The 110,553-nt window shown below is 36.4% G+C and overlaps 8 protein-coding genes across 21 annotated transcripts in view; 5 read left to right on the top strand and 3 right to left on the bottom strand.

The window, feature by feature from the left end:
• LOC143735589 (uncharacterized) overlaps window positions 1-3,393 on the top strand; it is a 4,121-nt gene extending 728 nt beyond the window's left edge. Inside the window, exons 2-3 of the mRNA XM_077225749.1 lie at window positions 458-563; window positions 2,252-3,393. Coding sequence (XP_077081864.1) covers window positions 544-563; window positions 2,252-3,293 — 1,062 coding nt within the window. The 5' untranslated portion in view covers window positions 458-543 and the 3' untranslated portion in view covers window positions 3,294-3,393. The remainder of the gene's footprint in view (window positions 1-457; window positions 564-2,251) is intronic.
• The window catches only part of mfsd6a (major facilitator superfamily domain containing 6a), a 29,286-nt gene extending 10,558 nt beyond the window's left edge, over window positions 1-18,728 (top strand). Inside the window, exons 1-8 of one of the 3 annotated variants that reach the window (XM_077226182.1) lie at window positions 4,612-4,899; window positions 6,962-7,963; window positions 9,688-10,280; window positions 11,788-11,885; window positions 13,551-13,712; window positions 13,804-13,902; window positions 17,051-17,334; window positions 18,335-18,728. In XM_077226182.1, the coding sequence (XP_077082297.1) occupies window positions 6,986-7,963; window positions 9,688-10,280; window positions 11,788-11,885; window positions 13,551-13,712; window positions 13,804-13,902; window positions 17,051-17,334; window positions 18,335-18,511 (2,391 nt within the window). In that variant the 5' untranslated portion in view covers window positions 4,612-4,899; window positions 6,962-6,985 and the 3' untranslated portion in view covers window positions 18,512-18,728. Of the gene's footprint in view, window positions 1-4,611; window positions 4,900-5,302; window positions 5,313-6,961; window positions 7,964-9,687; window positions 10,281-11,787; window positions 11,886-13,550; window positions 13,713-13,803; window positions 13,903-17,050; window positions 17,335-18,334 lie in introns of those variants that run through there. The other 2 variants (XM_077226184.1, XM_077226183.1) reach the window with 2 other exon arrangements.
• Window positions 18,729-25,745: 7,017 nt separating this feature from the next.
• Window positions 25,746-37,126, top strand: nab1a (NGFI-A binding protein 1a (EGR1 binding protein 1)). 2 transcript variants are annotated; one of them, XM_077226196.1, is made up of 9 exons: window positions 25,780-25,971; window positions 27,358-28,142; window positions 28,287-28,420; window positions 29,506-29,557; window positions 31,484-31,603; window positions 32,107-32,274; window positions 32,777-32,936; window positions 33,034-33,177; window positions 35,949-37,126. In XM_077226196.1, the coding sequence occupies exons 1-9, from the start codon at window positions 25,869-25,871 to the stop codon at window positions 36,020-36,022; spliced, it is 1,740 nt and encodes a 579-aa protein (XP_077082311.1). In that variant the 5' UTR covers window positions 25,780-25,868; the 3' UTR covers window positions 36,023-37,126. The 2 variants fall into 2 exon arrangements, with proteins under 2 accessions (XP_077082313.1, XP_077082311.1); XM_077226198.1 differs by lacking the exon at window positions 32,107-32,274 and having other exon boundaries at window positions 25,746-25,971.
• Window positions 37,127-39,900: 2,774 nt separating this feature from the next.
• glsa (glutaminase a) lies at window positions 39,901-59,797 on the top strand. 9 transcript variants are annotated; one of them, XM_077226186.1, is made up of 18 exons: window positions 39,908-40,239; window positions 47,942-48,038; window positions 48,212-48,330; window positions 49,070-49,199; window positions 49,293-49,372; window positions 49,532-49,695; window positions 50,105-50,163; window positions 51,975-52,007; window positions 52,100-52,158; window positions 52,580-52,646; window positions 52,736-52,786; window positions 52,973-53,149; window positions 53,262-53,393; window positions 53,488-53,580; window positions 56,129-56,190; window positions 56,321-56,397; window positions 56,523-56,586; window positions 57,823-59,797. In XM_077226186.1, exons 1-18 carry the CDS (start codon window positions 40,076-40,078, stop codon window positions 57,974-57,976), a joined length of 1,782 nt encoding a protein of 593 aa, XP_077082301.1. In that variant the 5' UTR covers window positions 39,908-40,075; the 3' UTR covers window positions 57,977-59,797. The 9 variants fall into 9 exon arrangements, with proteins under 9 accessions (XP_077082304.1, XP_077082301.1, XP_077082305.1 ...); XM_077226188.1 differs by having other exon boundaries at window positions 39,936-40,239; window positions 47,948-48,038; XM_077226193.1 differs by lacking the exon at window positions 39,908-40,239 and adding an exon at window positions 41,222-41,316 and having other exon boundaries at window positions 47,948-48,038.
• stat1a (signal transducer and activator of transcription 1a) lies at window positions 59,131-90,209 on the bottom strand. The gene is made up of 25 exons (XM_077226185.1): window positions 89,968-90,209; window positions 88,684-88,828; window positions 87,006-87,156; window positions 86,830-86,925; window positions 85,436-85,525; window positions 85,067-85,145; window positions 79,473-79,564; window positions 79,231-79,382; window positions 78,026-78,184; window positions 77,377-77,469; window positions 77,234-77,293; window positions 77,070-77,093; window positions 76,130-76,217; window positions 75,978-76,019; window positions 70,986-71,069; window positions 70,795-70,893; window positions 69,630-69,765; window positions 69,482-69,537; window positions 69,263-69,354; window positions 64,070-64,209; window positions 63,692-63,880; window positions 63,502-63,577; window positions 61,302-61,374; window positions 61,184-61,207; window positions 59,131-61,060 (listed from the first exon to the last, which is right to left on the bottom strand). Exons 2-25 carry the CDS (start codon window positions 88,809-88,811, stop codon window positions 61,037-61,039), a joined length of 2,247 nt encoding a protein of 748 aa, XP_077082300.1. The 5' UTR covers window positions 88,812-88,828; window positions 89,968-90,209; the 3' UTR covers window positions 59,131-61,036.
• Window positions 90,210-91,287: 1,078 nt separating this feature from the next.
• On the bottom strand, window positions 91,288-94,863 carry mstna (myostatin a). The gene is made up of 3 exons (XM_077226215.1): window positions 94,315-94,863; window positions 93,012-93,382; window positions 91,288-92,426 (listed from the first exon to the last, which is right to left on the bottom strand). The coding sequence occupies exons 1-3, from the start codon at window positions 94,667-94,669 to the stop codon at window positions 92,058-92,060; spliced, it is 1,095 nt and encodes a 364-aa protein (XP_077082330.1). The 5' UTR covers window positions 94,670-94,863; the 3' UTR covers window positions 91,288-92,057.
• A 2,124-nt stretch (window positions 94,864-96,987) lies between these two features.
• Window positions 96,988-102,988, bottom strand: ftcd (formimidoyltransferase cyclodeaminase). Of its 2 annotated transcripts, none has more exons than XM_077226213.1 (14): window positions 102,855-102,988; window positions 102,038-102,221; window positions 101,820-101,948; window positions 101,635-101,723; window positions 100,356-100,535; window positions 100,067-100,204; window positions 99,833-99,964; window positions 99,700-99,761; window positions 99,477-99,606; window positions 98,324-98,485; window positions 98,103-98,146; window positions 97,591-97,729; window positions 97,329-97,424; window positions 96,988-97,146 (listed from the first exon to the last, which is right to left on the bottom strand). In XM_077226213.1, the coding sequence occupies exons 1-14, from the start codon at window positions 102,906-102,908 to the stop codon at window positions 97,063-97,065; spliced, it is 1,623 nt and encodes a 540-aa protein (XP_077082328.1). In that variant the 5' UTR covers window positions 102,909-102,988; the 3' UTR covers window positions 96,988-97,062. The 2 variants fall into 2 exon arrangements, with proteins under 2 accessions (XP_077082328.1, XP_077082329.1); XM_077226214.1 differs by lacking the exon at window positions 102,855-102,988 and adding an exon at window positions 102,704-102,714.
• Window positions 99,836-108,797, top strand: cnot9 (CCR4-NOT transcription complex subunit 9). Of its 2 annotated transcripts, none has more exons than XM_077226217.1 (11): window positions 99,836-99,972; window positions 100,083-100,165; window positions 103,072-103,136; window positions 103,746-103,862; window positions 104,566-104,748; window positions 106,331-106,446; window positions 106,525-106,634; window positions 106,717-106,826; window positions 106,977-107,075; window positions 107,298-107,389; window positions 108,268-108,797. In XM_077226217.1, the coding sequence occupies exons 5-11, from the start codon at window positions 104,707-104,709 to the stop codon at window positions 108,434-108,436; spliced, it is 738 nt and encodes a 245-aa protein (XP_077082332.1). In that variant the 5' UTR covers window positions 99,836-99,972; window positions 100,083-100,165; window positions 103,072-103,136; window positions 103,746-103,862; window positions 104,566-104,706; the 3' UTR covers window positions 108,437-108,797. The 2 variants fall into 2 exon arrangements, with proteins under 2 accessions (XP_077082332.1, XP_077082331.1); XM_077226216.1 differs by having other exon boundaries at window positions 99,874-99,972; window positions 103,746-103,989.
• The last annotated feature ends 1,756 nt before the right edge of the window (window positions 108,798-110,553 follow it).

The following is a 110,553-nucleotide window of genomic DNA, read 5'->3' as shown; positions in this document are numbered from 1 at the left end:
CTATAAATAAATTCAAGGAGGATTGGAAAGGACTACTGGATTGAAACGGCCAAAAAAATTGACATTTTCACCCTTTATTCAAATATGATTAAAAAGTGATTTTGCAAGCAGATTGAGTTGTTGTGCTTGTAGTCATTTGTTTTTTTTTTTGTGATAATGGAATGAAACATGCAGACATAATTTTTGGCCATGCTGTCATACAAAGAAATTATGAACACATGCAAAAGCAAGGTATGCTTTTTTCTGAGCTTTTTTTTATGCATATTTATTTGCATATTAAAATAAAACCTGCCTTTTTTGGCTCATTTTATATGTGTCACCAGTTTTAAAAATGCAAAATTCATAATTGCCCTCGTGAAGTGATGCGGTTTGCACCCCCTCGCTGTGTCTGCACCCTCCGCTGCCGCCGTGAAATATTAATCACTTTGCTTTTCTCTTTTCTCTTCTCTGCCAACAGCTGCTCCTGTACAAAAGCGTTTCCCTCCCGGCTCCAAACACACACAGTCTCGTGTGCGCAGACACACACCTGCAGCTGCTCCTCTGATGACAGACACTAAACTCAGGTAAGAGGCAATTTATACTTACTTTTGACAATGTAAGTTGACCTTAAGTTTTCAGAGTTGAAGTAAACACTAGAACAGAGAGCAGGCAGGGCTTTCACAATAAGATCTGCGTCCTGACAGAGGATGTAAGATACGATAAGTATCACAACACAACTGTACCAGTGTGTAGAAATTCTGTATTGTTTATTATGCATTTATATTTAATAAATTGCAATGTTCTTTTGTAATTATAAATTAGATATTATTTTTGATTATTTAAAGTACAGGGTAGTACAGGTTAAATGGGGGGAAAGAAAATAGTGACTGTTTACGCAACCTGTGATTATTTTTCCCTATAAATTTTAACCTAAAAACTAATTTTGATCAAATAAAACATTGTGGACACATTGTTTAATGCTCAGTACTAAACCGTCCTTGACCAGTAATTGTGTAACAGGCTTTGAACGTTCATTTGCTCACCTGTATGGAAACACCAGCTCAACATGTAATTGTCCTGTTGATTTATACAGTTATACGGGAAAACATTTGTGTAAACGCTCCACAAACCCATGCTGGATCCACAATTCAATCCGATAATGATCTAATGGAACAAATAACGGAAACATTCATCATAGAGACACTATAGATTTTTAATTTTGCAATACACAATGACATGAACGCTATATCCCAGTGCATCAAAATAACAATTTCATATTCAAATTATATTATAATAAAGAAAAATTCTGGTGCATTGAATTTGATTAATGATTTCACAAGTCATTATTGTAACAATAACCTAAACAATGCTTAACTGAATTATTAATTGATAGTTGAGTTTGGGCATATGTATGTAATTTGGTAAATATATATGGAAATAAAAATAAGTTATACAGAAAAAAATATATAGATTAGATTAGATTCGATTTTTTTTCTCTATATACAGGACATATTTTTATATTTTTATAGATATGTATTATTGAAAATAAGGTTTATATACTGTATAATAAAAATATTCAATTTGTATTTATATATATATATATATATATATATATATATATATATATATATATATATAATCATTACTATACAGAAATGTTATATTTAATTTATAAGAAATTAATGAATGATTTTAATAAAATACTAAACCTAATACATGGCATATCAGAGTTTTTAAAAGTGTTTAAAATAATAAGTAAATAAAATAATAAATAATAATAATAAATATCCAATACTTATTTAATATTTAAATGATTACTGGTTATTATATAATAAATCTACAAATGTTAATATATAAATATATATATAAATTAACTTTTTAGATTTAATATTTAATAATATAGATGCTTATGTTTAAAGCATATATTATAATTTATTTAAATGATATATACTGTATATATATATATATATATATATATATATTATGCAAAAATATATACAATGTTAAATTCGATTATATAGAAATTATTAGAATGATAAATAATAAAATACAAACCCTATTCATATACTCAAACAGTGCTCAGAGTCAAAAGAAATTATTTTTTATTTTTTAAAGAAAAGAAACATATTTTCATCTTAATTAATATGAATAACCTATAAGAATGCATATGATATCCCAGATATTTAACCACTTGGTAAAGATCTGGAATATTACATCTGAAAGTTTGACAGATACAAACATGGCTTTGAACAAACTCTTCGTTTTTCCACAGAACCTCCAGGATGCATCTGTTATTCATTCTTCCCTTGGTGTTGGAGGTCCAGTCCATCTCCACGAACCACAACTTCACCTGTGACTGCAGCTGCCACATGGAGCTCAAAAGCGCAAACTGCACCAACAGCAATTTCACCCGCCTGCCCATCGCCCTTCCACCATTCACTGAGCAACTGGACCTGTCCCACAACAACCTGAGTGCCATCCAGCCCAGAGCCTTCCAAACCACACGAAGACTTCGCGTCCTGTTCCTCAACGACAACGCCATTTACATGCTAGCCGATGGAGCGTTTTATCTCTTGGAAGATCTGTTGAGGTTGGACCTGAGCCGAAACCGAATCTCATCTCTGAGTGAAGGATTTTCACAGGGTCTCAGTTCCCTTCGAGATCTGTCATTGGCTGAGAACCGGTTGACCAGCTTGAACAGCAGTTGTTTCGTCCACTTGGACGCATTGCAAAGACTCAACCTCAGCCATAACGATATCGAAACGTTCAAGATGAGGGCATTTGGGTCCATGAGTACCCTACGCCAGATACAACTCGATTGGAACAATATAACGGTTCTAAAAAATGGCATATTCTCCATGCTACGAAATCTCGAAGTACTAAATTTACGTCACAACCAGATATACCACTTGGACATCGGAGTGCTTTCGCCATTGACCAGTCTTGCTCTATTGGACCTCACCAACAACAACCTTTCCACTATTCAATTCATGACCTTCTTGAGTCTCAATACGTACAGCACGCACATAATGCTCACAGGAAACCCATGGGAGTGTAACTGCGATCTGCAGCGAGTCTTACGGAAGCTCAGTAACGTCAAACGGCTGTTCCTAGAGGACTACAGCGAAATCTGCACAACTGTGGATGATTTGGATCCCTGTATCGGCGAGATGGTTACTGTCCTGGTCATTACGATCACTGTGGTCATCACCGTTGTGGCTGCCATCGTCATGGCGGAGAAGAAAAGGGGTAAAAGGAACAAAGAAAAGCATTGGACGGAAGCCAGCGAGTTGTCCTGTGCATTGCACGATTGAACTAATGACGATAATGTAAAAAGGATATATCTCTTTGCTTCATAGGCCTACTCATACCCAAATGTCTTACTAATTTATAAAAAGATTTAATAAAATGTCATGTGAACTTGTGACCAGCCAGATATAGTATGCACTCATCTGAAATGAACATGAAGCTTCCGTGGAGAGAAATGGTTACAAAACAAGAATTGAAAGCTTAAATGTTCAGTGTTCACCATACATGTTGAACTGAACATAATTTTTTACACAAGATGGCGCTAAATAGCTATTTTTGGCCTGGTTTCACAGGACAGCTTTTACAAACGTGCCTTAGAAAAAACAAAAAAAATACTTTACTGGTAATTAAAAAAAAAAAATACTGGTGTGCACCTTGAGACAAAACAATGACACTGACATATTTTAAGATATCTGAGTGCAAGTTGTTTTCGATTAAAACATCTTAAACATGCATTTTAGTCTGGGACAAGACTTAAAGGAATAGTTCGCTTAAAAATGAATTCTGTCATAATTTATACTCACCCTAAAGTTGTTTCAAACATGTATGAATTTCTTTCTTCTGCTAAACAAAAAAAGAAGATATTTTGAAGAATGTTGGTAACCAAACAGTTGATGGACCCCATTGACTTCCATAGTATTTTTTATTCTACCATGGAAGTCAACGGGTTGAGCTGCATGCATTTTCACACCACGACAATGAGGAGAAACACTAAAACAATAACAGTGCGCAATGAAAAACATGCTTATCTATTACATATTACGTATTTTTATAATATTATCTAAGAGTGTCTCATGCAGTTACAATAATAATATTGTTAAACAAATAAAAGAGTAGCCAATCCTCTGTGTTTACATCGTAGGCTATTCATTTTTCATGAACACGAGATGGGTCGTCATCATCACGAGACAGCACGGCGAATCTGCCGCAAAACATGACCAACTTAGTTAAAATCTACTCCATTCTGACGACGGAGATTTTAATGTAAATTCACAAGAACTGAATTTAACGCGTACATCATGGGAATATATATATATATATATATATATATATATATATATATATATATATATATATATATATTACATGGGAGAGTGTGTGAAAGTGTGTTAATGTGCACCTTTGCAAATCTGAAATATTATGTGGACAATGGACGCTATAAACTATTAAAAAATACTATGTAGCTAGTTCAAAGTGTATCTGTCTCAGTGCTGATTTTTTTATTTTATTGCTTATATATTTATTTTGACCTTCTTAATATGGCTATCTAGCAACGACAGCACGTTTGACTTGCTATTCAGAAGCCAATTGCCTTCTCCAGAAGAATCTGAGATAGCAACGTCAGCGCCCAATTAATATTCATGAGGAAAGCCCCAAGTCAGTCGGTTTGTGCTCAGGTGAACGCTGGATTCTTGCCACCAAGCAGCAAAAATGCCTTGACAGGACATTAAATAAGGGAGAAATTGCCTGTTTGGACTGGCAGAGAAGCCAAAATACCCAAACACGGTCCATTAAACAAAACCGTCATTGGAGATGGAAGAAAATCAACTTCATCATCGAAACTCGTCGGTTTCAAAGTAGCCAACTCACCTGAAAGTACCGAGACTACAGGTAAATGCACAGTGACAGTTTTCTCATGACATGCGTTCGGTTATTTAACTTTAATTGTGTAATTATATAATAACATATACAACATTTGGACTTGATATACTTTTATTCGCCGTTTCCTGCAATTATTGGATATAAGACGGTTTTGTGACCATTTTAGTCGCTTAGGTTTTCATAAGGAACAGTACAAAGAGGTTTCTAGAAATAGCTGAAAGACTTTAACGAACGGTTTATCCTTTATTAAAAAACATTTCAGTAAAGGAAGTGCTGATACTTCCGTAAAAGTGGGTCAACTTGAGGCAGGCGCGCCAGAAACCTCCATTACGTCATTGAGCAATATCTACATCACGATCAATGTTCATATAGGTCTACGTTATATTTAAATTCTTTAATGAATTCTAAAAATTCAATTGCTTGTAAGACTCTTTTATAGTGTAATGCATATAATGTAGCATAATCTGCTTTGTGTTAATGTAATGTAACCGTCATTGTTCTGTTCTGTTGTGTGTATACTTGTAAATGTTATCTGTATCTTGCACAATAAAAAAAAAAACTTAATATACCTTTAAATATAATAATAATTTACCACTTATACAGCACAGTTCCCTCTGGGGTTCTTCGGACCAAATGGTCCCGAAGAATTTAAATAAAAAAATGTGTAAAATCATAGCTTCATCGGAATGGTCCGAAATTTGGTGACTTTGTTGGTACTTGGTATATGAACACCCCCAAAAATTGGGGACAGGATTTGAATAGTCTAAGTGGTTGTAAAAAAAATGGTCACACTCAGGGCCTTCGGGTCCAAATGGTCCCGCCATAGGAAATGAATGGGAAATTGGCAAAAATGTGACAATACAGAGTTTTTTTGTGCGTACAATCTACAAATCAGCCACGATCCAGAAAAAAAGCACACAACAGTGAAGGGGTGAATCTATAAAACATCAAGATGGCAAAACAGACACACACACACACACACAAACACACTTTTATACATAAACAAACGAATAAATTCAGATTTCATACACGTTTTGCATTTTTAAAATGCTCAGTTTGTCCACCAGATGGCATCCATCTAATTTCAAAAATTGCTTTTATGAGGTCTAGGCTTGACTCTAAAATGAAATACAGCTTTAAAAAAATATATATATATTTTTTTATATTTTTTTATTTTCTATTATATTCAATGGGGGGGAAATGGGTCATATTTATTGCATAAATATTAATTTTAAATCTTAAATTATCTCAAAACACCAAAAAAGAAAAGAAAAAATATTATAAAAAACAAGTAGAAAAAAAAATATGATTTTCTTTTAATAAATATGAATCAAACCCTTCCGGACCATTTGGTCCCGAAGACCCTGAGTGTGACCCTGAAATGAAGGACCCCAGAGGGCTATGCTGCTGCTTACTCTTTTGATATAATATGTGAACCCAGCCCAGTATGCACCAATGCTTTCATAATATACTAGCTAGTATGAGACATTGTCACATTATTATTTTGGATTATTTTGCATACTGTCGATAGTATACTTGTACTGCAGCACAATGTTAGTATTTACTGAACATAGCCTTTCAAAACAATTTTAATGTATAAGTCTTTAATGCCATAATTAGTGTTCTTATGGTAAGTTTTCAGATTGATTAGCTTTTTCTAAAACCGTCAATGCTCTGAGAATAATGATGAAAAAAGAAAAAAAGATACAGCTCTTTACAGTGTTTTAAAGTTGGGATGAAATGGAAGTTGCGTTAGACTCTTTTTCCTTATTCTGACGTATAACTGAGTGAAATGGCTTCTCAAACAACAAAAAACATGGAGTGTTTGCCGCAAAAGGGAAGGGGAGTTATTTGGATTAAAGATTATGAGGGCACATTGACTTAAAAAAAATTATAATGACTGTTAATTTTGATTTCATGGTGACTTTAAAGTCAACATTAAATCAAAACTGAACTTAACTTGCGTTACATTTTCATCAAATATTTTGTGAATATCCTATTTACAAACAGTCTCTCATGTTAATTTTAAATGTAATTTTTAATGTTAATATGGTCTTTATCCCAACCTTAGGAACATCAAAGCACCCCAGCAAAGATGGCAGACGACCGCATAGCCATCTTAACTGATGATGAAGAAGAGCTCAAAAAAAGACACCTTGAGCGCTTTGACCGTCTGTCGCTTGAGATTCAATCAGATCAACCATCCCAACCATCTGAGAACAATGCACCTAACGATATGGAACCAACTCCATCACCTCAACACAACATGGGCTGCTGCGAAAGATTGTTCCTACGGGTCAACCGCCGCCTCCTTGTGTCAAAAGTGTTTTATTTATTCTTCTATGCTGCATATGGTTCCCTCCATCCACTTCTTGCTCTGTTCTACAAGCAGCTGGGGATGAATCCCACCCAAAGTGGTCTCTTAGTGGGAGTCCGATATTTCATTGAGTTCTGTAGTGCCCCTTTTTGGGGCATTGTTGCAGATCGCTACAGGAAAGGTAAAGCGGTCTTATTGTTCTCAATGTTATGTTGGCTCCTCTTCAATTCTGGGATTGCCTTTGTGCAGCCACCAGACATGAAGTGTAAAGAAAACCTCTCGACGACCACAGCAATGGTAACGACCGTCAATCCTACCACATCTAACGAGACATTGTACCCCAACACCAGTTCTATCCTAACAACAAATCAGACAAGACAGCGCAGGGATCTGTACGGACACTATCCTTGGCGAACGATCCCCTTGTCTGTTCAGTCTTCAGGCTACAGCTCTGAACACCGGTTCAAACGGGATTCCAACAGGAGTTTCACTGTGGCTTCAGATGAACAAGCCAACAAGACAGAATCTGACCAAACCACGACCACGCGGCCTGAGCCAAGTACATCCTTCTCAACGTCAACCCCCAACAACACAAACACAACGTCCAGTAGCACTACTCAAAGTACCACATTGAAACCAAGTCTGCCGCCTCCTGAATATAACATGGACCAAGTTAATTTCATTTTCCTGTTGATTCTGCTCATCATCATCGTTGGCGAGTTTTTCAGCGCTCCAGCTATTACAATCGTAGATACGGTACGTAACTATTAGTCCTCAAAATATACTCAATATTAAGGAATATCAGTTAGTAGAGTCCATTTTATAGGGCATAAAAAAAAAAGTTTGGTTCCGGTTGAGGTCATGGGTCGGTAGGGACTTTTTTTTTTCTCCAGTGGCAGCAAGGGGTAGGGAGGAAATTATTATTATTTTTGTATTATTTTAATTTACAGTAGCGATGGATAAGCTACTCTATTTTTTTCATAACATAGCCTACCTGTACATGTACTCTACCACCTTGTGTGTCCCAGCATGTTACACACACACACGCTGATTTTAAATGTGTGCGCGGGGGCAAACGGGGTTGCCTTATTGTAAAGTGTTACCGATTAGTTATGCACTGATTCAGATGTCTCGTGAGTTCAGTGTTGGAAAGATCAGTTGTTTTAACCATTCATTAAAACGAATCGGTTCAAATGAGTCATTAGTTCGCGAATTAGACGTGTCATTATCGGACGTGTGCGCGTTGTGTGATTATCCCGGCGGTTAGGACATCCCACAAGATTTGTGTCATCACAGAAAACATTTCATCACTGTATAGTTTTTTCGTTTATTTAAAGTGTGGTTTATATGTCAGCTGAATGTGTGGAACGCTTTTCAGAGAAGATAAGGCAACGTATTTTAGGACAATTCCCACCCAGCGTTAATTCAGGAAAAAAGTAATCTCCGAATGCTCCACATGAAACTTTAGTCTTCCGACCTTGCCATCGTGTCGATTTATTTTCATTAATATGTGCGAGGGAGAGAGAGCAAGACAGTGCTTAGTTTTGAGACGGTGAAGCCTATACTTTCGCCTGGCTCCGCAGAGAGAGTGCGCGCGCGACCGGGGATCTCTCTCTATCTCTGCTCGTTCAGTTCATGCGCCCTGTCACGAGCGCAGCAGTGCATCTACATGACAACAACGATGTGTGAACGCCCGTGGCTGACTCGTTTGTTAGCATTGCTGGAGGACAACAGGCTATACAAATACGGTGCTGTACAAAAACATAAATTATAGTTTGCCTCAAAGTTTTTTATTTGTGTATTTAATTTGTATTATTTCTTCCCCAAGCTCATAAAATAAATTTGGGTCGCACATAAATTGACAGGGTCGGTCGGTTTTTTTATGCCCAGGCCATGTAGGACCATGAACTTCCATTGTATTTAAACGTTAGACATGAGACCAAACTACAGTCCCTTTTCCACTGTAAGGGTGTTGGTGCTTGAGCCACTTTCCAATCTGGATCCGCTCCGTGTGTTTCCACTTCAGAAAAGGTGCTTCTGGGATTGAAAATTTGGCTCCATGCTGGTCCCTAAAACCAGAAGCAAATTTCAGTGGCCGTGGGGTGGGGTAATATCTAGTAAAGTTGGCAGAGTAACAATCTGGATGATGTGAAACAAAACAAGATTTCAAGAAGGCTTTCTATGTCAAAATTTGTTTATTTTTAGTAATCATAGAATCATAGCTAGTTTCACTAGGAGCATATCTCTGTTCCCAGGGAAGTTTGTTAAGGTTATAGGAACATAAGAGTTAACCCTGGTAACATTGAGACATTCATTATGTGTCATATAAATCTGGGGAATTTGGTACCCTGGGAATGTAGGAATTACATTGTTGTTCAGCTCTCAAGGAAGCTTATATCCTCCGGGACCAGCACCATTTTGGTGAAAAAGAGGTATGTGTTGTGTCTAAAACAGGTACATGTCTATTTGGATTGTTGTAGGTGACGCTCCAGTACCTGGGTCCACACCGTGACCGCTACGGTCTCCAGCGAATGTGGGGATCTCTAGGCTGGGGTATCGCCATGCTCTGCGTCGGCATCTGGATCGACCACACAAGCACCAACCTTGTCATTGGCAAAATGGAATGTGTCATGGAAAATTACAAGGACTACCGTATTGCCTTCATCTTGTTCGGAGTATTAATGGGAGTCGCTCTGATCATTGCCACTCAGTTTAAGTTTAATGTTTCGCACCAAGGCAACAGTGAAGAAAACGAGGTTGGCAACCAGCACGCCCAACCTAGAGGTTCCCCTGGAATGGCTAACTCCGAGATCCCAACAATTGTCCAAGCTGAGGAGTTCCACTTCTGGGACTTGATGAGGCTGCTGTGCGGCGTACAGTACGGCACTGTGTTATTCGTTGCCTGGTTCATGGGCTTCGGCTATGGGTTTGTTTTTACTTTCCTTTACTGGCATTTACAGGACCTGACAGGAACCACAACGCTGTTTGGTGTTTGCTCTGTCCTGAGTCATGTGTCGGAGCTTGCTGCCTATTTCACCAGCCATAAATTCATTGAACTGGTGGGGCACATCAGGTGAGGATACTGTGATTCTTTGTCATCTTAGAATTAGAATGACCAGTTAAGTTTTTAATCTTGATTCACTAAAGTGAAGCTTTAAGCTTTTATTTGGCACTCCAGGTGCAAATGTGTAAAATAAATGAAGAATTTATAATTGTCTTGTAAAAGATTTCTGGTTTTCAACAATATCTAAGGTAGCACTGCCAGTAACTTTCACGGATAAAGTATCCTTTTTACTGTTTTGTGTAGCTGCTAGCCGGCTGCTCACTGACCCGAATCAAAAGGTGTTTGTGTATCAGGTTGTTAGCTTAGCCACATGCTAACATCAAATTCATTTGAAATCAACTTTAAGGTTTCAAATTACTTAAGTTGTGTCCCAAATTATGCACTATACACAGCACTTATACTATGCACTTTGTAATCATCCATGTAATCCATTTTCAAATGTTCAGTGTGAACACACTACTCGCACTTTTTATACTTCAAAACGGCATTGAATGGTGCACAACTATTTGCACCTTTACTTATGAGATTCCCTTTCAGTTAGGAAAATACTTTGGTTGGTTTCTACTTATGTGGGCCACAAGGCAGCTCACTAGTGGTCAGAACAGGACGACTCATTTGACTTCACACATCTACCACTGCTTCTGAATCAAACCATCGTACAGTAGTAGTTTAGTCCAGTCACAGCAGAGACTTGTCCAGGTAACCAAAACCATCTCACTGCACCTTGTGACTCAAGCTCATTTGATCCTGATCTCTGTTGGTCTGCACTGAGATCAGTGAGGCATTGTTTGGTTAAAAGGCCTGGTTCAAGAACACAGCATTTTTCTTTCAGCAGTGGCCCAATTCCAGAATACATTGCAGAGCAGTTACAGTGTCCGCTGTGTGGTTCCTTTCAAAGAAGAACATTTATGCTCTTTTGGTGTTTTAACTATTTCTCTATAACTACTTAAGTTATAGAGAAAACCATATGACTGAATGATTGACAGATCAATATACATTTATAAGTTATCTCACCTTTGAAAAGTTCAGGTGATACAACTTCTTGTAAGAGGCTGTAAAAGATTTAAGGAATTTCCTGTTCGACATTTGTATATTTTATAGACTTTTCTTTAAAAGATGACCTGCACAGAGTGTAAAGATTTTTGGGATATGACTATGCAGTTAAATCTAAACTAGATTCTTGATTTACCACACAGAGGAAGTTAAGATAATGAGTTATTATTTGCATGGACCTTCAAAATGTTTTTGTATATATTGCAAATATAAACTACAATTACTTTATTATTATTATTTATTTATACTTGTATAATTTATTTATTAAATAATAATAGTTTACATATACGGTACATTTAACTGTCCTATTTTCATAGGGTGCACTTAATTTAAAATGGACTATTTTCTTTAATTGAAGAAAATTAAAAATCTTTCCTGTAGATTTTTGGGGTAAAACATGAGCCTGTCATGTTTTGTGAGGTTCATGCGTGTATTTTTAATAACTGTGTTTCTTCTTGGTCAGAGTTTTGTACATCGGCCTGGCCTGCAACACGGCACGGTACCTTTATATCTCATATCTGGAGAACGCCTGGACTGTGCTGCCCATGGAAGTGCTACAAGGTATGAATGGCAGTCATCAAGCTCTCAATCCTGGGGAAAAAAGCAAATACTACAATCATAAAAATGTGTAAATGTGTTCTGTTTTAAACCATAAAATTAAGTCATAATAAAAGTAGAGAGATGTGCAGAACAAAGAAAGGCCAGGTTTTATTTCAGGAGAAGATATCAAGTCAGTTTGGCGTTGTCAGGTTCACCACCCTTTCCTGTGGCAAAACGATCAATTAAAAAAAAGCAAGCTTGTAGACGAATTACAGAGAGAATACATTGTAATGAAGACCTGGATCAAGTCTGTTTACATTCAACACAGACGCTGTTTTGTCTGTTCAAAGAAATGTCAGCACAGGTACAGACGTATTATCCGCCTTCTCTTTCTTTGTACTTTGAAGTCCAAGTTATAACGAAAGTTTTTTCATGTCATGAGACAGATTTGTGTGTTTGCACATGTAGGGACAGGCTGAACTTTTATAACTTTGTCAACACTTTTTAAATACACTGGCCAGTTTTGATAACATTAGGCGTAGCGTCAGTTCTGGCAGGTCACGTTAGTCAAGCTCACATCAGCTATCAGGAATACGACACCTATCACTGTATACATACAGTACATAGACTCCTTCAGTATTATCAGCAGTTATGGTGTTTCTCAGGAGCTAATACCCTCCTCCATCCCCAGCTCCAACTGTCGTCAGTCAGTATGGCATTCTGATTCCCCTTGAATCAGAATACATTCTCGAATTATGTTGTACTTTAAAATCTTGAATTAATGATATCTGCAATACAATCATGTTGGAACAGAACCAAACCGCCAATCCTAACTGTATGCTAATTGTCAATCGTAGTTGATGATAGTGGTCCTGACAAATGTTATTTCAAACAGTGGAAAGTAAAGGTCCAAAATACACATTTAAGTGTTAATTGTATTGCAATGTATCTATTTGTGTCTGTAGATTTCAGTTATAATACAAATCTTAAAAGGCCGTTTTCTCAAAATTAGTTTTTTTATTTAAATTTTTTTACTTCAGCTGCACTTACATAGATATATTTTGAATGTTTTACTGATGGGTTCATATATCAGTTGCTTGGTTTTAACATTTTATTCCTAAAACATGGTGAAAATGTTTTTTTCTGGCTGTTGTTGACAGTAGTTACTGATTTGTGGCATGATAAAAAGAGATATCCAAAATCCCTTGTGTAAAAACGTTTGAATCTTTGGTCTCAAAAAGAAACAAGAATTTTGAACCTGGCTCTATCCAATGTTCAGATTTCTGTTCTGAAAATAAATGCAAATGTGTGCATATTTAATTACATAATGCCTAAATTACATATTTAAACATAACATTTAAGAAAACTTGTATATTAAAAATGTTAGCAATTTTTAATGTAATCAGTCAACTGGGGAAATATGGTGATATCTATTTGTTAATTTTTACCCTGTTCATCTGGAGTTTCTTGACTTAATTAAACAGCATTGTGTTTTTATATCAGTAAAAAAATTCACCAGAAACGTGAGAAATATAAACATCATAATTTTATTTATTTTTATGTATTTTTTAAATTAATTATTTTATTTATTTGTTTTGGACATTTAAGCTTTATATTATGTTGCATAATTTTATGTTAACGCATTTATAATTTTATATAATAATATAATTTTGTGTACCTGCACAGGAATAACGCACGCGTCTGTTTGGGCATCTTGTATCTCGTATTTGAGCGCGGCCGTACCTCCGGCGCTTCGGACGTCAGCTCAGGGTATCCTGCAAGGTCTCCACCTCGGCCTGGGCAGGGGCTGCGGGGCCATGGTCGGCGGGATATTCGTCAACTACTTTGGTACATGAACATTGACGATTGTTTTTATAATTTTATGACATTTAAGAATGCCAGTGTGTGTGTGTATAAACGGGGTTGTCATGTTTTTCAGGTGCTGCCGAAACGTTCAGAGGAATAGGAATGACCTCGCTTGTAATTTTGCTCTTATTTTCATTAATTATGTGCATTACTGGCCAGAATGAGAAAAAAGGTGAGGAGCACAATCTTATTCATTGTTTTTTATTGTAAAGTAACAGCTGCAGAACAACGAAAACATGTAAATCACACTTTTATTGGGGACTAGCTAGCTAGAAGTATTAACACTACTACATTTAGTCTAATTCAGTCAATTAAAATAAACATTTTCAGTAGTCTAAAATCTGTAGTACAAAAAGCATCTTTTCGAAATAGTGAAAATTGTATTGTGACATTGTATTGTGAGCTAAGTTAATCAAACTGAGGGTACGTTTACACAACAACGATGTTTAAAAAAAGGGAAAGGGTTTTCCTTTGCATTTTTCCGTACAAACGACAACATTGTCAAAACAATCCCATTCACAAGGATCTGTGAAAATGACTTAAAAAAGCTGTATTCTGCTGCCAGGCCAGTAGATGGCGATGTCACTTTGTAAAGAAACACTACGCCCCTGGCTGAACACGTAATACACATGCGCGTGATGTTGCCGTTTTCACAAATTCGCATTTTTGTAGTTTACATAGAGACGATAACAGTATATTTTTCAAAAACTTGTACTTTGAAACCCGTTTTCAGACCCCCAAAATGCTTTTAGTTGAGAACGGTGTCGTGTAAACCATATGTCTATGGTGTAAACCAGTGGTTCTCAAAGTGGGGTCCGCGACCCTTTGCCAGGGGGTCCGCGAAATAATTTTAGAACCCTATGAACGGAATCACGAAGTCCAGTCAGACCATCGGGGAAATTCTTGGCAGAGCGCTCCTGCTCTCTCTCTTTCTCTCCCCCACAAACGCGCCCGTATATCCAGAGAGAACAGCGAATCCGCGAATATACAGTAGCCTAGCCTAGTTGTAAAATCAAAGTCAAGAGGCTAGGTTTAAATTTTTCAGTTCTTTTTTTTTATCCGTCAGTTTATTTAAACCGTTTTAAATTAATATTGTTTAAGACGTTTAGTAGCTTGCCTATGTCATTTGTAATGGATGCCCGTTTCCGCCACTGAATACAAAAAAGAAAAGAAAAGGTAATTGTGACTTTAAAGTCAGAATTGTGAGATTAAAAAGTCTTTCATTCTCATTGATAGGCGGCATAGGCCTACATGAGTAAACATGTACGAGCCTTTTGCCTTTACACAAGAGCGTCATCTCCAGAGCTGCTATGAGTCACTTTGAGAACGTTTCAGCATTTAATTTGATACAAAAATAGGGGCGGTTCTAGGGTCAGTGGATATTCGGGGCTTTAGCCCAAACTAAAATTGGGTATCTTTATTTAAATTAATGAATTGATTATAAAAGTGATTTAAGGGAATAAAGAAAAAGAAAGGTTTATTGTATTAGTGAAATAATTACAGATGTAAAATATTAAATCTTTATCTACTTACATTTTACCAGGCGTTCGTTCATGTTAACATCCTTCTGTGAACGGTAAGCCCCGCATTCTTTAACATTTTGACATTGATGAGCTAGACCGCTGAACTTTTTGTCATCCAACAAACAGAGCGGTGCGTAAATGAGTAGCATTAGAGCAGAGCAGCATAAAGAATATCAAATACATTGCAGTGAATCTCTTATTTGCATCTTAAGGTTATTGCCAATAATAATGACAGGTTTGCGAAAAGTGTAGAACTCTGTGAGCTCCCGCAAAACACATCTTCAGCACGCGACTTGTTTAAACGCCTCTGATTGGCCGATGCGTTCAATAGACATGTCTGTAATTGGCTACAATGCTCAACGCTGCAAAAGCACGTTGTAAGTACCTTTAATGCAAAGGGAAAAATATAAACTGTAATATGCACTTTTCATGATTAGGTAATCACGGCTGCTGTAATCTTATTCACATTTGTTTTTCTGATTAATTGTTTTGCTCTATGAGAAAGACAAGGTAGCAAAATCTTTTATTCATTACAACCCACCAAAATAAAAGTTTGGTTTAACTTAATTACTAGGATGTGTTCTGCAACCGTTTTAATTCTGTTATGATTTGTTGATTGTTCTGCCATTGATATAAGGTGCAATTAGTTCATTAATTTAAAGCTGATGCACATAAAGTCACATTACATAATTTAAATGTTATTTTAAATGGATGGTTCACCCAAAACAATTAAAAGTGTGTCACCATTTGCTCAACCTCAAGTTGTTCCAAACCTGAATGAGTTTCTTTCTCCTGCTGAACACAAAAGAAGATATTTTGAAGAATGTGGGTAACCAAACAGTTTCTGGTACTTTTTTAAAAAAACATGTGGAAGTCAATGGGGTCCATCAACTGTTTGGTTACGGACATTCTTCAAAATATCTTCTTTTGTGTTCACCAGGAGAAAGAAACTCATTCAGGTTTGGAAAAACTTGAGGGCGAGTAAATGATGACAGAATTTTAATTTTGGGTGAACTATTATTTTAATGTAAAATATTAATGTTTTAATTTTAATCTAGGGAATTTTAATGTTTGGTTTTATTAGAACAAGCCTGTGCTTGCTGTCTTGCTGTTGATTTTAAGAAAACATTTAAGATAAATTACTTGGTGTAAATGCTATTAAGTCCAAATGCAATTTGAATAAAAGACCCACTGTTTACAAGTATATAAGTGGTATTAACATGATTTAAACTGACATGTGTTTCTGTTCTATAAAACAGGTCTTAAGTTTTTCGGGTGAAAGAGAGTTCAATGCAATTAATTCCAATGGCATTTAAGAGTACAAATAGTTTTAAGCATATTAATCACAGACAGTTATTGTTATGAGAGGGGGTCCTTGGAAATTTTTCTCCGCTCTAAGGGGTCCCTGGTCCCAAAAAGTTTGAGAACCCCTGGTGTAAACGGCCCCTAAAATGTCTTCTCCAGGAAGTCCAATTAAGTTTAGCTCAGCAATTCATTTGGATGGTTTGTTAAAATATTAAAATATTATTTGATTAATTTTTATTTCAACAATCTTTTTTTTTTGCCAAAGTTTATTTTTAATGTAAACTAAGTGGCACAATTTAAAACTTAAATATTTGTTACTAGCCTTTAAACAGTTTTCAGCCTACTATTAGATAGTTTCTATAAATTAAAAGAAGCTTTACAGCTTCAACGTGTAGTTTAAGTATTTTGATTCACATTTGAATGAAATGTAGAACATTTAACCTTATGTTTTATTTATTTTAAATCTTAAATTGTTTATATTTTACCCCACAGAGGACAAGATGCTAGCAGAGAACATTCCTATCCCGTTCAGTCCTGTTCCCATAGCGACCATCCACCTGGTACAGAACACCCCAGACGTGGTGGCACCAACTCGACCCGAGCCCAAACTTCCAGCTCGGAAAACGAAGCACCAGGAAGACCAGGAGGATCTGAACAAGCCTGCTTGGGTTCCTTCCGGGTCGCCGTGGGTTTCAGTCGTTCTACTGTTTTACCAAATCAAAGAGATGGTCATCATGGCAAAGACACACCATCCTATTGATGTCCAGCCCCTTCAGGTAGCACAGAGGATCATGGGAAAATAGTAGGATGATAATGAATAATATGAATCTAGATGTTTTCAAAATAGTATGTTGAGTGTTTTCTCTCTCTTTATGCATTCTTTGGCAGAAAGGTGAGAACGCATAGATTAAAGTTGAAAATTATAAACTGTGTATATATTTTCACCATCATTACTCCAGTCTTCATTGTCACGTTCCTTCAAAATTCATTCTAATATGATGATTTGCTGCTCAAGAAACATTTGTTTTATCAATGTTGAAAACAGATGTGCCGTTTAATATTTTTGAGGAAACCGATACATTTTTATCAGGATTCTGATTATTAAAAAGTTCAAAAGGACAACTTTTATTTTAAATAGAAATCTTAACATATTAAATGTCTTTACTGTCACTTTTGATCAGTTTAATGCATCTTTGCTGAATAAAAGTATTAAAAAAGAAATTTGAACGCAAGTGTGTCTGATGCGACTCAAATTAAAAAGTATAAAATACAAAGTAGGGTAAAGCATAATTATTGCTTATTATTTGTTAATTAGGGGGGGGGGGACAAGTTCAGTGTGACTAAACACCATAAAATATTTGTAAATATTTTTTTCTAAACCAGGACTATTTGCACCAAATATACTTTAGGGTGGTTTTTCATAGCGAAATTGTCAATATTTTTGTTATTTCATCATCATAATTTAGCATTCAAACAGTTAAAACAATCTCTGGGGGGGAAATGGATCAGCAGACGTGCAAGTAAACGATAGGATTTCTATTTACACACTGACAAACTTTCATTATCAGGGAAAAAAGTTTAGTTACCTGAATCAATTAGCATCTGAACAATGAAAAATCAACCTAGTCTTAAATAAAATAATCACATTATGCTATTTTTTTCAAAACTTTGCGAGATGCATTTTTGTTTTATTATTTTCAGCAGATATTCTATTTGGTGTCATCAGATTTGAATTAACTTCATTAAATGTGTTAAACTGATTGTTTCTCTAACTAGGACACAGATGAGGTCCTCTCAGACTCTCGAGAAGATGACCTATCATCACCTGCTGTCTTTAGCAATGCCTTGCAGCAGGAAAATTTTCCAAGCACTCTTCAGTCCCAGGAGGACCCCTGGCCCCCAGGGGCCACTGCACAGCTGGAATTCCCACCACAGTCTGTATTACAACCATAGAGCTGATGCCACAAACTGACTCAGTAACCCGCGGGTATTTTCTTTTCACACTGACTTCATTTTGTTTTCTTTGTGAAGGTTTATTTTATGAACTACTTGGGGAAATACATGGAAGATGAATGTACTTCGCTGTATAAGTGCCTTTGTATGATTTTTAACTTATTTCCAGTTGGTTTGCACAAGCTTTAAATAAAGCCTGGCAGGTTTTAAACTGTAACTTCTGCCTGTTTTCACTTTCTTCGACCTGTAGAGGGCAGCAGCGCCTGGGCATTCTGCCCATACACAATTGATTTTATGAGGTCTATAATAATTGTGTATATCTTCCTTGTGAATCACTATAAATGTAAGTGAACTTAAATAGGTGAATTACTTCCACTCACTAACGTCATTACTTCATCATTCTATTGGTGAGTATAACAGGGACATTTGCTTTCACACTTTCACCTGTGATTTGTAGTGTAGGTGTAAAAGGGGATTTTATTGTTGCGTGTGCCTGCGAGCACCTCTCTCTCCTTTAAAGACACCAGCTTTAGATCATTTTCTCACTGACCTGGTGGATGATTATGTCAGACATCTCCTGTTCCTATGTAAAACAGACCATAGTGCTTGGCTTCTTGGTAATGACCAGATAGACTTGAATTACCTGCTAGTTGAGCATGTTCGCTCAACGTGTACAAGGATTCGACCTTTTAAAAAAAAAAAAAAAATTATTCCCAGAATTCATTTCTTTCGGTGTAATCAAACACCTTATTTGCAGCACACACCCACTCACAGCACAGATTGCATCTGTCACTAACGCAATATATGCCCTGCAACAATGCTTTGCCATGTGTCGGAAATCGCTTCAATGCAATTTATGATATCAGAATGTTTGAATGAGATAAAGATGTAAAAAAAGAAAAAGAAAAAAGTGACAACAAAATGCTTGTTTGCTAATCCAGTGCCACGCTCAGACAGAGCTGGGAAAGTGGTGTGGATAGACTTCATATGACTAAAGCTGATCTCGGACATATTTATTAATGTAGACAGCTGCCACACTCACATACTGAAAGCACTTCCTGACACAGTTTCACATGAAGATAACTCGAGGGGAAAAAACATTATCCAAGAGCCTTTAGTAGTGATTCTCTGGTTGTTTTTGCCTATAGTAAATTGTTTTGTGGTTTGTTTGGGTTGTTTTTTGTGGTTTGGTTTTAGTATGTTCCTTTTTTGATGTTGCCTTTTTTTGTTTTTTTTAGTTCAGTTAGGTCTTGTTTCTTTGCTTTGTTTCATGTTGGCTTTTTTTGTTTGTTTGGGGGGGGGGGGGGGGTATTTTAGTTGTTGTTTTTTAGTTGCCTTTTTGTTTGATTCAGTTAAGTCATTTGAGGCATTATCAGTGATTTTAGTAATGATTTTTCTGGCTGTTCTTTGGATATTTCCCACTGTAATATTTGGGCTACACTTTATTTTAAGGTGAACTTACTCAAATAAGAACTGAGTAATATTAATTAACTACATGTACTAACTATAGAGTTATGGTTAGGGTTAAGGTTTGGTTTAGGGTTAGTTACTTGTAATTATGCATAATTTATTATCAGCTTAAAATTAAGTGTTAGCCATATTTTTAATTCAATAATGCCACAGTACTTTTTCAAAGTACCTCGGACCATCACATCAACCCTTTTGTGGTAAATTTGCACCAAAATGTTTGCAAACATTTCACTAAAATTAAATATTATTCATGATAGTTTTTCTTATGAAATTTTGTAGATTCAAAAACATTTAAACGAATTGAAGATAAAACTCTCAATTGAGCGAGACTTGAAAGTCATTTCTGTATCATAGTGCTGCCACCATACTTTTTACTACGATACAAGTAGAATCTAATAAAGTTTACCAGGTCATCATTTTCCTCAACCTTGTCTCAAGGTTCTTTGGGTTTTGTTGGATCACCTGTGTCGGTGGCTGTTGGTTGCCGCTTGTTTTCGCCCAATTTGTCTGTTGTTTATCTGGTCGTGGCATGTCTGAGAAGTGACTTTATAATCTGGTGATTGTCCGCATTGGTTGGCTTCTGTTGGTGCGGTGTAAGTTGGCCTTTACAGTCTTCTTTGTTCCACAATTAATTTTAATTACCATTTCTCTCTGAAAAATAACTGCAGGTTTCTAACCCCCAACTGAGATTGTGCAGATGCAGAGAATATTGTGGCATTCAGTGTGAACATTTCAGCGGCCCTTAAACGCTGTTCCCACACGCCAGCCAAGTGTGGGCAGTCACCGCCTATTCTGAAATTCCGAAAGCAAACATCCAGCCAAAGGAAAGGGATTATTGGGAAACTAGGGAAGTCATTTGAATGGTTTAAAAAGTAGGCAAACGTGTCCTTATGAGGGGTCACTGAATGGCCCTCCTGACCTCTGACCTCTGAAGAGAAGGAAAATTGCCAAGTAAAACAACTAATGGCTGTCTGAATATGATACAATTACAGTGAAATGCATTGAATAGATGGAGGCCACGAGATGTCATCTAAACAGACGGTGGTTTATAAGAAATTACGAGTTTACGCAGACTGAGCTGAAATACAAGAAATGTGAGTCATTGGTATGTGTAAGGCAAATTGGAACTACTGAGGACTGGACAGCAAATATTGTTTGAATCATTTAGTTGGAGACACTCTTTAGTGAAACTATGGTTGTCGAGTTTGAGATTTTAGCATTTTGCTGCCATTGTGGTTGATGTTTAAACAACACCAAATTCAGGAGGTTCCTTCAGCGATACTTGGCAGGGTTTCAGTTCGAGTCATGTTGAATTTATGGCTTATTTTCTCTATTTTGGCCTGATGAATTGAGTCAGGATTTCCTCCAGTGTGGTGGGTGGAGTTGTGGGCGGGGCTATTTCTCATGGGTCCCATTTTTCAAAGCTGAAGGGCCAAACATCAAAGACTCCAAATGATAATCATCACGCCTGATGTGTTTACTGCATTTCAAAGGCGTGATTGAGTTTATTATCTTCAATAATGTTGCTCTTGTCTAATGAGCCCTTTGTTTGTCAGATCTCAGAATTTCCATTGTTCCTTTCTCGTTTCTTTGTTCATGAAGAAATGTCACATTATTCACGTTGCATGCGGAATCTTTCATGTTGAGATAAAGCCTTTGAAATGTCACAACTGTGGCAGGTAGTCCTGATGTTTTCCAAGTGATAAATGTACTTCATTAGTCTTGAGGGGGCTTTAGAGATAATAAGTCAATGAGTCTAGACTTTTACATTTCCTGAAACAAAAAAAAAGTTGAGCCATCATTTTTGTTCTATGTACTTAAATCGGCAAAAATTAGTCATTTGAACAACCCCATAGCGCAAAGTGTGATTGATAGGCTGATATATAAAATAGGTGGGCATTGTTGTGGCGTTGACAGTTCAGAGAGGATAGCATGATCTCTTTTGCTCTGTCTGTCACTTTCACCCACACAATCTCCCCCAGTTGGTTGCCATCGGGCACTGAAGGTCAGTGGAGGTGTTCTTGCATTATTTAAGGGGGCTAATAACCAGGCAAGTGTGTGTGTGTGTGTGTGTCTGTATGAGTGTGCGTGTGTTGATGCCGTGTCTGCTGGTAAACTGCTGTCATCTAATCTGTGGTTAAAGCTCCAGCCAGTAATCCATTTCACACTTCGGGTTATTTTGTGGCATCCACAATCTTAAAACACGCCAACGGCACGCCATCTAATCCTGCCAAATAAAGCCACGGTATACAGGATCCACGCACTGCAGAAACCCTGACATCGCCATGGTAATCTGACACACGTCACTGGTTATGTTTACATATTTTGTTTTGTTAAGTACAAACAAATTCATCCCAGTTAAGGGACGTCATATCGCGGTTCATATGAAGGCCCATACCCTGTCTAAACTGAACACAGATTGTGACTTTGCAGCATAGTTCTGGTCCTAAACTTATTAGTTAAAAATGTTACCTATGTTATGTTAGCTAGTTGACTTTGACTGAAACGGCTGCTCCATCCGCTAAAGCAACACTTGAGGCAACACTAAAAATGCAACGTATACTTCAATTGTATTATGAAATGTGAACCGTAAAGGTAATTCAAGGGACAATATTTTTATAGAGTTGTATATAGTTTTGTTAAATAACATTTGAAGTAAACAAAGATCTCCAATTAACAACTTAAGTTACACAAAACATTTCCTAACCTTAAATGCATGAATGTTTCGACAATCATTATTATATATTTGGGTCTTTAGCGACCCGGATCTATATAACATGGATGGATCTCTAACTGTCACAATAGTATAAAACTCTCCTAATATTTTAATAACAATTACAAAGAATAAAATAAAGCATATTTCCTTACCTTTTGGATTTCAGCTCAACTGACATCACTGTTTTCAACATCTGCTTCATAGCTGAACTCAATTCATAATTGATTAACTTTACAGTTATTGAACTGAAATGAATCAACACTGAACTGATTTCAACTGAATATATGTTTACTGTTGTCTTTTTAGAGCTGCTTTATAGCAGAATCGAATCAGTATTTCCTGTTTATCACTGTAAAGCTGCTTTGAAACAATCAGTATTAACGCACTGTAGAAATAAAGGTGACTTGATTTGAAGTGTTCAGTTTGAGCAGATTATTTTACCATCGTCACAGTCCTCATTCTTGCTCTGCAGGAAATCATTGAGCGATTTCAAGTTTTGCTGATGATACTTCCTAATCTGTGGTTTTCTGCCTGCGGTAACTATGAGTGAAACGTCACTTCATCACTGTGTATCAAATTTATGAGTCATCAGAGATTCAATTATTGTTACACTATACTACACACCTCAGATCACGAGGGAGACCCTATTCATCTTTTACAAAAAATTATTAATAAAAATATTTTTTTTTTGTATTTTTTATTCATTATATTGTTTATAATGAATACATTGATGAATACTAACAACATTGACTAACTTGAATGAGGGGGAGGCTAGTGAATGATGTCCCAGGCATGCATTCAAGGGTTAAACTATTTTAAATATGTTTTAATTATTTTCAAAATATAAAAAACCTCAATTAACTTAATTATATCAAATTTAAATTACACTTAATATTTAAATTTAATTATTTTGTTTTATTTACTAAATGTAAACACACACATATAATTATTTACTTCTCTTTTTACTCTCTGATTCATAGCGAACAACCTTTAGTTGTTTATTCCAGTGATGAAATCCATCACTTCATTACTGTTTTACACTCTAAAAAAGGTTTAACAAAGCATTATAGACAGAACTGTCTTCTGCATGTTAAAATGAGAGTCAATTAATTAAATCTGAAATTGAGCGTGAAGTTGCATGCCAAAGGAGGAAGAAAGAGGATTTTCTGAGTAACTGTCAGCTTAACCATTAAAAACCGCAAACCCACGCGTACCCTGTCAACAGCCCTACCCTGCAATGACAACACCCACTCTGAGCAGGGGGCCCTTATACACACACACAAACCGAGATGTGTTTGCACGTCACAGAGTGCCTATGTATATGTGTGTGTGTGCATATATGTGTAGGCGGCCAAGTGTGTGTGGGCGTGTTTGAGTAGGAAGACACGCTTGACTCGGATAGGCTCAGCAAATTAAAGGAATCTTAGTTTTTTTTATCACCACCCCCCTTTCTCTTTCTCCCTCTCTTTCCTTATGTTTCTCATGCTTATGTTAGAGGTCACCTATTTCCTATATAAAAAGGAAGAAGATCATGCATGATGTATATGTATATATATATATATATATATATATATATATATATATATATATATTAACACACACATAATAACTGTAGAGATGTTTATATATATATATATATATATATATATATATATATAACAACAAAAGCAATTTGACATTTTTTTTCAAATAACATTTCCCCACATTGAAAAAACGTTAACCCGTGTGTGTGTGTGTGTGTGTGTGTGTGTGTGTGTGTGTGTGTGTGTGTGTGTGTGTGTGTGTGTGTCACATTGCATTCCCTTGAGAGCAGATACACTTTACAAAACTCTAGTAAAAGGATCCGTGACTGCAGTGAAGGTGCTGTCGCTTGTCATTTTTTGTCACACAGGATGGAAAATGACTTGGAAAAGCTTTTGTTTTGAGGAATAGACTAACACAAAACTGGGGGATCACAGCAACCACCACGCACTTCCTCCCAGGGGCTGTTCGCTGTGCCCAACCTCCTTCCTAAAATAGCTCAAGATTCTCTGGCAGATAGGAGGCTGCTGATGCACCCCTCTGATTTAGCCTTTTAGATATATGATTACATTTCATTTTAATATGCAGCTTGTGCGTTTTTTTGTTTTGTTGTTTTTTTCAGGCCAGTGTGGGGGAAGAAAGCATTATTTAACTTTATAGGTAGATTCTGCTGTGGTGTTGTTTTAGGTGTTTATTTAAAGCTGTAATTTTACTGAGATGCAAGAAAGAGAAAAACTTTCTGACCATTATTCATTTATATAGCAGTTTACTGAGGTGGGTTTCAGGGGGATTTTGCACACAATAGAGTGTGAGTGGATTTCCTGTGGGGTTTACTGTCTGGGGACAAGAAAAATTGTCACACAATGCATTAATGCAGAAATCCGACCGCATTGTAAGTTGCAAAAATGTTGCAAGGGTTTTGACATTACAGCATGCGTTTATGAAAACTAAAATAAAAGTAACATGACATAATTTCATAACACTAGTAGCAGTCATTACATTGAATAAGTACTTAAAATAAATATTTTGTGTTGGTGCTATTTTGTCAAAATTGAAATCGCTATTCGTTGAAAATCGTTGAATCCCTATTCGCTGGAAATCGCTATTTTACCGCGTATATTCAACCACATTTTATGAGGCACAAACTTTAAATCATGTATTTACAACAAATTGTTACAACACTTTTCTATTCTATTTTATCTATTTTCACAGATAGGCCTACTGACTTTCAAAAGTAAACATATCATGATAAACATTCACTGTGGTAAAATGTGCGACAATCTGCGCAGGTTTCCCTTATTTACATGAACGAACATGGACACCACAAAAAAAAAAACTTCATATGGTGTACTGAAGGATGTGTGGGATCGTGTCGGAAAAAAACTGTATTACCGCTTAATATTCTTCAATATGTCATCATGAATGTGAATATTTTACCGTGTGTGTGACCGCTCAGGTCTTCTCTCTCTCTCTCTCTCTCTCTCTCTCTCTCTCTCTCTCTCTCTCTCGGTATTCGGTCCCACGCGCACAGCGCCGCCCACGCGAGGATTTGCGTCAAGCCGGCGCGTGGGAGTTAGAGAGCAATGCAGCTTACATCGGAATATCCCCGCACAAGAGAGAGAAAGACAGCGCGAGAGGGAGACAGCAACGATGAGTCTTCAACGCACTTTCTCTCCTGCGCGAGAGGCGGAGCACTGCCTCGAGACAGCGGCGAGCACCGGGAGCAGTCGCGCGCACCAGCTCCGAAAGAGAGGTACGTAAACTCGAGGACTAATATAAACATTTCATACGTAAACATTCAGATGGGGAGGCTAGACTGTCAATGCATCTTGATTTGAACTAACTCAGTATCCTAGTTATTTGGATGCATTGGTCTCTTAGAGATTCCCAAGTGCATGTGAAGCAATAGTTTGAGATCTTCTCAGGAGAGTTTGCAGGAACCTGTCCATGCTTGTGTGAAGAATAATGTAATGCACTGTTGTGTTTGCATCAGTATGAACTTATGTGACACAGCCTTCTTGCAACATTTTTAATGTGATGTTATGATAAAAGATCTGGTCACTTTAGCAAGACACTCAAACAACCCAGGCTGTGCTTGTACCTGTATTGAAAGCACCTGTTAGTGGATTGTACCTGTAATTAGCATATAATAACTCATTTTGAATGAAAACATCTGCTAAATAACTACTTAAAGGTAAAGTGTACATGTTTTTCATTGTTAATATGTTAATTCAACGTTAAAAAGCAACAATAAGCCGTCTTTTCACCACTTACTACAAGCAAAAGAACATACATTGGTCATTAGTTTCCATTTGAAGTCATTCATTTCTGATTGAGAGTCGGACAGAGGTTGCATTGAGTTCTAGCTCTCTAAAGATGCCGGATTTTTAGATCAAATTTGAGCTTCAAATCCATGAAAGTTTGCAACTTGTGTGAATAAACATTATGTGACCATCTGACTGGACAGTAAAACTGGAGGTGTCATATAGAATTTTACGTGGATGAAAACGAGGCTGTGAGGGATAGACTTACAGCAGGGTGAGCAGAGGTATGAAAATACATATGTTGACAGGCAGGATGGACAGTCCAATCATTGCATTTGGTCTGAATGCAATGATTGGATGAATATTTTATGGTCCTACGCCTTCCACAGAGGATAAATAAAAACATTTAGACCACTTAACTTAAGCAATTGCTAATAGTTTTCATTCCTGTCAAAACTGTAATATTGTGCTACCCTAAGGTCTATTCCAGTCAAAACTGTGTGCGCTAAATCAGAATTATTAATGTTTCTTTCTTAATTATTAGTTACATTGTTTAACTCTGTATCTTTGGGCAGCAAATGTTCCCTTCAACTGTTTTGGCAGTCATTTGTCCATTGCGGGTTGCTTAATAATTGTTTTTCCCACCATGGTCAGTAAGCAATGAGTAAATGCTCTTGTTGTCATTCTCCTTTACAATTCACGTTATAAACAGAAACACGTCGGCTTCATGAATGACTACTGTAGACAAACTGTGACAGGCGTACTATGAGTTCACAGACCTTTCCTGTGAAATAAATAACATGTTGACTTCCAACATTATCGATAAGAAGCTTGGAATGACAGTGCTGTTTTACTCTGTGTGTTTGCATGTGTAGCCATGTCAGTGGTTCTGCCACGTTCCTTGGGTGAGCTACAACTGTACCGGATCCTGCAGAAGGCAAACTTGCTCTGCTACTACGAAGCCTTCATCCAGCAGGGTGGCGACGATGTGCAGCAGCTCTGCGAGGCTGGCGAGGAAGAGTTCCTCGAGATCATGGCCCTTGTTGGAATGGCGACCAAACCCCTCCATGTTCGGAGGCTCCAGAAGTCTCTACGGGATTGGGTCACCAACCCTTCCCTCTTCAACCAACCATTGACATCTCTTCCCGTTTGCAGTATACCGGTGTACAAGCTACCCGAAAGTTCCCCGGGCATCCACAGCAATGGGCAACAGAACCAGCTTGCGGTTCCCAGGGCATTATTACCCACAAGCCCCAGTCCTGGAAGGCTGGATCTCAGCAGGGACGGGACGCCAGGCTGCTCCCCACTGCAAGGGGCAGGCGAGAGTCGTTTCTGGGGAAGCGAGAGCGAGCACAGCCTATCTCCATCTGGAGCCTGTTCCCCGTGTTCTCCACATGACGCTCTCGAAACTCTCGATTCCACCGCCGTCCAGTGCGTGATGGAGTGTGTAGAGCGACTATCCCAAACGTTGCCCAAGAGCGACCTCACGGAAGTCAAAGAACACGTGCGTGCCAATAAGAAGCTCAGCAAGATGATTGGCCACATCTGCGAGATGAACGAAGACGATCCGCAGAAGGAGGTGGAGATTCGGAAATACAGCGCCATCTATGGGCGGTTCGATTCCAAGAGGCGGGACGGCCGGCAACTTACGATGCACGAGGTTGGTTTGATTCCTCTGGTTGGGGTGAATGCTAAGATATTGGGATTGCCGCATCAGACAATAATTGTGCCGATTAACAGAAATTGTTGTTCCGTAAGATTCTAAACATTTGACGTTTTCATTGTTGTTTCATTTATTGCGTAGCTAACGGTGAATGAAGCATCTGCTCAGCTGTGCATGAAAGATCTCTCGTTGCTCACCCGAAGAGACGAGCTTTTCTCATTGGCCAGGCAGATTTCACGTGAAGTTACCTACAAATACACCCGCAGGACAAGCAGGTAAGGCACAATTTCTTCAATTCTTCACTTGATTCTATAGAATTTTTTTTTTTTAATTGTGTATTAACCCTTCACTTGGTTGACATTATCGAAGGGCTTGCTTTTGTTTATATAGTAGTCCCGAAAATTGTGGGAGGGACATTGTCATTCTAAAGAGCATTTTATTGGACAAAAATTTGAATTCAACCTTTTGACCTTGTCTATTGTCCCGTATTAATTTTTAAAGGCGTTTTGGCCCTGTCTACACCCGATATTAAGATGCGTTAAGGTCGATCGGATCACAAGTAAATGAGGGAGACATACCCGTTTTCAACTGGTGTTTTAATCTGTTTCTGTTGTCCACTTTCAACCACTTCTGTCATGATTTCATCGAGGGGAGGGTCTATGGGCAAGTAAATGCATGGGCTTTTTCAGATCTTATGGGTTTGTATGGGTTTTTTCTTTTGATCTATAACGGATAAAATAAAGTATGCAATTTACATATGAACGTGCCCGGATACGACGAAAACACATACGGAGAACAGCAGCTTTAGTTTCTGCTGTCTGTTAGAAATCAGGAATGGTGAGAGAACATTGTGCTTGCTACGTATATTTATCTTCAAACCAAACTTGGGTCTTCAGCCGACAAAGTTTAAATCCCGTCTGGCTAGCGCGCTTCCCATATTGTTCACGAATTAGGTCAGTAGGTGGAAAGCAGGAGGTCTTTTGTGACTGTTTGTGACCCTAACCCTAACGAAAGCAATCCGGTCGAATCCGTTTTCGACTACCTCTGAAGTGGTCGAAAGTGGACAAGCTCACAACGTTTTAGATACCGTTTAAACCTGTATTTAGCGTCGCCCACTTGTGATCGATTGACCAAAACGCATCTTAATACCAGGTGTAAACAGGGCCTTTGAGTCAACTGTTTAGAGCACATCAGCATTTTATTAGTCACAAAACCTATTTGATTTTGACCATTTTTTGCTTTTAGTTTTATATATTTTCATGCTCTTCATTTATTCATACAGGCACCATCTTTTTGATAAACAATGATTTTTTATGGTGTAAAAAATAAGTGGGAAACTGAAAATAAATCATTATTTTAGGTCCCACTGCGGTGATGAAGATGAACCATCTCCCAAGAGAATCAAATCTGAGGTAAGTTTAAACAAGTTCTGTAGATTCAGTTCATATTCATAAACCCAACTACGACAACTTGCTTTATTTGCATGAGACGCCTGAGCTTTGTAATCATTTCGAGCTCCAGGTGGTTTCTCGGGACTTATTTATTAGTTTTGCATTCTTGTCATGATATTTATTGCCAGCCGCCTTCCCATTGTGTTTGAATTAATGCTGTGTTTGTGTGTGCACTCTCTCTGTTAATAATCTCAGGAGAGTAATTACTGTCATGATTCACTCCGAAATGTCGCGTTCACAGCTTTTTCCCTTGAGCAACGTTCTGCGCCTCTGGGTGAACATCTAAAAGTAAATGATATCGCTGTTTTCGTATCTCTATGAGGCCTCTAAGTCAACAAAATGGTAGCAAACAAAACTCTCAAGACGTCAAATTAAAACTCTATGTATTTAATTTTAGAAAAACTCGTTTTTGACGGAAGTTGTTTTGTTGGGTTCTCTGGATAAAGAAAAGCTTAGTACACAGACGCACGAATATTCATCCACACAGGAGAAGAAGTACACAGTGGACCGAAACACATAATTGACATCATCCTGTGGGTGCTTACTGAATTACCCACGCATCGCTGTGGCTGTCTCTGCCTGAGTCTTACGTCATACGTGGACACACACACGCACACACACACACACACACACACACACACACACACATGCGTGATGACCTCAGAGGAAAATGCGGAGGTTGTCAAGGGGCGACACGAAGTGAAAATTTGTTCAAAGGTGACAATCTGTTAGAATAACAAGATAAATACTGGTGAGAAACAAACCGGAACGTTGCCATGGCAGAAAAAAGTATTATTATTAATCGTTAGTATTTTTAAGTGTATTTGAAGTTTAAAACATTCAAAAAAGGACCAATGGATTGTTTTTCATAATTGTATGCATCTAATAACTCAAAAAGAAAAAAATTATAATAATGCTAATACTGAAACCAACTGTGAAAAAAAATATTCACTATGCCTCTTACAGAATATTTGATGACTGTTTTATTTTTTAAAAGGATTTATGAACAATTTACACAAATGTATCATTCTTCTTTTATGTATAGAATTATATATAAACTATACTTATATATAAACTATATGTTTTAAGCTCTACTGTACTGTACATCTTATATTTGGGGTCAATGGGATTGATGGTTTTAAAACGGTTTTATGAACAATTTACACTAAAATTGTTCTTTAAGATTTTGTGTTTCCAAATAAAAATATTATAATATTATTTTAATACTACTTTTAAATAAAACATAAATACTATATTTATTTAGCTTTAATATATATTTTATATTTGAGGTTAATGAGCTTTGAGGTTTTAAAACAATTGTAGGAAAAATGAACAAAAAATGTCTGCAGGATTTTATGTATTCAAGAACCAAAAAGTTAATATTATTTGAAAAAAAAATTATTTTAGCTTTATTATAACTCTTATATTTTATCTGTATGTATTTGTACAACAAATGTTATATAAATTATTGAATTATGCGAATAATATGTTTGCGTGATTGTGTAGAGTGTGTTTCTTGGCTCAGAGAGAGGGGGAAAATGGTCATAAACTAAATAATTAAATAAATAAATAAAAATTGTCCAAAAACCTTTGACATTATAAGTGGTGTGTGTGTGTGTGTGTGTGTGTGTGGAGGGGGGTAGATGCTACAAAAGTGTAAAATATGAATATTTGGATGGTTCATCTCGCCAGCAGCATGACTTACCTCCTCAGTCACCGTGGACTACAGATGTGATGACTCATTTGTGTAAATGTCATGTTTGCACCAGAGATGCAAATAAATCAAGCCATCATGGAGATATAAAACTCTCTCACTCCTGTCTGCTAGTTTTAATGAAAGTTTCCCAAGAGCTCATCCCTCTTTCACTTTTTGACACTTTCTCTTAGGACGGTGTCTACGATCTACAGGAGGCCCTTCACGTTCTTCATTCACGCCAGGACACGGTGAGAGAGCAGCTTGCAATCGCCAAATCTAAAGGAGACGAGACGATCAGACATAGTCTGCAGGTAGTTTGAGTCTGCGTTAAGTTGATGTATCGCAAAACATGATGTCTGTCATATGCATGATTTGTTTAAAACTTTTGTTTCAGTGTTTAAATGTTTGTTTGACTTGTTGTTTGACTTTGAACTTTGTTTCAACATTGTTTGAGCTTTTATTTTTCATTTTAACGTCTTTTGTTTCAAAGTTTGCTTTAACTCTGTTTGGAAACAATGTTTGAGTGTTTAAAGTTTTGTCTGAAAGTTAATTTTACATTTTTGAAAGGTAGTTTCAAAGTTATTTTAACTTTGTTTCGAAGGTGTATGTAATTTTTTATTACTAAAGTTATTTATTTATTTATTTTAATAAAGCACAAAATTAATATATTTGCAGATATTTTGGAAATATTCTAAGTTCACATACTTGTTGATCTACTTTGAAATGTGAGTTCCGTGTCGGAATGTCTGTTCTTGTTTTGGTCTGTGTGATCTCGGCCACTCCCAATTTACCCAATAGTATTTCGACATCCCAGGTTGCCAGTTGGCGGAAAACGCTGTGTATAGCGATGGAAGCTAGCAAACAAACTGCGTCAGAAATTACAGATTCTACCCGACCTAAAAAGCATCAGCCTCCATCTAAAAAGCTTTATATCCAGAGGCATATTAAAATGCGGATAATTCAACTCATCAACTTGCAGTGTGTAAGTCTCCTTAATTGCGCTCATTTTTGTTGCGTGTCCTCAATCTGGCAACCAGCGTGTCGAGTCTGAGAAGGAGGGGGCGGGAGAAAACTTTTTGACTTCAGAACCCATTTTAGCTACTAGCTGTCAATATTACATACTGCACCTTTAATGTTGTTTGAAATTTGTTTTTAGAAGTATTTTTTTGAAAGCTTTTTTTTCAACAGAATCATTATTTGAAAGAGCTTTGAATGTTTATTTTAGAATTGTTAGAACTTCAAACAATGTTTGTAGTAAATGTTTTGTTTTAAAGTTGCTTGAACCTCAGTTTGTTCGGAAACAATGTTTGTTTGAATGTTTTAGGTTTTGTTTTGTAGTTGTTTTTACTTTGTTTGAAACATTATTTTGAATATATATTTGTTTGAAATGTTAGCTTTCAAGTTGTTGGAAAACGTCACCTTTTTGAAACCTTTTTGTGAACATTTTCCTGTTCAGTTCACATTCAGTGTTTGTGTGTGTGTAGGGACAGCTGGACTCTCTGCTGACCAAGCAGGTGGAGCTCTTGCGTGACGCTGCCATCCAGGAGAGATTGAAATCGTTGGACTGGCGGATTCCAACAGTGGCACTGAAATACCTCGCTCCCACCGCTCAGAACTGCAACAGCAGTCTCTCACATCTGTCTGGTACATTTCTCCTTATTTGAGTACTATTAGTTTGTAACTGTTGCAATTGTTTGTATCATTGGTTTGAGTATATGTACCTTTTTTTGCTTAAATGCAGGCGAGAGACCCCTAAACTTGCGTCTGACCGATGTTCCGCTGGGCAGGCAATTGGCCAATGAGCTGAAGCGACATCACAAACAGAACGCAGAGGAACGACATCATAACCAGCAGAACTCTGAGGAGAGAATGACGACAGCCACAGGTTAGAGACAGATTCTTCACAACTTTGAGCTAGCGATTACTATTAAGTGAAGCTAGAAAAGAAAAATACCGCATAATAAATGTATCTGTTCTGTTGTGTAGTCTAACTTTACTTTGAGAAATTTACATTCCAATTGGAACTAAAAAGTGTTGTTCTGCCTGGTGTCAAAGGAGAACCTTTCGAAGTTCCTCAAAGAACTTTTTATTTTCTAGTTTTTTAGAAAACCATCTATTTACAGGTTCTTTGAAGAACCTAGAATCTGAAGAACCTTTAATGTAACTTCAAGAACTTTCCATCCAGAAGTTCTATTCCAAAACCTAGTGTGCTGCCAAACACTACAGTTCAAAAGTTGGGTCAGTTAGATTAAAAAAAAGAAAGAATTAAGTAAGGAATACTTTTATTCAGCAAATATGCATTCAATTGATCAAAATTGACAGTAAAGATTTTTTGACAAAAGAATTTTAATAAGTGAATGCTGTTCAAGAATCTTGAACAAAACGCATCATTGTTTCCACAAAAATATTAAGCTGCACAAGTGTTTTAAACATTAAAATGATGTTTCTTGAGCATAAAATCATCATATTAGAATGATTTCTGAACGGTCATGTGACTGAAGTCTGGAGTAATGATGCTGAAAATTCAGCTTTGCATCACAGTAATAAATTGCATTTTAAAACATATTCAAATAAAAAACAGTTACTTTAAATCATAATAATGTGTCAAATAAATGCAGCCTTGGTGAGCAAAAATTAGTTCTTTCATAAACATTTTAAAAATCTTACTGGCCCCAAACTTAGTGTACATAAGCAGCAACATCTTATTTAAAATGTAACCTCCTAAGTGACTAATCTGGAAAAAAATTATAGGCATATGCAGATATAATCAGTAATAACTATATTGCAGTAGTTTTTCTATTAATGCATTCAATATGTCCTGATTCAGCTCAATAATATCATCTAAATAAGCAGAAATTCCTGTGACACACTGTGTGCAGCTTCTCTCTAGTCGCAATGCATTCTGGGATTCCCAGACTATTCACAAATATACATGTGGTTCTGCCTTATAATTTGGCCAAAATGTGGGATTTCAGAAGGCAGCGTAACGTTTCCGCCTACCTTTTGGAACAGCCTTCAAATGCTGTCTAGGCAGAGCTGTAATCTTCAAAGAACCAACTCAAAAATGGTGTACATAATAAAATGGGTCTTGTTGGACCATGTATTTGCATTCATGTTGTAGCCTGGATTAGTACAGGTTTATCTCAGTATCATCCTGTCACACTGACACCTACATCGCTCCATTAAACCCCGATGTGTCAACGTACCGCACGTATCAGCGGGGCTTCAGAGAACTTTTTGTAATGTATGCAATCTCTTGCATGCAAATGTCCTCTGAATGTAGCACTTTCTCTCTGAAACTCCTACCTGCCTGCGCAAGCTGCGTTAGTGCGCCGCGAGTAGGTGAGGAAGGGGGTGAGGATTTACTCGTCTTTTTGACGTTTCGGGTTTTTTCTTCCGCCCCAATGTGGGCAGAACCTGATGTCAATCAGTGTCATTTACTGAGCACACTGGTCGTTTGAACTAATTTGAATATTTGAAAAATACATTTAATACCCTCAACTGTCTATTCGGTGATATAGATTTGAAACAGTAAAAAGTACCATCCTTTATTTTGTCGTAAACACTTACGATATGCTTTTGTTTACTGGAAATGGCTGAAATGTATTGAAAATTCCAACATATTGAAAGTGTTCTGATGCGAGAATTGAGGCAGTGAGGTTTAAGGTTTATGCAATTTTACTTGTTTTTAAAACTGCTGAAATTACAGAAACTACTAATTATTTTGAAAGATATTATGTAGACCTTTCCCAATACATCCAACAAATTAAATCGAAATAAATTCAGGGTTCAGGGATCATTTTATAGTGCAAAAGTTTCCACCCAGTACTGTTGTTGTCGCTGCAGTATTTTTATTATTTATTTTGATAACACTTTACAGAAAGTTGACATTAATTAAATGTATTTGTTATCATGAACTAACAATGAAAAATACTAAAGGATTTATTAAATCTCAGTTATTTCAACATTTACTAATACTTTATTAAAATCAAAAGTTATATATGCTAATAGTTAATGAACCTGAGCTAACATAAACTAACAATGAACATTTGTATTTTTATTAACTAACGTAAAAAAGAGATGAATAAATACTGTAGCAAATATATTGCTCATTGTTTGTTAATGCATTAACTATAGTTTAAAATGCATTAAATAGTTTTATCATTAATGTTGATAAATATTTGTTAGCTAAATATTTATTATTTTGCTTGATTTGACTAATGCCTCATTCTAGAACTTTGAAATTTGAAGTCTCTTGAATCTTGATTCCACACATTTCTTCATAGCCATTTAACTCTATGCAAGCAAGCTAACCAATTGATACATATTAAACAAATTAATTGCGACATTACGTCATTTCACTCACCGGCCATATTTGAAACGCCTTGAAACGATTTGAAATCACCAATTAAATCTGACAATTGCCTCAAAACAATCATGACAAAAAAAAATATTATTTTTCAGGTTAGACCATCTTGTAAAGGCAGCAGCAGTGACGTAATGACTTTACCAATTGGCGATTGGCTCTTTTATTTAGAAGGCGGGACTTATTCCGCCATATTGCACGTTGCACTTTCTCCTATTCATAGTAAAATGAGTGCACCATCTTTGTATATCTAAAGTCTTTGATTGTAATCCATTGCCTTTTTATTTCAGAAAATGGGTCTCAAAAAGAGCTCAGGCTTCTGGACAAGAAGATCATCAAATCAGAACCAGAGGACTCCAGATAACATCTTCAGCCTCTGAATGAAACCTACGTTTTGTTTGCTCAGTGGATATAGTACTGAAACTGTGTGGCCTTAAGAACTGTAAATGCCCAGAGATCAATTTATTTTGATTTTGATTTTATAAAAATTATTTTTATTTCTAATAATATAACAAAAAAAATGAACGTCTTGCAGTCGGTGTACACAGAGAAATTGTCTAAGAGTATATTTGTGACTGCGCATCTTTTTGTACATAATCTGTTTGTTTATTTGATTGCATGTCTTATTCGTAAACTATTTTTATTTAAACTATTCGTTATTCAACAGAAGCACTCCCCAACTGAGGTTTCGTAGAAAACGGTTGTGTAGTCCTTAGATTAGTTGATCATTTTAAAGTTAAATGATGACATTCATCTGTTCGTATCGGTTTGTCAGTGCGGATGAACTTAACGTGTACCGCGTAAAATACTGAATATGTAGAATTAGCTTCACGCGTTTTTGTGATTGCGTCACTTAAGTACTAGAAAAAAATTGTGTTCTGTATTTGTTACCAGAAACCAGCAAGGCCCATTCACACCAAAAACGGTAACTATAAATATAAATATATCGATAAATGTATTAGCATCCACACCAGCGGACGATATCGCTCTGTTTATTCTAAGCGCATGCTGCAGTTTTGTCGTCTGCCGCTTTAAATTCTAGAGTGCTTTAAATCTGGTGGATTCTGATTGGCTGTCATTGTTTTATTGTTCTTCAGCTGGAAAAGAAAATAGTTCTGAAAGTGATTCCAACGATATCGTTTCTCTGTGCCATTATCGTTATAGCTGTGGTGTGAACTCTGCTATTCTTTTATATTTAGAAGGATTTTTAGAACTAGATCTTAATTGTTATAGTTATCGGCCTTGGGGTGAACAGGCCTTAATTCTCAGCATACAATATTGTGTATCTGGCTGTCAGTAAACGTTAACTGTTACATTGTGACTGTGATTTTTTTCTTCACACATGGGTGTTTTGTTAGTTAGCTATGCTAGTCTGTTGTGTCTTTTTCTATGCACATGTGTCGTGTTTAACTCTTTTGTGTCTTGTCTTTGTGAAATCGTTCTACAAATAAAGACCAAACTGGAAAAATTTAGTTCACAAATTTTTCTCTTCACTTGGTCATAACATAAGCATGTTAATGGAGAAGAAAAACAAAGGAAAGATTATAATTCAATGCTTTCACATTTTCTTGCAAAAGATTTGTATTGTCTCACACTATTTTGGGAGGAAACTATATTACATTTGCGAGAGAAATGTTTTTGCAAACTAATGCCAATTTTCTTCAGGTAACACAAAATGTATGTAAGCAAAGCCTATGAAGCAAAGGCAAAAGCATTGAAATTATTTTTCCTTCCATCTCTATTTTTTCCTTCCCCATGTAAAATGTAAGTATAAAATATCAATACATTTACATTGAATTTTAGATATAATATTATTTAGATATATAACATTTTAAGGCGGCACTTAAAGACGTCCCTGGTGACTTTAGTAGGCTATTTACATATATTACTACCCATTTTAATTTATGATTGCCATTAAACTTTATATAAGCAAGCTAACAACTTAAAAACAGTTTATTTATAGAGGCAGTCTTAAAAACACAGCTCAATCTGAAAGCAGTTAATAAATTGAGCTGATCCAAGCAGCTTCCTGTTCTGTTTATGTCACGTTAATGCTAAAATGCGCCCACGCTCTATACACACACGCACACACACACAATGTGTGTGCTCACGCTTAGATCTACAGAAGCCCAACACGGGTGTTCCTCGGGAGACACGTCAGTGAGCTCCTACAGAATCTCTGCATGTGCGCCTGTGTGGTGACTGGTGACCCAGTTGTGTGGGCGGTGCCTGAATGTGGGCGGAAACATTTCGAACAGCAAAGGCTTTTGTCTTGATGTAGTGGGATAGGGTTAACTGCACTTATTTCGAACTTGGCTTGTTTATTTTTGTATTATTATCATTATTATTAAAGATCCACCTGTCGGGATTAGCAGTAAACAATGCAAAACATCAGCTCTTCAAAAAAAAAAAACTAGTAAAGGTTTCTGAAACATTTATTTTGGCTCGGCAGTGCAGGATTTCCCATGACGCATCTCCTACATGATTGGGCTTAACCATGAACGTGTGTTTCCTGATATCTCACTCTGTTAAAGGCCATGTAGATCTTCTTGTCTCAATGGGATAGTGGAAACATGCCTTATTCTAAGTATACTACTTTTAAAATCTACTTCAGTTGTCTTGTGCATTAAAATAAAAGGTAATATAATATAATATCTAAATAAAAACAGCAAATAATAATTGTAATATATATTGTAATATATTATGTAAAATATATTTGATTATTAATTATAATAATTATATATATATATATGATGGAATCCTTATGAAATAAAATGTCAAATATAACCAAATATAATTTTATAGATTTTGTTTCTAAATAATAATGAGTTTATATATTTAATATTTTATATATATATATATATATATATATATATATATATATTATATACACTAAAATATGAAATATTTAAATGATAAAATATATATACAATACTCACATGTAGGTATGTATGCAAATAGTAATAATAATCAAAATATGTACCTTAATAAAAATATTACTATATTTTTTCCATTTAGCTATTATTCAAATTTTAATGTGTAATATATAAAAAAAATTAAGTACAATTGTTTAAGTAACTTCAGCTTAAATTATATTAAACTGATTAAAAAAAAGTTGAATCTTGTATATCTAATAATTTTTTTAAACTGCTTAACTTATTTTGATGAGTTAAAGCAATGTAAAAACATATGCTGTCATAACTTATTGATAATATAATTTTATATATATATATATATATATATATATATATATATATATATACGTATATGTATATATATATATATATATATATATATATATATATATATAGAAACCTGCATAATTATTATGTATAGTGTTTATATCACTGATCTCCATTTGACTGTATAAACAAGACATTTTAGTTAAAAAAAACTAAGACTGGTAATTTTTAAATTGCCCACAAGGTGGCAAAAAAGCCTAATGTAAGGCACGCTTTTGTAAAATGAAGAGTGTGTAATGATATGTGCACAATGTGTAATTTAATCTAATTGCATATTTGTATAGCTAATGTTCCATTATACATCATTATACATATTATTTTCTTTACTGTGAAAAAAAGCGGATTAAACAGATGTAGCCTACATTAAAGCAGACGTTTTGGATCAAAGCAGGCTTTCATGAGGGTTTCAAATTCACATTCAACTATGCAGGTTGGATTTGAGGATACCCAGAACAATAGCTCGTCTTTGTTGCGCCAAATTCCTCAATCTCACGTCTAAACCTACAGTATGAGACCTCGCTGAGGCTTTCATTGTGTTTACATTGGCGCTTATAATAGCAGGCCAGTCATTCGTTGAGGAGGTCTGACAATGAACCATAGACTGTAAAAAACGCACAGGGCAGTTCCGTTGTAATTTTGCATAATATTGTCTCACAAATGTAAGAATGGCTCTCTGGCCAATTATTATAAACAAATAATGGGTAAAATTCCCAGCATTTGAAGGTCATACACACATATAAATATTTGTGTGTGTTTTCCCGAGGTCATAGCTGTAGTGATGACGTGAGGATACGTTACTTACTGTAACATACTGTTTGGCATACTATATTTTCACATACAGTATGTATGCAGTGTGTACTGCACACTACGCAGGACGCATGACGCACACAGTCGGCCTCTCTTTACCAGGCGCATGGAGGTGTTGGGCGTCATAATGATGATTGACGGAGGCCCGAACCAATCAGCGTTCGCCATGACGTGACAGCGACCAATTGAGTGCGAGCAGCATTTCGATTCTGTCGTCGTCACTCGCCTGAACACACCGAGCAGCAGGGGAGACGAGGGAATGAACCGGCACGACTATCTAAAATAACGAATATTCTCATTAACAATACTGTAATAATATTACTAGTATTATTGACGGAAATTACTCTGTTTGGCCCGTCGAGTTTGAAATGTTACCGTTTAGGTTCTCGTGGGCGTTAAAGGAGTTTTGCAAACCCAATCTAAGGCTCATTTTGAAAAATAATTCGGATCATAACGTTACAGCAACTGCCGGAGGATGCGCATCTTCATATAGACGATCCCTGTGCACGCAGACAGATGCGAGCAACGAGAAGTGAGTAGTGCTGAAAAACAAACCAGCTCGAAACCTCAATCGCCCATGCGGGGGTTTAATACAACAGGGTCATTATAGAATAGATATCAGCTTTGGTTTCACTTTTAAAATGTATGGATTTTTGACCCATCCGTCCATCCATTCATTCTTATGGGGTTCCAGCATCCCGACAAATTAATCCCAGACCTTGATCACGATGATGGATGTGAAAGATTTTTCTAATATATTTAGAGCTTTAGACCTTCTAGGTTTTATAGGTGGACAAGGTGTGTAGGTCAGCGTGCACATAGAGAAAGAGTTTGTATGATGGGGGGTAAATTCTCAGGGGTCTCTGTGAATAATCATAAAGGTTGGGCTTTAAGGGAGGGTTTTGATACATTTTAAGCATTTTTTCCCTAAAAACGATGAATATTTTGGTACAAATCAGGATGATTCGGTTGTGTAGAAGGTTCTAGATTCTTTCATTGTGATTTAAGATATTTGGGCCCTAAATGTTAAAAATAAGTGGGCCTAATTGACAAACCTGTACTCACTATTCTAGGTTAGAAATTCAATTATATGTAAAATATGATTGTCTTTATTATTTTAACTTAAGTCAAATTAATGGTAGACTGATTAATCACTGATATTTTGTTGTCATGAGAATCCTTGTCCAACTCTAAAACCCACTGACAGCTTTGAAAAATTCCAAAATTTTGAGTAAAATCTCTGTTCACTTCCAGGAATTTTTATCCTGGAAAATTGTTATTGTTAAATATTATTTTTTAAATAGTTAAATGTTAGTTTCTGTACGGCCAGATCAGCCACTTCCTCTTCCTGTAACGCTGACATTCAAAGCTCGGAAGTGTCGAATCCGGGGTTTCCTCAAAAAACATCTCCTCTAAATCTATTGCTCTTCAGCCGACATTTCAGTATGCACTAGATGTGTCTGAGTAGCTTATGCTTAAATCTTAGTATGCACTGCTTTCATGGTTTCGGTATGAGTGAGTGTTTGTCCTTGGAGAGATAGACTGACCCTTCTCTCCATCTGTCTGTCAAGGAGTTGGCAAGGTCAGGTCTCAGCTTACTGTAACATCTGTAAGTTTCTGTCTGAGGAAAAGTTGTCATTGTTGAAGTTTTTGCAAGTATGCAATGCATGTTCCAAAATGTTGTGAGCTGCCCTGTCTGTTACCTACAAAGGTTGCTGCCTTTTAAGACAGTTAGTGATTATTAACTTTGTAAGCTCTACATGGCCAGCAACAATTTGTCAAGTAGCACACAGGAAATTCAATTTGCTATTAAAAAATAGTTTTCAGAGTTGTTACTGTGCGTTCACACCGCTGCCGGCGAGAGCGTCAAAGTGGCCGGAAGTCATTCATTTTCAATGAGAGCCGGCGGCGAGCTCCGGCGAGAGCGGGGCGTCGCGTCTTGGACGGTGAGAGCGGCGAGAAGAGTTGAAGTCAGGTCAACTTTATGGTAATGAGCTATGACGCGGTTCGGCGGCAACCAATCGGAATATAGAAGTGCTCCGTTTGAGAGGAGTCAAGAGAACGCAGTCCTGTAAACTTTGGTTCCGACCACATTAGTTCCCAAGCAAAATAGAGGAGGTTGATCATTTGAATTTGATAAGAAGGCGCGCTACACTATTTATAGGCAATATTTTCACGCTAGAACGCTTTTTTTTTCAGCAGGAATGTAAATTATAATAGCACTTAACCATGAACACAGAAGCCACACCACACAGATGGCTTTTAATTTGTTTATTTCATTAGCAAACATGTCACTATAATTGTTAAGTTTTATCCATCGATCAATTTTCTGCAAAAATAACGATCGACATGATTGATGCTTTGTGGCCCCTTTAAATACAGTTGTAAAAATGACCACGCATTCGATCTACGTCAGAGCATCAGAGTGCCCACGAATCTTTCCACGGCGTCGCTGGCAGGGTGGCGAGAGCGAATTTTGCCGCTCTCGCCGGCGGCGGTGTGAACGTACAGTTAGCATTTTGCAGAGCTAACAGTATAATACTGAATAGAGTTTGTTGTTAGCATGTTGTTAAGCTAACAGCATACTCAAAATAAGTAAATAGCAGACAGGAGATATGACTCGCAATTGATTTGGGTAGAGTTTGTTGATAGTTGCTAAGATAACAGCATAATATTCAAATAAGTAAATCGCACACAAGATATACAATTCGCAATTGATTTGATTAGAGTTTGTTGTTAGCATGTTGCTAAGCTAACAGCTTAGCAATTTTTAATTAGGTTGAACTATTTGTTTTTTTTAATAGCTTCCTGTAATGAAATTAAATATTAGTATTATATTTTGTGTGCCGTGTTGGCAATGGTAATTATATGAAGACAGAACCTACACAATTCTTTTTTTAGCCCTGCTGATTGTTTCAATTGAACTCATCAATAGTTCATTGGTGAACCCAATAGCCTTTTAATGTATCTCAATATCACTCTTTTGCTTTTATTTTGTTCATAAGCATCATATAATGCTCTTCGGCATGTTATCAGGGCCTCGCTCTTCTCCTACACTGTAATTTGTGGTGTCAGGTTTCTGAGGCTCTGTCCTGAGGGAGTCCACAACAACAAGGCATGTGGCCTCTACATTTTTACATTAAACAAAGAAGGTGTTTATACTGATGTATTCGCATTACAGATAATTAGTGTTATGATTTTTCACGATAAACCGGGCAAAAATAAAATTTCATCTCTACATTTAGGCTAATCCCCAAAACCCTACCAACCAAATAGCAACAACCTGGAAAACAATCAGAATAGCTTAGTATTTTACTGGCGAGTTTCATGCAGGCAAGCACCAGTTTTTTAAATATTTTGAATCATACATTTTAAATAAAAGGTGCATCAAAATCCAGCAATTTCAAAAGGAGTATGTGAGATTAGGAGTTTAGCTTTTTTCCAGCAAAATTTCGAAGAAATGTGACTGCACATTTTGTAGTAGAAATGAAAGCTGTGTAGCTGTCTACTGTGTAGTACTTTTGCAGCCTAGCTTACATAAAAAGTAAAAAAAATATTGGCTTAGTTCTAAAGGTCCACATCAAAGAAGAAAACTAAAACACTATACATTTTTAATAGGCCTAATCATTCTAATTCTATGAGAATATGGAGGTCCACACCACAACTATACCGATAACAACACGGTGATATCAACGCAATCACTTTCAGAATGATTTTTCCAGCAGATGAACAATAAAAACCTTGACAGCCAATCAGAAGAGCTTGAGCATTTAAAGTGGCAGACAACAAAACTGCAGCGTGTTTATAATAAACAGAATGTTCCCAGTCTGTCGGTGTGGACGCTAATATATAGTTAACATTCTAGATGTGAATAATATCAGTTTTCAAATATGCCTATGTTAGATATAGCCTAGTGACCAATATATTGTGCATATGTAATTTTCATCGTCAACAAAGATTGTTAATACTAAAATAATTGCTCATTTTACTTTTAGTTGTTTTTGTTGGATTTAACGCAAATCCTGCAGTGCGAACACTAATGGGAGTATCAAATGAATCGCCTCACAGCAGACTCTCTAGTCTCTGAGATTAATCTGACATGAAGGCACCAGCTGAGTGTGCGTGTGTGTGTGTGTGTGTGTGACACTGGCATTGATGGGATCTCTGCGTGCCATTACTGCATTGAAATCATGCCAGGTTATGCCCGAGCATCTTCAAGCAAATGATATGAAGCCTGCGAACAGTGAATGCAAATAGCAATTTCAGACATGTCATGTTGAAAGCTTTTTCTGTTCTTTTTTTATGTAGTGGAATATTACATTAGAAAATCATGGTAATACTATGGTACTTTTCAGTTAGTGGCAGCTGGTTCATTTTCTGGTGTTTATTCACTGCAGGCCAAAATATGTTGCAGTGAATCTCTAAGCATGCGATTCTGTGGGAGTGTCAGCCTGTTTTGCTGGTTGTTTGACTGATTCTCGTTGAGGTGTAAGAAGATAATGAAGATACTGTTAGATAATCATCCCACTTCCAGGTGTTTACACACACATACAGCCGTCCTCACAAAAATGTTTTGGCAGGGTTTGCGATTCTCCATGAGAAATTTCATCCCCACAAGGACAGCAAAACCTTCCCTCACACACACATTATCTTTGTTTTTTTAATCTCTTTTTTACATTTTGCTTCCACACATTCTTATTGAAATAGTCACTGTAAATACCTTGGTACATGAGAATTAGGGCTGCAACTAACGATTATTTTGATAATCGATTAATCGGACGATTATTTTTTCAATTAATCGATTAATCGGATAGAAATTAAATTTGATTATTTTTTTTTATAACTAAATAAAACCGTAAATCAGGGTATTTATGTGTAAAAGTGTACTTTAAAAAGTGCAAAAGCCACACATTGAGTTTTACTAATATCAATATTTGCATTGTTTTTAATGATAATTGCTAATGGCAAGTTGACAAACATGATTATTGTTAAAAAAATGATATCCAACATATTATGTTTTAACACAATTTTTGTTAAAACAAATTTACATAGACATGTTGTTCAGATGTGAATATCTGAACTAAAAACAAACTAAAAACATCTAAAATATATAATTCATTTAATTTTTATTTAAAATTAATTATATATAAGGAATATAAGGATAAAGAATATAATATATATTATATATAATATATAAAAGAATAATATAAGGATAAATTGATTAAATAAATATAGAAAGACTGAAAACAATTGTGTGAATGTAGAGCCGCAGTAGATCGCGTTTGAAAAACAATTAAAACTTAGTAGACAAATGCTATAATAAGAGAACGGAATGGAGGTAACGTTACCCAGCAAGCTAACAGGCTTGAGTAAAGGACAGGAGAAATTATGCATTAGTGCACACAAGCATTCGCTGAAAACCACTGAGTACAGTGACTAAAAAACAATATTTTACTGCTGCTGTTATTAACTGCCTTTGTATTTAATGCTTCACTTTGTAAACACCGTTTTAATTTAACCTATTTCTGCGGTAGCGCTATTTTAATCCATCACTTACGTTGCGAGCGAACTGATTGCACAACCTGATGCTCGAGACAAAATACAGACATCCCGGAAGTCCCGGGAGTCTCCCGCATATTGATTACGGCTCCCTGATGCCCGCGAATTAGTTCAAACTCCCGAAATCTAGAGCGCGCAAGCAAGAGCGCGCATGCGAGACAGAAGAGACTGCTCCAAAGTACCGTGTAGCGCGCGCGCTCGGCAGAGCGCCTGAGGGAGAGAGACCTTGCGTGTGTGTGCGTACCAGTAAACGCTCCCCGTGACGTAAGCAGACCAACTAATCGATAATGACATTCGTTGACAACGATTTTCATAATCGATTATAATCGATTTTATCGATTAGTTGTTGCAGCCCTAATGAGAATGGTATTCATTCAATACTATGGTATCACCGCAATGCAATGATATGGAAATTTTAGTCGATACCAATAATTATTTATATTTGAAAGCCGATAACAGATATATTGGCCGATAAATCGATTCTAAATCCAAAATTTTTATATAATTTTTGAGAGCCTGATCACAAAAACAAGTCTCTCCATTAAAAGCCATGTCCCAAGCACACAATCATAATGTAATAATTTTATGTAGCCTATAAGACAGGTTTGCGCTGCACATATGCACTCAACTGTATTTTCCTTTTTGAAGTGATTCCAATCATATTTCAAGCGATTCAAAACTATCATGGCAAACAGTGCGCATCTCAAGTGCCCATTATATAATCCATTATTAATCGGCTTTAATATATCGGCCAAATTGTCTTATCCGGCAAATAACGATAACAGTAAAAATGAACATATATCGGCCGATACCGATATGATTGCCGATAAATCATGCATCCCTACTGCTTCAAGACGGTGACGAAAACGATAGCTTTAGCTTTATTTTTTAAGTACTGTAGTTTACTGGAAAGTCTTTTAAAAACTTTTACAAGAAGTCAGTTATGTTTTGAAAAAATAAAATTTACTGGAAAAGAGTTTATACATTGCAGAAGTAATCCAATTTGGATGCTAATCCTGTTTTGTTACCAACTTTCCTTATCTCATATAACTGTTAGGTTAAATAACCATCATAAAAACAAACAAACAATGTTTTATTGAGATGTGTCATCAAGTGGATTATTTCCGGTGTGGTTGTGTGTAAAAATAGAGACGCCAGAGAGTCCGTTTGGCACGGTGCCTGTGCATTAGCGAGGATCAGAACTGAGAACTTGCTAGGAAGTGAAGGCTTAACTCCGCATCAGTGTACGGGACGGGAGGGGCGTCTGCTCTCGTCAGGTTACGTGTCCTAGTTTAATGCCGCTCCAGGTCAGACGGCCCGCATCAGAGCACGGGTTGTGTTTGGCCCACAGTATTTGCATTTGATATTGTTTTGACTATAGGCTGTACTAAAGGCCAATATCAACCAATATATGTCTGTTTTGTGTTCTGTGTCAGTTTTAAAAATCTATTTACAGCCTCAACATTGGATAATATTTTTTTAAATATTTATTTATCAATACTTTGAGTAAACATTATGGAAAATGTTTTGTATATTTTAAGTATACATCATTTGTTTATTTGTTTATACATTATATATATATATATATTTTAGTTGGTGTATATTTATTAAGTCAGTGTTTTATACATCTGAATGTGTCGTTCATTTCTGTTTTATTTCTCTCTCTTTTGCTTGGTCTGTGAACTTTGCATTTTTTTGTGTAAGTATCATTTCAAAGTTAATTTTATGTGGTCATTTATTTTTCTCTTCCAATTGTTTCTCACTCCTGCAAAATGTTATGCTTGCTTTTCCCATTACCGTTCAGTGTTCTAGAACCACATGTATCATCCCGAAATGACATTACAAAGGCCTTGAGTCGCTATTGATCACTATTGTTTCAACCTACAAACAATTTTTCAATTGGGTTTTAAGAACAATATTTTTTTCACCAACTTACTGAAGTTAGTGTCTTAAGTTCATTTTGGGATGGTTTGTAGTCGGTTTATAAACCAAAGTGCTTCTTTTTCAAGGCCTTATATGGGATCCTGTAGCTTTCCCAGAATACAATCCATTGTTGAGACTTCTGAATCTACTGTTGGAGGTCCTTGAAAGTTTTATTCCCAAATGCTTTACTAAGCTCCTGCTTAACATAGTAAACCTCTGCAAACCCATATTATGTTACACAACTACCTTTTCTAACAGACTAACCCTTTTCAGACAACCTCAAAATGTCAGTCAGTGGTAAAGAAAAAAAAAGTCCTTCATTAAGAAATGCTTTCCGCAAATACATGTGTTACAGCTTACAATTAATACATGTAAATAGTTCTAAATAACTTGCGTAGCAAGATTCTCTTAAAACTGTTGATCTGCCTTGAAAAATTGCTATAGAAGAAGACTAAGACTAGGCTAAAACTCGCTACAGTGCCTTTAGTGGCAGACTCTGAGAATGAGGCTTGTTAGCAAGTATATTTTGGGCCTGGCCCTTTTTACAAATTACAAAGATTTGTGTATTTGACTAATGAAATTGGTTTCACTACTTCCTGTCATTTTGAGAGTAATTCTGAAACTAAAAACATGAAATCTCAGTACGACCCCTCCTGCTGCTGATAAACCCCATTGTTGAATATGTTTTGTCTATTAATATTTTAGTTGTCTGTCTTCTTACTGGATTCTTTGTGTATCTGGACACGTCACAGGAGAAGGAAGGCAGGCATTTTGCCCAGCCTGGAAGATCTGCTGTTTTACACCATTGCAGAGGGCCAGGAGAAAATTCCAGCTCACAAATTTACCACGGTAAAAACACACCTGCTGGCCAAGCTGCTACCATATCTCTCTTGGCACATAATTGGTTTCCAAATAGTTGTATCTAGAATGACGATTCCTTTGATATGTTCTGCAATAAAACTGCAGGTTAAATGAAACTCAAGATTTGTTATAAATTTAGGGTGAATGTTGTGTCCTTTCAGGCGCTCAAGGCCACAGGTCTGCGTACTGGTGACCCTCGTCTTAGGGAGTGTATGGAGATGTTAAAGGTCACCCTCAAGACCACTACAGATGGGGCTCTGGATCGTCATCTCTTCAAAAAGTAATTATACGAAGCCCTTATTTGTTTAAAGGTTAAAACTAACAGTTTTAGTTAAGAAAATAAGAATATATTGTTGTGTGTTTATACCAGTTCTCGCATGAATTCTGAGTATTTATTCAGTCTGTTGAAGTCCTGTTACTACTGTCACTGTTAGATTCAGATTTCAGTTTTCATAGGTCAGCAATTTTCAAAGGACATTTTTAAAGGTCCTCTGATAGTCCTGCAGTATATGAATTATTCAGTGTAGCTAAAAAAAAATGCCTAAAATTTGAACATAACATCATACAGCTCTTTATATTACAAGTTGGGCCTTTTATATTGCATGGGATTGCTTGAATGTGATAATTAGAAATCGAAATTATGAAGTAGTTTCAGATATTTCTATGTTTCCAGAGCTGTTTGCAGAACAATTACTAAGTATCTTCTGTTTTAAGTTTTCCACAAAAACTTTAGTATTAACTAAATCTATAGTCATTTTAGTATTATTTTATTAATTTCAAATTAATCATTTTAGTGCTTTCACTTATTTCATTTCATTGCTAAGGCAACATTTCACATTTTTGTTAGGTTTAAGTTTAAAAACATTAATTGTAAAAACTAATTTAAATGTATTCAGCTTTATTTCAATTAACAGAAATGTTTTTAATAGTTTAGCTTTAGTTAATGATAATAACCCTGATTTGCATGAACGTACTAATGATAAAGATAAATCACGATCTTCACTTTTCTCTTCCTACAGGTGTGTGCAAAGCAACATTGTGTTGCTAACACAGGCTTTCCGAAAAAAGTTTGTCATTCCCGACTTTCAGTCGTTTACCTCTCACATCGATCAAATTTATGAGAGTGCTAAATCAATGTCGGGTGGCCAGGTACGCTCAGAAGATAGTCGAACACAGTGTGAATTTCTGATGATATTTGTTCGCAAATATTTTTACATTCTGTTTTGCCACTTTTTTGTGTAGGTGGCAGATTACATTCCTCAGCTAGCGAAATTCAGTCCTAATCTCTGGGCCGTTTCCCTCTGCACTGTAGATGGCCAACGGTGAGCTTTCTGTCTTTAGTACAATAGCTACATTGTTTTGATTTTGCTGGATTTTTGTTCATATTTTCTGGTGTAGATAAACATTTTAGATAAACAATTTGATTGATCAAACATTTATGGCCTGTAATTATTCCAAACCGGACTTTTTGTATTCTACAGATACACTGCGGGTGACACGAAAGTTCCATTTTGTCTGCAGTCGTGTGTGAAACCGTTAAAATACGCAATTGCGGTTCACGATCACGGCACCGAATACGTGCACCGCTTTATAGGGAAGGAACCCAGCGGCCTTCGTTTCAACAAGCTCTTCCTTGATGAGGATGGTAAGGATTTCTATGATAAATGTTTCTGAAACTTATTTTGAATGAAGAAATAGATAGCACTAAATGAATGGCCTTGTTCTATTTAATTCCAAAATCAAAAGAAAGAAATTAACAACTTTTTTGTGTTATCACATTATTTTCAAGACAGTTAAGCACATTGTTCCCTATAGTTCTCATTAGCATAAAGCAAACAATTCTCATTACTGTAAAAAATTATTATAATAATATTAATATTTAAAGTATTTGTTCATACTTTATTATTTGTTGTAATGTATTAAATTTAGAAATCATTAAAAAATAAAACCATTATATATTTAGAAAACTAAGAATAGAAATTATAGAACTAAGAATAATAGAGAATTGTAGTAAAAATAGGCTTTATTTATGGATCATTCATCTATTTTTCCAGATAAACCTCACAATCCCATGGTAAACGCTGGCGCTATAGTTTGCACTTCCCTTCTCAAGGTAAATCTCATTCTTTCTCCACATTCTTCTTCTGTTTTGATAAAAATGGGGCCCTGAACTACTATTAGCTATAGTTCCTGCACAATGTGTTGTTTAACAGAATTCCCTTTTTTTTTTCTTAAATTGATAGCCTAAATTTGCCTTGCCAAATATTTAGCTTGATGCGTTTGTGGATGTTTGACGTGAGAACGAATCAGAGGAACGAATGGATTTAATCTGATTACTTTCCCTCTCTCATCAGATTAAGGTTATGAATAATCATGCTGAAAGGATTATATTGAAGAGAGGGAAACGGAAGCGGGATTGGGAAAGATAGGGGGAAAAGAGCAAACAGATGCAAGAGATTAGTATTCAGGAATTCAGATAGCCATAAAAAAGGGTTTCAAACACTAGTTGTAATCAAAATTATTCAACCCTCATTGCAAATCAGATTTATTGGCAAAAATGTACAGACTTTCAGCTGTTTGCAATGAACAAATCAAACGAAAGTAATTGAAATAGCTTAACACAAATGTTTCAGGTGGTTTCCCCAAATTCAACTTAAAATTCCACTTTTATTGGCTTCTGCAGTCTCAAAATTATTCAACCCCCTGAATAGACTGCCTCACAACAGTACAAATCTGCAAAACAGGTGTTGTCTCAAGCACACCTGATGCAACTAATCAAGGGCTTCAATAGTTGCACCAGGTGTGCTTGGGCTAGAACACATGAAATATATGAACTGGCTAGGTTTGTTGAGTGTCATATTTGACTGCATGTTAGAATAATTTTGATTACAACTGTATGTATATAAACATGTTAAACATGTATGTTTAAACAATGATAAACAATGCTACAAACTAAAATGTTTAAGCAGATATTTATAACAAAACTTTTTTTGTAATTTATGAATTTGTGATGAAGATTTGTGGCATTTAAGGTAAATACACTGCATGATGCGCATCTTTCTCAGGCCTGTCGGGGTGCTAATGTGTGATGTCAGTGTGAAGGCTTTTTTGTGGTTTTATTGTTGTTGCGTATTTTACAGCATTAGGAACTGTGGGAAATATTGACCCTCCAACAGGTCAATGACGTTGGTAATTTCCCTTTCATTTATTTGTTTTTCCTCATTGAACAAATTCCAAACTAAGCTAATGCTACATTAGCACAAATCTGACATATTCATTGCTTTGACTGAAAATCATGTGATTCTGTTTAATTACTGTGTGGAAAGGAATCAAGCTTTATTTTTTAATTTTTTTTAGTTACTTCCCAACTTACAAATTCAAGTGTTTAATACAGTACTTTTTTCTTTGTAAATAAACATTTCTTCAATGTGGAAAAAAATTGTTTACTTGTTTTAGAGCCTCAAATAAATGCATTGCATGAGACAAAATGTCTCACTAGTTTATTTAGAACTCTATTAAAACAAACTTACAGACAACAAAAGTGACTTAACAATTTAGTGATGCAATTGTTCTTTTAATCTTTTAGTTTTGTCAGATTTTTCCAAACCCCCTTTAACAACTTACATTTGTGATTCCACAACAATAATAATACTTACTTGAACAGTTTTCCTTAATTTCTTTGAGTGATGTTTCTCAAATCTAGTGAGCCAGAATCCTCCTAATTTTTTCTATCCTTCATTTGAAATGCTGTAGAAAAATGAATTTACTACAATTGTCAATCTAATGTTTACAATATGTATGTCTAAATCATGTGGTAGTTGAATAATGTTTCCTTTAATTTAATGCCTATGCTTTCAAAAATTTGTAACTATAAAAAATATTTCAATGATACAACACATTCATCAGTTTATTTTTAATTTTCAGCAAGGTGGAGGCAACGCTGAGAAGTTTGATTATGTAAGTATCATACAATATATTTTGTATATCATTTTTTTTTTATTGTTAATCTTGATGAGAGCTACGGTGTTTAATGCTTTGTTTTGTTGTAGGTGATGAACTTTATGAAGAAGTTGGCCGGAAATGAGTATGTTGGTTTCAGCAATGCTACGTAAGTTTTCCAGACACTAATAACAATGAAATTACACTATGCTCAACACAAATGTTGATACTACTTAAAGTACTTTCTCAGTTAAATAAACATAGTTAAATTATCAAGTAGACCGTCAGTAATAAAATAAACAAGTGAATCAAACTGCAAACAATAGAAGAATAGATTTTTAAGTATCTAAATGGCAGCATAAATTCAATTTAACATTCAGAAATGTAAAATTCAGAGCTAATCAAACGTTAATATCACACTGCAATCAATTATTGACATTCAGTAGTGACTCAAAAACTTTTTAACACAACATTGATATCGAATGTAAAGAAAGTTATTGTTTTAGTATAAACTTATTACTATACTGCCTTTTCTTTGGAATTTCCTACTTAAAACATAATTCCTAAACATTCTTTCTTTTTCTTGGCAGGTTTCAGTCAGAGCGGTTGTCAGGTGACAGAAATTTTGCCATTGGTTACTACTTGAAGGAGAAGAAGGTACGTGTTTAAACATTTTACAGTATTTAGAGACCATTGAAAATCCTCTAAAAACATACATTTTTTATTGTTGTTTTCCATACTTGCAGTGTTTCCCGGAGGGTACAGACATGATTTCCATCCTGGACCTTTACTTCCAGGTCAGTATAAGTTAAACAACCATTTTCACTCACAGTTCAGAAACTAATTGCTGATATAGAGAAAAACTCCCTTTGGAGTTTCCACACTAAAGAAAGATGAAAATGTAAAAAAGCATAATAGGACCCCTTTAAGATTTAAATATAAAAAAACCTATGATTAAACATGTTTTTGTTTTGTTTATTTAGCTGTGCTCCATTGAGGTAACCTGCGAAAGTGCCAGTGTGATGGCAGCTACCCTGGCGAATGGCGGCTTCTGTCCAATCACGGGCGAGCGTGTGCTGAACCCCGAGGCCGTACGAGACACTCTGAGTCTCATGCACTCTTGCGGCATGTACGACTTCTCCGGACAGTTCGCTTTCCATGTGAGTTTTGCATGTATACGCACCTGCGGAAATGTTTAACGGTTGTAGTTTCAATTTTAAAAAAAACGTATTAACAATCTATGTCAAATTGAAGTTGTGTGTTGTGCTGTAGGTTGGTCTCCCGGCTAAATCAGGTGTTGCCGGAGGCATCCTGCTGGTAGTGCCCAATGTGATGGGCATTATGTGTTGGTCTCCTCCTCTTGACAAATTGGGCAACAGTGTGCGAGGAATCCAGTTTTGCACGGTACTATATCTACATCATCTCAGCTAACTGAGAAGAATTGATCGATTTCTTGCTCTTTCACTGCATTTAAACCTTTCGTTCTTTCCTTTTGTAGGATCTGGTCCAGCTTTTCAATTTCCACAATTATGATAATTTACGCCACTTTGCCAAGAAACTGGATCCACGCAGAGAGGGCGGAGAACAACGGGTGAGTGACAGATTCAACCTTTCAATCACAAACAACATGCAACTAGGGGTGGGCAATAACCTGGCATTATTTGTTGAATATAGGCCTAGTTGTTGTACAAAACAAATATTGAATTAAATTCATACCGACAATGAGAAAGAGCTTGTTAGATAAAAATAGGTATGTCATCCTTAATATGAATTAAGCTTTCCTACTAGTGCTTGCTTTGCTGCTACCAATCATCAGATTGAGTTAATTAAATTGATGTAATTAAGTTGTATCTGGATTAGCTTAAATATATAGTGTGTGTGTGTGTATATATATATATATATATATATATATATATATATATATATATCCACTGTATATCCCACCTCTAGATGCAACTAATGCAAATGATCCTGTAATGTTGACATACAGTAGTGTGAGTGTGTGCTTATGTATGTATGTAATGATAACATACATACATTACAAACATGTATGTGTTCTGACAAACTGTCCTGCAATCTTAACCTGTATTATCAAACATTTCACTTCTCTTGGCAATTGCGTATTTCTTTTCCTCTTCAATGTCTGCCCTCTGCTGGAGGACCAGCGCACTCTGCTTTTAACCACCACTACCATCCATGTGACTTGAGGAAGCTAAATATTTGACTCCATGAATTGCATACACTTGCTAATATATAATATGATAATTATACATTTCTATACTAGAAAATAACACCTCAGTGCCGCTCTAAACGACTGGCTTGCTTAAGTTTCCACCTTTTCTGTGTTTTCTCTGCCATTCATACTAATCCAAGCAGGAAATTCCATGATGAAATAATCTAATCTGATAATCTATCCGTGTCCGTATTGGTTGAACCGCAGCAGAATCTCGAACCACTGGACTATACGAGCCTTCAGAAGGAACTAGCGCTCACTGACAAAGTGTGGAAAAAAGTCTGTCCATCCGAGACGGACGAGGACACTTCTACCTCTGTAGTCTATAGGATGGAAAGCGTGGCGGAAAGAAACTAGAAGAGACAACAGCGCCCCACTCTTCCTCGTTTTGTCATCCATTTTATTTTCTTGGGTTTATAAATCTTTGGGATTAGAGAGGTTGTTTGTCTTGTTTTTGTTTTGTTTGATTCATTTTTGTTTGAATTTGATTTGGTTTTGTTTTATTTAGTTTGGTTTTTAGTTTTGCAGAGGATTTGTTGCTTTTTGCTTGAAATGCACACTATTGAACGTGCCAAATACCTTTAAACCCAATGTGCAATTATTTTGTTACATTTTGGGGTATCAGCAAGGACCAAACAATACAATATCCGTGTCTGGGTAACAATACAATAATATTGTGATGCATTTGTTGATTGTATCTTGTTTGATACATTTACTGTTTTTCCCCACTGCTAGCTAAAATACTTTCTCATATCCTAGTTTAATGTGAAGAGATATCTAATTTTAATTTATTAGTAAACCATTTGTACATTGACTTCCTGAACCCTGCTGTAAACGGCAGCATTGAGATTTGGTTGGACTCCTTGAGTGTTCAGGAAACCAGTTTGAAAGCAAACATTTGTGCAATTTTGTTTGTTGCTGCTAGAGGCACAAAAATTACTAAAAAGTAAAAAAACAAATTATTCACAAATAATTGAACAAGAACAAATTGTTCTTTACATTTGCAAAAGTTTTTATCTGTACATTATTCTTTTTCATTCAGCTGTTTCTTACCCTACGTGATGTCTAAAAGTTTGGTCTATGTTTTGGGAAAATCTGAGACTGTTAAAGTGTTACTTTAGTCCTCCGCAGAACTAGGCTAGTCGACTATGATCAGGCAGGAAAGATTGTGTGACTAGTGGCTTCACAATGGAAGTTTATCTTGATGTCATCCTGTATTCAAATCATTTGTAACCCAGTTCTCACTTGAATTAAATATTTACTGTAGCGGTTTATTAATACCAGAAAAGTTTGTCATTGCTTTGTCAGTTTAAAGAATCATTTCTGAAACTGTGCCTCTTAAAATCCAGGAATGTGCTTAAAGATTACTGAATTAAAAGTTAATTTACATTGAACAAACTGTCTACTAGGCTATTTAAACTAACTACTTGATGTTTTGTTGTAATATTTTATTTTTAAGAATGTACTGCTGAATTTCAAGTGACTGTCATTTCATTCGCTCTGTTATAGAACAGTTGGAAGGGATTTGTATGTCTCTCACATGATTTGTTTCAGTTTTTGAAACCAAGTAATAACATTGGCATTATGGAATGGTTCTGCGATATGAATGTGAACTGATATGCACATCTTTTTAAAAACCATTTGTTTGTGCTAATAAGATTATCTTATTTAAACGAACTTGACTTGTTTTTTTATTTATTTTGTCATTGTGGTTTACTGTTTTAATAAATGATTTATCAAAACAAATTTTGTTTTACTTGGTGTGTAGTTTTTTATCGCTTTTTTTGAAAACAATGCAACTGTCAGTTTCGTTAAACTGTTTTGTTTTTGCAAATTCGACCCTTCAGGCTTGTATGGAGTATTTTGGCGATTTGTCGCGTTGAACGACTCGTCTGTTTTCTTCCAGGTGAAGTCCGTTATCAACCTGCTGTTCGCGGCCTACACAGGGGACGTGTCCGCTCTGAGGAGGTAACATTACTGCATCGCCAAAAAAAAATCGTGTTTTTTGCATTTACTGTACACAATTTTTGCTGTTTAACTCAATTATTTTTTATTTTATGCCTACTTAATGTGCTTTTTGGGGGATTTTTTTTCGTAGGTTTGCACTCTCGTCGATGGATATGGAGCAGAGAGATTACGACTCGAGGACGGCTCTTCATGTAGCTGCCGCTGAAGGTAACTTGTCAATTCATCTATAGAATGTATTATATCATCTTTATGTTGTTTGTTTCCTGTGACTGACCTTATTTTCTCTCCTCGCTGTGTGGAAATCATGCTAATGTATAATCTTTGGCTTTCAGGTCACGCTGAGGTTGTGCGTTTTCTTCTAGAAGCCTGTAAGGTGAACCCGGTGCCCAAGGACAGGTACGAATCTCAAAAATTATACTAGCGTAACGTTAGATCTTTGCGTTTTGTTACGTAACCTACGTAACTTTAACGTAACCACTTAAACCGCCAAAATGTGAAAGGTATGTCACAAAAGTCTGTTGCAAAACAAATGCAATGCAATTTTATAGTATATGTTCTGAAGTTTGCTCTACAAACATTCAATGCATGTGTTAATTTATTATGTTTAACAACTAACCATTAATTTACTAGCAATAATATTATTTATTGAAATTACTGGAACACTTTCTTCAGTAAAAGAAAAAAAATTGTGTGCGGGTGGTGGTATAAATATTTTGGATGTTATTTTTGTTTCTAACACTATCACAGTGGTTGTACTTTATAGTAAGTTTATAATATAAATTTTGTAAGTTTATAATACAAATTTTGTAAGTTATTAACATTAGTTATAAACTAATAATTAACCATTTTCACAGCTTTGATTGATCTAGATTAATGTTAATAAATATAGATTAGGTAGATCATAAACTAACAACGTTAATGAATTGAACTTACCAAATTTTAATGCCACTGTTTTTCAATGCATTTTTGTCTATTTCTTGTGATTAACTAACCATTAATTTATTAGCAATAATAATAATATTTATAGAAATTACAGATGGAACACTTTCTCAATTAAAAAAATAAATATTGGTGGCAAGTAAAATATTTTGGACATTACTTTTATTTTTAACACACTGTCACAGTGGTTGCGGTAAATATAATCATTATTTACCGTTTTCAAATTAACTTACAGCAAAAAATGTATATAGTACGTTTTATTAAAATAAGTTTTACAATTTGTTAAAATTAGTTAAGTTTATTAATTCGGTATAAACTAATAAATGCTAGATTAACAAAACAAAACAAAACTTGAATTATTAATGTTATTTAATAGATTGTTAGAAACTTACCGAATGTTACCGAATTTCATACTGTTGTATTTCAATGTTTACAATAAGCCATTTACAATGGAAATTTACAGACCAAGCGCACTGGAGTGTTTTAAAGCGAAATCTTGTTTTTTAAATGACATAGATCGAATTAAATGTTTTATTTGTTGATCTATGCAGTTTAATTTAATGTCATGAACTGTTTATTTTCAATGTTTGTGCTGTACATTCGGCCATTAGACTTCCATATTACTTGTTTTGTTTCTATCAAAATGACTTGACGGCAACCAAAAACCAAACTTGGGGTTTGATCTCTGTACAGGTGGGGCAACACTCCCATGGACGAGGCCATTCATTTTGGCCATCATGATGTCGTAACAATCCTGAAGGACTATCACAACACCTACAGCCCCAAGGAGAGCAGCGCCGACAGCGAAAAAGAGACCGCAGAGAAGAACCTGGACGGCATGCTGTAGAGATGATGTGTTGAGTTAAAACACTTCCGATGATTCCCAGTGAGTCTGTGTGTCTGAGGTACGCATTTAAGAAGAAAACTTACAAAACGCGGCGGGGGGGGGGGGGGGGGGGGGGTGTTTGGCCCCTTTTAATCCGTTTAGTGGTGTGTGTGTGTGTGTGTAACCTCCGTTAACATGGTAATTTTTTATCGTACACTCGGAGGAATGTAGCGTCATAAAGGTCTTATTCAGATGTATATCCATGTAAACATACAATATCATTTCATATATTCAACCCAAGTATACATAAAAAGTGTATATGAACATTCATTTACACTTTGAGAATCTTCATAGATGATGTCAAATACATTTTTAAGAAAAGATATCGTAAGAAACGGCAGCTTGACTGGAGAGGGTAGCATTGGGTGTGATGTCATTTGGATTTATTTTTATATTTTTACCTTTTGCTTTTTCTTTATCCTCTACTTTAGTCTTAACTTGGTTATAAATCAACAGTAGTATTTCTTTATGCCTTTTTGATATAATTCTCAATAATTGCACTTTTATTATTTTATTATTATATCTATTTATTTGTCTTTTAAAATATTTTTTTTGCAAATGAAATTACATTAACACTTGTTTTTTTTCTTTTTCCAAGAACTTAAGATTTGTTAACATTAAATTAGGTATCATAATTCATTTATTTGTTCAACATATTTTATGTTATCAATGTATAATTTTAGATGTATTAGTAAATGTAGTAATTAACAATAACCTGAATTGATAAATGCTGTAAAATTGATGCCTATATACATAACTAATATTAACAAATGAAAACTTATTGTAAAATGTTACCAAAATCACTTTAAAGCACTAGAGGACCTATTTGTTCATTGTACTATGGGGATTTCCTGTATTTTCTAAAACTATATCATCAACAACAACAAAACGTCAATACTTAGTTGTACTGTAAATCTTACGACAGTCGCCTAATGGATAATCATTTGGAAAGGTTTTATAAATTACTTGCAATGTTTTAAATTCGGCAAAACTCCGGGATGTGGAAATGGATTGTATCTCTGCAATTAGACAAACTGCAAGGAATTTACACTTTTAATAAGTCGTTGTCATGTGATTTTGTTTAGCTATCATAGAAAAGAAAGAACCAAGCAAAATTAGTATATTTCCTGTTTTATTCTCAGTACATGGTGAAATGACAAGCAAGGTTGAAAGTTGAAAATAAACAAAAATTGCACTGGTATTAACACTGACTGCAATGTTTAAACATTTTGTGTAACTTTGAGAATCTCTTTGGAAACAGTAGGTCACATGTCTATAAGCACATGTTGTATACGCACAAGCACACTGATTGTTTTTAATGTACATTTCGGACGGCGAAGAGGCGTGCGTATACTTGGAACTTCCAAAGCTCAGTCATACTCAATATGTGAATATTTTCCAGTAGGACAATATTATTGAAGTATTGTAAATGTGTTTTGTAGCGTGTGTGTGTGTATATGCTTAACTGGGAAATGTTATGTTATTTATTGTATAAAAAAAAAGAACCGAAAGCAACACGACCAAAAGTAGGTCATTGATCGTATTTCAGTTTGTTCATTTCTATGTCGCACTTTAGTTGCATTATGTAATTTCCTTTGTGTTTTTTCAGCATTTGTTATTTACTGCTATGAATGTACTGCACTGTGTTGTGAAATTTCCTTTTACTTATGTAATAAAAAAATGCTGTAGATGTTCTAGATTTGTTTGAATTTAACATCGAAGCTGATAACTATATTCAACACATAAGATTATTAGATAAAAACAATAAAGACATTAAACAGATTAAGTGTTTTTTTACTCATTTTTCTGGTGGTTTCATCTTGAAGATGATATTTTGATTTTCAGACATTCGTACACAATATTTAAAAAAAAAAACTATGCTTTCCAGGTATGCTCTCGACATGTTTGTACGTGGGTGTATTTTCGTATTGTTGGACTGTATCAAAAGTTTCTAAGGTGCAAATTAAGGCATTCAAACAAAAAAAATGGATTTCCAACTAAATTTTCTATGGAGCCCAAAACAAATTAAACTGATAAAAATTGCTATGTAATTTAACACAGCAGTACAATCCAGTGCAAAAAGTAGAAACAACAACATAAAGTGGACATAATACTAATAAAGCACCTACAAGTTTAGAATAGTTTTTTTCCCACATATACAGAACAATAAGTGTTTAGGAAAGTAAACCCATAATAGCTTAAAAGGTTTAATCACCTGAATCCCTGCATTTCTTGGTTCTTTCTGGTGAATCTTACAAAAACACATCCAGGTTTTTTTTTAACCCAAAATCTAACCAAAGAAACTTTTTTTTCTTAAAGAAAAGGAAGCCTTTTTTAGGACAATTTGTTGCATTCTTATATTATTTATTGCATTATGAATTTTTCATGACAGTTCAGCACATTTACCCTCCTATTCACTTTTTTGTTTGTTTTTTTCATTTTTCTAATAATGGCTTTATTACTTTGTATTAAAATCAGCATAAATTAAAGCAATTAAATTATTTGTTTGCATTCTTATAAAGAAAACTGTGGATTCAAATGTGCTTAACTTAAAATAAATCTTAGTAGTCCTTAAAATAGGTTTAATTTTCTTTATAGAAAATATAGATTAAACCGTTTTTGTGAAATTCACCCGTCTAGCTTTCTCGTTCACTCATTTGTTATTCTGCATTTACTTTCTCAGCATTTGCTATTTCGTTTACTACTTGGTGCTGCACTAAATGAAGTGCTATTAGTACAACTTCCCTGCCTTAATCTAGAAAACTAAAGCAACTTTTAAGTGCTGAGGTAACAGTAGCATTACTATGGGGGTTAATTCGCTCTTTTTGGTTGTCTTTTTGCAATAGTTGACAGGGTATACAGTGTTTTTTGAATAATTTCCCCAATGTTAGAATGAAAGAGAGAGGAATACCAAACCCAATGGCTACACGAATTGCTCCCATTTCATTCACGCTTTTAAAGACACAGAATGATGGAAACATTTCCACTTTTTCCTGAGTCATCTGTCATCTTTCAGGTGACTTAAGGGAGACTGAAGTCTGACGGCTGCAATAAAACAAACAAAAAACAATATCAGCATCTCACTCTATGCAGTGCATAATTTATAAATTTAAGTCAAATTGCTCATTTGCATTTTATTGATTATGAAAAGGAATAGAAGTTCTCTACCTCCAGTCGGATATCGTATCGGTTCTAGAATAAAGAGAAATTGAGATAATAACTGCAGTCAATATTGAACTGTTGGTTTAAAAGATTTTGTAATTATATAGATTATCATTTTACATACCACCTCCAGCTTCAGCTGGTCGAATACCTCAGGTGACATTGGCATGAGCGTGTCATTATATTCTTGAGGTTTCCTAAAATTCAAACATATTTAAACACAAATTTTTTTTTAAAGTAAAAAAATAGGCAATTATTTTTGCAATCCTGTTTGGTAGCTCATAAATATGGAAGCTTGTTTCCACCAAGGAATAAAACAGAGAAAAAGTGCGACTTTGTATCTCACAATAATGACATTTTTTGTCACAACCGTGTGATTATATCTCACAATTCTGAGGAAAAAGTCAGAATTGTGAGAAATAGTCAGAATTGCGAGTTATAAAGTCTGAGTTGCGAGATATAAACGTTCAATTCTGATTAAAAAATAAAAATAAGAATTGTGCGTTACAAACTCGAAATTGCAAGAAAAAGTCAGAATTCCGAGAAATAAAGTTGAATTGCGAGAGAATTTCAAGTTATAAAATCAGAATTGCGATACACAAAAATTCAGAATTGCAGGTTATAAAGTCAGAATTGAGAGGTATAAACTCGCAATTGTGAGTTAAAAGTAAGAATTGCAAGTTACAAACTCGAAATTGCATGAAAAAATCTGAATTGCGAAATATAAACAATTGCGAGAAATAAAGTCTGAATTGCGAGATATAAATTCGAAATTGCGGGTTATAAAGTCAGATTTGTGAAATATAAATTTGCAATTGCAAGTAAAATATCAGAATTGCGAGTTATAATGTCTGAGTTGCGAGATATAAACATGCAGTTCTGAGAAAAAAATCAGAATTGCGAGTTGTAATTACAATAAATTTTGAGTTTAAAATTTTTTCAAGAAATAAACTTGCAATTCTGAGAAAAAAGTCAGAATTACGAGTTATAAATTATAATATGTGAACAATATTCGACATATATATTCGAACAATATACAACATCGGAACATTGTACATTTAAGATAGGCTACTTAATTTATTATTCCAATATCCAAATATGATACTAAATCTCACAGACAAAAAGGCTTTTATTTGAGACGTGCTGTCTTTGCATTTGCACATTGCACATTTTAAACAGGACACGCATTTGCTGAATAAACGTTAGCCAATACAAACATATTTATAGAAAATAGTTGAAAATGAATAGACAGGCGTCCAATAATAGCCAAACGAATCCCTTATTCTAAAAATAGTATAAAATAAGTTATTAGCTAGACGAATTCGACATATAATGAGGGCTGTGTTAACAGTAAAACGTCCGTCATTTAACGAATTTTAAAAACACGGATGGATAAAACAAAATGCATTTTAATTCTTAAATTTTTTAAATACATTATAAAATTAATTTGTTTTTATTCATTTTATTCAAGATTTCTTTAGGCCGTGTGTCCACCAAAGCGTTTTTAGCCAGCTGAAAACGCTTGGCTCTCTTTGCTGAAAATGCCTAGCTGTGGGCGCTTGAGAGCGCTTTGGCAGCGCAGCGTTTTTTTATTTGAGACGATTCGTTGCTATGATACAGAATATCTCCAGCACAGTTTACTTATAAATGATTTCGCAGATAATTTGTTTCACACTAAAAATGTATTTTTCATCCATTTTGTTCGCTTAGCTCTGCTGGTTGATGTCGTTGTGACAGTTGGTCGGTGTGGTATTTGTCCCGCCCCTCCACCACTGTGATTGGACGGCTGGGTAAAAAGTGACAGTGATGAGCGCTGTGTTTTACCCAAAGTTGAACATTCTTAAAGCGTTCGACACAGCTCTGCGGGGGTTAATAAAGGTCTTCTTAAGTGAAGCGATGCGTTCGTGTAAGAAAAATATCCTTATTTAAAAACTTTATCGACTAAAACAACTACCTTCCGGTAGACGGCCGTATGGGTACACGGCCGTCGTTATACGCCAAAAGAGTAACACTTGAACTTGACGCACAACGTAATGATGAACGCAGTTGCCCAGCCCTGTTTGATTGAACCGTGAGAGGCATCAATTGCCGTCATTACGTTGTGCATCAAGTTCAAGAGTTACCCTTTTGGATGGACTTCCAAAGTCAAACAGCCATTCGATCCCATTCTCAAGCTTGGAAGAGCCAGGACATTTTTTTAAATATAACTCCGATTGTATTCGTCTGAAAGAAGAATGTCATATACACCTAGGATGGCTTCAGGGTGAGTAAAACATGGGCTAATTTTTAATTTTGGGTGAACTATCCATTTAACACTGACTCACATTTCAGAGATGGAGATGAGAGTGGTGCTGATATATCCCTCGTCTGACTTCTTGTCGACATCCATTGGTTCTTGCTCTGGAGAAACCAAAGACGAAGAAAGATTAAGAATTTCATTTATATGTTTTTTAATACATTTATTCATATTTAATTGGATTTTTTTTTTACATAGTTCACAACTGCGTTTCTTACTCTCGGTAGGTTTGGAATAGTATTTTTTGAAGGCGTCGTCTTTGGGTAAATCGGGATAGAGGAAGCGCAGAGGGTTTTCTGGGACGTTGTCGGCGGCCATCACGCGATAGTTTCGAATAATGTCGGGAAGTGAGACGGCAGAGAGTTCCCTCTTCGTGTAGGGCTCCACAGAGCGAATCTGCGGCTCTTCTAAACCAACACAAAGCCAAACACAGTAATGAACAATACATTTACTAAAACTTAATTTCAAGCCAAAGTTTAAACAAAATCTAAATTTTGACATTTTGATATCTAAAACAAAGAAAAATCTTTTATTTTATTTCGTTTGTTTTAATCCTTTATTGTTTCACAGCATGTCAGAAGGGAGGAGCATCTCACCGTTTGAGTCATGTTCGATCCAGCTGAACGTGATTGCTCCGTCGCGGTTGCTTTCACTGAAGCGCAACAGAAACGTCCCGGGAAGTTTGTCATACAGCAGAGCTTTAGTACGGTCCTTGGTCACAAACCCCATTATACACCTGTGAGAGACGGACAGTATTAAAGCAATGTTCCCGCTAGACCAATAGACTACCAATGTGCCGGACTCCCAAAGTTTATTAACTCGTTCCCTGCCATTGACTGAAATTCCCATCATTCATGACACAACACTTTCCCTCCATTGATGGAAATAGTTTTTCCGTTTTTTCACTGTTATACGGTAGGGGGCGCTATGACATCTTTTGAAAGAGTACATAATCTCCAGATCAAAACACATGCGAAGAAGAACCAGAAACAAGTGATAGCATATGTATGCATATGCATATGTAAAATAACGCGATCACCAACATTTAACAGCATGTAAATCAAAACTGGGTTACACTTTATTTTAAGGTGTCATTGTTACAGTGTAATTATATGTTTAAGTACAGTGTAATATTAAGCAACTATATGTACTTACTATAGGGTTAGGGTTGGATTAGGATGAGGGTTAATTGCATGTAATTATGCATCATTTACTGTATAAGTAACATAACATAACATATGTAACAAGAACACTGTAAAATAAAGTGTAACCCAAAACTGTCTAATGTTACAGAATGAAATGTCATACCAGGATGAGGTATAGGACTGTACAGCTTTGAGGGTGTTGATGGACTCGATCTACTCAATGTTTTTTTGTTGTTTTTTTCTGAATCCAATCTGGATGTAGTCTTTGACAAAAACGTGATTTTCTCATCTTTTTGCTCAATTTTCTTTTTATGAAACTTAACCACATTCAAGTATTGATAAAAAAGAATGAATTAAGCTTGAATAAAATGTTTGGTTTTTTTGTAAAAAGCAGAGGGTCTTTTGATATATTGCATGTTCACATATTCAAACAACAAAATATTCTAGGGGCCATGACATTTTTGTGGTAATTATCAAAAATGCTGATGTCGGCTGGTAACTTTTTTCAAAAACACTGGCAGGGAAAGAGTTATTATAAATGCATGTTTTTACTAAAAATAGGGGAAACAATTTTGGTACTTTTTTTTACAGAATTAACTATCCCACTTAAAGGACAACTCCGGCGCAAAATGAACCTTTGGTCTAATAACACATTGGTACCGAGTCGACCGTTCTGTCGATTTGTTTTCAAGATAATCGAATGAAAAGAGTTTTATGTCTAAAATTTGTTTTAGCTTATAACGCTAGTATATAGGTCATAGAATAAGTAAAACGAAATCGCTAGTTAATACCACTAACAAGGCTCAAAATAGCCACACACTAACACGGTAGGATAATGAGGGTCCCTACCTACAAACCGAAGCATAGAGAACTTTGTAAGTGTACAGACAGTTTAATAAGAATATACTTTATAAAGACAATACACTTCGCATATACAGGCAGGATCCATCTTGGAAAACAGTCTCGACCAGTCGAACCACGAACGCCGTGCTAAGTGAGCTGAACTATGACTTGAAATCTCATATGAAAGTATGGGACCCCTTTTTCCCTTGTAGTAGTCACCCATATATTTTAATAAACCGATATAATTCATGCATTGCCCTGTAATTAGATTTCACAAACGTAATTCCGATCGACCAGCTCACTAAGCACGGCGTTCGTGGTTTGACTGGTCGAGACTGTTTTCCAAGATGGAAGTGTATTGTCTTTATAAAGTATCTTCTTATTAAACTGTCTGTACACTTACAAAGTTCTCAATGTTTCGGTTTGCAGGTAGGTACCCTCATTACGTTATTGTGTTAGTGTGCGGCTATTTTGAGCCCTGTTAGTGGTATTAACTAGGGATGCACCGATACCGATACCAGTATCGGTATCGGGCCCGATACCAAGCTCATGTACTTGTACTCGTACTCGTAAAAATACCCCGATACCAAAGACCGATACCTCACGTATATCCTTAGCTTATATTTCTTATGAACACTCTTCCTGCAGTTATAGTGTTGCTAGATTTAATAGTACACTCTAATATTTCACTTTACACTTTCGGCTGTGATTACATTGTTACTCAGTGTTATGTTAAACATTTGTTCTGTGATTTCTTTGGCACCTTATGACAAATTTGATTGTCTTGTTGTCTGTGATTTCTTTAGCACTTTGACAACTTTGTGACAGGCAGGTAAAAATTACATTCATTATGTCCTTGGTTTTGCCCTTTGGAGGTTATTGGACACTGTGAAATTTGGGCTTTGAAAATTTGTGATAAGCACAATAAGAATTATTTATTTTTTTAGGTTTATTTAAGTTGTTGAAAATAAAGATGCTGATTTGTTCATTAGTCTCATTGTGCTGTCTTAGAAAATTGCCACATAAAACGAGAACCCCCCCAGTACAACAGGCATCGGTATCGGTATCGGCGAGTACCAGGAAAAAAATATCGGTACTCGTACTCGACCCTTAAAAAGTGGTATCGGTGCATCCCTAGTATTAACTAGCGATTTATTTTTACTTATTCTATGCCCAATATACTAGCCTTAAAAGCTAAACAGTTTTTAGAGATAAAACGCTTTACATTCGATTATCATGAAAACAAATCCCAGAGAACGGTCGACTCGGTACCAATGTATTATTAGACCAAAGGTTCATTTTGTGCTGGAGTTGTCCTTTAAAATAAATGTTACAGGTTAAATTATGTATTTATTTAACCTGGAACATTTTTCTTGTTTATAGCAGAAATCTAACAAAAATGTAGAATTATTTATATACTATTTTATTTTTTATTAATATTTAGAACTTTCTTTTATATTTTCGGATTTAGATTCAAATGTTTTGTCATATTGTTCAATGTACTTTTGTAATTTTTATTAAATATTACTATTAGGTTATTATTTTTATTTCAGTTATAGTTATTTATTTCCAGTAAGTACAGTCCTTCTCAAAGATTAGCATATTGTGATAAAGTTCATTATTTTTCATAATGTAATGATAAAAATTAAACTTTCATATATTTTAGATTCATTGCACACCAACTGAAATATTTCAGGTCTTTTATTGTTTTAATACTGATGATTTTGGCATACAGCTCATGAAAACCCAAAATTCCTATCTCAAAAAATTAGCATATTTCATCCGACCAATAAAAGAAGTGTTTTTAATACAAAAAAAAGTCAACCTTCAAATAATTATGTTCAGTTATGCACTCAATACTTGGTCGGGAATCCTTTTGCAGAAATGACTGCTTCAATGCGGCGTGGCATGGAGGCAATCAGCCTGTGGCACTGCTGAGGTGTTATGGAGGCCCAGGATGCTTCGATAGCGGCCTTAAGCTCATCCAGAGTGTTGGGTCTTGCGTCTCTCAACTTTCTCTTCACAATATCCCACAGATTCTCTATGGGGTTCAGGTCAGGAGAGTTGGCAGGCCAATTGAGCACAGTAATACCATGGTCAGTAAACCATTTACCAGTGGTTTTGGTACTGTGAGCAGGTGCCAGTTCGTGCTGAAAAATGAAATCTTCATCTCCATAAAGCTTTTCAGCAGATGGAAGCATGAAGTGCTCCAAAATCTCCTGATAGCTAGCTGCATTGACCCTGCCCTTGATAAAACACAGTGGACCAACACCAGCAGCTGACATGGCACCCCAGACCATCACTGACTGTGGGTACTTGACACTGGACTTCAGGCATTTCCTTCTCCCTAGTCTTCCTCCAGACTCTGGCACCTTGATTTCCGAATGACATGCAAAATTTGCTTTCATCCGAAAAAAGTACTTTGGGCCACTGAGCAACAGTCCAGTGCTGCTTCTCTGTAGCCCAGGTCAGGCGCTTCTGCCGCTGTTTCTGGTTCAAAAGTGGCTTGACCTGGGGAATGCGGCACCATAGCCCATTTCCTGCACACGCCTGTGCACGGTGGCTCTGGATGTTTCTACTCCAGACTCAGTCCACTGCTTCCGCAGGTCCCCCAAGGTCTGGAATCGGTCCTTCTCCACAATCTTCCTCAGGGTCCGGTCACTTCTTCTCGTTGAGCAGCGTTTTTTGCCACACTTTTTCCTTCCCACAGACTTCCCACTGAGGTGCCTTGATACAGCACTCTGGGAACAGCCTATTTGTTCAGAAATTTCTTTCTGTGTCTTACCCTCTTGCTTGAGGGTGTCAATGATGGCCTTCTGGACAGCAGTCAGGTCGGCAGTCTTACCCATGATTGCGGTTTTGAGTAATGAAACAGGCTGGGAGTTTTTAAAAGCCTCAGGAATCTTTTGCAGGTGTTTAGAATTTATTAGTTGATTCAGATTATTAGGTTAATAGCTCGTTTAGAGACCCTTTTCTTGATATGCTAATTTTTTGAGATAGGAATTTTGGGTTTTCATGAGCTGAATGCCAAAATCATCAGTATTAAAACAATAAAAGACCTGAAATATTTCAGTTGGTGTGCAATGAATCTAAAATATATGAAAGTTTAATTTTTATCATTACATTATGGAAAATAATTAACTTTATCACAATATGCTAATTTTTTTAGAAGGACCTGTATATTTGTTCTTCATCAAATATTTATATTTTCAGTTTTCATTTCAATTTTAGTTAATTTTTTAGTAAACTGTTATGTGATATATTTCTGTTATATTTCTGATAATACTGTTATATTTATTTTCGGTTAGTAATTTTAGTGCTTCAACTTAAACTTAATCTTTTATAAGTTATTTGCCAACATTAATAACATTAATAACATTAGTAACATTTCTAATTTAAGATATTTTTGTTGTGTGCTTTTGTCTTCATCTTTTTGTGCAAATATTACCATTTAGTTAATTTTTTGTTTTAGTTTTTAATAATTTCCAGTTAGTAATTTTAGTGATACAACTTCAACTTATTTCAGATAGTTGCCAAGGCAACATTTCTCATTTTCATTTACTTTCATTTTTTTATGTAATATTTATATTTCATTTTTATTTTAATTTTTTTTTAAGTTAATAGATTTAGTTCTAGTTAACTATAATAACCCCGTTATGTGAAATATGGTACCGTAGATGTCCAAAATGGTCACGTTAGTTAGCTGATCTTCCTGGTTGATCTTAACCCCAACAGCATGTGATCAAGGTGTGATCATGTGATTCTAGCAGAATTTTCATAATCCAACCAACTGATTCTTACCCATCATCCCACAGACTCAGCAGGTGTCTCTTTATAAGATCCAAAATGGCTTCGATCCACAACCAGAAGGTGAAGTTCTTCTCACTGCCAGACTACATCATACACAAGACTCAAATCACTTTTAACAATCATGGGTTTCAAAACTAGGGTGCTCAATTCAGAAGATTCGACCTAATGGCTAAACGAATAAGTAAAAACATATATAGTATAGAGACCAACCTTACAGAATCTATTCCAAGGAATCTGAGCTTCAGGATCCATCACCGCTTTAGGACCTGTGGGCCAAAGTTCACAAGCTTGTGCATTTAGTTCATCTGTTCCAACAGAATCAGCCACTCAATGGCAGACAAGTAGCTATCAGACTCACCCAGCAGTTTAGTTCCAAGCATGCTCAACTGTTCTTGATTAAGACCTCTTTTGGTGATGGAGGAGAACTGCCAGCTCAGCACCTCCGCTAGATGACCCCAGGTGGCTGAACAAGGAGTGACGAAGAACGAAAGGTTCTGGAAAAGAAACGGCAAGTCAGAACCTGTGCGAACACGTCCTGCAATCTGATTTGTGTTGACGTAAGTAGAGCTCATTTCTACTGCTGAAACTTTTCAAGAACATGAGTGTTGAGGATTATCTTTGAATTTGCTTTTATTTTGTATAATTTATTTTTTACATTTTAGGGGGGGGGGGGGGTTGTTTTTTGTGCTTTTGTCATTTTTATTAGATTTTATTCTTTTAAAAAATATTTCTATTTAGGTTAATTTTTTTTTCATTTAGTAATTTTAGTGCTTAAACTAATTTTCATTTTTGTTCAAGTTTTAGAAATATTTTATAAAGAACAAAAACTAATAAAAATTACAAAAACACATGACAAAATAACTATTTGGGTTTAATTTATTTTATTTCCATTTTATTTATTTCCAGTTAGTAATTTTAGTCGTTCAACTTGAACTTATTTTAGTTATTTGCAAAGATAACATTTCAAATTTTTTTGTTAAAAAGTTTTTACATCTAATATATCTATATATATATATATATATTTCCAGTTTTGTTTTAATTTTAGTTTAAGTTTTAATCATTTTGTTATGTGCTTTTGTCATTTTTATTAGTTTTTGTTCTTTTAAAAAATATTTCTATTTAGTTTTAATTTATTTCAGTTGTACTTTTAGTTCGGGTTTCATTTTTATTTATTTCCAGTTACTAATTTTAGCCCTTCAACGTATTTCAGTTGTTTTTAAAGGCAAACATTTCCAATTTTTCATCAACTTTTTCATCTATTATCTATATTTTTATAAGTTTTAATAAGTTTTAGTCATTTTGTTTTTATTCTTTTCTATTTAGGTTTAATTTATTTAATTTCAGTTATTTAAATTGTAGTGCTTAAACTTAAACATATTTCAGTTATTTGCGAAGGCAAAATTTCGATACATTTAGTTTAGTTTCAGTTTTTTATCATATATCAATATTTTCAGTTTACATTTTAATTTATTTAATTTTGTCCTAAATCTGTTATGTGCATAACATTAGTGTTGAGGACTAACCTTTGGTTCAGAGGTCAGCATGTTGTACCACATGATGGAGGCCCATCCACTGGGTAGCTGACTGACGTTGGAGATCACGACTATGGGCAGAGATGTAGCCTGAAGATGGAGAGAGAAAAGAAAAGTTGATGATGATTATGATTTGGTGATGATTATGTTTCGAACTCTGTTCTTCTGAAGGGTCTTCTGACCTCAAAGTTCATGACCAGTCCAGACCAGCAAAGCTCAGCCTCAAAGGTGATGGAGTGAAGTTCCTCCGTGACGATCAGAGGGCCCTGTCGAACATTTAAGAAACCATTTAGCCAAAAAAAAAAGTTTAACAAAAATTTGTTCAAACAAGTTTAAAAGTTTGAACATGCAGAAGCTCAAATGAGATTAAGAGCTGCTTTCTGCTTCTTTCTTACACAGATCGATCGTATGACTTCAGAAGATGTTGAAAATAGAACACAAGAGTTATGGACTACTTTCAAGATACTTTTATGTGATTTTTGGAGCTTTTCCACAGAAGAAAGAAAGTCATACAGCTTTGGAACGACATGAGGGTGAGTAAATGATGACAGATGTATGTGAACCCTCTCTAAATGTGATTTAAAGGAGCAGTGTGTGATTTTTAGCGGCATCTAGTGGTGAGGTTACGAATTGCAACTAACAAAAGGTACGGTGGCCGACAGGAAAATATGTCATCGTCTGAGAAAGCAGAGAGTAGCCAGTTCAGCAATGCATAGCTGTCAACCCTCCCGTTTTTCCCGGGTTTCTCACGTATTTTAGCTCTTTTCCCGCTGTCTTTCCGTTTTAGTATTTTCCCGTAAAATATCCCGTATTTTTACGCTCTGATTGTGTTAAGAACACGCAACTATCTGTCTGTGAAGTGGCTTGTACTTGGGTTGCTAGACCTCCAGTAAAGCAGGTGGCAGTATACATTAGGCTACTAGAAATTCTCTGCTACTATCGAAGATGAAGACAGTTGCAGCGGCGGGGAGAAGGGCGGGAGGAAGAGGGAAAAAGTAGCGGGAAGTCTGAACTTCAAGGAGAGTAACGTTAGAGTAGATGAGTGTCATGTGCGATGATGGATCAGGAGGACGCCGACGGCCAAAAACACCACATTAACCACCAACCAAAACCGAGGACAACATGTCGATATTTGATTAAATGGGAGACCACCTTCCACTACCTGACAAGCAGCCATGTAGATCCAAATTATACCTACTGCAAAATTTGTCGTTGTAATTTCAGTGTTGGTCATGGAGGGAAAAACGACGTTTCGCAGCACGACAAATCACTGAAACAAAAGCGCGCGAGTGAGTCAGCTAACGTTAGGCACACAACATCTTTATCATCATTCGTGGTGAACCGTGTAAGTAATGTTTACTTTGTTCATAAATAAAGAACTTTAAACATATCCATTGGTCTGTCATTCTTTAATATATATTGTGTAGTTATAAACTCTTTAGACAGTTAATGATTAGTGCTTTTTTAAAAGTTTGTTGGTAGGAATCGTGTAAAAAAATCCCTTCTTTTGGGGATGGATTCCGGGGATCTCCCTTATTTTCAATGTTCAATGTTGACAGCTATGCAGCAATGAGGTTTCTTTACAAGGATAAATTAAGAAATTATGTTTACTTAATTATTCAGTAAAACTATATGTAATTGCGAATATCATTGTTTCTTGATCATCATTGTGTCAGTATTATATTAGCTGAACTAAGCTTGCTTCCTTGCAGGAAGATCAACATAGTAACGAAACGCGTTTGTCCGTTTAGGGCTACTGTAGAAACATGTCGGCGCATTTCAATGTAAGGGGATCCGCGGTGTGTGTAGATAGAAACTGCTCATTCTAAGGTAATACAAATATAACGGTTCATTAAGTAAGGTTTTTCTACACCACTGAAAACTTCTTTTTCAAGGTAGTGACGAAACGCACTCTGTAGCGCTGTGTGTTCGTTATGAAGGTAAATTAGTAGCAAAACTCGAGAGCACGTAGATGTGAATTTGAGAACTTGTACAATAAATATTCGTACTTGTACGCGAACATTTACACTCACAGCTCCGATGTGAAAACCTGTAAAATAAAAATGTGAACTTGAACGCTGAGATTTGCACTTGCAGACAATAGTCACAAACCTGTATTCTGAATTTGATGCTGCAGACAAGCAGTCACAAATGTGTAAAATGCCATTCACAAAGATACAACGACATACACAAACTTGTGATACAAATTTTCATTTCTTCCAACATTCAAATTCGCAGTACAGCCTCAAATTGGCACTTGCAACTTCTTAAATCTGTCACTGCAAGTTCAAATTTTCAAGTTCACTTGCAACTCAGTGGCGGCGAGAGAGGAAGGGGGGCGGGAGTGGGGGTGATCAAAGGAGCCGTTTTATTGGTTGGCGCCTAGCCAATGAAATGGGACTTCTGTTATTTGTGAAGATGTCACGAAACCCGTTTGTGATGGACCGTTATTAAAAGTAATAAATGATATTATCAAACTCAGTTAACAACACCATACTAATTAAGCATAGCCTTGTCGGCTACAGAAAAGCCAATGAGCCCAGAATATGACGAAAGAAAGCAAATATGTGTTAAGTGCAAATAAACCTGCAGCCTGCAGTTTTATTAATAATAACAAATTGTGTGTGTTTTTTTTTTTATAACTGTTGGTCCATTAAGCCTCATGAAGCGTTTTCTTGGTTTTCTATGGGAGGGAAATGCTTAACGTACAATTAAACGCATGCAAATTACTTTTCTATGCTTTATTAGTAGGCATGGTGTTTCCTGAGTTTGACCTTTTCAAACCACTGTCTTTAATGGATTGTGCTCATATTCTGTGTTGATCTGCTTTTCTGTACATAGCCTGCATTATTAGTATGGTGTTGTTTACTGAGTTTGATAATACCATTTATTTATTTTAATATCAGTCTAATGCATTAAGCCATGTTAGCATTTCAGATCTTTATTTTTTTAATGCAACATTAAATATACAAAAGATTTGTACATGCATAGCCTATACACCTCACAACAACACCTTTAGCGTTTTAGATCATATTCAGATCGTCTCCGAGAAGCGGGTTTCGTGATATCATCACATATAACAGAAGTCCCATTTTATTGGCTAGGCGCCAACCAATAAAACGGCTCCTTTGAACACCCCCACTCCCACCCTCCTTCCTCTCTTGCCGCCACTGAGTTGCAAGTGCACAAGTTAGTTTTGAATCTAAAAAATCGCGAAAAGAGTAGCAAAAGTCAAGGCGCGAAATTTGAAATTGCAGTGACAGATTTGAGAAGTTGCAAGTGCCTACTTGAGGTTGTAGGCCTACTGCGAGTGTGAATGTAAGAATACGTGCAAATATATGTTAGGCTACAAGTTAGTGTCTGTCATTGTATTTTTGTGAATGGCATTTTACAAATTTTTGACTGCTTGTCTGCAGCTTCAAATTCAGAATACAGGTTTGTGACTATTGTCTGCGAGTGCAAATCTTAGCATTCAAGTTCAGATTTTTATTTTACAAGTTTTCACATTGAAGCTGTGAGTGTACATTTTAGCGTACAAGTACGAATATATATTGTACAAGTTGTCAAATTCACATCTACGTGTTCTCGAGTTTTGCTACCAATTTACCTTCATAGTTCGCTGTCGGCTACAATAGAAACATGACGACACAATATGTCGACCTCCATAGAAGGGGGTGCCGTGGTTATGGAGATATAAATGTCTCATTCTAAGGTAATAAAAACATAACAGTTCATTATGCAAGGTCTTTATACACCACTGAAAACATAGTTATGGATCTTATTTTGCATTTCTGTCAATAGATCCTCAGAAATATTACACAATGCACCTTTAATACTAACCATCACTGAAGAAAAGTCACACAGAAAAGTATTTTGGACAATCTTAAGAAGTATACAATCGATGTTTGGTCTTAGTAATTTATAAGAAATGAATTACTTTAATTCAGCAGGGACACATTAAAATTATGAAAAGTTAAGACATTTAGACAGTAAAGACATTTAGAATTAGTGGTCGACTGATATGGGTTTTTTGATGGCCGATGCCGATGCCGATATCTTAGAGAGCAGGGTGGCCGATGGCCGATATAAAGCCGATATTTATATTTATATATCAAACATATATATACACACACACACACATATATATATATAATATATATATATATATATATATATACACACTTTATATTTATATATAAATCAATATTTAATAAATTAGATACATTTAATAAATATTTTAAAAATATTTTAAATAAACATGCTTAGGCCCTATACTTTAAATGGCAACTTCTTGAATCTGCAATCCTATTATAGTATTTTTCACAAATAAAGTAATTGTTTAAAAATATATGAATATGTGAATAAAAAGGAAGTAAACACTGTAACAGGGCACTCAGTAATCTGGTAATTTCATGCAGACTAATAATCATATTTTTTTTTACTTTGACTTTTGACAAGGTAACGCTAATTTTACATACAGCACACAGTGAAAACGACATGAATATGACACAGTAGGCAACTGGATATAGCACAACATATTTTTTTTTTTTAAATCGATCGCGTCCTGTGAAGCTGATCTTCTGTTCACATTTACTCGCTTCGCACGGACCGTCACTCGCAGGAACACGTTTATGCAGGCTACAAATGAACACTTCACAAGATATCACAGCTAGATTAGATTACTTTTTCGCATACCATTTACTTTCTTTGATTACCAGTTCTGTAGCCACCGGTTCTGTCTAACAAAGTATAAGATATGACTGACAGAGAGACGGATAATGTGAGTGAGCGCTGTGTGATCAGATTCAGGCGCTGCAGTTCTCTTCTCAGGTGCTGGTGTTCTCAGCGCCGCCCGTCAAAATAAAAGTCCCGCTTACAACACATCGGCGAATCAGAAAAAACGTATCGGCCGAGGCCGATATTTTAAAAAAGCCAAATATTGGCCGATATATCGGCCGTGTCGATATATCGGCCGACCATTATTTAGAATCTTACAAAAGATTTCTATTTAATTCAGATTTGATCACAAGAAAAAATTGCATTTAAATTGTAAAAATATTTCTGTAATTTTTGATCATATAAATGCAGCCTTTGTGAGCATAAGAGACTTAAGCATTACTAAAAATCTTATCGAGCTCAAACTTTTTAACGGTAGTGTAAAGACCAACCCTCACCTCACTAGTTCTGTTTCCGGTAACTTTCTTCTCTTTCAGTTGCTGTGAAGTAAAACAAATATTGTTACTATTACTTAAGTTATTTTACTGAATTATACTTTTAAACTGGAGCTACAGTATAATTTGCTCTTTTGTTTTTCTTTTCATTTTACCAGATGACGGAATTCTGCAGCCATTCCATTGGATTCCTCCATGTTCATCACCTTCATGGCCGTTCCCAAGATGTTGAACATCCGAAACCTAAAACAGCAACATAGCTAAGTAATATTAAAGGGGTAGTTCACCCAAAAATGAACATTTTGTCATCATTTACTATGTTGTTCCAAACCTGTATGAGTTTCTTTCTTCTGCTGAACACAAAAGTAATCAAACAAATGACGGCACCCATTGACTTCCATAGTATTTTTTTCCTATTATGGAAGTCAATGGGTACAGTCTACTGTTTGAGTACCAACTTTCTTTAAAATCTCTTCTTTTATGTTCAGCAGACGAAAGAAACTCAAGTTTGGATCAACAAGTTTGGATCAACATATGGGTGGGTAAATGTTGAGAGAATTTTGGGTGAACTATCCCTTTAATTCAAGTGGGATTCGACAAATTTAAAAAGAACTGAATTTAAAGAAAAACTGGTTACACTTTATTTTAAGGTGTCATTGTTACAGTGTAATTAAATATTTAAGTACAGTGTAATATTAATTAACTACATGTACTTACTATAGGGTTAAGGTAGGATTAGGATTTGGTTGAGGGTTAATTGCATGTAATTAGGCATAATTTACTGTTATTACTATGGTAATTACATGTAACATATGTAACAAGGACACTGTAAAATAAAGTGTTACCGAAAAACTAGCAAAAAATATAGATTCTGTCATTATTAACTCACACTCGCTTTTTTGTAGTGGACTTTTTTTTTTACAACTGTTTTTCAAGACCTGCGTAACAACCATTTTAAAATAATATCACATTTAATGTTCCACAAAAATAAAACACACAGCAATGACATGAGTTCGAGTAAATAATGACATATTTTCATTTTTAGTGTAACTCTCCCTTCAATATGGTATGCAAAGGAAATTACGTAAGACACACCCTTTCCGTTTCTCAACGATATCCCTGGAAGGCAAAAAGAGACGTGTGTTAACATATGAAATGTTGTTTTTTCTGAATGCATGTTAAGCTAAAAAGGCATGAATAAATTAAGTAATCTACAGGCAAAAGAAAGTATCTATGACTTAAGGTAGCAAAATACTTACTTATCGAAATGGACTTTGACTCGAACAGTGTGGTTGAATTCCTGAAGTTTTATGAGCAGCCTGGAGCACAAAAAAAATAAGATTCATTATCTGGCTTCTACTTCCAGAGAAGTGTGAATCATCTGCCATGTGATTAAAGTTACCGTAATTTGAGAGTGAACAGAACACCTGTCTTCAGTACCAAAGGTCTTTGCAGTTGGGTCGGCATGCATGGCTGTCTCTCGACTACCAAGGAGCTGAAAACATGCAATCCAAAATTATTCATTGTCAGTGACACAATTCAGGAGTGGTGAAAAGGCCCCCGATATACTTCAAGCGAAATTGAAGAAAACCTACAGAAAAAAGGTTTATTATTTGTTGTTTAGCATATTTCAAGACTAAAATCAAGTGGCGTTTTTTACTCTAGCTGCACTTCTCCTCAGAATAACCCACAGACCAATCAGCTGCAACCTTGCTTCTTGACATCATAGTAGATGAGTTTCTTGGTTTTCTGCTTTATTTTCTTATACTTCAAACGAAATCGAAGAACAAACAGGTGTTAAGTAATTTCAAACAAAATCAGTCCAAAACAAAGTTCGTTCGGAGTTCAGTTCCAGAAAGGTTCGCTCCAGCTGGTAAACACGTTCGAACTACCATTGGTCCGTGACGGTTATGTAATAAGATGGTGTGGCTCTGAGGCTCTGCCGTCTTTGACATGGAAATATTCCAAGATTAAGGTATTTCGAACTAAGAACGAAAAAGAACTTCGCTGTGAGTATATCGGGGCCTAAAAAAGCAAAGAAGTGCTCTTACCTTGTGATTAAAGTTTTAAGGTTTAACATGATCCTGTCCTCCAGGGTGCTTTTGCTGAGGGTGATGGGATCGGTGTCGTATGTGAACTTCTGCTCCAGCTCCAGAAGTTTCTTGAGCTGCTGCCTGAGCTGAAGCAGAGATTCTGCGATAGAGGTAAACCTGAGGGGGAAAAACAAACAGAACTCAATAACATTTGACTTAAAGTGCGAGCCATGATTTTGTAAGGCACAGCCACTTAAAGGTCCATTGACAATAGTTGCAAAAATATCAATATTTATATATTCTCAGTATATTTAATACCGTCAATATTTCAACGCAGAAAAGGTCCATAAAATTTTGCATGCAAAAAAGGTTGTCTATCGTCAACAGCTTAACGATGTATGGAGATCAACACACAGAAGTCACTTTCAAAAAAAGCAGTTTTCTGTTGGTTAGTGCAGAAAATTTGCACGACCAATTTGAACCTGTTGCGAACTCTGTCGGGAGATCTTTCGCCCTCAGGCAAATTTCCCTTTTGTGGGATTCCTATTGAAATTAAAGGATTTTGTCTGCGAAATTCGCCATTCCACAGTAAATGTGACCGCACCACTATTGCTATTATCAACAGTACACAAAATGTGTAGAAATACATATTGTACATTCAAAATTCGGAATTATGATCAATATTTGGGATTATTTGACGCCCCTGGAACTACGAGAGTTGGTCGTTATGACATCGTGATCATTCTGGTTTAAACGCAACATATTTCCATCACACTGTGTAGCTCCGCCCACAGCAAAATCTTACTGGTCCACAATCTCCCTACACATACCTGCATATAAACATCAAATTTGTTGCTTAGTGCGGCATTAAAATTGATGGGTCGCTTTTTTTATTAGGACGAATGAAGTATTTTATCTAACAAACTAATCTGCATATGATTTTTATCATGCGGTTCTTGATAATTAATTTGTATGGAAAATAGGTTTAATATTCATGGTTTAGTACATTACACTTTTCCTACGGATGCGCTTTTCCAGACCAATCTTATGTAAGCTTGCAACTTGACATCATTGTTGATGACTTTCTTTTTTTTTCTACTTTCTTTTTGAAATATTTTTTTTTATTTCACATTTTAGAACAACAAAACAACTTCCATATATTGCTAGTATTGCTACTCCATATGTTTATAAAGAAAATATTAATTAATTTGTGCATGTGTTACCAGTTTTGCAGCTGGTCCAAGCAGACATTGCTCAGCCCACCGATGCAAGCCATCTGTTGTCGGCGCCTCCACTCGGCCAGTTCTGTTGAGATCAGCTCAAAGATCACCGGATCCATAAGATTCGACACCTCTGACATCTGACCAATCACATTCTATATGGACACAAACACACACAGAGTTGAACGCAACGGCTTCTCTTCACTAACCCAAAGTGAAGGCCGATGAATCTCCAATGTTCTCACCTCTCTTGTGTTGTGGAGTTTCATAAACATGGCGCGGATGGTCAGTCTCTCCCGATTCAAGTCTTCCACCGAAATGGTACCGTTGAGTTCCTCTGTTAAAAAGACGTACAAGCAAAACTGAGTTTCTGTACTTGTCGAAAAACAGCTACTGTACTGCCCCCTTGTGAGAAGAGGTATTTGAGTTTTGAGTCTCTTGTGTTTTGTCCACGCAGAGTTTCCATAGCTCAGTCGTTCTCATAACATTCTCACTGCAAGTCAAACTCCGGAGTGTTACAAGTTTATAAACTATCATTTTGGTCTCTGATGAATATCTGTCTGTAAGTATTTGTTTCATAGAGATCTCAGCTTCCTTTTGATATCCTATTTAGTCATTTTAGCATGTTTTCTATTCGTAATTTGTAAGGAAATATGTGACGCTAGTAGCGTTAGTTTCTCTATGGCATTTTCTATGTAAATTAGCATTGTGTTATTTGCTTGCTATGCGATCGTGATTTGAAGGTTTTAGTTATTTCTAGACTACTTATTTAGTTTTGTATTGTATATTCATCATATTGAGATTGTAATATGCCCTTCTTTGTTTTTGTATGTTACAGTTTTACAGTCCTTTCAGTAAAACACCACAAAACAGCAAGAAGCTTCTGGTTCATTATTGGAAACTGTTAGCTATTTGTAAAGCTAGTTCATGCACACTAGTGAAGGCAGAATAGTAAAAAGACAGCATGGAAAGTCAGCCAAAAGACGACATGGAAGACAACACTGCTGTCCCTGATCGCCAAAGTTCAGTGAGCAACGTTGGTGACCTGTGGGAAACGAGATCGAACTGTTCCAACACCTCACGTGCCAGTCAGCGGTCACGCACCAGTCAGCGGTCACGCGCCAGTCAGTGGTCTAATGCAAGCGTTTTGGCTGCTAGAGCACGCGCTAAAGCAGCAGCCGCCCAAGCACAGGCATCATACACTGAAAGAGAAGCAGAGGTGATAAAAGAAAAGGCCCACATCGAGGCTGAGGCTACAAAAAAGAAAGCAGAGCTCAGCGCTGACCTCCTCAAACTGCGTCTACAGAGTGCAGCTGCTGCTGCCAACGCCGAAGCAGAGGTCCTGGAAGCAGCCGCCAAGGATGAAGGTGGAGAATCCTGCTTTCCAGAAAACAGCGACAACGTAGTTGAGCCCATACCAGCTCCAGCTCCACCTCCACCGACTAATAACCGCTCTGATTCCCCTCAAGCTACCACAGTGACGCTTCCAGCAGACAATTCTAGACAATTCCACACAGTACCTCGCTTGGAGTTATGCGCTTCAGTTCTGGCGGTGGAGCTGGCAGACATGTTGCTAAATGAACTTGACATCGAAATTCACAAAGTGAAATACTACACTGACAGCCGAGTAGTCTTAGGCTATATCAATAACAACAGCCGAAGGTTCTATGTCTACGTAGCCAACCGTGTTGCTCGCATCAGAAAGTCATCCGAACCCAGTCAGTGGCACTTTGTGAGCACGGAAATCAGTCCTGCCGATCATGGAACACGGTATGTGCCAGCTTCCTTGCTGAGTTCTACCAACTGGTTCACTGGTCCCGACTTCTTGAGGGAAAGTGATGGAGAGTTTCCTGTGCAATCGAACGATTTTCAACTTGTTGAACCTGCCACAAACATTGAAGTCCGCCCACAAGTCTCTACATTTGCAACTACAACCGTGGCAAATTCGCTCGGGTCACACAGGTGTGAGCGATTCTCCAGTTGGAAACGCCTCACTCAAGCTATCGCCAAGTTAATTGAAAAGGCCAGATCTATCTCAAAAGCTACTGATTCAAATGAAGCAAAGATGGACGCTCTAACTCAAGCAAAGTTAGTCATTGTACGAACTGTTCAAGGTGAGACCTTTGAAAAAGAATTGAGAACTCTGAACAAAGGTGAGGACATACTAAAACACAGTCCACTGAAGAATCTCAATGTATTTTTGGACGAAGAAGGACTGGTGTGAGTAGGAGGTCGTGTGGTTTCTGCGGAAATAACTCAAGAACAAAGCCAGCCTATAGTGATTCCAAAGAAGCATCACATTGCTGCTTTGCTGGTTCAGTTCTACCATGAACAGATTGTGCACCAAGGCAGACACATCACTGAAGGAGCCATCAGGTCTGCTGGATTGTGGATCCTTGCAGGAAAAAGCTTGGTTACAAATCTTCTCAACAAATGCACAACCTGCCGCAGGTTAACCCTCTGAGGTCGACTATCGCGCGGGCGCGATAGTCTCGCTTTTTTTCTTATCAGTGCAAAAGAAACTCAAAATACTCTGTTGATTTTGATCTTACATATTAAGTGTTGTACATCATTAGATCCTGATCAGTGTCTATTTTTTTTTTGGATACTCACAATAAAAACAAAGTGTTGTGCTTTTCGCCAAATAAAGAAAAACAAACATGATGCGCGTTCTGCCTTCTATTCGCGGAATTACAGTTAATTTTCGGACGCGTTTCAGAATGGACTTAACTGACAGATAATCTGCCGTACAAGCTGTTAACAGCAGAAAGGATGCCTCTTCTTGTGAATGGATTGTCTTCTCTTGATACGAGGAAGGTGAAACAGTCCTTTTGCAAGTCCCAGTTAAGCCCTAAACTTCTCTGCAAGGGCAGGGGCCTGTATCATAAACACGATATGTTACAGACTAAATATGAATGTTTAGACAAGATTTTGTGATTAGTTTTGGATAGATTATAAAGTTTTGACTGTAAAAAAAGACTACTGTCACATTAAATAGGTAAGCTTTTGTTCACCAATCTCTGCTCATAGTTAAATATACTATAGTATGATGTTTTGTCAAAAATAAAGTAGGTATATTGAATTATCAACTAAGATGTTATTATAGTGTTTGTTCCAATATTCAAACTAATGAATCCTTACCTTTTTTAATACGCATGATAAAATGTATACTTTTTACAAAGCAATACACTTGAAATATTGTTAAAATTGTAATTGTTGTTGTAATTGTAACCTATTTGTAATTGGTTACAATTTCTAATTGTAAAATATGTATATATAGATAATTTCTTTTGTCCTTGCATTCTTTGGGACCCTGTGACACACCATGTGTGAAAGGGCTAATTAATATGCAGCTCATTATGCGGCACATTATCCGGCCTTTGTCTTCTCAGGTGTGAACACGCCTCCACGCATATTGCCTTTCCAAACAAAAGGTGTCTTATAAAATTTAAATCAATGTATTGTTTTGTGTAAATGATTAGGCAGGATGATTTTCAGATCATTTTGAAGCAAAAATTCTAGGCAACAACACTCAGTTGAGTCTCTCTCTACTTCAAGTTTCATAAATGCGCTCAGAAGGTTCCTGGCCATAAGAGGACCCACCAAACTTTTCCGTTCAGATTGTGGAACGAACTTCGTTGGAGCGTGTAAGAAGCATCAGATAAGTTCAGAAGACCCGGAACTTCAATCCTACCTCAAAAAGGAGGCATGCACTTGGAAGTTTAACCCACCTCACTCTTCTCACATGGGAGGGGTGTGGGAAAGAATGATCGGAGTGGCTCGACGTATCTTGGATGCTATGATGCTGAAGGTTCATTCTCCAAATCTGACTCATGAAGTACTTGTGACGCTCATGGCAGAGGTAACAGCCATAATGAATGGTCGTCCATTAGTACCTGTGTCATCTGATCCTCAACAACCGGATTTGTTGACTCCGAGGGCTCTTCTCACTCAGAAAATCTGTCCCGTTTCAATTCCTCCTGGAGACTTCGATCCAAAAGACTTGTACCGGAAGCAATGGAAACAGGTGCAGAGTCTGGCTAACTCGTTCTGGAAACGATGGAGAGCAGAGTATCTTGCAAGTTGCAACCCTTCAACCAAGAAGAAAATGGCAAGCAGATCAACCAAACTTAGCCATTGGTGACGTTGTCCTCCTAAAGGACTCTCAGGTCAAAAGAAACGAATGGCCTACTGGGCTTATTGTGGACACTTATCCTTGTCGAGATAAAAGAGTACGTAAAGTAGATGTACGCATAGTTAAAGAAGGTACTACTAAGGTGTACTCAAGACCTGTTTCAGAAATTGTGTTATTAGTTAAGGGTTAATAGTGTTATAGTAGTATTCCAGGCGGGGAGTGTACTGCCCCCTTGTGAGAAGAGGTATTTGAGTTTTGAGTCTCTTGTGTTTTGTCTACGCAGAGTTTCCGTAGCTCAGTCGTTCTCATAACATTCTCACTGCAAGTCAAACTCCAGAGTGTTAAAGTTTATAAACTATCATTTTGGTCTCTGACGAATATCTGTCTGTAAGTATTTGTTTCATAGAGATCTCAGCTTCCTTTTGATATCCTATTTAGTCATTTTAGCATGTTTTCTATTCGTAATTTGTAAGGAAATATGTGACGCTAGTAGCGTTAGTTTCTCTATGGCATTTTCTATGTAAATTAGCATTGAGTTATTTGCTTGCTATGCGATCATGATTTGAAGGTTTTAGTTATTTCTAGACTACTTATTTAGTTTTGTATTGTATATTCATCATACTGAGATTGTAATATGCCCTTCTTTGTTTTTGTATGTTACAGTTTTACAGTCCTTTCAGTAAAACACCACAAAACAGCAAGAAGCTTCTGGTTCTTTATTGGAAACTGTTAGCTATCTGTAAAGCTAGTTCATGCACACAAGTGAAGGCAGAATTGCTAAAGTTAAACCTAAATTTATTCAGACACCTTGGTATCCTAACTTAGATAAATGTACAATAGTGTCCTGCACCCACTAGTAAAAAAATATAAAATTGTATATATGGTGTCTGAAGTTCTGTAGTTCTGACTAAGTTATGGGCACTTTTATTAGTTTTCGTTGAATTTTTGCAATCAAAATGAGCAATACTGAGTTTCTATACTAATCGCAGAAAAATAGCTAGTTCTCACATAAAGTGCGGTCACATTTTAGCGAATTCCCAATGGCGAAATCCACACGATTGGGACTTTTGCGTGAAGGGGAAAGACAGAAAAATTCAATTTGGTTAAGGGAATTCGCTGCGCTGACCAACAGAAAGCTGCTTGGTTTCAAAATGACACCTATTGTGGATATACATTGCTACACTACTGATGATAGACAATGGACATTAGACACATTTTTTGCGTGTGAAATTTTGCAAATGTGACCGCACCAAGTGTGCCGCACAAATTCTAAAAAGTAAAGCTTGATCGCCCCCTGGTGGCTGGCTGCAGTATAGGTCTTAAACCCACCCTTTCCATGTAATCAAATGGGAAACGAGCCAAACAAAAAAAATCCATTGACACTTCCCAAAGATGGTTTCTGTTATTCTAGGTAGTCCTTATCACGCAGACGTATGTTCAATGTTCATTTTCGAAATAAGTTTGGTTTTAGTTATTATTTGATGCTATAAAAACGGAGCATAACGTCATGATTGACAGCTGTGCTTGTGAAAGAGTTTACAGGAGTGTGGGCGGGACCTTAATACTCCGAACAACTTAATCAGCAAACACCGTGAGTTATTTTGGCTTCCAGACATGCTGTCCATCTTTTTTTTACAGTCTATGGACCACACATTTAATCCAGCTCTTTTCTACTACAAAGAAAGCATTTTTTAATTCCGTTACCTCTGCTTTGAAGAGTTTTGCTCTTGAAGTCGTACTCGTCTTGCAGATCTTCCAGATTTTTGATTATCTGCTCGGTGTCCTAATCAGAAATAGAATGGGAAAAAAGATGTCTCACACGACTTGACTAGAAGAATTACACATATCGTAACATTTTAATCGATGGTCCACTTTGGACATTCTTCTAACTATTTTTCATTTTATTTTTATATTATTTAGATTTAATTTTACTAATATTCTAATGAGAGTTAGTTGACATGTAGCTGCAAAGTTACTTATAGTTAGAAGAATGTCTAATGTGGACCGTCAAAAAAAAGTGTAACCAACATATCTTGTAGTTGAGACAAGTTTTTTTGTGTGTGTATACATCACCTGTACTTTATTCTTTATGTCTTTCACCCTTCCGTCCATTTCTCGATGTTTCTCCACGATCATGTCATTTTGGGTGCTCTCGGTTCGATTCTGCAACGAAATACTAATTACTAGGGATGGCCCGGTACCATTTTTTTTCAAACCTATACGAGTACGCGTATTTACATTTGTGTACTTGCCGATATCGAGTACCGATACCGATATTTCTACCGCAAAAGTAACTATAGGCTCCCAGAAAAGAAGACAGAAGACTATTTTAGAACACAGGTTAGAAGACTGTTTTTATTTTATTCTCTGCTTGTTTTAACAAGTCTAAAAATAAATAATAATGAGTAAAATAATAAATGTATTAACACACAAACCACTGTTAATTTAACATAAAAGCAAGCAGTTACTGCGTGCATGGTCTGACATGACTGAATGTGCCCAAAGTGCGCTCCCTTAATAGTCTAATTCCTAAAAAGCTGACAGTTCATCGCGATCTCACACATCTGTTATTATCAATGAAGCTGACTGCACAATGAATCTTTCATAATATCCACACTTTGTTTGTTATAATTAGAGGATTTGCCAGCATACAGAATTCAGCACTGAACAAAAAAGTTTTGAGCAGTGAGGGGAGTCTATCTTAAATGCTTCTGATTAGCCATTGCGTTCAAGAAATCAACACACATGTCTGTGATTGGCTACATCGCTCAACGCTGCAAACATGTTATGAATAGAAACTCTGGCCTGTAAATCGTTTCTATTTTGTTTTAGTTGTTCTTCTTGCTTTTCTGCAACAGATGAATGAAAATCTATTAGTTTTAATATGTTGTATTCATAGATATTTCTAGTTTGCGGGAGTCCCGCGAATCGTTTTATTCTCCCGGAACCCGCACACACAGAGTGAGTGCATTACCGCCCGCGCCCGCGCTCGCGCTCGGCCATCAGATCTAGTGCCACGCCGCACTCTTTTGCGTTGGGAGTGCACGTCCCTATGCCTCAGTTCACCTTGACAAAGCACTCGCGGCGGACAGTTTCGTTTCGCAAAATGTACGTGGTATCGGGGCGTGGTATCGGCGAATTTTTATGAGTACGAGTACGAGTATATGAGGACAGTATCGACCCGATCCCCGATGCCAGTATCGGTATCGGGCCATCCCTACTAATTACTAACTTCATATCATTATATGGAAATGGGCAGCTTGACAAATATTGTGAAATATCTCCTTTTGTGTTTTGCAGATGCAGGTTTGGTGAGTAAATGCATTTTTGTTTTTGGTTAAACTATTCCTCTAATAATGGAACTTCACACCAACAAAAGAGATCTAAATGTCATATTGACTTAAAATATATTAAAATCGAAGGTTTAGGTGGTGGAGATCAGTGGTTGTCATTTGTAAATTACTCACCTCTGACATTTGGGCAGCGACCAGAATCTTCCTTTCTTCGCTAAGGTTCCTACTGATGATCATAGCCATAGAAACAGGATTGTCTTGGAAGAGGTTCTGGAAAACAAGGTTCAAATTAACTAAAAGTGACACCACACTAAAAGGAAATGGTCATGTAGCCAGTTTACGTCAGTCACCTGCAAGTTCCTCTTGATCTTGCGGATGTTGTGCTGGTTCAGGAAGTCTTTCTCCATCGCGAAGCGGCTGTGTTGGTGATCTAACTGGGTCAAAAGATCATGAAACCTCACGGTGGCCAGGGACTCGTTCTCCACATTAGCAACATGCTCCCTTTGGGGTAAGAAGAACAGAGGATTTAGGTCTACTAAAGTTGAGACTGGTTTGAATTCTATTTTAATACAATTCCAATATTTGTACCTATAAAATTCCTCTTACTGGGATGACAAATATATAATAAGAAAGTAAAGATGTTTACAGTAAGATTATAAATATATTTAAAATAGTTAGTAGTTATCACTGCTACACTTTGTTTAGCAATAATAACTGCAGTAAGTAATTGTTTATGTTGTGCCGACTTATTAGTCTTCTTGAAAAACTGATACGGCAGCATTTGCCTCTTTATTGCCGCAACCAGCTCTGGAGGACCAATCAGCAGTAAGGTGCGTATACAAGGGGGAGGTCCCTGTTTTGCATAGAGTGTTAGTGAATTTGGGGGCGGAGCTATCAAGATAGGGGTATGATACTTTTGGGTAAGGGTGTGTTTGTTTTGGTGATTTCAAATCGCTTACTGCACCTTTAATGTCAGGAATCGGATACTTGTCAAAATTAACATTTCCAGAGCGTGCGCACAAAAAGCCGCCTCTCATATAGTGCACATATAGTGAATTGAGTTCTCTTTCGAAGCTTCTTGTGCTTGAACGGACAAATTTATGTCAAAATATCCTCGTAAACACAGTCAGTTAGGACTTCAGTGAACGTAAACAGATGAGAAAGAAAACGCATGTGTTACAGTATAACCTATTGGATCTGTGCGGTCTTGAGCTCTTAAAGTGACAGCAGTCTAATAAACCTGCTGCCGTCTGTCATTACTGTTAATCAAAGAACAAAAGAGAACGAAAATCACTCACTGATCTTGGCTGAATAACTTTTGTAACTTAAATAAGGATTATTTTACATTTGATTTCAATTTAGTTAGTTGTTAGGCTGCTGATTTTTGGTCATGGTAGGCTATTGCCAAATGACAGAATAAATGTTTGATATCTAATTGTTTTCATTTTTTTTATTTAACCATATTGGAATCAAAACTGGGAAACAATAAGAATCAGAATCGATAAGCAGAATTGGAATCAAAATCATTTATTTACATTTGAGGTGTACAAAAAATAATATAACTAATATTTTATATGAATATTTGTATCTTTTGTACCTTTAAATATTTTTTTAAGTATTAGGCTAATTCATGTTTTACTATTTTATATTTGTATTCTAATTTGTAGTAGGGGGGACGAGAGAAAGGGTAAAAGATGTTAAATTACTGAATACCTCAAATCACTCAACACCCCCAAAGGACATATATCTAAAATGATAAGGTATTTCTTTTCTTTTCTTTCTTTACTTTACTTTTTTTTGGCGTCTATTTTTCTATTGTTGTTTATCTGTGCTTTGTTTTCGGGCTTTTTTTGGTCGATATGTGTATTTTGTAAAATTTCTTCCTGCAATAAAAACAATTAAATAAATAAAAATCAACTGGTTGCCAATGCCTGCTCTAGTTTAGCATTATTATACTTGCGGGAGCTTGTGGTTATGTGTTTGATATGGTTATAAAGCTAAAGAAGGAATAAAATCTTTCATCCACACCAGTCGTGGCTTTCTATCCAGCTGCTGAGGTACTGCCGGATGGCCATTGGAAAGTTGTCATCATACAGTTGGTCGACCTGTTCCAAAAACTTTGAATCAAGTTGTTGAAGCTCCAACCACTGACTCATTTCTGCAAATCTGTGGGCTGAGAGGTAAAATAAATGGAGATATGCGTTTGGTAAAGGGTGGCCCACAGTGATTAGCTGACTGCATAATCAAGATTTTCTTGCAGAAATCAAAGTACAATGAAGACGGAAGACCGCAGACATACAACCTGCACAAAGCATTTCTTTGCAAGATGAGGAGATTTCAATTTAGGCACAGGACATTTTGAGGTTTTTGTGCTGTGTGTTTCTAACCTAGTAGCTACAAACAGATTTGCCAAAACATTTTGCAAGAAAGATATGTAAAAATTAAGTAAATAATATTTCATTTTATTATTATTAAAAAATGTTAAATGTTTTCTTGTGGGCCAAAGATTAGGTTTAGTCTGTAGTGATTGTGTGTGTGGAGCTCTAAGACAGAGAATCATGTAAAAGATTTTATATTCTTATTAAAATGTTTTCAAAGTTTTAGTCTATAGTAGGTATAATTTACAAAGAGTACAATAAGAATAGGCTAACATTAGTTTGAATATGCATGATTATTTTTGTCTTTACTGAACATTAGTGTTGTCAAAAAGACTGCATGTACGATTTTTAATCATATTGTTTTTTTAAATGTGCGCTCAAACACGTGTGTGTACGGTATGGTTTGGCAGTATTGTTTTTGTATAAATAATTTTTAGAGGCTTAATATAAATACAATAGCCGTCTATGTTACGTCCTCATTCTGATAGCTTTCGTAAACGTGGGTGGGTGCATGTATGAGGGGTGGGTGTGCGTGTGAGTGTGTTTTTAAAATGCACAGCAATTTTTTCCTTCGGTATAAATTGGAATCAATCCATAATAATAGTAGTAATACTAATATAGTTATATTGAAAGATATTATCATTATTTTAGCATAACAGAATCGCATGAATACATAAAAGCATGATATTCTTTTGCCTGCATTCGGACATATAAATAGCTCCGTTTACACATGGCCTTGTATGTATAAAGGTATTTTATGTGTTTTTCCATTGCTTTCTTAATAGTAAAATCCTCAAATAACATGTGAAATCTTAGGATTACACGCGTATACAGGAATACCACGAAGTAATCAAACGTGAGATCAAACTTCCTGTAATTTGTCAAGCAGAAAAAAGATGAATGCGGAAATTAAAGTTATTATTTTGTTACTCACCCCCAAATGTTTTCCAAATACGGTTAAAGTAAGAATCCGCAGATATATGTTTAATATGTCTTCTATAGCAGCACAATAATACGGAAGAACAGGCAAGTTCCCTGTTATTGTCGATTTGTTATTGAATTTAGTCTTTCCAGTTATGTCCGACTTTTTCTGCGCGAGTAGCACGCGTGAGTGTGTTTGAGTGAAAGCTAGATAAACCAATCAGTGAGCAAAGTGTTGTTTGTTACACATGCACTAGCCTATCAGCGCGACCTGCTGTCCTTTATGACGCAACTGGAATTTTGGACCAACGTTGTAGCGGAGCCCACGTGATTTATAAGAAACTGAAACTGCGTAGTACACTAGAGAAAGATGCTTATTTCATCACTACGTAAAAAACTGTATGAGAGTTGCATGTTATGATCTGCTTTATACTGTTTTATAAGGAACATATGTGTTTTTTAAGAGGTAAGTAATAAGAGTGACAGGACTACATGGAATGTGAGGTCAAATAAGGTGAAGTTCCTTCTGATTTGCTGCATTGCAGTACACTCTTGTTCTATAGAAGAGACCAGGACTAGTGTGTTTTCTCCTCCCTTTAAAACCTGAAAAGCCGTTTTTGTTTTTATTTATTTATTTGCAATCATTTCTATGCACGATTATAGGCCTATGGTTATAATTGCATTCTTTTAATATAATTTGCCCTCTTTTTCATCCTGTTAGGTTGTTCCAAAACCAGGATGTATCTTCCGTGTCTTCATTTACAACAGGAGAGAATCTTTTTTTCTCTCCATTTGCATGAGGTCACCAGCTCCACCGTTAGATCAGTTTCAACATGAAACAATATGTGCAAACTATAAAAGATCTCTATAAATATCTGACCCTTCTGATAGCTCAATGTTTGATTCAGGGGGTAAAAAAGCACACCCACTTAGGGAATATCTTATTTTCATTCTGTATTATATATTTAATTCTAGATAACTTCAGCTTACTTAATCGCCAACTCAAAGTGTGCAATTATTGAATCATGCAGTAAAGTGTGCAAAATCTTTTTTTAAACCGCGAATGAGGACATTTCAAAGTGCACTCATTGTCCTGTGGACAGACTTCTACTAATGTTTCCTCGCAGGGCCTCCATCACGCTGGGGAGCCCTCAAAATAACAAAATAACACAGGAGAGGCTTTAGCTTCCATGGAATATGGGGTTGTTGCTTTTGAGCGCCATAATGTGCTCCACATGCTTGGATTGGTGTCAATGGTGTCACTGTTAAGGGTTACGAAGGGACAACATTGAAGAGGTCCCTTAAGGACACGTGAAAACAACTGCTCAAAAACATCAGTAACAGGCATTTTACTTGGTACAACAGATCAAAACTACAACATGATTTTGAACCATACAATACACAATTAATTCCATGTTTTAAAAGATCACTATGAACATCTCTAGCCTAAGACATTTTGTAGGACAACTACTGAATTGGCAGTTTTTTGACAAGAATATAAGAAGTGTGCTTTTGGATGATTGAAATGTTCCAGCAATGTTTAAAACTATTTAAAAAGCATTGAAATTGTGACCAGTTACAGCACTAAAAAGATTCCTATCCATGTCATTTGTCAACTACCCATATGCTATGAACCAACTGCAGAATTCCAAAAGTCTGTTGTTTGGACGTCATGTTGAGTAAGTTTCTGGGTCAGTGTTCCTGTTTTTGGGTCACTGGGGGATAAGCAGCTTTATATAAATAATCAACTATACAACCCCCTTTGACATTAATTTAAAAATTAAAAGTACTTTTTGCAATTTGTACATTCTGAAATCACCATGGTAAAGCCCATCAGGTCCTCTCTATGCTCAAATGATTTCAGGAAGCCTTATACCATCAAAAACAAAGAAATCCTTGTCACCTTTTACCACTGTCCTTGTGTAAAACAGTTGATTGGAACAAACTAAAAGATTTGGCTAAGTTGGCTTGTTGGGACCCCGGTGTGGTCAATTGTTTTAGCAGGAACTATTTTGTAAGGGACAAGGTAAAGGTTGTTTTCACTTCCCTCTGGTCCAAAGCAGTTAGGGCTTGCTGTCATAGTGACTAGAAAAGCCCTTGGGCTCAAGAGCAGCCGCAAAGGTCTACGACCATTGAAGGGATTTTTCCGTAGATAATCTGCTCACGGTCATTAAAATACAGCATGTTTATGGGTGACATCTTGGTTGGTGTGCAGCAGGGGCCTGCGCTGCCCCGAGGGTTGGCCTTGTTAACAATGTGACTGTGAGGGTACTTCTGCACGCATTCACCGGAGCAGTAATTGGCCTTGTAGCGCTTGGGCGCAATTATCCAGTCCCACCCGAAGTCATCAAAGTCGACGGTGAGTGGATACCGGCAGCAACGAGACTCAGTGGAATGCTCATCGCAATCAAGGCCGGTGTCCCTTCTGGACCGCTTGCCAGCATCTGATATTTTCACCTCCAAGAAGGGTTGCTGGAGGGGTAGAGATAAGAACAAGTCATGGTCAAACATACTAGATATGCAAAGGTGCAATTAAGCACATACTTGACATGAATTGCAATGCACTTGTTACAGGAAGATCCCTTGACCAAGCTGATCCAACTAAACCTTTGTTCAATGGTATAATGGCCCTTAAGATACTGGGCGAGCTCTGGTTGACGGCCTATACCCCAAAAAGGGTGAAAGTTGAAGTAGTAGAAGTACAGCCCCTTGTGGAGTTCAAACATACTGTGTCCCTCCACCATTGCTTTCAAATCTCATTCAGACTTGCCAGGATGTGACAAGTTTGAATGATATTTGACAGGCATGGTAGAGGGAAAGGTTATTAAAGGTACGCTTAAACTCCAGAAGGTGCACATTTAAGAGGAAGATGATGAATAACGACCAGCATTTGATGTCAATAATTTTCGGTCAAGTATCCCTTTATCCACTAGACTAATCTGTAAGGTAAGACTATGTACACATCGTTAAACCTTTGGCAGATTTGTTAATCAAAATTGTAGTTTGTTCTATTCTAAAGAAGCATGTACCTAAGTACCAATCCATGCACCAACTTACCAGTCCTTCCTCTCCAGATTCTGGAGAGGTCACAGCCATATCATTTCCATTCGTGTCAAAGGCATTGATTTCTATCCCAAAGTTACTCTGGGGCTGTTTGAGCCACAACTGCAACAGCTGCTTCATGTCAATGTGCTGCCAGGAGTTTGTCCGGGCATTCACGTCAATTTTTTGTGCACGTATTCTTGAGTGGTTGTTCCCTTCAGAAGATGACCGCAGGTGAGATATCTGGATGAAGACTGTGGTTGGCTCCTCAGCTGGTCGGAGATAGATCCAGAGCAAGGCCTTCAGGATGCTGTCGGGCATAATCTTTGGGCTCAGTGAGAAAATGCAACACTTCGGCATTCCCTCAAGATGGGCGATGGCTTGCGCTGCAAGGTATTAAGTTTACTAAGACCATGTACACCTTTTTCACCTTACACTCTCAGAAAAAAAAATAGCTTTAGGGGTATCTTTAAGGGTACAACAGCTTGGTACTCATCCAATACCTTTAAAGAGACAACTTTTGTACCTTATTACAAACTTTCTACTAAATGTTCATAGTAGTACATTTAAGGATACACATTACTGAAACGCTCCTTTTAAGGGTAGATAAATTGTCTCTTTAAAGGAACAATTTCTGCACATTTTTCTGACAAGAAAAAAAAACTTTCCGTGGTAAACTATAGTTCAGGGATGGGCAACTCTGCTCCTGGCACCACTTTCCCAGGAATTTTAGTTTCAACCCTAATAAAACTCACTTGTCCAATCTCATTGAAGTCTTACCAGTGTGTTTGATTATGGTCGAACTAAAATCCAGGGGCAGAGTTGCCCTAAAATTTTTAAACCTTTAATTAATCTTACTTTTTCTGATGGCACTGGTGAAAAATACCAGTTGCCAGTTTTATTGACGTAACATCAATGGAGCAACTACTGTATTTTGGCAGAAACTAAGGTTTCCATTGTACATCTTTGTAAGAGTTATTATTTTTACAGGCCAAATGTACTTTGCATGTTGTTTCTTGTGCACAGCTCTGCAAGGTCTGTTGCCTTTGGCCATCTTCCAACAACAGCTGAATGAATGAACCATAGTCGGTTCATAGTCAACTCTTTCAGATAGTACAATGGCCCCCTAATGTATTTGGACACTTTAGCCACACTTCAAAAAGTATGAGTTTCATTGCATTACAACAAAATAACAAACCAAGTGGCATCTGCAAATTATGCTAGCCCTTTCTCAGAACTAGCTTAACATGCATTTTAATGACATACATTGTCCGAATATATTGTGTCACTATATATTGCAGTACACTGTGGTACTTACGTTCTGTGGCCATGGTAATAATAGTCTCACTGCTGCCTTGTTCCTCATTCTCACTAATGCCTCCATTTTGGTCATACTGGTCGAGGAGCTCCTGCAGTGGAGGTGCTTTGGGTAAGAGTAGCTTGACTGTGTCTCTACTGATGTTCGGAGCCTGTTCGAGACGCAGGATGCTCAAAATCTGAGACTTGATGGAGTGCAGGCGCATGAGTTTACTCTGCTGTCTAAACTGACAGGTCGTGCACTGGCCGTTGTCGTCTCCAGGTGTCACAAATGCTTGCGATGTTGTTGTTGCACTCAGGCTCTGACTGTGTGTGCCCAGCACACTCCAAAAGCTCAGATAAAGAAGGAGAAACATATCTTCTGATGTATCTTTGTAGACGTTTACACATTTGGAAATGGACAGCACCTTTACGCACTCTCTCCAAGCAGCACTGGACAGATGTACAGCCTCCCAGGCAGTTTTATAGTTAAGATTCCCTGCTGTTAGATATCATGTGATTGGTTGGATTGATAAGAACAAGTCTAGATGAGACAGCACAGAGATGTTCTGCACTTTGGGTAAATTCTGAAAGCAAGTTTTGATTTGAGGATTTTCAGGAGCTGTCTATTTTGTTGTACATATCATGAATTTATTATGCAAATACCATAAATATCATATGAATTTCATTATAATGAACAATTGAAATCTGATGAGCCCGTGTGTGTATTGCTAGGACATTTCTATGTGGTTGATAGGATGGTTGCTTGGAGGTTTTTGCATATTGCTATACATTTGTGAGGGTGTGCAGGTTTTAGCATGTTATGGGTAGTTGCTACAGTAGGTTGTTCTAACAGGTTTTTTAAAGTGTTGTTGTATTGACACAATGTTTCTAGGTGGCTGCAAGGGGGTTCTGAGTGATTTTTAGCTTTTTGCCATACAACTGAGTGTTTTTTTTTAAGACGCCATCATATTGTTGCTTTGCCATTATGGATCGTTACTAGGGGGTTGCTAGGTTGTTAGAAAATGTTTTTACAGTGTTAGATGTGGTTTGATTGTATTTGTAGGTGGTTGCTATGATATTGCTGGAGTGATTTTTATCTTGTTGCTATACAATTGAGAGTGTTCTTTTTAAGACATCGTCATGTTGTTGCTTTTCTGTTGTGGATCGTTACTAGGGGGTTGCTAGGTTGTTCTGACAGGTTTTTAAAGTGTTGCTATATCGACAATGTTTCTAGCTGGCTACGAGGTCTCTGAGTGATTTTTCTTCTGTTGCTATACAATTAAGTGTTCTTTTTAAGATCCCGTCATATTGTTGCTTTGCCGTTATGGATCGTTACTAGGGGGTTTCTTGGTTGTTCTGAAAGGTTTTTACAGTGTTAGATGTGGTTTGATTTGATTGTATTTTTATCTTGTTGCTATACAATCGAGAGTGTTATTTTTAAGACGTTGTGATGTTGCTTTTCCATTGTGGATTGTTACTAAGGTGTTGCTAGGTTATTCTGACAGGATCTTAGGATCTTCAGTGTTGCTATATGGTTGACAATGTTTCTAGGTGGCTGCTAGGGGTTTCTGAGGGATTTTTGTCGTGTTGCTATATAATTGAGTGTTATTTTTAAGACACCGTCATGTTGTTGCTTTGCCGTTATGGATCGTTACTAGGGGGTTGCTAGGTTGTTCTGACAGGTTTTAAAGTGTTGTTATATGGTTGACAATGTTGCTAGGTGGCTGCTAGGGGTTTCTGAGGGATCTTTGTCCTGTTGCTAAACAATTAAGATAGTGTTCCGAGTTTTTTTACAAATGTCATTATAAGGGTAGTTGCTAGGGGGATGCTATTGTTCTGATAAGTATTGTACAAAATATCTTCTGTCTTGAAAATGGGTGCATTCATCAGTTTATATTGGTGAATGGGCTCTTTTCATTAGACCACGGCTGTAACTTTTAGGCTAATGTAGCGTTTTGGTGATGTGGTGCTTCTTGAATATGCAGGGAAGTGGACTGAGGAAATTATTGCTACAGCTGTTCTGTAACATTTGCCGATACAGATGTCTCTGCTCTCCCTGTCTCTCTTTGTCCAGCAGTGCAGCTTTATTAGATGCATAAATAACAACAGCTGATAGCAGAGGGAGTGGGATACTGAGGGAGGCCTTTGGTGGGTCAGTCACAGCACCACCCGCTGGTGGATTATCAAGTTCTTTCAAGAATGATGCTGCTTTAGGTTCAGATGCCGGATGGGTCTGCTTATTCAAAATATGACTGTACAAACCAAACTCAAAAATTCTGCACTGCACAAACTCTTATTTATGAAAAATGTCATTTAAACAGGCTCTTTTGCATACCTAAAAGGTTTTAGAACTGTTTACATTGCAATTATCACATTGCTTGCATTGTCACTAGTTTTAAATTACTTACTTGAAAGTGGCAAGAAGGTTTTATGCTGTCTAATGAAAATATGAGTGGTGCTTGTCAGTGCAAAACTCGCTGCAATTATGCTTAGGTATTTTAAGTGGTTGCCAGGGTGTTGAGAGGTGTTTGCTATAATGTTCTGGCTGTTTGCTTGAGTCAACCCATCCTCAATCTCTGTTACTCTGGCCCATTTTATGGTCTGGTAACCGTGATTTTTCCTGGATCAGCGTATTTTGACATGTGGTCATGTGCACCAGACCACCAGAAAAAAACCCCACAATTTGCATTACAGTGTGTCTAGTGTAATGTCTTTATTTGATCTGTAGTGAGTTACTTAGTCTGTGCCATCCATACAGACTGTGCCATCATTTCCTCTGGTCAGCCATCTGCAGTGCAACATTGGCATTTTCTCTGGCGTTCTTTAACAGCACAGACACTTTCGATTCAGTCTAAAAATCAACAAACCACAAAACTTTCATGAATGCCAACTGGTTTTTTGACATTTATGGGTTCCTCAAAACAAGTTTCGTATCACACAGTGTCTGGGTTATTAAATGTGAAAAAGAAAAACGTGTGGCTTAAGCATCAAGGCTTGACCTAAATAGTTTTTTGAATGTTTCCAGATACTCACAGCAGCCCTGAATGAAGCATCCGTGATGTCCTTCAGGTTTATAATGACATTGTAATATGCTCCATATACTGCCGTTTCCAAAGCTTTAGCCGCTACCTGCATGTGCACATGACAGGAATCACGCATTGAAATAAATACTGATGTCAGCTTTTTTAACCTTAAAAGTCATGCGATTTTTGTTAAGTCAAGATTTTTACTGTAAGTGCAAAGTACTTTGTTTGGAAGGATGTTTTTACTTTGTGTCTTTTACTTAGTAATTCACCTGAATGTCTGATTTACATGCCACGTTTCCGTATTTCACCATCTCTTTGAGGACGGGCCACAGTGTGTTTATTCTTTCAGCCAGGGACAGAGGGACGACCACCGCTGCTTTCAGACCCTCCTGCATGGCTTCCTCCCTCCTGCACAATCCATGAACAAGATTCAGTATCCTTTACTCATTTTAAATAATTGTAGCCACATTAGGGGTCTGATCCATTTGAAAGGTTGTTGTAGCTACTGTGCCATGTTTATATGTGTTTTTTGCCAATGGTGTTGTAATTTGCATTCTGGAACTACATTTCCGCAAAGGAAGAAGTTAACTTTGGCAGATAAATGCAGGTTGAATGGTTGTTTTATGATTCATGACATGTTTTTACATCAACCAAACCATTAAACTGGTTTATCAGGATACAGAATGTTCCTTAATTGTCCAATGACATGTTTGTTCTCCAGTTTGATGGATGAGAAGCTCTGTTTTGCTCAATGTAACATCACAAAGGCGATAAACCGCACCGTTTGATTTCATCTGCTGTGCCTTTGGGTAATTTCAGGGCAGCCTGTAACAAAATAAATAATTATACTCTGTTATTGTCATCTAGATTCTACTGTATATATTTTACAGCAGTTTCGATAGTCTGATGTTACAAAAGTGGTGTATTTAAAATGGCAAATTCATTCATACATTTAATATTCTTTTTAAAGTCATTGAATGTTGTTTGTGTTGGGTTACGTACCATGTAGCTGTTAAAGGCCGTTGAATCAGCATCCACTTTTAATAATAAGTCGTTCATGGCTTCATGAAATGGAGGGATAAGTTTCCTCATTTCCGCATCCAAAGACTCAAACTGCCTCTTACCGTATGTCATCTGACCGACCATGCAGCCCAGAGCTGCACCCTTAAAATGAGATACACATATTTATTAGTGCTGTCATGTGTATCTTATTTTATTTACATGTGTGTGTGTGTGTGTGTGTGTGTGTGTGTGTGTGTGTGTGTGTGTGTGTGTGTGTGTGTGTGTGTGTGTGTGTGTGTGTGTGTGTGTGTGTGTGTGTGTGTGTGTGTGTGTGTGCGCGCAGTATATATATTCACATTATATATATATATATATATATATATATAAATATGTATGTGTGTGTGTATACAGTATATACAGTACACACAGACATATATATATAATATATAAAAATATAATAATGTATATACACACATATATATTATTTAAACAAACTTTTATGTTAGATGCGATTAATCACGATTAATCGATTTGACTGCAATCGTATTTATTGAATCATTTAAAGGTATTACAAAACAAGTATGTAATAAAGTATATAAAAATTATAATAAATTAAATATAAATGTATATTTATATATAAATATAAATTTTCTAAGTTTATGTCAAATGTATATGTAAATTATAATAATTGTAATAAAATGAACTGAATAAATATATCAAATATAAAATGTTATAAATATATATATTACAATATTATATATATATATATATATATATATTTATATGTAAAATGTTCAAGATAATACATGTTTACAGTCATTAAAGTCACATTTTATATTTATAAAATTGCCTATTATAAATAATTATTATAATTATTTTACATACTTTATATATATATATATATATATATATATATATATATATAATATATATATATTATAAAATTATATTTAAAAAATAATGTACATATAAAATATTTATTTTATAATGTATACATGTATCTAATAAATATTTGATATTCCAAAAATAATATATATAAATGATAAATGAAAAAAGAAGCGTGAAGTCCGCACACTGAAAATCATCATTTCACATTTATTATTACATTTAAATAAAAAAACTACATATATATATATATATAAATGATGATTACCATAGCAGCGATTGCAGCAGAAACGGACCCTCCACCAGGAGCCGCTGTTCTGGCCCCAACGCTGTGGACAAACTTCTGCAAAGAGAGAGACGCAAGCCGCCCATCGCCCTGATTGTCCTGTACCATATACCTAAACTCAGCGTGATCCAATTAGATACAGTGCTTCTGTTAGTCATCGAGATGGCAAATCATGTTATTCCACTAACATACTTTTGCGACTTACTCAATGATTCTCTCCTTTGGAACAAATGACCCCAAAGAGTCGAGTCCTAGTTTGCTGATAACCTGAGAGAGGAAAAAATTAGAGATTGATTTGCTACCATGTTGAACGTTTGACCGTGTTGATTTTAACCCACCAGTCGGATTTTGTGCTCCTCTTCCACAACAAACAGCTTTTCTCTCTGGATGTAGAAGTCTGCACAGTCCAGCATCGCCTTCAGAGGAATCAGACCCACTATCTGAGACCCCACAACTGGCAGGTTCAAATCCTATACAGGTAAAATGAATATAAATCCAATTCTGATTCATGCAATTTCAAATTATTCTGATTCTGTTTCCAATTGAGATTTGAATGATTGAAAACAATTCACCTTGGCATCTCTACAGATCTCCTCATACACCATGTGCATGGGCGTCAACTCAAAGTCCAGGATGTTAGTGGACACCTGAGCCAGGTTGGCCTCATCCAGGTACCATCCCATTCCCTGAACCTTTTTGAGAAGCCCGGGCTGCAGCAGAAGCATTCACAAACAAGAAGGAAGAAGAACATAATAAAAACCTCAAGGAAGTGATTGATATAATTAAGTCAGATTCTCAAGTTCTAGATTTGATGCACACTGAAAACCAAGACCAATACAGTGACGTCAGACAAAGACATACTTGATCTTTGCCACGGCCCTGTTCTCTAATATCCAGTGCGATTCTGTGAGCCTGTTCCTTTGTGCTCAGAAGGTTCACATTGTATGCGACGAGAAACTTTCGGGCGCCGGTGACCGTGGCGCCCCAAGAGGGGACGAAGGTGGCAGGTCCATATTCAGGGGTCCATTCGCTCTTTTTCAACTGCAGGGGGGACAAAGCACAAAAGGGAAAGAAAATAATGTTACCGGTAATTTATTTTAACTTAAGGTCTATACTTATTTCGATGCAAATATGGCATGTAAAACAGTGCTGTTTCTCAGAAATTAGGCCACAGGTATGAGGTATAATTGAGGTCTAAAGGTTAAAGTATACTTCAGTTTTCAGTCACGAACTGGTGTGTAGTCATCTTGAACAAATTAAGCCCAATCGAAGTTGGTTTTGGGAGTTTTATCCTGCTGGAGTGTACTACTACTGGTACTACTACTACTACAGTGGCGGTTACGTAATAGATGGGTGTGGCTCTGTGGCTCCTCCTACTTGGAGTGTACATTTTCTCTGGATCATTGCTTTTGTTTGCTATGATCGGATGCTTTCTTAACTGTTGGTTTCTCTCTGCTGTCATTTCTGTTGTGTTTATTTTGTTATTGAGAGCAAAGCGCGAAGCACATATTTACATAATCATCTAAACGCCGCTCTCAGCAGTGTGGGCGGGGTCAGGATGTTCACAAACAGTATACCACTGCTTGCTTATTTCGAATTTCTTTTTACCCCTAAGTGAAGAACGAAAAAGATATTGGGGCCTTAAGAGGTAAAAAAAAAAAAAGAGCCCCAGAGCCACACCTAGCTATTATGTCATCGCCACGGACCAATAGTAGTTTGAAAATGTTTACCAACCCGGAGTAAACATTTCCGGAAAGTTTGCAACTCGGAACACCAAACACTGAACTATTTTTTTAATTAATTTGGCCCGCAGTCTTTACTTTAATAATTTCTCCCTCTTGCAGTGTCTTGTCTGATGACATGTTTTACAGGCACGAGGGCGGGGCAAGTTGTCACTCACATGAGATCGATCAATAGCAAACCACAACAATCCAATGAATTCCCGTTGGACAAAATCAAGACCCGCCCTAAATTTTTTCTTGTTTGAGATGCTGTTTCACACGGATATATGTCACAACAGGGAAGAAAAGACTATCACAACTCCCGTTTCATCAATCTCAAAGAAGTAAGGTCACAGATATGACATCCTGATCTCAGAAATGAGAGGTCACAGAATTGAGGTCTAGACGTCTAGGTCTACCTTCTCCGGTAGTGCCTCGTATTCTCCTGCACGAACGGAGGGAAGTGACCTTCTGCTTTCTTTTCTAGCCGCCTCTCCGTAGAGATAGACTATAAGACAAAGACATGAAGAATGGAGGATGGGACTGAAGTTATTCTGAATAGTTCAGGCAATAGACACCATGACCTTGGCCCATACAAACCCACCTGGCACATGCAGCATGTCTGACAATCTCTGGCCAAATTTATTGGCACACTGTACGCACTCCTCCATTGTGATGTTCTGCACCGGTATGAAGGGACACACGTCCATTGCACCCATCCGAGGGTGTTCACCTGTTCAAAAACATAATTTTTTTACAAAATAAATTAATGTGATGTATGATGACTTTACAGTATATCAGCTACTGCCTCCACAGCTGTACCTGAGTGTTTGGTCATGTCTATGAGTTTAAACGCAACACGGGCAGCATTCAGCGCCCCCTCGATTACAGCCTCGGGTGGGCCCACAAAAGTGTACACCGTTCTGTTCGTCGAAGACCCGGGATCGACGTCCAGCAAGCTGCAACCCTCCGTGGCAGAGATGGCATCGGCTATGGCATCAATGACCTGTATATATTGGCCAAAATATTGTCATGTAATGCTAAAAAGAACTCTATACATTAATACATTATTCCTTTTGTGTAGGGTACTAAACAAAGAAACGAAACAAAAAAAATGTATTTGTCATATACGGTAAACAGGTAATGAAGAAAGAAGAAAGAACCAACTCATTAGAGCCATTCGTTCAATAGGGTTACAAAGGTCGCGACATTTGTTTTTGATTCATTAAAAATAATTAGATTTTAGATATAATTCGTTCAAGAATCGATTGACCATGCTGCAAATATATATATATATATATATATATATATATATATATATATATATATATATATATAACCGATTCGTTAGAGTGATTTGTTTGCAAAATCGGACAGCGGTTGCACGGTTTGATTCACTAAAAGAACCAGCTAGCGCATATACGAGTCCTTCATTCAGGAATCGCACTGGTCGTGCTGCAAATTATAAAAAGAAACGACTTAACTTACTGATTTGACTCGGTGTAGTCAAGAGTATTTTAGTACAGTGTTCAGTCAACATCGACGGAAGAACCTGATAATTTGGTACCTGATAGGTACTGATAATTTGGTTATGAGTACCAAATTACCTTTTTAATTAATCCAGTCAGTCATGTCTTACCTCCTTGTTCCGCCCCTCTGAGAAATTGGGTACACATTCCACCAATTTAGCCATGACTGCAAGAAAACACTAACTTTCCTCTCTCCCACTTGTCTATGACTACCCTGGTTACCCCAAAGTGGAACATTTAAGCGTCTGCAAACATATCTTTTGAATAATTAACCTGCCCTGTGGACTGGATTTAGGTTGTTTGGCAATGATTCTTCTGTCTTTACAGATAACCACTTTTGGGGAGGGTTTCCCATCAAACAATGTTCAGACTTTGGGAAAACCTCCCAAAAGGTCAGTAAACATTGTCATTTTTAAAACAGTTTCTGGCTACGGCTGGGTTTATGGTTGTTAATTACATTTGGTCTTTCAGTTACTAGCAAATAGCCTAAGACTTGATAAGGCAGACAGTTTAATAAATGAATGACTTTTGAAAAGCACCAAAACAGTTGCATCACATCCAAAAAAACTAAACAAAAGACAGGCTGTCTGGTTAATGAATGATCCAGAAAGGGGCCAAAGAGTTGGACAAGGACAACTTTACCCCTCCCCATGATTTGGATTGGCACAAAAATACCCTCAAAGCAACACTGACATTATGCAAGAATGAGAAGTGTAAAGATCACAAAAAAACAGAAAACAGTTTCTTATGGAATACAAACAGAACGAGTGAAATTCAGAAATACCAATTTCCAGGATGCTTTTCAAGGCAGATTCAAATTAGTATTATTATTACTATAATTATTATTATTATTATTATTATTATTATAATTGTCCCTATGCTTATTATATATTATTATTTTAATACTTATAATAATATATTGCAATAATAAGTTATAATGATTATAATTTATAATATTATTATTAATTCTATATAAAAATAACAATACATTTTGTTAACAGAGTCAGCACGGGGGCAGCAATGAACACTGGATTCGTCATTACCCGCCAACTACTCGCGCAGAAGAAGAAACGCCAACCGGAAGAGAACCGTACAAGAAGAAACACCAGCGGAAGGCGGTTGTTTTTTTATTAGCTCATTTGCTAATGTAAAGCCGGTCTATTTCTCGTTGTTTTAAAAACTACCACTCACTGTTATTCTGGAGATCACCATAAAGTGGTAGGGAGGATGTTGGCTACAGGAGCGGTGAGTTTTTAGCGGATTTGGGCGTTTTACGCTTGTTTATGCCGGGGCCTGATAGAGCTAACGGCTAAAGCTAATTCAGTCGGTTACTATGGTGATATATTAAAGCATATATGTTGCTTTATATTAGAAAATGCGTATATATCTTGCGCAGTGTGACTCTATATAGTTATTCGCGTGCGTATAGCGTAAGGAATTGAGTCTATCGAGTTTCTCCACGTGTCCTGTTCTGTTTGTAAACATGTGTTGTGTTGGCATTAGTTATGGATATGGGATTAATAATGAAGGATTAGATAAGGAATATTAAACATTTAAAGATATCACATCTTTAATTCATATAATTAATTGTCCTATAAGTTTATTACAATATAATTATAAGGAAAGTTAACGCATAAACAAGCAATTATAAGAAATAGAAATTGAGCAGAAAAGAGTTTAAATACATTTCCTATAATACAAATGGGAATCAGCCTTGACTGCCTAGTAAAATTTGGTTCTGAATTGCTAATATACATCAGTTGCTTGGATTTCTCTTGTTTTAGTTTGAAGTAAGTTGTGTGATTTGTTTCTGTCCTGTAGACTGTAACCACGGCGGGTCTGGCGCAGGTGGACCGTGAGAAGATCTATCAGTGGATCAATGAGCTCTCCAGTCCTGAGACGCGCGAGAACGCCCTGCTGGAGCTCAGCAAGAAGAGAGAGTCTGTGACGGATCTGGCCCCGATGCTCTGGCACTCCTGCGGGACTATAGCGGCTCTCCTACAGGTGCCTGTCAATCACTTAATGCTGAGTTCAACAAGTCAAGTCATAGCGCTTTATACAATACTGGGCTGCGTTTCCCCAAAAGTATCATGAGGTCAATTGACCATAGAGAACATTGGTGGCAATGGACTTCACAATCAAGACTCACAATGCTTTTGGGAAACACAGCTCAGATTGTTTTAAAGCGTCTTTACAGTGATAACAGGAAAATGATGCATTTTGGTGGATGTTCAGTGTTGATTCAGTTGCGTTGTAAAGATTAATTTCATCTATAAATCAGTTCTGCATAAAATGATGTACTCGTCCAGATTATCTGAGTTCTCATACATCAGCGTCAGTACAGTCAGATCAATAATATTGTTGAATATTAAGTGTCCCCAACTAAGCAAGCCAAAGGCGACAGTGGCAAGCAATACGAACTCGTGATCGCACGCTGTCCGAGAGGCGGCTTTCTGTGAGAACCCCCTATCAGATCTAGGCAGGTGGTGCTGGGGAAGGTGGAGGGCAAGGAAAATTCCCATAGCGTGCTGCACTGAGGGTGCTTCTCATTTTTTATTTGTGCATCCTTGTTTCCTTTCCTCACGTTTTGGGTCCAACCCCCTTAGGACATGAGGGCAGCAGGTGTGTCCTCGCTTATGACTCCTCGGGAAGCTTCCTCATTCCTATGTCTCCTTGATGTGCAATTAGAGAATCGAGATGCCCTTCAAGATGCCTGAGTATGATCGGTTTCCGGGTCACAGGCTGGAGGAGGTAGGAGTGAGGAAGCATCAATTTGAGTATTGAGAAGCACCCTGAGTTAAGCCGGTTTGGGACGGAAATCAGTAGGTCACGTAGGCGCAACAAACAGACCGATTGGCCTAAGCGGTCGGCTTTAAGAGAACCAATCAGCTGCTCGGCAGAGTTTAATGTGTGAACTTAGTATTTATTTCTTGATGTATAAACGTGTTGGCATTAGAAAATCAAGTAGAAAATTTTGCAAATGATGATGCAAAAAAATTAAAGAAATACAAAAAGAAAAAAGATTATTATCTTAACTGCATTTTTATTGATGTTTATTTTGATTGATACATTATAAATATTTTGGATAAAACAATGACATTTCAGTAATATCTTTAAAATATTCAGATATTAATTGAAATATTAAAGGGGACAAAAGCAATATGAACGTTTAATAATATTTATAAGTAATTTGTCATTTTGCGGGGAGGGGGGATTGATGAACGAAAGGTAATGGAAATGTTTGCAATTGATAAATTTAGTTATTAAAGAAATACAAAAAAAATGATTACTTTAAAATGTTCATATATAAAGTGACTTGTAACTGTATTTTTATTGATTTGATTGATTTTTCAGGTTATAAATTTGGTTTATAAATATAATGGTTTGAATGGAAATTCTGATATTTGACAGTAAACTAATTTGAAAGTAATCTTTCAGGTATTCAAGTACTAATCCAAACATTAAAAATAAATAATAATAACAACAGTAAAGGTTAGATTTCATAATAAAGATTCAAACTGTTTAAATTTGTTTTTAAAGAGATATTACCAGGCTATGGTGTCATTTGTTTTCTCTTTTTTTACAGGAAATTGTGAACATCTACCCATCCATAAATCCCCCTACACTGACAGCACATCAGTCTAACCGAGTGTGTAACGCTTTAGCACTGCTGCAGTGTGTGGCCTCTCACGTAGAGACACGGTAACTCACTTCCTGTATACACCAGATATAACACTGTCTTTAATCCTGTGCCACACTGACTCTGTTTTTCATCCTCAGCTCTGCTTTCCTGGCAGCTCACATCCCTCTGTTTCTGTATCCCTTCCTGCACACGGTCAGTAAAACTCGACCCTTTGAATACCTGCGGCTCACAAGTCTGGGTGTTATCGGTAAGAAAACCGGCTAATGCAGGAAAAAATCCAACAACTGTTTTAGTAAATAAGAGTGCAATGACACGTGGTTGTTTTATAGGAGCGCTGGTGAAAACAGACGAGCAGGAGGTGATCAACTTCCTGTTGACCACAGAAATCATTCCTCTCTGTCTGCGCATCATGGAGTCCGGCAGCGAGCTTTCGAAAACGGTTCGGTTACAAAAACATCACCAAATATCTTCTCGCATATATATATTATTTTGGCCAATTTTGAACTTATATTAGGGTAAATCAGGGTTTCAGAAAGATGAATGTATTTTGCGGGTGTTTAAACCACATAAGCGTTTGTTTCTCTCTCAGGTGGCCACGTTTATACTGCAGAAGATCCTCTTGGATGACACGGGTCTTGCGTATATCTGCCAGACCTACGAACGCTTTTCGCATGTTGCCATGATTCTGGTGAGTAACTTATTTGTATTGTTCAGAATTATTATGCTTGATTGGCATCTGTTACTTATGTCAATTAGACTGAAAGTTAACATGTTGGACACTTTATATTGCCTGTGGGCAGAGTGTGTCTGATTCGCTGGCTATTTTCAGTTCTGGATTGTGATTGGCTTATTTAAATGCTGTTTAAGCTTAAGGATTATGTGTGGGTTTTTTGTGCTTTTTGTCTTGCAGGGGAAGATGGTTCTTCAGTTGTCTAAGGAGCCTTCGGCTCGCCTACTGAAACATGTTGTGCGATGTTATTTACGACTTTCTGACAACTCCAGGTATTTTTTTTCTCTTGATTTTCCAGTTCCTTGCTAATTTTTTAGCCTCTAGGAGGTGCACAAACGTTGCAGTTGAGACAAGTTGAAGATTTGGGAGCCCATTTGTGCGGCTTAACAATTTGATGTTTGCAATTAATATGAAATATAAAAACCTGGTTAAATACACTAATATTAGAATGATTACTGAAGGATCATGTGAAACTAAAATTCAGCTTTGCATCACAGGAATAAATTACATTAAAAAATCTAATTATTTTTCATTGTAATAATATTTCACAATATTACTGTTTTTACTGTATTTTTATCAAATAAATGCAGCCTTGGTGAGCAGAAGAAACTTTCAAAATATAAAAAAAAAATCTTACCAACCCTAAACTTTTGAACGATAGTGTAGATAAAAAAATAATTTTGAACCAAATTACGTTTTGAATACATTACATTTTGAAACAAATTTAAACCAAAAAAAAAAAAAATTGGATACAACAGATAAAATACATTTCAATTTATAATATACATTTAGAAAATACATTTTATATTCATAAACATATTTTTAATTTTTTTCTAATTTAAAACATTATTTGATGTAATATATATTTAAATGTATTTAATTAATTGATATTTAAATATTTTTTTTAATATATATATATTACACTGAAAAAAGTTACAATCAACTTGGATGTTTAACTAATTTCAACTTAAATTACATTAAACTGACTTAAAAAATGAGTTAAATCTTGTGTAACTTATCAAATCTTGTATAACTAACTTATTTTACTGAGTTAAAGCAATGTAAACACATATGTTATCACAACTTATTGATCATATCATTTTTAACGGTGTACTTGACTTTCTAAAACACTGTATTTCCTCTTTCTCAGGGCGAGAGAAGCTCTGCGTCAGTGTCTGCCGGACCAGCTGAAGGACACCACGTTTGCTCAAGTGCTAAAGGACGACTCTACCACCAAACGCTGGCTCTCACAGCTTGTCAAAAACCTACAGGAAGGGCAGGTCACGGACCCCCGCGGCATCCCTTTACCGCCTCAGTAACACACTCATCCAAAACCCTCCAAGACAGCCAGCACCCTTACACGCATCAGACTGTTCTTACATACAAGGGCACTTAATATTTTTTGCCAAGATGATCAGAAACTGTGCTCAGCATTTACGGTTTGTTTTTCGAGATATTAAAATTGACTTTGGACTCTGCTGGACTGAGGAAGAGTCAGTCTCATCCATTATTAGGTTGTTGTTTTTTTGTTAGTTTTTTTCTTCCTCTATGCCTTTTTGACAGAATCGAGAGGAATTGAAAGACTCTATTGTCTGTATTTTGCCTCACAAAAAAAGCAAAACGTGTTTGTAATTTTGAATGCTGTTAAATAAACAATGTCATCATAAATGTCAAGTGAAATTGCCAATCGGTGTGCTGATTTTCCGGCTGGTATTTCGGGGGATAGTAAATTTTCATTAAAGAACTTTTTGAAATTACGCGAATGAAACTGAGGATGAGGGTATAAAAATATAATTTTTTCAATAAGTTGTACTTTTGGAAAAGTCGTTTAGCCAAACACAACATAAAACAGGGTTATTAAGGGTTAAATTAGACCTGACTTTTGGGGCAACAAGTTGAGCGGATAATACTGCATTTTACACCCATCATTTGATATATACACTGTAATATACTATTATAATTTAAAATATTATTCCCCCTGAGATCACTGGATAGCACTCGCTGAATTAATGACGTAATGGGACAAAAGTGAATTATACTTTTTAAAACGTACTGTTTTTTCAAATAGTAGGCAGTAAAGCGTTTGCGCATCTTGATTACTTGCATTAAAAAAAAAGATTACTTGCATCATTGGCTGCCACCTGCTGGCCATTAGTGGCATTGCAAAAACCTGCTTTGAAGCAGTAATAAAATAATGACCATTTGTTTTCAAATAAAGTTTTTTTTTTTTATGTTTTATGCAGTAAAACCGGCAGTAAACAATTATTATTTATAACGCACTGTTACCTGTTCAGTTTTATTAAATTTTTCATTATGCAGAAATGTATATGAGCCATTTTCCATAAACAGTGAAATAAAATCCCATGCAGTTACAAGCGTCATATCAACCGAACGGTCAGTTGAGTTTAGTTTCGAATCACCTTTGTGTAATGAATGAACTGATACGCCTTTAAACCCAAGGTGAGAGTTTCATTGAGGGGATGTCCGTGATGGAAAGTGTTCGACTGTGTGTGTGTGTATAGGAGTCTGGAATCGCTCCAGCCTTTGGCTCGATGATAGCCAATAGGCAGGGACCCCCTTTTAAAGATGCCAGCGCTGTGTGTGTAAGCTGAGCTCAGACACTGAGCTCAGTTGTTTTATTCATGAACAGACACACGAGGACGGGACAGAGAAGTAGTATTCCGAATAGGAGATGAAGCCAGGTACAACCGAAATCGACCGGCGAGACCCCTAGGAATAAAGTATTCCAAATGTGTTTATTTTGAATTCGAGCTGTTTGGTCTAAATTGGCCTAAAAAGTTTTCCGCTCTCGTTCCTCTTTCTGTCTAAACACATAACGGAGTTGTTAAATGTTGAATGCCTACTTAAGTAACTTGATCCGATCATCTGGGGGCTCCGTTAAAAGGGCCCCAGTGTGGGAAGTCAAGCGTAGACAATAGACTCTTGAGCTGTGCTCTACAAACACGAATTAAACTCCCTGACACGCGTGTTTCTTGACGGCGCGGTCTGATATACGGCTGTCAACATGCCATGAAGGCATTTGAATATTTTATGAACATTCGGTTGCTTTTTTGATAATTTGTGTATATACTGTAATGATAAACCATGGTTTACTGGGAAACTCAAACACCTTCGTCATGCCAAAGAGGATGCCTACGGAAGTGGGGATAAAATCTTGTATAACTAGGCCAGAAACAGACTGACAAAGGAGATCAGAGTTCTAAAAGGAACTACTCTGAAAAAACAGTTTTCATCCAACTACCCATCATCAGTCTGGAATGGCCTGAGGAACATCACCAACTACAAGTCACCATCCCCCCGATCTGTGGACAATCAACACCTGGCTGATGATTTAAACTCATTTTATTGCAGGTTTGAAAAGCCCTCATTCACACCACACACCGGCTCAGACCTGCACTTCACACATTCACCATCA

Source organism: Siphateles boraxobius, unplaced genomic scaffold (assembly GCF_051911475.1).
Source record: "Siphateles boraxobius isolate OS27281-9 unplaced genomic scaffold, OSU_SipBor_1 13, whole genome shotgun sequence".
NCBI lineage: Eukaryota > Metazoa > Chordata > Actinopteri > Cypriniformes > Leuciscidae > Siphateles > Siphateles boraxobius.
Note: the sequence above shows the minus strand (reverse complement) of the source record. Positions and strands in the feature narration are given on the sequence as shown.

Excerpts from the sequence above, each read along its gene's own strand:
- nab1a (XM_077226196.1), top strand. The coding sequence starts at position 25,869 with ATGAGTCTTCAACGCACTTTCTCTCCTGCGCGAGAGGCGGAGCACTGC. Across the intron at positions 25,972-27,357 it reads GCACCAGCTCCGAAAGAGAG|CCATGTCAGTGGTTCTGCCA; the intron begins GTACGTAAACTC and ends TTGCATGTGTAG. Across the intron at positions 28,421-29,505 it reads TACACCCGCAGGACAAGCAG|GTCCCACTGCGGTGATGAAG; the intron begins GTAAGGCACAAT and ends TCATTATTTTAG.
- glsa (XM_077226186.1), top strand. The coding sequence starts at position 40,076 with ATGTTACCGTTTAGGTTCTCGTGGGCGTTAAAGGAGTTTTGCAAACCC. Across the intron at positions 49,373-49,531 it reads TGCACTGTAGATGGCCAACG|ATACACTGCGGGTGACACGA; the intron begins GTGAGCTTTCTG and ends TGTATTCTACAG. Across the intron at positions 52,647-52,735 it reads ACTACTTGAAGGAGAAGAAG|TGTTTCCCGGAGGGTACAGA; the intron begins GTACGTGTTTAA and ends CCATACTTGCAG.
- stat1a (XM_077226185.1), bottom strand. The coding sequence starts at position 88,811 with ATGAGTCAGTGGTTGGAGCTTCAACAACTTGATTCAAAGTTTTTGGAA. Across the intron at positions 79,565-85,066 it reads CAAAACTCTTCAAAGCAGAG|AGGAACTCAACGGTACCATT; the intron begins GTAACGGAATTA and ends TCTTTTTAACAG. Across the intron at positions 71,070-75,977 it reads CCGGAAACAGAACTAGTGAG|GGCCCTCTGATCGTCACGGA; the intron begins GTGAGGGTTGGT and ends AATGTTCGACAG.
- mstna (XM_077226215.1), bottom strand. The coding sequence starts at position 94,669 with ATGTTTCTCCTTCTTTATCTGAGCTTTTGGAGTGTGCTGGGCACACAC. Across the intron at positions 93,383-94,314 it reads TATTACCATGGCCACAGAAC|CGCAAGCCATCGCCCATCTT; the intron begins GTAAGTACCACA and ends AATACCTTGCAG. Across the intron at positions 92,427-93,011 it reads AATCTGGAGAGGAAGGACTG|CAACCCTTCTTGGAGGTGAA; the intron begins GTAAGTTGGTGC and ends CTACCCCTCCAG.
- ftcd (XM_077226213.1), bottom strand. The coding sequence starts at position 102,908 with ATGGCTAAATTGGTGGAATGTGTACCCAATTTCTCAGAGGGGCGGAAC. Across the intron at positions 98,486-99,476 it reads CTGCTGCAATCGCTGCTATG|GGTGCAGCTCTGGGCTGCAT; the intron begins GTAATCATCATT and ends TCTCATTTTAAG. Across the intron at positions 97,425-97,590 it reads CATGTAAATCAGACATTCAG|GTAGCGGCTAAAGCTTTGGA; the intron begins GTGAATTACTAA and ends GTGCACATGCAG.
- cnot9 (XM_077226216.1), top strand. Across the intron at positions 106,447-106,524 it reads GCCTCTCACGTAGAGACACG|CTCTGCTTTCCTGGCAGCTC; the intron begins GTAACTCACTTC and ends TTTCATCCTCAG. Across the intron at positions 107,390-108,267 it reads CGACTTTCTGACAACTCCAG|GGCGAGAGAAGCTCTGCGTC; the intron begins GTATTTTTTTTC and ends CCTCTTTCTCAG.